The 125,817-nt window shown below is 48.3% G+C and overlaps 3 protein-coding genes across 10 annotated transcripts; 2 read left to right on the top strand and 1 right to left on the bottom strand.

Annotated features, from left to right (window-relative positions):
* Positions 1-27,985: 27,985 nt before the first annotated feature.
* Fam89a (family with sequence similarity 89 member A) lies at positions 27,986-41,579 on the top strand. Its single transcript, XM_085681898.2, has 2 exons — positions 27,986-28,306; positions 40,577-41,579. The coding sequence occupies exons 1-2, from the start codon at positions 28,037-28,039 to the stop codon at positions 40,835-40,837; spliced, it is 531 nt and encodes a 176-aa protein (XP_085538024.2). The 5' UTR covers positions 27,986-28,036; the 3' UTR covers positions 40,838-41,579.
* A 5,161-nt stretch (positions 41,580-46,740) lies between these two features.
* Arv1 (ARV1 fatty acid homeostasis modulator) lies at positions 46,741-58,036 on the bottom strand. 3 transcript variants are annotated; one of them, XM_048450212.3, is made up of 6 exons: positions 57,859-58,036; positions 55,171-55,290; positions 52,945-53,098; positions 49,806-50,030; positions 48,878-49,022; positions 46,741-47,086 (listed from the first exon to the last, which is right to left on the bottom strand). In XM_048450212.3, exons 1-5 carry the CDS (start codon positions 58,015-58,017, stop codon positions 48,880-48,882), a joined length of 801 nt encoding a protein of 266 aa, XP_048306169.1. In that variant the 5' UTR covers positions 58,018-58,036; the 3' UTR covers positions 46,741-47,086; positions 48,878-48,879. The 3 variants fall into 3 exon arrangements, with proteins under 3 accessions (XP_048306169.1, XP_048306171.1, XP_048306170.3); XM_048450214.3 differs by lacking the exon at positions 57,859-58,036 and adding an exon at positions 57,246-57,811; XM_048450213.3 differs by lacking the exon at positions 48,878-49,022.
* A 177-nt stretch (positions 58,037-58,213) lies between these two features.
* Positions 58,214-116,333, top strand: Ttc13 (tetratricopeptide repeat domain 13). Of its 6 annotated transcripts, none has more exons than XM_048450205.3 (23): positions 58,214-58,468; positions 71,973-72,067; positions 73,456-73,531; positions 75,096-75,166; positions 84,800-84,865; positions 86,254-86,346; positions 88,605-88,721; positions 89,436-89,546; positions 94,435-94,517; positions 95,214-95,355; positions 95,745-95,919; positions 98,883-99,039; positions 101,176-101,306; positions 101,784-101,916; positions 103,044-103,136; positions 105,366-105,449; positions 106,549-106,633; positions 109,313-109,419; positions 110,539-110,674; positions 111,995-112,074; positions 112,966-113,044; positions 113,727-113,806; positions 115,463-116,333. In XM_048450205.3, exons 1-23 carry the CDS (start codon positions 58,240-58,242, stop codon positions 115,575-115,577), a joined length of 2,538 nt encoding a protein of 845 aa, XP_048306162.2. In that variant the 5' UTR covers positions 58,214-58,239; the 3' UTR covers positions 115,578-116,333. The 6 variants fall into 6 exon arrangements, with proteins under 6 accessions (XP_048306162.2, XP_048306161.2, XP_048306165.2 ...); XM_048450204.3 differs by having other exon boundaries at positions 58,215-58,468; positions 109,310-109,419; XM_048450208.3 differs by lacking the exons at positions 84,800-84,865; positions 86,254-86,346 and having other exon boundaries at positions 58,215-58,468.
* The last annotated feature ends 9,484 nt before the right edge of the window (positions 116,334-125,817 follow it).

Here is a 125,817-nt window from a genome sequence, read left to right as displayed (position 1 = left end):
TCTCACACCCCAAGATATTCTGAGCACAAGGTCACTTAGCCCAGCCAGCCGCCTGGTACAGACTGGGCAAAAGTCCTTGTGCCCAAGTCAAAGCATTTTCAAAGATTCTTTTTGTAAACTGTTCTATGCTTTTTTTTTTTAATGATCTGATGATGTATGCCTTTGCCAAGTTCTTTGTTTGTCATAATATAAAAACCTCACACTGAATAAGTAAAACACAGCAGCATTTTCAAAAATACATTGAGAGTGGTCTGTCTGTCAATTCCTCCGCCGTATCCTGAAATCTTCCGTCCTTCGCCCTGATTCCCTCACGATCTGAGTGACTCCCCTGAGCCGGTCCGTAGCAGGTCTCCGCTGCCTGACCAGCGGCCTCCAGCTTCGGCTGCCACGCCTTCCGCACCATGAGGACCTCAGGCTGGCACCAGCCCCTTCCTCCAGTTGCTCTTATCGGGTATTTTGGCACGGTCACTAGGAAAGCAGCAAATGCACATATTTTTTCCTTGGGGTCTTTCCGCCGTCCCCTGGTCTGTCTTTCTCGTATTTACTTGTCTATGGTTGGTTTCCTGACAAGAAAGTGCCTTTTGGAGAGCAGAGACCGTGCGGCATGTTGGGTCATGGTTCAGGCAGTATGTGAACAGAAGCAGGTCCTTGGCACTGAGACTAAGTAAACACGGGGATTCCTGTGGGTAAGTCGGGAGGAAGGTGCGGTCCTGGGGCTTTGCTTGGGACTGGCACCCTGGCCCCTGCAGTTGTTCGACACAAGGGACAGGTGAGGGTGAGCTTGGGAAGACGCTGAGGCTCGCAATGCCCAAGCCTCTTAGGAATGCAGAGCTCCCAGGTCAGGAGTCAGGAAAAGGGAGATTCTTCAAGACAACGCCCAGGCAGAGATGAGAACTCACGTGTGGAGAGCACCACTCAGATTGCCCCTGAATCTGCCCGAATCTGAGTGCCGGAACATTCCACTCACCCTTTCCTCTGGTCTTCAGTAATGACCAAGCTCCAAGGGTCTGTTTCACCACAGGCCTGCATTGTGTGTCCCCGCCATGGCTGTTTAAGCCGAATCAGAACCAGCCGCGCTTCAGCACTGACGTGAAGCTACGTCTCCAGCCTGGGGGAGGGCTTCCAGCCTCAGCCTTGGGTGGAGGACGATGACCAGACCTTAGCTCCTGGAGTTCTGGGTGATGCTGCATAGGAAGTGTGGTTTGCAGGGCTGCTGACCGCAGCTCTCTGGATAGGCCTGCTCCTCCATCCGTGTCTTAGCAAAGGACCAAGTTAAGATGCTTTTTGCTCAAAAAAAAAAAAAATATCCATTTTTATCCAAAGAAACCCAAAAACTCCACTAAAATCTCGGTTAAAACCAATAAACAAATTAAGCAAAATGGCAAGCTTCCAAAACTAGCTCACCACAGCCTGTTAGATTTCTTTTTTAAAGCCTGCTTTTGCATTTATTTATTTATTTAGAGGGACAGAGAAAGAGAGAGAGAGAGAGAGAGAGAGAGAGAGAGAGAGAGAGAGCAGTGCCCTTGGAGCCCAGAAGAAGGCGCTGGATCTGGATCTCCTGGACCAGGAGTTACAGATGGTTCTAAGATGCCAGTATTGGTCCTGGGAACCGAGCTCCAGTAGTCTACAGGGCAGCAAGGTGTCTTTTTTTTTCTTTTTTCTTTTTTTTTTTTTTTGGTTTTGAGACAGGGTTTCTCTGTAACTTTGGAGTCTGTCCCAGGACTAGCTCCTGTAGACCAGGCTGACCTCGAACTCACAGAGATCCGCCCGCCTCTGCCTCCCGAGTGCTGGGATTAAAGGCAGCAGCGAGTACTCTCCATCACTGAGTCATCTCTCCAGGCTCCCTCTACCCAATAGTACTTTTTACATAAATAGAAATAATCTAAAATTCATAGGAAATCTCAAGAAATTCTGAACAGTCAAAACAACCCTGAAAAAGAGCAGCTTGATGTCTCGCATTTTCTCATTTCAAAAGTTACCCCATAGCTGCAGGAGTCAAAACAATGTAGTGCTGGCGAAAAGACAGACCAGAGACAGGCGTGAGGAACTGGACGGAGGAGCCTGCTCAGCACCACAAGGGTCACACAGACTGAGAGGCCGTCAGGATCTGGTCTGGTCCACGAGCCTTGGAACCCCAGTATAGGGCTGGAGCAGTGTGTGTGCGTGTGTGTGTGTGTGTGCGTATGCGTGTGTGTGTGTGTAAGGTGGGTGTGGGGGGACTGGAACCCCAGCACAGAACTGGAGCAATGTGTGTGTGTGTGTGTGTGTGTGTGTGTATAAGGTGGGTGGGTGGGGGACTGGAACCCAGCACAGAACTGGAGCAGTGTGTGTGTGTGTGTGTGTGTGTGTGTGTGTGTGTGTAAGGTGGGTGTGGGGAGGCTGGAGCCCCAGCACAGAGCTGGAGCAGTGTGTGTGTGTGTGTGTGTGTGTGTGTGTGTGTGTGTGTGTAAGTTGGGTGTGGGGAGGCTGGAGCCCCAGCACAGAGCTGGAGTAGTGTGTGTGTGTGTGTGTGTGTGTGTGTGTGTGTGTGTGGAAGGTGTGTGGGGCTCTCTGCTCAGCTGCTGCTCATATGCTGCACCCTGCTCTTGCCGCATCCTTCTTCCTGCCCCATGGCCGGGGGGTGGGAGGGGGATGTAAGAGCCAGCCAACTGTGAGCCCGGCTCCAGATGAGGAGTCCAGTGACCTGAGGCACGGCCCCCATCTGTGGTCTAACATGTGGTGCACGCTTTCAAGGCTGCATCGCCAGAAGTCGGAGAGCAAATGCACAAATGATGAGAGAGAAAGGAGGCAGACAGGGAGAGAAGTGGGGGAGACAGAGACAGAGACCATGAGACACAAACACAAAATGGGGGGAGAGTGAAACAAATAGAGACGAGGAGAAAGAAATAGAAACAATGAGAGAGAAAAATGCAAAGAGATAGAAATAGAGACGAAGATACACACAGAGAGAAATAAAAAGGGAAGGGACATAAGTCAGCATTACAATGTTTGTCTGGCTTGCACAAGGTCCTGGGCTCCATTCCCAATGCCATAAAAACAGAAAGAAATACACAGAGAAAGAGCCAAAGATAGAGGAGACAGAGACAAAGATAAAGACAGAGATAAAGAGACAAAGAGGTAAGTACACAGACAGGTGGAGATGGACAGAGACAACAGGTGGAGATGGACAGAGACAACAGCCCGAGCCAGGGAGGGTGAGGTGGGCACTTCCGAGAAGTCTGGTGTGACTCCCCTTCATTACAAAAGGACCGAGCCTGGATGAGAACAGCAGAGCCTCCAATAGCAGAAACGCTGCTGACTGGGGAATGACCTCATTAAGAAGCTGCTGTCTGAGCTGGGTTCTATTTATAGCTGAGCCTGAACCTTCCTGACAGGGAGACAGATTGCAGCCTCTGTGTCACCAGGGAGGCCAAGAGTGCTTCCCAAGTCAGGGGCTGGATGTGCAGCCAAGCTCTCTTTGATTGGCAGGCCACTCCCTTTGTCTGCCTGAGATGATACCCAGGGGATGCAGTCCTTACGCAGAGATGAGAAACTAAAGAACCCTCTGCACATCATCTTGGTTAAAAAGAACACACATGAGCACCAGGGTGCACTCCAGCCTTGATGTCCTGTGTCCTTTGGGGATCGCTTTCAGCGACCTCATACCTTCACTGAATCCATTCTAAACCATATCCACAGGAAAAGAGAAACTTGGAAGAGCCACTTGCAAAGGTCAAAAGAAGATTCGGCCGAGTGTGGTGGTGCACGCCTTTAATCCCAGCACTCAGGAGGCAGTGACAAGCGGATCTTTGTGAGCTCGAGGCTGGTCTGAGCTACAAATCAGATTCCAAGACAGCTATGGCTTTTACACACAGAAACTCTGTCTCGAAAAATCAAAAGAAAAGGAAGGAAGGAAGGAAGGAAGGAAGGAAGGAAGGAAGGAAGGAAGGAAGGAAGGAAGTCTGGGCCTCGGAGATGTTCCAGCCTGCAATCACGTGAAGCTTAATGACCAACAAGGCTGAAGGAGAGAAACAACTCCTCTAAGTCTTCCTCTCACCTCAGTACCAGCATGTGCAACATGGCACATACATGTTTACATAGCTGTGCACACATAAGAGCACATAGTCATACACATACATGAGCATAGGCATACATGTACACCAATGTACACACTCACACATCCACATAGCTCACAAACACACACATATATGCTCATACATGTACAAGCACAAGCTCTCTTGCAAGAATGTATGTGCACATAAAAATACACCTGTCCCTACAAATGGGCACTTGCACAAACACATGTGCATGCACATATACACATGCTCCTACATACATACTAGCACATACACTTCACATGTGTTTATATACACACACTCATCTTTATTCACGTACATTCACACAGGTGCACACACACAGTTCAACACACTGAGCAGCACACACATACCAGATTGTTTCTGCTTCCTTTTCAAAGAAATCTGGGTTTTTAAAGGTCCTTTCCCATCTGTGATGTGGGAGTCCCCTCTGTGTGCTGTGGTTACCATTAATGAATAAAGAAACTGCCTTTATAAGAATATAAGATAGGGCAGAACTTAGGTAGGCAGGGAGGACTGGACTGAATGCTGGAAGAAAAAGGGAAGAGTCAGGAGTCGCCATGGAGCCACTGCCACTAGAGATAGATGTGCTGAAATTTTGCTGGTAGGTCATGACCTCGTGGTGATATACAGATTAATAGAAATGGGTTAAATTAATATGTAAGAGTTAGTCAATAAAAAGATACAGCCAATTGGCCAAGCAGTGTTTTAATTAATACAGTTTCTGTGTGATTATTTTGGGGCTGAGCTGGTCAGGCAGCCGTGACAAACAAGCAGCCCCTTCCCCCAACTCATCTGGACATCCATCAACATGCTGTAGAAGGCTACCCAGCACAGCGGCCATCAGCCAGGTCCTGTCCTCCCTGTCCAGCATCTTGTGGGAATTTCTGTCACAACAGAACCTCAGGGATCAGACTGCAGAAGGGTCAGCGGTGACACCTAAGGAGCAGTCAGCAGGAATCGTCCTGGAAGAGCACCCATGGGCAGGCCGCAGGATCTGGTGAGTGGTGAGGAGATTTCCCCCTTCTTTTATGACTTGTGTCTTCCATGAAGGTGTCCCTGAAAGATGACTCTCCAGTATAAAATACCCACCAGTGTTACTGTCCTGACAAGGCATTTCCCCCCAGATCTGGGAGTCAGTGACCCACTTAGGAGGTGTCAAGGCGACAGAAATAAAGGAACTCATGTGATGCTTTTAGCAACTATTTATGCAAGAGTTCCTTCCCAGGATGAGGGGGAGGACCGATGTGGGACATGCCCCTTGTTTAGCTACAGTGAAGAAGTGTCCTCAGAAGTGCTGGGGCTTGGGGTGTGGCTCAGTGGACAAATGCTTCGCCATATATTTGGGACCTCGGTTTTGGTCTCCAGAACCACACAAAATAAACACATGGGGCTGGGAGATAGCTCAGCTGGTGAAGTGCTCTCTGTGAAGGCACAAGGACCTGAACTCAAGCTGATGTAAAAAGCTGGGCATGGTGGTACGCACTCATAACCCTAGCACTGGGGAGGCAGACAGGGGGATCCCTGGGACTCATTGGCCACCAGCCTAATGGAATTGGCAAGTCCCAGGTCCCAGCAAAAGACCCTGTAGATAGTTTATGAGAGGTGACATCTGAGTGTGATCTCTGGCTTCCACATGTGTGCACATGCACGCCCACACATTCACATGTACGCACACACAAAATAAATAATACATTAATGAGAGCACACTAAAAATGTACTGTCTTGGTTACTTTTCTATTGCTATGAAGAGACAGCCATGACCAAGGCAACTGAGAGAAGTGAGTGTTTAATGGGGCTTACTGTCTCAAAGTCTCTTAAAACGCCTTTAATCCCAGCACTTGGGAGGCAGAGGCTGTGTGTTCATGACCACCATGGTAGGAAACATGACAGCAGGCAGGCAAACATGGCACAGGAGCGGTCACTGGGAGTTCATACCTGATACACAAGCAAGAGGCGGAGGAAGAGCTAGTTAGGAATGGTGCAGACTTTTGAAACCTCAAAGTTCACCCCAATGACTGACACATGTCCTTAACTCACCCCAGTGACACCCATCCTTCAACTCACCCCAGTGACACATGTCCTTAACTCGCCCCAGTGACACACGTCCTTCACAAGGCTATACCTCTTACCCCTTCCTAAACAGTTTTCCTAACTAGGAACCAAGTATTTAAACACATGAACCTATGGGGTTATTCTTATCCAAGTATTTAAACATAGGAACTTACGAGGGCTATTCTCATCCAAACCATTGCAAGGACGCTGTCCAAAGTTGTTCTATAAGAGGACTCACTTAAGGACCTCTGTCTGGGAGGCCACCAGATATCTAGGCATTCTGTTTCAGCTTTTTGGAAACATCCACCTGTTGACCCGCACAATGTGACTTAAATTGCCCTCCCCCCACCAGGGAACCCAGGATTTTCTGCATACTAATCAAGTTCTCTACCACCAAATTCCTTAAGAAACACATGGACTGTGAGCTTGTGAGTTTGAGACCAGCCTGGTCTACAGAGTGAGTTCCAGGACAGTCAGAACTATTTCACAGAGAAACTGTCTTGAAAGAAAGAGAGAGAGAGAGAGAGAGAGAGAGAGAGAGAGAGAGAGAGAGGAAGGAAGGAAGGAAGGAAGGAAGGAAGGAAGGAAGGAAGGAAGGAAGAAAGAAAGAAAGAAAGAAAGAAAGAAAGAAAGAAAAAAGAAAGAAAGAAAGCAGGCATCATATTGAAAGAACCAAAGAATTCCCTTTTGGGTCTGGAGAGATGGCCCAGCGGTTAAGTGCTTGCTGCTCTTGTAGAGGACCTGAGTTTGGTCCCCAGCACCCATGTTAGGTGGCTCACAACAAGCTGTAACTTCAGTTCCAGGGGATCGGTGGGGACAGCTGTTACAGGTGACAAGGTCCAGAACTATAAATTAAGCATGCCTGGCACTGTTTCACATACATGGGAGAAACAGGGCAATAATGACGAAAGCCAAGCAGTAGTGAATTAACCCGTAGGTTCACAGAGCTACAGAGAAGTCAGGATTTATCTGGCAGTTCTGGCTTGCCCTCCACCCCCTGCCTGCCTGCTGCCCCTCCTACATCAGCCAGGTCTGATTCCAACCATTCCTGCACACACTTGAACTTACTTTTGCCATTCTAGTGTAAACAACCCCCTCCCCCCATTTTTATATCTAGACAGGGTTTCTCAGTGTAGCCCTGGTCATCCTGGAACTCTTCTGTAGACCAGGCTGGCCTTGAACTCTCAGAGGTTCGCCGGCCTCAGCCTCCCAACTGCTGGGATTAGAGGTAAGCACCACCACCACCTGGCTGCCTTTTGCCATGCTAAATAGCCTGGGGAGACACGGACATCTCAGTCCCTCTCACAATTCCAAGGGGAAAGGCCCTGATGGAGCAGCATCTCAGGCTGGGAATCTGTGCTGTGAGCATAGCATCCGTATGGGACCCCAGCAGGGGGCGCCCACGAGCACTTGCTCGAGCTCTCTAGGCTGCAAGTCAACCTCACTGACCCCACCCAGAAAGAAAGGTGCAGAAGGAAAAACAAGGACTTCCTTCTTCTGACTGCCAGCCAGCCAGGGTTCCATACTGGTCATCTGTGAAGGTGACTTGGAACTTGACAAGGACAGTTGCCCAGAATGTGCACTGACTGGCAGACCTTGCCTCCTCTGCTCCTGGATGTGTGGGAATTTGCAGTTGCCTCTCCTCTGCAGCACCAATCTCCCAGAACCACCTGGGACTAAGCATGTCCATCAGCGTGCCTGGACATCAATCACAGTCACAAGTGCGACTTTCAAAGCCTAGAGGGAAGAAGGAAAGGGTAGAAAGCGAGCCTCACCCTCCTGCATCCTGGGCCACATGCAGCTGCTTCAGGAAGATGTTTACACCCAAGTCTCTCCCCTACCGGTGTGGGCAGGTTTACACCGTCTGTGGTCTTTCCTTGACAGAGGCTCCTTTCCACTCAGGATGCTGAGGGTCCCTGGACTCCCCACAGGCCTATTCCAACTCTGTACGGCCACTCACTGCCAGGAGGCAGAGACAAAAGTTGGTATGTATGTATGTATGTATGTGGAATAGATCATGCCTGCCACTGCAAGCATATGACGGTCAGGAGGACTTTTCATTCTACCTTGCGGAGGGTGGAGATTGATTTAGTAGTCTCGCTGGGTGGCAGGTGCCTTTACCCACAGAGCAATCCTCGGAGAAAGGCAGGCTTCCTTATGCCCGCAGTAGAGGAAACTGAGCTGTTATGTGGGTCTAGCTGTGAAGGTGCTTCCAGGGAGCATTAATTGAAGTAGGAAGTTCCAAAGACCAGCTGTCTGGGCTTCTGCAGGAGAGCAGATAACAGGTCCAACTGTGGCCTTTGTTCTCAGCACAATAGTGGCCCAGTCCCTCCCCTCCTAGGTTCCTCCTGGAGGCCTGTGGGGCTTGCCCTTAGGGCAGGTTTCATCCTGCACAGCCATTCCTCGGAAGAGTTTGCAGAGAACCTGGGAGTTTTCGGTCCACAATTGACCCTTTGCCTGCTTCTGGGAGACATTGTCCAGGCCCCTGAGAGTGGTTCAGGAAATACTTGAAAGTGGACCTTTTTAGAAACAGAAATCCTGAATCAGAAGAGAAATGGGGATAGAGCTCGGTTGATAGTGTGGGAACTGCAGCTCCCAGGAGAAGGGAGGGAGGGAGACAGAGAGAGAGAGAGGGACAGGGAGACAGACAGACAGACAGACAGGAAGGGAGGGAAGGATGGAGGGAGGGAGGGAAAACTGCGCTCAAGTCAAAAACTCTATAAGGCTCAATGCCTGGATTTAGAGATTCCAGGGATTAAATGTTTCTAATTCGAGCCAAAGATTCGGGCTATTTTTAGTTTCTTTGGAAGCCATCAACTGCCCATCCCTACACCTGACCTAGTTGAATGAAAAAAAGAAATAAAAAGGAAAAGGAACATGACTGGTCCTGGGTTTTGGCACCAGATGAATGAAAAAGAGAAAAAAAAAAACAATAAAAAGGAAGGAAGGAGATGACTGCTCCTAGATGCGTGGAGGAGGGGCTCATTACAGACTTGTGGGAGAGCAGAGACAGGGACAGGGACATCTGGGAGAGTCCAGAGTGGACGTGACCAGACTGAGCTAGGTCATGTGGGGAGAGAGGGAGGGAGAGGGGAGAGAGCAGAACCACGGGCGGCAACCAGGAGGCCCAAAGGTACAAAGAGGGCAGGTAACCAAAATGGCTGGATTATACAGGGAAGAGCTCCCTGGGCTGGAGAGTTCAGGGTAGTGGGCAGGGCATGCCAGTCCGGAGGATCCTGTAGCAGGTTTGGACTGGGGGCTGCAGGGGGAACCTGGTGGCCAGTGTCCACTTTGATATGCTAACCAGGCAACGCAGCCATTTGTCCTAAGTTTGAGACCTAACACTGATATTGTTGCCACTGTTGTGTTCACAGCAGACCGCTAGCTCTCCAATCATCCAGACGCAAGAAGGTCACCATGTCGTACCCGAAACCCACGAGAGTGTCTTGGTTACCTTTCTATCGCTCTGATAAAACACCATGATCGAGGCAGCTTACAGAAGGAAGGGTTTATTTGGGTCTTACGGTTCCAGAAGGGCAGGGGTCCACCGCCATCACAGCAGGGAAGTGTGGGAGCAGGCCAGCAGGGCCACTGAGGCTGGACACTGAGAACTGAGGACTTACATCTTGACGGGCAAGAAGGAAGCCAAGAGTGGAAACTAGGTGGGAGGGTTTGGAGCCTCAAACCTGCTCTCAGTAGCTTACTTCCTGTGACAAGGTCACACTCCTCAAAGGGCATCACCACTGAGGACCAAGTTGTCAAATTCCTGAAATACAGGGGGGTGGGGGACATCTCTTCAAAAGCACCACACAGAGACTTCCCTGTACCCTACAAAGCTGTGCCCCATACCAACCAATGTATTTGGCAAACACTTTATTTATGACTTTCTATGTTTTAATAACTAATAAAATCTTATGTAATGCCTTTCACAGTGGAACATGAAATTCTGGGGAAACTTACATCTGTATTCCCGACCATGCTCACTTATGTTTGGCTCCAGAATAAACTCTCTGCTATCCACTTTGGAATGAGGACTGTGTTTTTGTATCAAGGGCCTGGCATTCAGTAAGCCCTGGGACCCATCCTTAGCAATGCACAAACCAGGCATGGTGGTGCATGCCTGCAATCCCGGCACTTGGGAGGTGGAGGCGGGAGAATCAGAAGCTCAAAGTCACTCTTGGCTACATAGTGAGTTTGAGGCCTGCCTGGGCTACATAAGACCCATATCAAAAAAAGAGAAGAAGAAAGACAGGAAAGTGTCCCAGTGTCCAGAACCACAGAAAGCGATACTTGACAAGTGACCCTTGGTGGCCATCCCTTTTAGGTCCCTTAGTATCTTAGGGTGCTGTATCAGTATTCTGGGACGTCAAGTCAGTCAAGAGGCAACTAGCCAGTGTCCTTCCTCACCTTGTCCAAGCTGTTGTAGGGGGCCCCTCCTCTAGGCAGATGTGATTTAAAAGGCAGTATAGTAGGAAGACAGTGGTGTCTTGGTTCTCTGGATGGAAATGTTAAAGTTTCCCAGATAGAAATGGAAGGGAGGGGAATGGAGGGAGGAAGGTGATAGGAAAAGAAAGAAAAAGGGAAAAAGAAATTAAATTCAAAACTATGAACTATACCCAAGAAAATATGTTACATCCCAGATGGCCACACCTGTGCAAATGTTTCAAAAATCAAAGCCCTGGGTTTTCCTGTAGCGAGCACACTCAGAGACGGCAACAATCAGTTAGAGCTCCTTCCGGCTTCTGAAAGAGCCTTAGCCGCACCAGCCAGAAGATGCACAGAGCCCTCTTTCAGCAAAGCTGACTGGAGAAGCTGGATGTTTTGCCCCAGGCTAGGCAGATGAGGAGAGTATCTTGGCACTTGCCCACCGGCCACTCCATCTCCTCCCCTGCCACCAGCCTCTGTTCGTTGGAGGCGCCAGGTCAGCAAGCTTCTGTGGAAGAAAATGCGAGAGCTGGAACAGTGCGCGAGGTGTACGGCAAACACAGCTGTCTCTACCCACGGCCTTCACACAGACGGCAGTGTCTCTGCCAGCTCACCCTTGAAGGCAGCTCCGTCTTTCTCCTGACCAAAGCAGCCACTTCCTGTATCGCATAAGGATGGAAGGCAGCCATCTCTAAGCTGGCTCCGCTTGAATAGATCACACTGTGAAAACATAGCCGGCCCTACCCCCCATTCCAGCCATTGGCTGGAGTAGAGTTCTTGTGGTAGTGATTTTTTTCCTATTACCGTGACCAAATACTTGCCAAGAAGCAACGTCAGGGGGAAAAAGGTTTGCTTTAGCTCACGGATTCTGGCTATGTAATCTATCATGGCGGCAGGGGCGTGAGGCATCTGGGCACCTCCAGTCTTTAGTTGGGACACAGAGCAGTGAGTCCTTTTAGTCCTGTGGGGACTCCAGGCCGTGCTGTTACCTATCTTCAGAGTGGGTCTTCCTCAGCGAGCTTTTCTGGGGACCAGGAGGTACGTTTCCACGGTGCTGCTTGCTGGTGGCATCCTCACGGTTCACACTGGGTCTTCTCTTTGCAATGTCCAAGTTCCCCATCAGAGGACACTGGTCTTTCTTCATCTCCATAACGACTCGAAAGATCCTGTCTGCAAACGCCGTTTTGTGCTGAAGAGACGGGTGACGGCTTCGTAGGAATTTGATGGCAGAGATGGAATTCCAGCCCTGACTTCAGGAAAGTTTGGGCTTTCCTTTGACTTTAGCCCTTTCCAACATGAAGAATGTCTTTGAGGGCAGAAAACAAAAGCCCGTTTGAGCAGCTGAGGACCAGCAGCTGGGGAGCCTTCCATCCGTTCTAAGGGATCACAAGCATCAGATGAGGTCTGAGGAGATGACTTAGTTGGTAAAGGGCTCGCTGTGCAAACATGAGAACCCGAGTTCAAATCCCAGGCCCCACATAACAAGCTGGGCGTGGTAGTGCATGTAGTAATCTTTTCATCCCAGGACTCGGGAGACAGAGGCAGGAGAAACCCCAGAGTGTGCTGTCTAGACAGCCTAGCTAAACTGGTAAGCTCCAGGTTCAGTGAGGGGACCCAGAAGGTGGACAGTGACCACAGATGACACCTGACTGTGATCTCTGGCCTCCACACTTGAACACACACACACACAGAAACACACACACACACACACACACACACACACATACACACACCCCATGTTGGGAAATGCCATGGTAAACCAGGAGATGCATTTTCTCATGTGATGCTCATATAACACCCAAGAATGAATGCATGGAAACAATGAATGAAGAGTAAATGAGTTCCCTAAGCACTCAAGTCCTCTGCAGACAGAAAGCCTGAAAAAGCCACCTGATGGGTTCTGGACTCAGAAGCTTGTGGGTCTGAATGGATGTCTGTTTGTGAGTGGCAGCGTCTCCCATTCATGCCTCTTCTTTTTTTGAGATAGGATTTCTCTGTGTAGCGCTATCTATTTTGAAACTCACTCTGTAGATAAGTCTGGCCTCAAACTCAGAGACCCTCCTGCCTCTACCTCCCGAGTTCTGGGACTAGAGGTGTGCACCACTGCCAGTCTTTAGTTTGGGGTTTGTGGAGACAGCATCTTGCCCATTTTGGTCTGAGGTAGAGGCACCTTGAGGAATGATCACCAAAGAGTCTGCTCTGCCCACTCCTGAAGGAGCCCTCAACAGAGCCACAGCCCCCCCTCAACTCCACCAATTGGAGGAAAAGGAACCCCTCTGAAACACAGGCTCCACCTGTTCCAATTGGAGGAAGAGCTGGGTAGACAACAGGGTAGGATACACTCAACAACCGAAAGAGCAGCACGGCACCACCAGAAACCTAGTGGTTCTGCAGCAGGAAGACACAGATGAGACAGAACAAAATTACCTTAAAATTAACTTCATGAAGATGATTGACGTCCTTTAAGAGGAAATGAAAAATTCCTCTTAAAGAAACGGAAGAAAAGACAACCAAAAAATTGGAAGAAATCAACAAATCCCTTAAAGAAAACCAAGAAAAAGCAATCAAACAGGTGAAAGAAGAGGTTCAAGACTTGAAGACTGAAATAGAGGCAATAAAAAAAAACCCACACATCAGGGAAATCTGGAAATGGAAAATCTGGGTAAAGGATCAGGAACGACAGATGCAAGCACAAAACGCAGAGGTCAGAGATGGAGGAGAGAAGACTCTCAGGGCTGAAGATACAATAGGGGAAATAGATTCACTGGCCAAAGAAAATGTTAAATCCAAAAACTTCTTAACACAAAATATCCAGGAAATCTGGGACACCGTGAAAAGACCCAACCTGAGAATAAGAGGGATTGAAGAAGAAGTCCAGTTCAAGGGCACAGAAAGTATTTCCCACAAAAATCATAGAAGAAAACTTTTCCAACCTAAAGAAGGACAAGCCTATGAAAACACAAGAAGCGTACAGAACATCAAATAGACTGGACTCTCCCCCCCAAAAAAGTACCCTCACCACAAAATAATCAAAACACCAAACACACAGAATAAAGGAAGACTATTAAGAGCTGCAAAGGAAAAAGGCTAAGTAACATACAAAGGCAGACCTATCAGGATTACACCCAACTTCTCAATGGAAGCAATGAAAGCCAGAGGTTCCTGGTCAGGCATTATGCAAACACTAAGAGACCATGGTTGCCTGCCCAGACTACTCCATCCAGCAAAAGTTTCAATTAACAAAGACAAGAAAACGATATTCCTCGACAAAACCAGATTTAATCAATACCTATCCACAAATCCAGCCCTGTAGAAAGTACTGATCAAAAACACTGATGACAGCTTATGCTGGAAAGGATGTGGAGTAAGGGGGACACTCCTCCATTGCTGGTGGGGCTGTATATTTGTATGGTCACTTTGGAAATCAGTTTGGTGATTTCTCAGAAAATTAGGAATCAATCTACTTCAAGATCCAGCAATATCTCTTTTGGACATATACCCAAAGGATGCTCAATCATACCAAAAGGACATTTGCTCAACTATATTCATAGCAGCATTATTCATAATAACCAGAACCCAGAAACAACCTAGATGCCCCTCAACTGAAGAATGGATAAGGAAAATGTGGTACCTTTATAAAATGGAGTACTACTCAGTGGTCAAAAAAGTATTGACATCATGAAGTTTGCAGGCAAATGTACAGAACTAGAAAATAAAAAACATCCTGAGTGAGGTAATCCAGACCCAGAAAGACAGATATAATATGTACTCACTCATAAGTGGCTTTGAGACATAAAGTGAAGAATAACCAGCCTACAGTTCACAATCCCAGAGAACCTAGACAACCAAGAAGACCCTAGGACAGACATACATGGATCCACCTAGCAAGGAGAAAAAGACAAGTTCTCCTGAGTAAATTGGGAGTGTGGGGATCATGGGAGAGGGTAGAAGGTGATGGAGGAGAAAGGAAGGGGAGTGGGAAAAATGTATAGCTCAATAAAAACAATAAATAAAAAAATTAAAAAGATGTGCACCATTGCCACGCAGCTCATTTTTTCCCTTCTTGATGACACTTCTCTATTCAGTCTCAGGATCGCAGGCTTTGTGTGAAGATTGCATAGCGTAGAGTTAAGAGAACTCATTATGGTATGAATTGTCCTCCCTTTCTCTCTCCCTTCTCCCTCCCTCTTCCTTCATTTTCCCTCTGTCTTAGTTACTGTTCTATTACTACAAAGAGACATCTCTAAGATGTCTCTTAGACCAAGATGATCACTTAGACCAAGGTGCTAAGTGGCTGGACTATCAGTTGGGCACAGTATCTTATGCCTATAACCCCAGCACTCAGCAGGCTGCTGAATAGGAAGACCTAAGTTAAATGCCAGCCTGGGCTGCGTGCTAAGACCCCATCTAAATTAAATACACAAATAAATAAATCCAAGCTAAGTGAAAAAAAAAGGCAACTTCCAAAGGCCATCTGTTGCAAGATTCTGCTTCTGTGAAATGTCTTGGTGAAGCCAGGGGGATGGGCAGTGATCGGATACAGAGATGCTCGCCAAACCAAACCATACTAAAAACCGTTCAGCTGTGCACTGGAATACTGTATAATTTATGCCTAATGTTGTCAATTATCAAAGACCAAGTGGCTTATGAGCAACAGAAATTTGTTTCTTGTGGCCCTGGAGAAAGAACCCTGAGCTTGGAGTGCAGCTCCATCCTAGGAACAAACTATTAACATCTTACTGTGTAGTCACAAGGCGGTGAGAGACTGAGCTGGCGCTCTGCCCTCTTCTCCTACAGACTTTAAACCAGTGGTTCTCAGCCCTCCTGATGCTGCAACACTTTAATACAGCTCCACATGCTGCAATTTTGTTACTGCTACAGATGATAATGTAAACATGTGTGTTTTCCTATGGTCTTAGGTGACCCCGACGAAAGGGTCGTTTGAACCCCCAAAGGGGTTGCAACCCACAGATTGAGAACTGTTGCTCTAATCCAACCCTCAGTGAATCCACCCTTATATCTAATTACAGCCCCCCCCCCATTATCCTATCTGTAAGAACATCACTTCAGGAATTTCAGCATCTGGAGCTGGAGAGGGAAGATGGCTTGCTGTTCTTCCAGAGGACCTGATGTGGTTGGTGAGTGAGAACAGCCCTCACAGGGTCATATATTTGAATACTTGGTCTCTAGTTGGTGGAACTAATCTAGAAAGGATTAGGTGTGGCCTGTTGGAGAAGGTGCGTCACTGGGGATGGGCTTTGGGGTTTCAAAAGCCCAAGCCAAGCTCGGTGTCTTTCCCCCTTCCTCCTGCTTCTGGATCAGACGTAAGCACTCAGCTAATTCTCCAGCACCATGCCTGTTGCCACACCCCATGCCATGATGGCCCTGACTCACCCTCTGAAACTGCAAACAAGGTCCCAATTAAATGCTGTCTTTTGTATCTTTCCTTGGTTGAGGTGTCCCTTCACAGCAACAGAATAGGAACTAAGACACTGGATGTTCAGTTTCCAGCATCCACATCAGACAGCGTCAGTAACTTCTGTAACTCAGGGGACCTGATGCCCTCTTCTGGTCTCTGTGGAAACCAGTAACATGTGGCATACACTCACATAGATAAACATGAGAATAAAAATTTAAATCAAGTCTTTAAGAAAGATATCGGTGTATGAACTGGGAATGGAGTAGAAACTTCCAATCTGTGATGCTTTGCAGAGCTGTTCTCTTAAAAATCTTCCTGAGGTTTCCCCAATGTTACTATGTTCATAGGGGTCACACCACTGAAGCTCCTATTTCCAGGAACTAGAGATATATTGAATTCATGGCTGGACTCCCCAAGGCAGAACTGAAAACTGTCCTCTGGGTTTGCAAGCTGAGAACGTCACTTTTACCTGTCTCAAAAAAGCAATAAGATGAAGGAGGAAGAGGAGAAGGAAGAGGAGGAGAAGAAGAAAAGATAAAAGTTAGCTTTATTTAAAAGTTGTCTTCCTTAAAGTCCCTGAGATTCCCTTTGCACATCTGAGCTTAGAATTTGGACATTCTCCACCTTTACCTCATTCCCTAAACCAAACCAGAATTGAAGTTATCAAAGAGATACAAAGAAAAGAAGTAATCCAGGTAGGAGTGGGGGTTGGGGCTGGAACAATTGAGGTTCAGACTGCAGCCTCCAACCCAGTGGTTCTCAACCTGTGGGTCACGCCCCTATGGGGGGTCACATATCAGATATCTACATTACGATTCCTAACGGTAGCAAAATGACCGTTATGAAGTAGCAATGAAGTCATTTTATGGTTGGGGGTCAGCACAACATGAGGAACGGTCTTAAAGGATTGCAGCACCAGGAAGGTGGAGAACCACTGGACGTCTAACCTCTCCGTTAAACCAGATGCTAAAGAAGAATAAAGCGGCAGCTGAAGACCAGACAAACAACAAAAGCCCTCATCCATGGCAGTACCAACCTGCCGCAAGAACGCCAGTGGGTCAGTCCAGGTGGCTCTCATCAGCCGTCCCAGGGCTCCTTGGGAGGCAGGAACAGGTGTATTACTTACTGAAAGTTCCAAACCAGCCTGCGCTGCAAGAGCGCTCGCAAGGCAGAGAAATAAGCCTACTTCCCGTCGACATGTATTGAGACCATAGTGTGTATCAGTCACCAGCTAGGAAACAGAAGCTCTCGTTTTGTTCTGCCAACCTGGTTTGAGAATCTGCCTTACATTTTGTTGGTCCCAAGTGCTGTGCAATTGTGTTACTGTTGGGAACGCGAGGCGAGTGTTGGCGGGCACTCTCGGCTCCTGGGAAAGCGGTTGCTTCCTGCTCATATCTGTGACTTTACTTCTTGTTGTTGTTTCTTCGAGACAGCGTTTCTCTGTGGAGCCCCGGCTGTCCTGAAACTGGCTCAGTAGACCAGGCCAACTTCACACTCACAGAGATCCACCTGCCTCTGCCTCTTGAGTGCTGGGATTAAAGGCGTGGGCCACCACCGCCTGGCCTACCCTGTGATCTTGTAAGCCCTGCCTGGTGCTCGAAGAAGGAGGAACTCAAACTGGCTAGCCCGAACTACAAAGTGTCTATGCAATAAGTAGATATTTCTGGATGGTACACTTCCTCCTGCAGATGGCGGGCCACATCTGAAGACCAGAACAGGAAGTTACCCAGTCAGAGACTTATTTTCTCTTTAGCATCTGAGTCCAGGCACAGCATAGTCTGCCCAGAGGGTGAAAGTGGCTATGATTGGCAGGCAGGTCTTGTCTTCAGCTCAGAATGAGGCTTAACACAGTGGGAAGGGTGGAGGACATGTTGGTTAGTGTGTGGTTATGGAAGGCTTTGGGAATAAGGATAGCTCTTGACCTCCCAGAAGCCCCAGTTAGCATGTGGGAGAAGGAGTCTGGGTGACCTCCAATCCCGGCAAAGGGCATGTGTTGACTGTCCACTCCAGGCATCTCTTTACGCTTGAATGTTGGCCTTATGTAAAACTCCTGACCGTGAGATTGTTTATTGTGTTTTGCTTATATAGCACCCATCCAATGCCCTCTGCTGGCCTCTATGGGCACCTGAAAAAGAGTCATACATATACATACAATAATAAAAATAAATATATTTGCTAGGCAGTGGTGGCACACACCTTTAATCCCAGCACTTGGCAGGTAGAGGCAGGTGGATCTCTGAGTTCAGGGCCAGCCTGGTCTACAGAGCGAGTTCCAGGACAGCCAGGGTTATACATAGAAACCTTGTCTCAGAAGAACCAGTTTTTTTTTTTTTAAAACCACAGCCAGGGAAGGAACTGAGGTGTCCAGAATCCCCCACGTTGTACTTAAAGGTCATGGAGATCAAAGCCCTACTTAACACTACCAAAAGAGTGACTTTAAGAGCTTTAAAAGCAGATTTGGAAACAGGACTGAGACTGTCTGGGAAACTAAGGGACTAACAGGGATAGGGAGGAAGAAGGGGGGAGGTGATGGAATGTGGGGGAATATGCCCAAATTACACTATGGATGTACACAAGAATCATTCAAAAGAATATTAAAAGTTTTTTTCCCCAGCAAATTTGGGAGATTCTCCAGTTCTCTTAGATTTCCAAGATGACCATTTAAATAGCAAGAGCCTTCTATTATTGTTTAATTTGTTGCCCCACCCAAATGCTCTCTGTGTGATTCTAGGCATGCTGGGGATCCAGCTCAGGGTCTCCTAAGGGCCTGGCGAGCCCCCTTCCATGCTGGGGATCCTCCTCAGAGCCTCCCAAGGGCCTGGTGGACACCCTTCCATGCTGGGGATCCTCCTCAGAGCCTCCCAAGGGCCTGGTGAGCCCCCTTCCATGCTGGGGATCCTCCTCAGAGCCTCCCAAGGGCCTGGTGAGCCCCCTTCCATGCTGGGGATCCAGCTCAGGGTCTCCCGAGGGCCTGGGGAGCCCCCTTCCATGCTGGGGATCCAGCTCAGAGCCTCCTAAGGCCTGGCAATCCCCCCTCCAGTGAGCTCCCCCAAGTCATCCTAGTGTAATTTTTAGGATGTGAGAGCCTTGCTCTCAGCCGGTTGGAAACCCCCTTTGCTGTGAGTGGGCTTTGAGCTTTGTTTTCCTCCACCCCTTTCAGACGTCTCCTACATGGAACAGAGTGAAACTCAGACTCGACTTGACCTGGAGAGAGATGACCGGGACAGGGACTTTTGCCTCACTGTGACCACAAGGCCCGACCGAAATAACTTCATGGCAGAAAGATTGGTTTGGGCTCCCAATTTCAAGAGGGCTTCAGTTGGCTGTGGAGGGGAGGGCCAGGGCCCATCAGTTCAGTTCACAGTGTGGAACGGGGTAGTATTGGATAGGCACACATGGAGGGACAAGGCAGGGAGTGAGCAGGGAGAAAACTCCCCCTAGAGCCCTCCCCAGTCACCTACTTCTATCAGTAAAGCCCCCACCTTGCAAAGTTTCTAGAACCTTCCCAAAAAGCAAACACCGCCAGCTGGAGGCCAGGAATCTGCACAAGGGCCCGTGGGGGACATTTCAGAGTCAAACCACAGCACTGGCTCAGGGACTCTGTTTTCCTCTCCTCTCCTCTCCTCTGAATCTTCTCGGAACCCTTCAAGACTTCCATTGCATTTACAATGGAAGGGTTTCTAGGCTACTTTGCACCCCGTGAGCAAGGCTAAGCAAAGGCAGTCCAGGCGAATTCCCCTGGGGACTGTGCCTGCCAGAGTCTAGATGTTTCTGTAGTCAGGGTGTCTGGCTCCAGATCTGGTTTCCCCGGCCATTAAATCTTGTGTCCTCAGACAGCCACCGCTTCACTTATGGGATGTGGATAATAGCATGCACTCTGCCTCCTGAGCCATTGCTGTGATGGCCAAACGAGATGGAAAGCATCCCTTCAAACGGGCGTCGAGAAAGAGTGCTAATCTGCATGTGGACAGCCCATCTCTGCTGCCTTCTTCATGCTGTCTGTGACCGGCACTTTAAAAAAATCAATGTAATTTTTGAAATTAAAAAGGCACATATTTTAAAAGGAATGCATGCAATAACACGCACATAGATACCATCTGCAAAGCTTCTTTTAGCAGGACCTGACAGCTCACACTTGCAGTCCTGAGAGATGAAGACAGGAGATCACTACCACAAGACTGAGGTCAACGTGGTCAACACAGCAAGTTCTAGATCCACTAGGGAACCAGAGACAGCCTGCCTGTGAATAATTAATAAATACATGTATAAATAGAAAATTTTTTATTTTGGTGTTAAGCCCAATGTTCTTAGTTTTGTATGAATAAAATAGAAAAACATCTTAACTTTATTTGTCCGCCGGATGGCGTCAGAATGTCTAGCACACATTCTGGAGCACATGGGAAATAGTCAAGCTAGAGGCTGGGGATGAAGCTCAGTTGGTAAAGAACTTGCCTAGCATGCAGGGAGCCTGGGTTTGATGCCGAGCTCGATGGTGCACAGCTGTAACTCCAACGCTGGGGAGGTAGCGGCTGGAAGATCAAAAGCTCAGAGTCATCTTGGGCTGTGTAGTGACTATGATACTAGCTTGGGATACATGAGACCTTGCAGAGAGGGGCGGAGGAATAAGAAAGGAAGAGAACAGTCAAGTTGTGAATTCAGAAACAGAAAAAGTAGAAACGAGACTTCTTGTGGACCTAAACGCCAAGCTACTTCCTGGAGACTTGATTCCCTTTTTGCAGCATGCATCTTTGCACAAGACCCCCTGGGTCCTGTTAAGAAGTGAGCCTAGCTTCTCCCCAGGTTCACAGAGCCCCAGGCTTCTCATCTTCTGGGTGAGATGGGAATTCTCCTTGCAGCAGCCCTGAGAGCTTTCGGCAGCCCCGGCAGCCCCGTGATAATCCCTTGCCTGGCACCCGAGGTAGGAGTGGGGGTGGGGGGTGGGGGGGAGCCTGGACTTCCCGAGCTCTTCCAGGCCCTGGCTGCCAGCCCTGTAGATGACTCTCCCAGCAGGTGCAGCAAAGATTCCTCCAAGCTCTGCCTGGACTCTCCCCAAGGAGAGTCTCCAGGCGAAAAGTCTAACCAGTGGCTCTCAGTTCACAGTCTTAACATCTGTCAGGTTGAAACCCATGCCCTCAGCCCCACTTAGCAGCAAGATCACAACAGAGATTCCTGTCTGCCCAACACCCTGAGGTATCTCCTAGATCTAAGAGCACCCCCACATCACACATCTGCGGCTGGTGGTCACCGAATGCAGGCATGCTCAGGTAGGTTCTCACGCGGCTAACTAGGTCAGGCCTTATCGCCACTCAGGGACTGAACGGTAGTTCAGCTGGATTTGATGTCACCAGCCTTACCCTCCAGGGCTGGCAGCCCTTTGTGATGACACCCAGAACTCATTCATTATCTACAACAGTCACGAGGTAGGTTATAAAGACAGGAGAGATCATGGGAACACGGGAAGAGAGAGAAGCCCCTGCCATTGGAGAGCAACTGCAGCCTCTCATCAGCAAGAGAAGCAAGAATGCCGACACAATTAGCATTTTCTGTGAAGGCTGCTGGTTTAGCTACTCTTCTGTTGCTGCGAAGAGACACACAACCAAGGCAACTCTCATGTTTTTTTTTGTGTGGATTGGTGTTTTACCTGCATGTATGTCTGTGTGAGGGTGCCACATCCCTTGGAACTGGAGTTATAGACAGTCACAAGTCACCCTGTGGGTGCTTGGAATTAAAGCTGGGTCCTTTGGAAGAGCAGCCAGTGCTCTTAACTGTTGAGCTGCCTCTCCAGTACCCAAGGCAACTCTTATAAAGAGAAGACAAAGATCGCAGAGACGACAAAGGGAGACAGACTCTTTGAGAAGTTGGCACCGGTTTCAGGGTGGGTCTCACTTTCTTCTGGAGTACTTTCCTTTCTTTTAACCCCTGTACTGAAAATCTAATCTACATCATAATCTCTTTCTAACAAATTCTAACCTCAAGGATGGTCTCCCCCTTTTCCCATTCCCTTTCCCCCAATTAAAAAAAAAAAAAAAAACCTCCATGTGAGTCCCGTTGCATGCTCTCTCTCTCTCTCTCTCTCTCTCTCTCTCTCTCTCTTGCGCGCGTGTGCTCTGTGTTAAATTATAAGTGGGCCAGCAAGACGGCTCAGTGGGTAAAGGCACTTGCTACCACGCCTGATCTGATTCTGATCTCTGGGACACACATAGTAAAAGGAGAGAACCATAAATTGTTGTCTGACTTACACACACACACACACAAACACTCTCTCACACACACATCATGGCACACACACACTCAATAAATGAAAATGTAATAAATTTCAGAAGATTAATTATTCATGGTCTTGGGATCTCTAGGACAGAGACAGGTAAGCCATTACTTCAAAGATCATTTTGCTTTGTTGTTTTTTATTTTGTTTAGTTTTTGAGATAGGGTCTCACTCTGTAGCCCAGGCTGGCCTCAAATTTGTGATCCTTCTCTCTCAGCGTCCTGTGTGTTGGGATTACAAGTGCGCACCGTCACACTTGACCTTAGGTTGTTACTTTAAAATTCTCTGTTAGTTTATGGTAAGCTTTCCCAGAGTGGGTTCACGCATCGCGAAGTTGTCTTAGGTCTCCTGCTAATGTGATGACACACCATTGACAAAGCAAGTCAGAGAGGAAAGGGTTCATTCCCTCACAGTGCCTTAAACAGTGAGTGCCTTATAAGCAGGGAGGACAGGAGCTCAAGCAGAGCAGGAACCTGGAGGCCGGAGCCGATAGAGGCCATGGAGGGGCGCTGCTTACTGACTTGCTTCCTATGGCTTACTCAGCCTGTTTCCTCACAGAACCCAGGCCCACCACCCCAGGGTTGGCACCACCCACCGTGGGCTAGGCCCTCACACATCAACCACTAGTTAAGAAAATTCACTACAGGCTTGCCCACAGCTGAATCTTATGGAGGCGTTTTCCCAACTGAGGCTCCCTCCTTTCTAAAGACTCTAGCTTGTGTCAAGTTGACAGAACACTGCAGTTAACCAAAGTTTGAAGGAGAAGAATGGAAACGGTGGGGACCGATTTGCCGAGTCACACAGGTCTTTGTTGTCACCGGGGATTGGCAGCAGAACCCAGTCTGACTAATCCACGGAACTGCAGAGGGCACAGTTTCCTCTGCTTTGCCGTGTGGGGGTTCTGATGCCTGTCTGAATAAATTCTGTCTAGTCTTGCAGTTCTATTCACAGCCCAGTTCCCTCAGTGTGCGGATTCCCAGCGGTTGGATGCTGGAAGCGCCCGTGCGCCTCCACTGTGAATGGGTGCTGGGAGCTTCTCCCCCCACCCTCTTGCTTTCTGTTTAGGGAGGTTTGTCCCCACAACCTGGCAGGTGTTCATTGAAACTGTGAGTGAGGCTTGGAGGGGAACACCAAGCTTTCAGTTTCTGTAGAGTTGTGGTCTGAACAAGATTTACCAAGTATCTAAAGCATTTTTTGGACACAGTGAGTGAGTGGGTGAGGGGCCTTTTCAAAGGCTGGCCTTGTGTCAGTCAGGGCTCTCAACTCTCATTTAATCAGGACGTTAAAAGGTAAATATAAATAGGCAGAGTCTAGGGATGATCCTTACATCTCTGAGTGAAACCTGTCCTAGGTATACTAAGCTCTATAAAGCTTGACTCCCCCCCCCTTCACAGCTTTGGCTCTTACATGGACCCAACTTGAGCTTACTAGCCCTCCTTACCAGAGACTGAACCCATTTTTTTTTAAAAAGCAGATGACAACTGAGCGGTGGTGATGCAGGCCTTTAATCCCAGTACTCTGGAGGCAGAGGCAGGCGGATCTCTGTGAGTTCGAGGCCAGCCTGGTCGATAAGAGCTAGTTCCAGGACAGGCTCCAAAACTGCAGAGAAACCCTGTCTCAAAAAAAAAAAAAAAAAAAAAAAGAAGAAGCAGATGAGATGAAAATATATTTTGAGACAATCTTTCGAATGTCACCAATATACAAAGGTGTTAGGGAGATATCTGTACTCTTTATTTGGTGCCCATTCTGTATCTTGTACGGCACATCCAGTTAGGACCAGCCCCATCTCAAGACCCAGCTGGGTTGTCTGGTTAGTCACTCTGGATGGTTCAGTTTGGGGCATCATTCTTTAGCCTTTGTCCACCATCGAATGACAGCTGATATACTCAAAAAAAAAAGAAAAGAAAAGAAAAGAAAAAGAAAAAGAAAAGAGAAGAGAAGAGAAAAGAAAAGAAAAAGAAAAAAGAGTCAACAGATTGCTGTCACAGTGGAGCACAGGATCCGGCACGTGGTTCTGTCCTCGACCCAGTTCTATCTGTCATTTCCATTGACGACTTTAGGTACCATGGCCGGGAATACCCGCTCTCTTGGCTCTGTTTCAAGTACAAATGGGAATCGCTGGACACACCTCAAGGAGGGAAGAGGAAATGTGACACAAAAAATGCCTCTGCAGAACGAGTGCCACAGGGCACCGCAAGCCTCAGAGCGGCCAGCGATGCCACTGTCCCTGCCACCGAAAACGATGACAGAATTCAGGGTGTGATAATACCATGGCAGCAGTATTCAGGGGCCGAGGCCAGAGGATTTGTATGCGTTCAGGGCTATCCCGCACCATGTAGTGAGTTCTAGGTGGACTTAATTACAGGGTAGGATCCTGTCTCAGAAAACAAGACAATAAGGGTTCAGATAGCTTTGCCCAATTAAGGCTCAATAAGGCAAATGAAAAATGGTGGAAATCAGTATGGAGAAAGCTAACCATACACATATTCGGCCTTTGTAGGTTTTAATACTTTGGGTGCAGACTCTTCTTCCATTGTAAAACTTCCCCGGAAAGAGATTAAATTATAACTGGATTAAAGCTCACTGTTGTTCAGAATGTGAAGCATCTAACCAAATTTAACGTGGGCTTAAGCTTTGACAGGAGCCAATTCACAGTGAGGTACGGGAGGAAGCCTGGAGCTACCCGGTGCTTGTCAAGTGCAGCTGGGGCCTTCTTACACCTGCCTCCCCGAGCAAGTGAGCATGAGCTGTCGGTGTCTAGAGGAGAGCGAGGAGGCAGAGGGATGGCAGACAGTGCCTTGTCGGACAACTGTAGGGCTTTGGGTTATGTGACCTGGCATAAGGACACTGGGAGGTGCGTGCTCTGGCTGCACCGTGGCAGGAGAATGGCTGATGGCTCTGGTACTGGGCAGAATAGACAGACTGGTGAGAGCCGCTAAGTTGTGGGGGCGGAACCTCATGAATGGAATTAGTGTCCTCCTGAAAGAGGCTCCAGGGAGCACCCCTCCACCCTGTGAGGACACACAGAAGACCGTCTGTGTGACACTGTGTGATGCATAGGCTCTCTGTGTGCCTTGATCTTGGAACCCCCAGCCTCAGAACCAGGAGCGGTACACTTGGCTGTTAATAAATAACTAAGTCTGAAGTATTTGGTTAGTGTAGCTCCAGCAGACTGAGACGGCATATCAGATGAAAGCAAAGGCCGCATATTCCAGAGTTCTCCCAAGTAGCCTTAATGCCCCTTGCCTTTGATAAACATGAACGTTAAAACGGAGAAGGCTGGGCTTCTGGTTCATTCAGGAAAAGTCTTGTCGCCTAAGCATGAGGACCTGACTTTGGATTCCCCAGCACCCACGTAAAGACCTGTGTTGGAAGGCATCCATAAACCCAGGACTGGGAAGACAGAGGCAGCAGGACCCCTGGAGCTCGCTGGGCCGTCAGTCTAGTTGACAGGCAGGCTCCAGGTTCACGAGACGACTTGTCTCTGAAAAGGTGGAGGTAAAAGTGTTTGATGGCAAGCCCGGCGACCTTAGTTTGACCCCTGGAATCCACACAGTGGCTTTCCTGAAAGATGTCCTCTGACCCCAAAGTGTGCACATGCACAAAAATAAAATAAAATTCAGTGAAAGACACCTGACATTAATTCCCTGGCTTCTGCTATGCACATGCACACACACACACATGCGCGCGAACACACACATGCGCGCGGACACACACACACACACATACACACACGCACACACGGGGCCTGATGGCATAGTTCAGCAGTGCACCTTTCCAGCAGGTACAAGCAGTCTTTAATCCCTGGCATGGTTAAATAAATAAATAAATGAAGCAAGCAAGCACTGGCACTTCCCACGGGTGTCAAAATATTTGGTTGACTGTTGCATAATTGTGTCTGGTTTATTCATGTAGTCCTTATCAGTGCTGAATTAATTCTGTAGCGATGTCTATTCATCTTGGGGCGTTATTTGCTGACGGGACTTGATTATGCTCACTACCTTGAGTACACACCAGAAGGTGGGGTCTACCTTAAATCCTGTGGCTCGCATTGACCAGGTTGTCCAGCCACAAAGGGTTCTAGGCTGTTCCCTAACTCACTAAGGGATCCTTGGTCCCTCAGCATCCTCCTTCCTTGGGAAGATGTACTTTAAGACAGCTTTGGTGCCTCAGTTGCTTTGAAATGTTTCCTGTTGCTCTCTCAACTCCCCTGGCCTTTCTGCTAGGTCTTCTACAGAGGCAGTAAGGCGGTGGGTGAAAAAGAATTCAGGTCAGGTTGTGAAAGGCAGGTCTAATGTTTTCCACCCCTCCCCTCCCTATTCCTCCCTCCCAGGCCATTTCAGACTCTCCATTGCTTAACAGGCAGATGATGAAAAACTGCCTAGGGTTTGGGCATGTGGCTGAGACACGGAATGCCTGGGGAATTGTGGGCAGGTGGGTAGGTTGTCTCCAGGGTGCCCTCAGATCTCACCACCTAACCTTCTCACTGGCTGACTGGGTCTAACACCAGTTTCCCAGATTGATTTTGGGGTGGGCTCCATGAAGAGAGACAGAAAGCCCCCAAAGATAGAGGGTGCCTTTATAATAGGCATCTGTAGCCCCTGAAACATTATGGTCCTACTGGATTAATTCAGAATCATTCAGTCCCTTTATAATTAAACTCAGTAGCCATGGGCACTAAAGTTACCCCTACTGGCTTTCTGCTGTTGAGCAGAATTAGGATTTCCTCATCTTGAATCTGAGCTGATCTTTTGCTAAGGGTTGAGTCTTCCTGGAAGGGCAGAGCCTGTCTTTGACTCGTCTCTTTAAGGCGTAGTTTCACTTATTCTTGCTAAAGTTGGTAAAGAGTTCCCGAGATTCAACATCTCTCTCTAACTCCTTGACACGTCGCTTTTCATTTTTTCACGTAATTATTTTAGCGTATGTTTGTGTACGTATGTCACGATGGTGTGTTCAAGTCAGATCACTTGTAGGAGTCGGTTCTCTCCTTCCACCAGGTGGAGCGGGGTCGTTTATTCCTTGACATTTCTATTTAGGGTTAGTCTAGTGTTCTTGGCTGGAGTGAAAGACAAGTTGGTTCATTTCTTTAAGAGTGAACAAAGCGAGATGGGTGTTCTTGACTGCTGAAGTTCGGGAAACCTTGACATCCAGGAGAAGGCGAACAAGACCCTGTGAATAAACACTGTGTGCGGTTCTCGGTGCTGGAACTGGGCCCGTCGGTTCATAGACGCAGTTTCAGAGTTAAGCCAGTAAGGTCAGAATTGGCCATCCAGGAGCATGGACAGGGAGGAGAGCAGGAGCCTGAGAAAAAACCCGCTAGGGATTGGGGTGCAGAATGAGTAGTTGGGGCAGAGTTGGTCGGGTGGGCCTGGCGCTGAAAGTGGGGTTCAGAGGGGAGGGGAGGTGACCAGCTGGAGGTGGGGTGCAGAGCTGGAGTAGGACTGGAAGGTAGACTATAGGGAGGTGAAGACTCCTGGAGATTGTGGTGAATGAAGAAAGGGGGAACTGAGTGCATGAGGGGGTTGGTTCACAGAGCTGAGACTTAAATTAAGGTGACCCGGGGGAGCGGGGGTTGGTCTGGGACGTAGATGGGTGGGAATGGAGCTGGAGGCCAGCGAGCCTTCAGGGCGCCACCTCACAGCAGCAGGGAGACGAGGAGGGGGGCGGGCCCCGAGGAGAGGCGGAGACCAGGGGGCCGGACAGCGGGCGGTACTCGGGCGGGCGGGAAGTGGGTGGGGACCCGCTGGGCTCCCGGGACCTCGGCTGAGCTGCGCGCGCCTGTGTCCGCGCGGCAGCAAGATGAGTGGGGCAGGGTCTGCGGGCACGGCTGGGGGGCTGCGGGTAGACGGGCTGCCACCGCTACCGAAAAGCCTGAGCGGGCTGCTGCATTCGGCGGCGGGCGGCGCGGCGGGCGGCTGGCGACACCTGGAGCGGCTGTACGCGCAGAAGTCGCGCATCCAGGACGAGCTAAGCCGAGGGGGCGCGGGCGGCGGCGGGGCGCGGGCTGCGGGGACCCGGACCAAGCCCCCCAACCTGGACGCCGCGCTGGCGCTGTTGCGCAAGGAGATGGTAAGGATCTAGCGCCGTGGGTCCCGTCGGGGGACAGTCCCCTCTGGTCCGTGGAAGCTCGTGCTTCCCTCTCGGACTTCCCGCTGCTGGTTATCCACGCGCAGGGCAGCCTTAGATGCTGAGGTTCTCCTGGGCCAGGCCAGGGCGCGGCGTGGTCTGCCTGCCTGGTCCCAGGAGGAACAGGCTTCCTGCGAGCCTGCGGGTCGGTGTGGACAACAGATGGATGGCCGGGCCCCTCCCCGGCTGCCCGCCAGGAATCCGATTACCGGCACGGAAGCCGTGCTCCGGCCGGGTGAAGTCCTTACGTCTGGTCTCAAACAATGGGGTTTAGTTTTTCTCCGTCCTGAGAAGTGCAGTAGGTGTTCCTGGACCAGGACGCGCGATTCAGGGTGACGCTAGGACAGGGATTTGGGCCACAGGGAGCCCTGTCCCAGCTTGCTTCCTGTGGCCGGCCAGGTAGGGTGGGACAGAGGCATCCACTCAAGACTCTGCCCTGTTTCCTTTCTGCTAGTCCAAGATTCACTGGGCCAGGTAAACACTAAAGAAATCTAAGAAAACTTTTTATTCTAAGAGTAAGTTTGCCAAAGAAAGCTAAGAGGAGATCCTTCAATCGTCTAGTGCATTTGACATATGGTTTAGGAAAATTCCTCTTCTGCCTTCTTCTTAAAGGAGCATGATCTGCCCTGCAAACTAAGACTTAATTGAATCCACTATACATTCTTTTGGGTTTTTGAGACAAGGTTTCTCCGTATAGTTTTGGCTGTCCTGGAACTCACTATGTAGACCAGGCTGGCCTTGGACTCACAAGGTTCAGCCTGCCTCTGCCTCCTAAATGCTAGGATTAAAGGCGTGCACCATTACTCCCCAGCCACTATATAATCTTAACACTTTTTCATCACGGAAATGATGTCTAATTCTCCCTGAAAAGATTTTCCTAATTTTTACAGAGCCTTCAGAGTTCCAAACTTCCCACTTTTCTTTATTAATAATCATTATCCTGAGTCTAGCACATCCTTCAAATTGCAATCGATTAAACACACCCCTTCCTAGTGTGTTTATGACCTGAACTTGGACATAACATGAACCTCTGGGTGAAATAAGAAGACTGGCCCCCAGGTGTTTGGGTTTTTTGTTTATTTTTTTCTTGCATAAGATGCAGGGCGCAGGGTGTCTCCTGGCTGTGAAGCTGTGCTCTAGAAACACGCTAGGGAGACTTGGGAGCCTGGCTGCATTCCCGAAGGGATTTCCCAGGTCCCTCCTGGTGTGACTAAGGTACAGAACCTTATAATTATGCCCTGGGCGGGAGCTCCGAAGCTCAACTGTAGGAAATGAGCGGCTGTCAGTCTGCCTGACAACAGTGTTAAAGGTAGGGTTTGGCTGCAGGCCCTGACAGGCCCTCTCAGGAACTCATCACAGGATTTTCAGTCTGTTCGGAGGTCAAGAGACTTACTGACCTGAGGGAACACTGAGGGTTCTGCGACCACTCATGTCTTGCTTGACAAGAATGGGTTTTCATTCCAGAGCCTTCTGCGGAATGTCTGTGTTGATCTATTTAATTTGAAGGCCTGAGGTCAAATCTGCGGTGAGGATATAATTCCATGTCAGGACCGACTGACTAATCCTGAGGGAAAAAGCCCCGTATGAGCATAGAAAGAGGGAGTGTTCCCCCGGATTGAGCATACAAAGAGGGAGGTCCTCCGGACTGAGGAGGACCCCCTTCTTTTGGGGATGCAGAGTCAGAGGTGGGAAGGCCTCAAGTGAGCAGAAAGGACAGCAGTGAGCCTCCAGCTTGACTGACAGGAGTTTGAACAGGAGACAATTAGGAGGGTGGCCCTGTGGCTACCGGAAGCCTGGGTCACAGACAGGTCATCAGCAGGACTGGGGACTTTGAGATGAGCAACAGGTACAGGAGGCTCATGGAAAATGCCCTAGGTGCACCCGGGAGGGATGGGTAGAGTGGAAGCCAGATTATTGGCAACAAACCCCCTCAAATCATAAGAATGGCTAATGGGTCCTTAGAGCTGATAAGGAAAAAGTGAATCAGAGATGACCCAGGGTTTTGTTTGTTTACTAGTGGAGTATTTTGAAAGACAGCAATTAAAAACCACAGCCCTAAAGCTGGGCCTCATTGCTCTGACAAAAGCAAGGTAAGGGGGCACTTATCGTGGCTCCCTTTTCCAGGGTACAGTTCATGGCGGTGAGGAAAGCATGCTGGCAGGGACTTGGGGCAGCTGGTGGCATTAGTCTGTACTCAGGATGCAAAGAGCTGAATGCTGGTCCTCAGCTTGGTTTCCTCCTTTCCAGCCGGGGATCCAAGGCCATGGCGAAATACTACTATGCACGGGTAGGATGGGTCTTCCCAGTTAATTAATTAACCCCAATTAACCCAGTCTAGATACTCCCTCAGAAGTTCCTAGACATTTATCTCCTAGGTAGTTCAAGACCCTGTTGACAGTCGGTTTTAATTCCAAGATCCTGTGTTCAGGTTCAACATCGAGCAAATCTCCCCGTATCACAGTCTAGCACAGAGAGAGATCCTGCTAATAGTTTGATATGTGCAAATATTCTGAGTGCATGCAAGTATTCTTGTTGCATGTATACCCTGATGTGGTAGGGTGCACCTGCGCTCTCTCTCACTAGGAGGGAAGCTGAGGAAGAAGGATTATAAACTTGAGGGCAACCTTGGCTACACAAGACCCTATCGTAAACAAACAAAAACCAAGTGCTTTCTGTACGTTGTCGAAATCCTTGTGTTCTAGTGTCACCTCTGTGGCTGGGATAAAAACCCTCGAAAAGCAATTTAGGGAAGAATGTATTCATCTTGCAGTTCCAAGTCACAGTCTGTCGCTTTGGGATGTCAAAGCCATAAGCACCTAAAGCAGTTAGTTAGGTCCATAGTTCCAAGCAGGGAGAATGAGGGAATGGGTGTTTGTTAGTGTTCAGCCCCACTCCTCTGCACTTAACTCAGTTCAGGATCCCCTGCCTAGGGAATGGTGTCTGCCTGCAGTGGGCTGGGGCCTATGTGCTAATTCCCACAGCAATTAGCATTCAAGGCGATTCTCCACAGACCAACCTAATCTAGACAGCAGCGTTTGAGACTTTCTTCTCTAGGGTTCTAGGTAGTGTCGTGTTGATAACTTGAACTAACCCTCACACCTTGTAAATTCTTCATGGAAGAGGCACTCTACATATATTTTATATTATTTTTCCTCCTCTTCCTCCTTCTCAATCTTTTTTGTATTGTTTTGTATTTCAAGACAGGGTTTCCCTGTATAACAGTGCTGGCTGTCTTGGAATTAGCACTGTAGACCAGGCTGGCCTCGAATTCACAGAGATCCACCTGCCTCTACCTCCCGAGTGCTGGAATTAAAGGCGTGTGCCACCACTGCCTGACTTCAGTTTTCTTTATTGAGACAGGGTCTCACTATATAGCCCTTGGCTGACCTGGAACTGAGAGAAATCTACCTGCCTCTGCCTTCTGAGTGCTGGTCTTAGAGACATTCACCACTACTCCCAGTTTATTTTCTTTGTTGTTTTTTTTAAAGTCTCTTTTAGACTTATTTTTACTATTTTTAATTAAATGTATGAGTGTATGTATGCTTGAGACATGAGTGCAAGTCCCTGGGAGGCCAGAAGGAGCCGGATTTCCAGGTGGACTGAGCTATCTGACCCGGTGCTGGAGCCAGAACAGTCTGAGTTGCTGATCTCCGCGCCATCTCTCCAGGTTCTAATTATATTTTCAAAAACCAGCTGCTGAGAGTTGAACTCCCATGAGTTAAACCTTTGCTGTGTCTCTTGGGCTCCGCAGCTCTGTCTGATCATTGCCCCGTATGATCTGTACACGCGTGCACACGAAACACACACACCTGCTTCACCGTGTACTCTGCAGTTTTGGAGGGTGCGTGCTGAAAGCATGTTGCGATGACTGTATTGTTGGGTCTTCAGGGAATGCGTGTGGCAGTGCTGTGTCATTTTGAACCATGTGAAGGGGTGAAAAGGAAGTTTTTTACAGCATTGTGGGTGTTAGGGGAGTGGCTTTTGAGGGTTCATGCCATTCTTTCAGTAGAGGAGGGTGCCAAACAGTTCAGATGCAGAGTCGGAGGCTGGAAGAGACCTGGTTGGAGCGGAGGGCGCAAGTGTCACTTCAAAGGAGGGACACTAATAAGAGTCAGGGGCATTGTTACACAGATTGGAGAGGGCAGGAGCCCTGTGTGGGCAGAGGCTCAGTCCCTAGCTGGTTAACACTGTGCTCAGTCCCTAGCTGGTTAACACTGTGCTCAGTCCCTAGCTGGTTAACACTGTGCTCAGTCCCTAGCTGGTTATCACTGTACTTAGTCCCTAGCTGGTTAACACTGTGCTCAGCCCCTAGCTGGTTAACACTGTGCTCAGCCCCTAGCTGGTTAACACTGTACTCAGTCAGTCCCTAGCTGGTTAACACTGTGCTCAGTCAGTCCCTAGCTGGTTAACACTGTGCTCAGCCCCTAGCTGGTTAACACTGTGCTCTCCTCAGAGTTGTGGCTTCAAGGCATGTTACTTCCTGTTCTAGTAACCCCACGTCTATGAGGTTTTGTCACTCTGAGTCCCTGTAGCCTCCAGGAGAGAGTCCACTTTGAAAGGTCCAAAGGTCACACCAGTGCTTATTGACTGTAAAAGCAATCATTAAAAACAAATCAAAACAAAAACCCTTTTATGTATTGAGCTTTTTTGAGACTGTCTTATCATATAGCCCTGCCTGGCCTAGAACTCTCTTTTAACAGTATTTATTTATATTATTATTTTTGAGATGGGATCTCAGATAGCCCAGGTTCACTTTGAACTATGTAGCTAAGGCTGACCTTGACTCTTGGTCCTCTTGTGGTCCTGGTATAGGCATAAACCATCTTAGATTGTTTGCTTTTTTTTTTTTTTTTTTTTTTTTTTGAGACCAAGTCTTACTATGTAGGCCAGCCTGACTGAGACCTTGCGTCTCTGCCTCCCAGATGCTAGGATTACAGGCGTGCACCACGGTGATGCCCAGCCTGAAAAGGTCTTTTTAAAGCATTCGTTACAGGGCTGGGAAGATGCTCACTGGGTACAAAGCGCCTGCTGTGTGAGCGTGAGGACTTGAGTTTGGATCCCCAGAAGGCACAGAAGAGCCAGACATGGCAGCGGGAACCTGTAATGCCAGCTCCAGGGCTGGAGACAAAGGAACCTCAGAGGCTCACTGGCCGGCCTGTCCAAAGCAGGCGGCTCCAGGTTCAATGGGAGACTGTCTCAGAGAACAAGCTAGCGACGACACTGAGGAGACTTTGATGTCGACCTCTGACCTCTGGCAAGCCCACAGGCACACACACGCACACACGCGAGTTTGTTATGTTCTCAACAGAATGGTGGGGTCACACACTGTATGTTGCCCGAGTGAGCATTGTAGAATGCTGCACAGGGCTGAGGGCAAACAGGAGAGCAGGAGATGCCAGGGGATATTGGGTGTCCCAGACTGCTGGACTTCGACCCATTTACCTTTCTGTGGAGCACCTCAGGTTCATGCTCACTGACTGAACGCTCCAGTGCTTCGTCGGTTGCTCCTGCCTCTTCCCCGTTGAGTTAAGGCTCCCATCTGTTGCATGCTAATGTCAGTGCCCAGCTTTCGCTTTCGGCACACTGGGTGGGTGTCTCTTCATCTGCGGAGGACTCCCAGGAGCAGCAGCCTAGGCAGTCACTGCTGCATCTCAAGGATGCTGGTGCCTCCCACACCTACCCCTTTGTCCTGGGGCTTGGTCCCTGCTTTATCCTGGCTCTTTACCGCTGGGTGGGAGGTGTCTGAGAGACAGCCATGCCACGGCTAGCCGCAGCTGGGAGCTTTGACGTTTCGCTCCCTGTGGATTCCAGACCTTCCATGGTCCTGTGACAGAAACCACATAGGCAGGCTGAGCAGGAAGTCAGCCAGTCAGATACGTGCCCGATGCCAGTGCTAGCTGAGTCCTCAGACACTGTTGCCTCCCTCCCGCTGGTTTCCATAAAGGTCACTCACTGCTTCATTGCTTCCTGTGCTGGTCCCTGTGCTGCAGACGTGTGACACTGGGACGGTTGTTCTCAGTACTCAGGAGACAAACATCCAGGCCTGCCTCCCAGGGCAACAGACACTCACTAAGCCTTGTTCATTTTATTACTATTTGTTCATATTTAAGTCTGTGCATGTGTGTACATATGTGTCACGTGTAAACATGTCTTGTGCCTGTGGAGGTCAAAGGACACTTCGCAAGGGTCAGTTCCCTCCTTCTACCCTGTGGGTCCTAGGGATCGAACTCAGGTCACCAGGCTCGGCAAGAAACCTCCTTGCTGCCGAGCCATCTGGTCAGCCCAACCCTGTTCATTTCTATTTGCTGTGTTATTTCACTTCTCTGGCTCTGAGAGCCATGGCTGCCTGGTCTTGTAGGCCTAAATATTCTGAGTCTTTATACGGGATGAGAAGTGGTGTCTTTGGTCAGAGGAGCAGACCTGTTCCCTGTGACCAGAGCTCCATAGTACGGGGTAATCTATGGGAAGCCAGGTCTGTTCCAGCCAGGAGCAAGTAGACAGATGACTAAGGGACCATACTGAAGAGGAAAATGTGGCGAGAGGCTGTGTAAGCCAGGCCTAGTGGCTCATAGCTGTAACCTCATCACCCTGGAAGCTGAGGCAGGAGTGTCACTGTGAGTTTGAGGCTAGTGACAGAAACCAGGAAACACCATCCAGGACACACTGCAGTGCTCAGCATCCTTTGTAACCGCGCATTTAAAAACGATTGTGCTGAACCTAAACTGCCTGGCAGAGGCTGGTGCACTTCATTTTGGAGGCCAGTTTCACAATACCCATGGAATTGAGTCTGGACCTGCCCTCTGGCCCTGTAACTTCATTTCCTTAAAAAACCCTAAAACAGCGTTTTTGCAAAACACCAGGGAAAATTGTGGTGCTCTTTTGTTCGTGAGAGTGGGGGACCCTGCACGTGGGTCCATGTGGAGGTTGGGGGTTGTTCCTCAAGTGGCATCCACTGTTTTTGCTCCTGACACGGGGTCTCTCACTGAAGAGGCTAGGCTGGCTGGCCGACCCAGGGGTCCTCCTTTCTCTGTCTCTCCAGGACTGTGTAGCCGACTCCTGTACCACACCCGCTTTGGGCACACAGGTTCTTTGCAGGTCTTTCTGCTTGCAGAGAGATGACTCTTAGGAGTTATCCTCTCAGCCGTGCGCACTGGTTTTGAAGGCACGAGAGGGACCTAGGACCTTGGCAGTGTGATGGCCGGATGGCCATGTCCTGACCTGCCTTAATAGTTCTGCAGGCCTGGGATTCGGGACACTGACTGAGCTCTCTTGGCCTGACCAGAGGATCTCCTGCAGGCCCGTCTCACGGCCGTTTTAACCTGGCTTCAGATGTGTGCTCTGAGGTTGGGTGTGATGGAACTGACTTGTATGTCTGCCGCCTCACCCCAGTCCACCCTTGCCGCCACCTGGGCCTTCTCCCTAACTTGTCTTTTCCAGAAATGTGTCTTACAGATAGAGCCACACACGGGAATTAGCAATTCTCCTATCTGGCTGGATGACAGTTTTGTTTGTTTTCCAGCTGAATATTTTGTTTAGTTTTTCAAAACAGGGTTTTTCTGTGTAACAGCCTTAGTTGTCCTGGAATTTGCTTTGTAAGCCAGTCTGGCCTTGAGCTTAAAGATGTGCCTGCTCCTCCGCACCCCACCCCGACCCCCTTGTTGGGATTAAAGGTGTGCCCACCACTCCCGGCCTTCGGCCTTCAGTTGAATTGTACCTAGCCTGGCCTGTGAGTCCTGATCCTCTTCCCTCAGCCTCCTGAGTAGTTAGAATTATAGGAACACACCACTGCACCCAGCGGCAGGGGTTTTTTGGTTTGTTTACTTCGTTTTGTTTTGTTTTAAACAAATATTTATTTTGGGCTGGGTGTGGTGGTACCTGTCTTTAATCCCAGCACTTGGGGGCAGAGGCAGGTGGATCACAGAGTTTGAGGCCAGCCCCACCTACATAGCAAGTTTCAGGGCGTAGAGAAACCTTGTTTCAAAAAATAAAACAAACAAACAAATAAACAAATGTTTACTTATTTATTTATATAAGTTTCTCACTGAACCTGGAGCTTGCTGATTTTGGCAAGACAAGCTGCCTCAGGCACCCTCCTGCGAGCTGGGATTTCAGGCTTGACTCTGCCTCCTGAGTGCTGGGACTAAAGGTGAGCACCACCACCACCCAGCACACAATAATTTTTTAAACCTGACAAGGGACAGTGGGCATCATCTCCTAGAGGTTTGTGTGATACATACAGGCTAGGACTCCTCCAGCACGCCCCCCCCCCCCCCATTGCCTGCTTTTCTCCTCCTCCTCCTGGCCAGCAATAAGAACATTTCCCTGGGTGTTTGTTTTGCTTTGACTCTTCACTGCGTTTGGGAAGAAGTTGCTTTCCTGTTTAGTTTTGTAAATAAAGTAGTGTATTATTCTTGATTTTTTTTTTTTGTCTGATTTTGAACCTTGAATGAGAAATACTTTATACTGTGGAGCTCAGGAAGACTGTTCTTGGCACACCATTGTGGAGGTTGGGGTCCCACTGGCATAACGAGGTAACAAGCTTATTAAGATAAGGGACTTATTCCAAAAAGGTGCAATTTTATTTATTTATTTATTTATTTGGAGACAAGGTCTCATGTATCTCCAGTTGGGACTCACTCTGTAGACCAGGCTAGCCTTGGACTCACAGAGATCCTCCTGACTCTGCCTCCCCAGTGCTAGGATCAAAGGTGTGTGCTGTTTTTAATTAAGTTCGATTTTACCAATATAGTGCATAGTGTCTGGAGCCAGCTGCTAGGGGGAATACCTGCTAGCTCAGAAAGAAGCCAGCTAGCTGACCATCATGCCTGTCTGTGTGTGGCTTTTCTAAGTGTGGTTGGGGATCCAGACTGAGGTCATGTTTGCTTAGCAAGCACTTTACAGACTGAGCCATCTCCCGGGCCCCAAGATTCCTTTGTAGGGCTCCTCTGAGCAGAGGGTGGTGGTGAGTACCTGCCCTTTAAGCACTTGGGAGGCAGAAACAGGAGGACTAGGAATCCAAGGTCATCTCCTGCTGTAAGTGAGTTAAGGTCAGTCAGGGCGCAGGGGAACCAGTCTAAAGAAAGAAAAGCTTCCAGGCCTCTAAGCCCAGCCCCCTAGTGATAAACCCCTCCCCTACCACAGCCTCACTGAGTTTCTGGGACTTTAGAGACCTTCAACCCAGCAGGGAGCCACCACCCTGTCTGAGACTGTTTCTGCAACCGAGCCTATTGTTAAGTTCCCCTAGGGCAGTGGTGAGAACCACTTCCTAATCCTGTGACCCTTTAATACAGTTCCTCTTGTCGTGGTGACCCCCAACCATAAAATTTTCTTTTTTTGCCGCTTCATAACTGTCACTGTCTGATATGCAACGCCCAAAGGGGTCAAGACCCACAGGCTGAGAGCTGCTGCCCAGTGAAAGGAAGCAGATTCTGGTGGGAAGAATGTGCTGGGCCCATCTGGCAGCCGGAGGGTGAGGAGAGAGCCTGGCAGAGAGGAAACCGGCAGCCTGAGAAGAGGAGAAAAAGGATAAGCTGCTTGCAGTGAGCCGGCCCTTATCCTATCTTACAAGTCACAATAAGGGATGGGAAATCACAGGGGCTGAGGTGACTATGGTTTGTTTAAATGAGCCTAAAGTTTTCAAGATGTCTCCAGAAGGAAGCTGTCATTTCTAAGTCCTGCAGTGCTGTCCTGCAGGGACATGCAAGAGATGGCAGGTGACAGGTGTTAGGGGCTGGCTTATGGGTAAGGACGGGGACAATTCCTTAACACTTTGGTTCCAGAAGGGCAAGCTACTCTTGCACATGGGGGACTTCATTATGTCCCACAGTTCAGTCCCGGGGCATGCTCGCCTCCTTGTCCCTCAACAGACCCCTAAGCGAAGAGCTTCTGGAGGAGCCCAGGCTGGCCCACTGTGCTCTGTGCTCCTCTCTAGCTTCTGGAGGAGCCCAGGCTGGCCCACTGTGCTCCTCTCTAGCTGATGACGTGGCAGGAGCCATGCAGGTGTGCTATGAGCACACAGCATTGCCTGTCCAGCCATGGCCTCTAGACCACCTGAGGGTTGTAGGGACAGTTCCCACTCTAACGTGACCCTACACCAGGACAGGTCTTTTGTGTTCATTCAGCTAGAACGCCTATGCTGAAGAGCACCAACCGAGGCTAGAATGTCAGTGTCTCTCACCTCTTCAGGGAAATACTGCCTAGCGGGAGGAAGTGGGCCTTGTGCCTGGAGCAGCTGCCATGAGGAGCTGAGCAGGTGTGCTCATCTACCTCTGTGTTGAGGTATGATCTGCCTATGCACTGGGCACATGTTGGGCTGTGTAACGGGCGTGTCAGGACCATGCTGGGTCTCTAGGTGGGTCAGTTGTTTCTAGGCCACCGTCACACCCAATGACAGGGCAGCTCTGTGAATCATTCCTGTGTGCCAGTGTAGGCAGCTCCGTTCAGAGTCTCCACTCACCGCCTGGTGCGGGGCATGTCCGTGGGAATCCAGGAAGATTTTGCTTCGTGAGTCTTGGGTGTCGCGGGATCAGGACCTTGTCACCCAACAGAGCTTGAGAGCCCGTGGTGCTGAGGCTTCTGTCTCACCAAGGGCTGACCCCATGGGACCCCAGAAGGTGAACATCACCCTTTGCTCAGAGCTCGTTTGGTCTTTTTGTGGTCTGTTCTCGACATGAGAAGCAGATTCTAGTGTCTTTCACGTGATGTGGAGAGTGGCTGGGTAGGAGACATGTCAGATGAGCCTCTCAGATAACAAAGCAAACACAGGTGTGAGTTTAGCAGGTGTGGCTTTATCAGAGTTAAATCTGGGAGCAGACAGACATATTTAAGTACTTAGTCAGAGCTCAAGCCGTGGAGGCTGTATTAATATCTGCGATAGAGTTCTGGAACTTAGGAGCCATGCAGAGGAAGGATTTGGCTAGACCATCCCAATACAAACAGCCAACAGGCTAGGCTGCTTTGTTTTCTGATGCTATCACTAGGTAGCTCAGGCTGGCCTCAAACTCACGATCCTCCTGCCTCAGCTTCCCAAGTCTGGGATGTCAGCCATGCTCTATCACACCTAAACTGACTGCTCTTTGGGGGCCACATGGTGTGGCCTGCCTTCAGATACCTAAAGCGGGGTTGAGAGTGACATCGGGTCTGTTTGCATGAGGGGTGGTCACACCTAGTGTGGAGGGCTCTGCAGGATGGACACCTGAGAGGTCGTGACTTTGTGTCACAAGGTAACGTCTGTTTGAAATCCCAGAGAGCATTGGCGAGCTGCCCTCCTTGAGCCTGAGGTTAGCATCCCAAGACTGGTCCTACAGGACTCTTTCGCTGGGCCATTGTGATGGTAGCTTTCATCTTGTCTGACACAGGTGGCTGGCCCCCAGCACCATTCTTGGCCTGTTAAAGGCTCAGGTGTGCAGGTCCCCTGCAGCTCTAACCATCATCCTCTTCCTGGGTTTAGGATCGATGGAACCCATGCCTTTCCAGACCTAGCTGCTTTTTGTCACAGGGCAGGCAGTAGGGAGAGAGGAAGGCGAAGCTGGACAACAGATGCATGACGTTCCCACACATTCCTTGGCCCCTGCCACTTATTTCTGTGAAGTTTCCAGAAGGCTTGATATAAGGCTGCATTTTCAGGTTTTTCATAGTTCATCGTCTTGGGGGAGGGATCACACTAGCCCTGTCTAGAAGAGAGAGCATCTGAACTCCCAGGCCTGGAAAACCCTGAGGCAGAGGAGGTTGCTACAGGGGCAGCATGTCACACTGACTGGTGAGATCCTGTCCCTGGCCAGGGGGAATCCACTGTCTGAGAACAGCAAAGTGGAGTCTGGCCAGGGTTGCAAAGAAGTCATGTGTGGGTCTTCTGAGTGTGGCTGTGGGGAGCAGTAATGTCTCTGGGACTTGGTGTCCATAATGAACCAGCGGCGGCGCCCAGAACATGCACTGCTGTTGCTTCGTTGGGTGTGTCTGTAGCCCCGGGGCAAATTCAGGCTGGGCTCACTGCCGCCAAGTATGGACTCCCTCACTCAGGTCCGAGGTATGGCGCAGCCCAGTGAAGGATGTGTCTGCCTGGATTGGAGCTCTGCGGCATCCCACTGATGCTGCCTTTAGCCTTTCTGAGGGAAGGAACGTGCTGGCTAGCCTAGAAAGAGTTCTAGTTGGCTGTTCAACTGCAATTAAATCTCAGCACTGACTTGGCTTTCGCCTCCCCTCCTTTCCTTCAAGGTTGGCCTGCGACAGCTGGACATGTCCTTGCTCTGCCAACTGTACAGCCTCTATGAGTCCATTCAGGAGTACAAGGGAGCGTGCCAGGCGGCCTCCAGCCTGGACTGCGCCTATGCTCTGGAGAACGGCTTCTTCGATGACGATGAGGACTTCCGGGAGCAGGGCTCGCTCCGAGAAGGCCAGGGCCGAGGCCCTCCCCGGGACTCTTCACTGCCTGGGAGCCACCTCTCTGGCAGCGACTGGATTCTGGAGTCTATCTAGCACCTCTGGAGTCCATCAACACACACAGACCGGCAGCATCTGTTTCTCTTCTTGCAAGAAAGCATGTCAGCCTCTCCACGGTGGACGGTTCATGGGCATGTGGGGACTGGTGCCACCAGTCTGATAAGTGGGGCAGCCTGCTCAGCGGGCTGCAGGGTCTTCCCAATGACCTAGAGGCCTGGCATATCCCTGGTACCTTGAGTGGCACCTGCTGGAGGCCGTGACAGAAGGGTTCCATGTGGAAAGCCTTCATGGGCCGTCTGGGTGAGCCTGCTCTCAGCCAGCTTCTTTGTAGGTGGCAGGCGTGTTATGCCCCTTTGTTTAAGGATGCCGTGCTGGCGTGTGAGATATGAAAACCATTTCCCTGCCCAGGGCCCCCAAGGCGGTCTTCATCTTTTCTTGCTGTTATGAGCTGTTCGCTTCTTTGCTCAGATTTCTTTGAAAGTTGTGTCACTGACTCGTGAGAGCTTCCCAGGAGGAGAAAATGTCCTTCCACTCTGGCCAGCCACTTTTCTGCAACTACCAAAACTGACATCCGGCAAAGGTAGAGGGGAAAACATGAATGAATACACACTGAATGGAGAGAGAGAGAAAATCTGGGACACCATGAGAGACTGTTGATGGCTCCAGACTGTGAACTGCCGTGTTGGAAAGCAGTCCTTCCAAGCCTTAATCTATTTATTTAAACCCTTTCACGAGACGTCACACTGTCAGTTAAACATGGATAAAATGTTCAAGTGTCTCTTGCCGTGTATCATTTTGCTTAAGCGTCTGGGGATGTGGCTCAGTGGGTACGGTGAGCCCCTAGCGTGTACGAGGCCTGGGATTTGACCTCAGTATCATGTCAGCTGGACATGGTGGTCTGTGCTTGGAACGCCAGGACTGAGGTGGAGGCAGGAGGATCAGAAGTTCAAGGTCATCCTTGGCAACACAGAGAGTTCGGGGCCACTTTGGGCTACCCCTTCTCAAACAAAACAAAAATCATATTCTGAGTTCAGACTTATTCACGACTTGCATGTAAGTCCACTACATCACATATTCAAAGAAACTTAAGACTTTCCTGGCCATTAAGCGAATTTTAGGAGGTAGATTCATTTCTCTGTTAAGCTTGGACAGTTGTCTCATTGGTACCGGACCACATTTCCACCAAGATTTCACCTGGTTTCTCGGAGCACGCCAGAGTTCCTTCTTCCTCTTTCAGTGAGAAGTCTGCTCTCCAGTGCCCTCTGGAGTCCAGCAAGGGGAAGTGCAATTTAACAAGTGTGTGACCAGCTCCTGGGGAGTTAACAAGGAAAGCAAAGGATCACAAAAATCCACCTTGGCAAACCGATAAGCTTGTTGATGTTACTTACTGGCCTGCGTGATCCTCAAACATCTACGTCATCAAAAAGTCCCTCTCCAGGGTGGTCGATGAGCTGCCCGTAGCTGTGTAGAGGACGGTCCTCTTTCCCCACACCATACTCTATACCCTCTCTCCCCTCCATGACCAGACCAGGAGATCAAATGCAGCTAGGACAGAGGGCTTTCTAGGAAGGAATCTGGGGTGGGGGAGTGTCATTAGACCCTTCCTGTGAAGGCAACAGGCCTGATGTCCTTAGTGTGACAGCTGGTCTCATCAAGATGTCAATGGCTGTTGTGCTTGGAGGACCCTGTGCTGGTTAGTTTGTCAACACAAGCTTGAGTCATCTGGGAAGAGGGAATGTCAATCGAGGAATTTTCTCCATCAGACTGGCCCGTAGGCATTATTATCTGGGATGTTTCCTGATTGATGATTGGCGTGGGAGGGCCCAGCCTACTGTGAGCGGTGCTACCCTGGGCAGATGATCCTGAATAGGAAGGTAGGATTAAGTCAGAGGGGTCAAGCCAGTAAGCGGCCTTCTTCCAGTCTGTGCTTGCCCTGATGATGAACTATTAAGTGTAAGAAGAAATAAACCCTTTCCTCTCCCAAGTTGTTTTTGGTCAGGGTTTTACAATAGCAACAGAAAGCCAACTAAGACAGGCTGCATTTAGTTACACAACAACCCAAGCATTAGCCTGTCTGTGCTGAGGGACTAGGTAGACAGAGGAAGACAAGTGTCTGCTGGCAGTAGTCAAAGGGAAGGGGTCTGTGAGTGCCCCCAGCCTGTGACGGAGTGGTTCAGACAGGACAAGAAGTTGAAAACTGAAAATCTAGTCACCTGCAGGGCCTGGCTTTGAGGCCAAGTCCTGCTTAGCTGTGAGATAGAGCCTAGGCCGGCCACTCTCGGTCCTGACTGCATTAAGGTCACGTGGAGAGCATTGGGAAGACTTTCAAAAGCAGTGCCCCACCCCAAATCTGGATCTTAGATGCTGGGGGGTCCGAGCCCACTAGCAGATGGGAGGCATAGATCAGGAAAGGCGCGTTCCACCACGCACCTCTACTGTATGCCATCAGGTAACCATCTTCATTCCTCAAAAATCACCTACAGCTGCCTTATAAAAACTCACCAATAAAACTGCTTTTTACTGCTTTTTTTTTTTTTCCCTTAAATGGGTTGACAAGTCAGGACAAACAGGACAAAGTCAGGGCAGATGAAATGAAGCCAGGCTTTGGAAAATGGCCACACTGGGGAAGACAGGGCATCCTGTTTGTTTTGGGATGCATAAAGCAGTTCTGACCTTGATTCCAATCAAAGGAGAGAGAGAGAGAGAGAGAGAGAGAGAGAGAGAGAGAGAGAGAGAGAGAGAGAGAGAGAGAGAGAGAGAAAGAGAGAGAGAAAGAGAGAGAGAAAGAGAGAGGAGAGAGAGAATTACAGAGCAGATGCTCTGCCTGGTTCCTACCACCTGTATCCTCACAGAGGGACTTCTGGGAAGTGCAGGGAGCCTCTGCAGTGGAATCCTCTTCCATCTGTTTTCTTGTTTGGGATTTTGAGCAAGGTCTCACTGTCACCCAAGGTGGCCTGAGACTCCAGGCACTCCTCCTGCCTCACCCGTCTAAATGTGGAGACTTAGTATCCACCTGCCCCTTGGTCAGAATGGAATACACTCCACACGCTGGCCTCAAGGCTCAATGGCTGAGGTAGCAGAGCTTCGTGCATGCCCTCACACGCCCAGGGGAGAGCCCTGCTCACTTTGGCGGTGAGCAGCGATGCCCTGGTGGATGGACACAGCAGTCACCTGGGGTTTTGCAGCAGGTGGAAAACTCTTCCCAAAGTCGTCTGAAGGTAGAACCTCAGGAGTTTGGCTCTGAATCACGTTTGGAGAGGGCCTTTAGAGAGCTGACTTCTAACCTTGAAATGGAATCACCTTGTATTACCTAGGTGGGTCATGAGGGACATATGATTGGATGGAGACTAGAGTGAGGCTGGTCAGTTATAAGCCAGGGAGGATGCACACAGTCTCTACAGCAGTGTGTTCCCCTTAGCACCTCCAGGGGGCGCACAGCTTGGGGAGGGAGACACACACACACAAGAACCTCCTGGGAGTGCACAGCTCAGGCAGGAACACACACACACACACAAAACGGCCTGCCTGCATTCCTTATGCAAAAATGAGCATGTCTTATGTCTCCTAGCGGCAGGCACCTGGTAGATTCCTGGGCACCTCCATGTTCTCTGATAGCTCATCACCAGAGAGCCAACATTACTCAACCCAACATTGGACTTAGCCCTGTGCTCACCTTCCACACTGAAAACACTTCCTCATCTACTCCTGAGAGCTAATGAAATCAACGGGTTTCTTCTGGTCATTATGAGAAATTAGTTCTAAGATGTAACTGTTAAGCCCTTAAAACTGCCTGCCACAACCCAGTAGGACATGCAGGCATTTATTAAATAGGAGTAGGCAGGTCAGGTCCATTTCATGTCCCAGGTTCTGACTTCCATGTTCTTTGTTGATGCTTCAGAAACCAGTATTTAGCTTGAAGCTAGAAATACTTTCCTTCAAAGGATTTTCTCACTGTAATGAAGGCTGTGGGTAGGCACGGGCCGGACTGGTGCAGCTGTCAAGGGTCCCAGCAACATGTTCACTTCCTTTCACCACCGATTCCCTTGGAGACACTCACGCTTCAACCTGGTCTAGTCCTCTACTGATCAAACTCCTTTTCGCCTCCCTTCTCTGCACTGTATTTGAAGAACAGTATTGTTCTCTTTCGTAATGAAGAAATACAGACCCCCGAGACCCGCCACTAGGCGACAGATAGGTCCATTAGACCAAGAACAATGGCGCTTGGTCTTGTCATTGCTCTGGTGTGACCCTATGCACGCCCATTAGCCATTTTGTGGGCTCCCGTGTACGATGCTGTCTCCAGACACGGGTAACGAAGAGCACCTGTCCCGTGGCTGCACCGTCTGCAGCACTCTTATGAGCAGCGTGGTCTCAAACAAGAGCTAGCTGGAGGCTCTCCACAGCTTATGCCTTCTCCCTCTGAGACAGGGTCATTCTATATGGCCCAGGCTTACTTCAAACTTTCCGTCCTCCTGCTTCAGCCTCCAGAGCGCTGGGACTGAGGGAGGGCAACACCTGGCTTCAGCCTGTTTGTCACTGTGGTCATGGGGCAGAACTTCCTGGAGGGCACAGGTCCCCTCCGCACCCCCTGTTCTAATCCATATTTAGTGTTTACAACTTGCAGAAGAAGCTGGTTTTCTCCTTTCAGCAGGTGGGTCTTGAGAATCTAACTCAGATGGCCAGGCTCTGCGGCAGGTCCTTTATCCTGAGCCAGCTCACTAAATGCTTGAATAAACCATGTGCAAGCCCCTGTGCACAACCCAGGTCTGTGAACACAAAAACCAAAACCAACCACACAAAGAGAAGTTCGGAGCAAAATGAAGCTAACGACTGTAGTCTAGAGGCAGGCATGCATTCTTACTAAGACCCTGCAACATAATTGTCTTTCAAGGTTTTCACTAAAAATGCTGAAAAACGCTGGGGATGTTAGCTGACCGCGTAGACATGGTTTGAGTGTAGGGAAAGCCCTCTCACACGCCACTCCACTGGTAGCTGACTGGTTCAGCATTTTTTGTTAAGTAATAGGACGATACTGAGCAGACTGCTCTAACCTCTTTGGTTGGCCACAGGATCTCACACATGCTAAGCCAAGGGTCTAGCACTAAGCTATATCCCAGTCCTTTCTATTCTGCGCCAGGGTCTGGCTAAGCTGCTCAAACTGACCTTGACCTCACTGGCCGTCCAAACTGGCCAGGAACTTCCTCTCTTGCCTCAGTCTGGAGTAGAGGGGATTACACTGTGTACCATCACCTGGCTCTAATTCCTTGTTTAAAGCTGAGCACCACCCTTAGTGCTCAGAAGACAGAGGCAGGGGAAGATGCTGAGCCCGGGCATTTGAAGATGGGTATGGAGACAGGGTGGAGAGATTCCGAGCAGCAGCTTCCGGGATAGAACCTCTCTAGATTGTACCATTCAGGGCTTTTCTGATTTTGATGGTTGGAATGAGAATGGTCCCCACAATCCCATACATCTATTTTGGTTTTCTGAGATGTTTCTTCGTGTAACAGTCCTGTCCTGAAACTCATTTTGTAGACCAAGCTGGCCTTGAACTCAGACATCCACTTGCCTCTGCCTCCTGAGTTTTGGGATTAAAGGTGTATGCCACCATGCAGTAGGCCCATATATTTTGTGAAGAATTCAAAGGTGTGGCCTTGTTGGAGAGGGGTGTATCACTGGGGTGGACTTTGAGGTTTCCAAGACTCCTGTGATTCCCAGTGTTCAGTGTGCCTCTTGCTTGTGGATCAAGATGTAAGCTCTTAGCTGTTCCTTCTCTCCGCCATCATGGCCTCTAAGCCTCTGAAACCATAAACTGGATTAAACACTTCCTTTTATAACGTACCCAAGTCATGGTGTTCTATCATTGCATTAGAGAAATAACTAAGATACTCGGTTATTTCTGGTTCAGGCAATTCAAAAGACTGTAGTTACTGAATCAGAAATGTATAAAAAAGTCATTTATTCTGAAAGACTATGTAAGAGAAAAGTGCTTCCATGAGAAAAACACAAAATATGATTTTTAAGACATCAATGTAATACTTAGATTTAAAGGAAACAGGTCAAAGGAATGAAGCTGCGACCGTTCCTTACTGGGAACCACGGGGCCTGCCCGTGTGTCACTGCAGGGCTCTCAGCCTGGAGTCTAGGTGGCTCAGATCTTCCTGGGGTGTCTGGATTTGTTCAGGAATTCCCAGTCTTGACTTCACTCCACTCACAGAAAGCAGCGACCTTGGTTTCTCTTGTGCCTTCTCCTTTGAGGTAGCTGTCCCGTCAGAGTGAAGAGCAAAGCTGTGGGCGGCAGAGAACGACTTTGAGGGCCTGTTCTGGTCAGCATACAAGACCGGCTTCCAGGGCTGCTGGGAGCCACGGAAGACACGGGGCAGCCCAGAGCAGGGTCTCTCCCAGTGTAATTTCAAGGAGACGCAGACCGAACAAAGTACACAGTAATACAGCAGGCCACTGGCTCTGCAGTGGGTTCTACAGGGTCATGAGCTGACTTTCCTGCCTGTAAACCACAGCAGACAACCAGATGTACAAAAGCACTGAGGAAACTCAGCCCTGGTGGTCTAGGGTAAACATGGAGGCAGCTGCTGTGAGAGCTGGTAGAGGCCCAGGATGGAGTGTGGAGAGGTGTCCCTCCTCAGGGGTGAACGGGGCATTCTGCAGAAGGGTAAACCAGTAGCAGCTGGAGTGCGAACACATGGGATGGACGCACCAAGTGTCAGGCAGCAGACAGGGCCCAGCACTGGGCAGAGCAGAGGGATCTGGGGCTAGAATTCCAGTACCAGCAGGGAAGCAGGTCTGAGAAGCAGACCACGAGGGACACAGATACAGTGGCTCCTGAGAAGTCTAGGCCTGTGGACCCAGGGCGTGTAAAGGGGAGGCAGGGAAAGCTGCAGCTCAGGCGGAATGTCCAGAATAGAACTGTATACACACGTACACAGAGGAGGACAGGTCCAGCAGCAAACCTCCAAGACCCAGAAGGAGGGAAGATGGACTGACTCAAAGCACAGCAGGAGGCAGGCTGTGAGGGGCTGAGAGCTCCACATGCAAGGTGACATGGCCCGAAGCAGGAATGAGCAGGAGTGTGGCCTCCCTTCCCTGCCATGGGTCCTGCATTTCTCAAATCGAGGATCCTGCTTCCTCAAGTGGAGGAATGGGGCCCACAGGTCAGAAGCAGTCCCAAAGGGAGCTGCACACAGCAGAAAACAGGACAAGAGAAGGAAGGAAGGATGACAGAAGAGGGCTCTCCAATGAAAAGCTGAAGGAACCTATAGCTACTGCACTCTCAACACAGGGAGCAGTGTGGCTGAGAAGTGGGGAGGGTTTGGGTCCTTAGACTGGATAGTTCTCAGAGGCCACTGAGTCCTGCTGAGATCACATGACCAGCGGAGCCCACCCTTTCAAGAATCTTGAACCTTGTGTAGACACAGGGCCAGCAAGCAGAGTGGAAGGCAGGAAACATAAGTATTTCGAGGGCTTGGCAGAGAACCACTCAGCGGCTTCCTTCAGGGTTCGCGTGTGGCTGAGAGCTGCAGGACAGTCAGAAGTAGAGGGGATCTGGAGGGGAAGAGATGGGAGATGGAAGGAGAGGAGCAGCTAGACAAGGCAGCAGCCAGCGATCACTGGATGGACGGAGTCAAGAGAACATGGGCCCAGCCACCCAGTGCTGGAGAAAGAGCCTGGAGCACAGGCCATAGGCAGCACCAGCTCAGCCACACTACTCTACTATCTAGTGGAAAAGGACCATGTCTGACAGGATTTCTGTGGGATGCTGACCTCCAGGCACGACACTGCCGTGTCCTCAACTCTCAGCAGCTATGCATGTGAGACAGGCCTGTACTCAGTTATGGGGAGAGGTTCACAGGCCCCATCCCTCGCCAGGATACATCAGCAGTTAACAAACACCAAGGAAGACTTTCCGTGGTGGTATAGATGCCTAGGAAACTGACATGTTCCTATCAGTGATCCCGATTCCCACAATTAGACTTGGGTGGAACCATTTCTCTGGTTTGTTGACAGTGCCTCCTGTGGAATGAGTAGCCATGCTAACTAAGAGAGACCAGCTGTTTCCAGTACCTTCACAAGTCCTGAGACTTGTAGACTGCACAGTCGCTGCCCACATCCCACTCCATCCTCTGGAAGAAGCAGACCATGGCGCTCTCCAGCAACAAGCCACTCAGCACGGCCAGCAGGGACAGCCTGCGGTTGGTGTTCAGAGTCACTAGGAAACAAAGGCAGCAAGGTGTCCAGGGAACTCCCGAGACACGACAGCAGGGCCTGTGTGCTGCGTGGTGCTGAGCTGAGGAAACCCGCCCTGCCCTACAGGTCCTGAAACGAAGTCTCTGCTTCTAATACCACTGTCAAGCACTTCTCAAGCAGAGGCAGAAGCCATGAAATAAGAGAATAAATCTAGGTGTGGCAGTGCCTGGCTGTAATCCCAGCACTTAGAAGGTTCATATAGGTGGACTGCACTGAGTTTAAGGGCAGCTGGGTCTACACAAGGAGACTGTCTCAAAACAACCATCACCATTCAACTTGAAGGTCTGAAGAAGCTGACACTTTCTTCAGAAAGGAAGCTCCACTTGCAGTGCCACAGAGCAGGAAGAACAGCAGTTCACAGCAGTGCTCTTCACAGTGCCTCAAAGACTCTCTGGCAGGCACCCGACATTTTCTCTTGGCCAGACATCTGCTCAGTCTTGCAACTGTGCAAGCCATGTACTCCTCACAGCCCCTTAAAGCCACTCCTGAAGTGGAGGTAACCAAAGGCTGAGGCCTGGCCCACGGGAGGACGGTGTGCGTGAATCTGCTCTGAAGACGCGCAGCACCATATAGCTGAACTGGATAACCCAAGCGACTGCTGTGTGTCACGCTCAACTGACACACTCAGGACCAACATGGGTCTGTGGAGAGCTCATGTTCTGCAACTCTGACGCCCTGGGGCCAGGACCTCGGCCTTCCATAACAGCTAGAAGCTGACATGTCTAATGAAAGGGCACACACTCACCTCTGATGGCCTGGAAATTCGATGTCAGGACAAACACTTTGATGAGCTTGAGGCACAAGGGTGTGTAGTCATGTTCCCAGATGACGGCCGGGATGAGCAGGAGCTTCCCATAGCTGGACAACAGCAGTGCTTTCAGTAGTAGAATGAAGTTGGGCTTTTTTTTTGCTGTCATGGGTTGCTCGACCCACAGGAAAGCAAAAATGCCAGCAAAAAAGGCAGCCTGTTCTATGGAGCAAATGAGAGAAATATAGCTGTCTCACCCATATCTAACCCCTGAAAAACAAAGAAATCCTATTTCCAACTCAGCAGATGTCCTAAGAAACATCTTAATAATATCATTTTCTTACACGTGCACACATGCACACACAGGCTTTGTGTTACATCCTGCTGGCATGATTTAAGGAATACATTTCAATAGGTTTTAGTTTCCTTTTTTCTTTTTGGGCTGGGGGTGGGCACTGGTGCCTTGCTACAGTGCCCGAATTGGTCTTAAAACTTCTGACCTTACTGCACCTCCAAGTTCTGGGTCTCAGCACCCAGGAGGCAGAGGCAGACGGATCTCTGTGATGTTAGAGGCCAGCCTGGTCTACAGAGTGAGTTCCAGGACATCCAGGATTATACAGAGAAATCCTCTGAAAAAAACAAAATCAAAACAAACAAACAAAATCCAAAACAATTCTGAGATCCTGTCTGGGATCCAGATGTGAGCCAGCAGTCTGAGAAGGCTTCCCTTTAAAGCCTGGAATCTCGTTGTGTTTTACCCTTGGATTGGGTGAAATGCTTGAGCTTTCTTTTCTAAGTTTATTTTACTTTAATTACCTGTGCCTGTCTATGTGAGGGTATATACACATGAGTGCCAGTGTCTGTGGAGGCCACAAGAGGGCATTTGATCCCCTGAAGCTGGAGTTACAGGTAGCTGTGAGACACCCTGTATGGGTGCTGGGAACCAAAGTCCAGTCCTCTGCCAGACCAGTGCACAATCTTAGCCAACGAGCTCTGTCCAGTCCCCTCGAGTATTTTCTCAATATTACTGTCTGTAAGACATACATGAGAATAAATCCTGTATATTTTAAGTTTTAGTTCAACAGACAATAAATATTTACATTAAGTTTTTGATTTTTTTGAAGACAGGGTTTCTCTGTGAAATAGTCCTGGCTCTCCTGACTCGCTCTGTAGACCAGGTCGGTCCCAAACTCAGAGATCCATCCACCTACCTCTGTCTCATGGCATGCTCCATCACCGCCCAGCTTTCACATTAATTTTTAAAGTTGCAATAGAATTCAAATTATATCTTAATTACAGACTAAATATGTATTATGATTATTAAAACAGTCATAAATCCAAGTAAACAAAGCACAACCCACCCTGGATTCTAACCCGCAAAAGGAGAGAACATTAGTATTTTGTATTTTCCCACTGGTGCTTCCAGATCACTACATGCACACAGAATAGTTCTTACATAAGGGCAGCGATGCTGGACAGCGAGTGAGTAACCCTGGTCTAACCGAGGCAAGTGCTTAGGCTGAACTGTACGCCCATCTGTATGCAATCCTTTATTTAGTTACTCAGATAAATGTCTACCGAGCAGTCACGGCAGGTCAAACACTCACTGGGTTTAATGTAAGTAGACGAAGGCAAATCAGTAAGAAGTTAATAATAAGCACAGCAGTTGTGTTAGGTGAGATAGTGTGCATCTTGAGAGAGGCACAGTGCAGCACAGCAGTAAATAGGGCTATCAGGGGGAAGTGTTATCAGGATAAGTATCACCAAGATAAGATTGAAGCCAAGACCCCAGAGATATGAGGAAGTCAGACATGGGGACATCATGGACAAGCGCTGGAGGCTCACTGAATGTGCCGAAAGCAGCTGGGTTAGAGCGGGCTGGAGTGGTGGCAGAAGGTGCAGTGAGATCCATGGGAGGAAGGGGCTGGTCTGACTGTGAAGACTGCCAGAATACAGAAAGTAGGAAAGAGCCACATATGTGGGCCCTGGGCTTATCAGAAAGGGAACATTTTGTATGAAGAGACCTTGTGGTACAGCATCAGGTCTGAGCCATGTTATTCTAGCTTGTAGAAAGTCCCAGCCGGATCTGGAGGCACTGGGAAGCAGGTGTAGAACTACTCTGAAGGATGAATAAATGAGGCTTTCAACAACTAAACAGAGAGCTTCAAAGAAAGAGGTTTCAGGCTGGACCCCAAGACCTTTGATCTTGACAATCTGTAGTGGGAGGCAGAGTAAGACCAGGCTTAGAGATGGCAACTTACTAGCTGTCTAGCGGGGCTGGTAAGAAGCAGGTAGACACAGGGTCCAGAGGTCAGGAGAAAGGTCTAGGTCAGATGTGGATACCTAGGAGTTCTGAGCAGATCTGTGAGATGCAAGGGAGGGCAGGGATGATGGCAGACAGAGAGGACAAAAGAGGGCAGATGGTCTAGAATAAGATGTGGAAGGTACCACACTCAGAGACTTCCTGAAACAGTGCCTTGTGATCAGCTGAAGGGCTATTTTGAATTTATTTTTGAGATGGAGTCTTACTGTGTTGCCCAGACTGGCCTCAAAGCTTCTGGGTTCCAGCAACTCTTCTGCCTCAGCCTCCAGAGAAGCTGGAGCACAGGTGCCTGCCTCAGCCTGGCTTAATCCAGAGGCCTCTGAGGCAGAAAAGGATGAAAACTAAAAATGTCGTCACAGAAATGAACTCAATGCAATGTAGACCCTGGCAAGAAAACCATGGATTTCAATTTCAATGAGAGACGCTTCCCACACACAGGTAAGTTTGGGAGTTGTTCGATTCCTTGGATGTAGTCCCACAAGCAGCAAACTTATAGCCAGACATCTGCATGAAGCAGTGAGCCTAATGCACTGGGAAACAGCAGGCAGTTATTAATGTGTCCTCAGTGAGAGAACCTGACGCAATCTTCAAGAACTTAAAAATGGCTTAAAGTATTTTATAAAATGTCCTAGTCTGATTAGCACACTGTTATTATCTCTCTACCAAATTTTTAAGACAAAGAAAGCAGGTGATCCAGACATATTCCCCGACGTTAGTCAGAGCTGAAGATGTGGTCTCCAGTCCTGCACCAGCTGTCTTACCGTGTGTCTTAGCTTCACTCAGAGAGTGAGGTGCTGGTTAGCACTTGCTTACCGAAAGAAGCAATCACAAACATCCTGTAGAAATCCCACTCCTTGGCATAGCGAATCAGGTCATCAGGGGCTGTGCTCTGGCTTGAGTCTTGCAGCTGCCACCACCTCAGGTATGCTTCACAAAGCAAACAAAACATGCAGAGTTTCCCATGGATCTGACAGTCAAAGACAGTGTCCTCGGGTCAGGTAAAGCATTCAGCTGACTGCATGCCGACAGGCACACTGCAGGTAAGCAGCTGTAGGGCTTATTCTGCTTTCTGAGATTAGTCTTGCTGTGTAGCCAAGGCTGGTCTGACACTTCAGATAGCCCTCCTGCCTCAGCCTTCCGAGTACTAAGACTACACATGTGTGCCACATTCGACTCAGTAGTTGTACCAAGAATACCCCATGTGGATTTTCCAGTGTTATTAACTGGTTAATTGCATTAGTCATGTAAGTCAGAAGTTCTTAACTAGCAGTGTCTACTGGAACCTCACAAGGAATTCCAAACTTGGCCATCAGAGGACCCAGTCTGGGGTCAGCTTTTTAGGAGTAAGACGGGGATAGGTGTATTTTGCAGAATTCCTGGGGAGACCCTATGTTCATTCCTATAGATTACTGCTTTTTTATAGGGATTACTGATGACAGCCAGCTCTCATCCGCACATAGCCAAATACAACATATATGTGGCTGACACCGGTGGAAAAGTCACTAGAGGATCAATTTAATTGAAAGCTTTTTCTGTTTATTTGTTTGTTTTTCCAAGACAGATTTCTCTGTGTAGTCCTGGCTGTCTTGAAACTCACTGTGTAGACCAGGATGGCCTCGAATCACCTGCCTCTATCTTGAGTATTGGAATTAAAGGTGTGCATCACCATGTCCAGCTAATCTAAAGATTTGAGAACACCACATAAACCATTAGTCTGAACAGGAATTTAAAAAAAAAAACAAAGCCTTTGGGCTGAATGAGTATTAAGTCAATGAAAAAGAAAAATATATATGGTAGAAATGGGCTGGAACCTCTTAAGATACTAAAATTTTTACTGAACTAGAAAACATCTCGTGGTAAGAATGGGCTTTTCCCAATCTGACGATCTTTCCTGCAAACTGAGCTTTCTCCAGTAAGCTACCATGGGTACGAGAAAGCACGTGTGAACCTGAGCTAACAAGTCCCAGGCCTGAGGCTCTTCAGTTGGCACACAGTCCTCTGGTTGCACTCTGGAAGCATCTAGGAAGGGGTGGAGGCCATCCACAAAGATGTCGGGGAGTGCTATTTCAAGGTGTGTTACTTTTGTTTCTGTTGCATTTGTTTAACTCTGTGAAGCTGTGTTGCTGTGCCTGTCTACAACACCTGATGGCTAATAAAGAGCTGATTGGCCAATAGCGAGGTAGGAGAAAGGAATAGGAGGGGATGGCAAGCAAAGAGGATAAATATGAGAAATTTGGGAGAAAGGGATTTGGCAACTAGAGAGGAAGGAGGAGGAATTCAGAGGCCAGCCACCCAGCTACAGTCAGACATGAAGTAAGGAAAGAAAATGTATACAGGAATAGAGAAAGGTAAAAGACCCAAGGCCAAAGAAAGATGGAATAATTTGTTAAGAAAAGCTGGCAAGAAACAAGCCAAGCTAAGGCCAGGCATTCATAACTAAGAATAAGACTCCATGTGTGATATATCTGGGAGCTGGGTGGAGCCCCCCAAAAGTCCAAAGACTAAAGAGCCCAAAGAGAAAAACACCACACAACACAAAGACATTGAGCTGGCTGTGGAGGTCTCCTGCTCCCCACCCAGGGATTGTCAGTGTGGAAGCAAGCTTGAAAATCAACACTCTGGGCACTTTAAAGGCCTTGATTGAGCTGGAGAGATGACTCAGTGGTTAAAAGCACTGACTGCTCTTCCAGAGGTCCTGAGTTCAGTTCCCAGCACCCACAAGGTGGCTCCCAGCCATCAGTAGTAGGATCTGATGCCCTTTTCTGGCCTGCAGGTGTACATGCAGCGAGAGTGTTCATCTCATATAAATAAATATCTTTTTTTTAAAAAAAAATAAAAAAGGACCCTGATTATTTGAGGGGCAGACTACTGTGCTGTCTACTTATGCCCAAACCCAGTGGTATCCCATTAAGCAAATAAGAACATATGCCCAGTTAAATTTGAATTTTAGGCTCACAACAAATAATCTGTCTTAAGTATATTCCATGCAATAATTGGGATAGACTGAATGCTAATAAAAATTTAAACTACCAAACTTACGTTTATTTTAGTGTTGAAAAGAATATGTCTATAGGCCTGAGCTTTGCACAAAATGGCATTAATCAAGATAATAACAGGATCATACTCAATGTATTTATCTACTGGCTTCTGGCAAGATTTCTGGAAAAAAAACAAAGTAATATTAGAGCAAATAAATTAATACATTCTGAAATTTTAAAGGACTTAAATATTGACTTTCCCAGTGACAAGACGTATAAGTATCTATTTAAAATCCTCAGTTTAAAAATGCTCACCCATGTAAGAAGTGGCTTCACGATGACAAAATATTAGCTTTCAGCTAAAATAGTAATATTTTAAATTTATATTCAAGAATCCAAAAAGAAAGCCAGGTGTGGTAACACAGAGCTGTAACCCCAGCATTAAGGACACAGAGGTGGGAGGAGACTGCGTCTGAGGTCAGCATGCACTGACTAGGGAGATCCTGCCTCAAGACCAAAACAAAACAGAAAAAAAAAAATTAGAAAAGAATTTGATTTAAAGACCCATGGCAGGCACAAAGTATTTTAGAAGATTCTTTCAATTCCACTTTTGGTTTGTATGACTTTGTAAAAAGCAAATTACTAACACACTGGCTGACAGGCTGTGGTATAGACCGCGGCTTAGGATTTGGAGGAAGGTTTTCAACAAAGTTCTTGTCTCTAGCTTCTGAGCCACAGCTGGATCAAGATCAGGGTACAGTGTCCACGACCCAAAGCCTGGAATTTTCTCCAATGAGATCAAGAACCTAGAAAACACACACACACACACACACACACACACACACACACACACACACACACTCCTCTCTCTCCTACCACAGAGATAGCGGAGAGTGCTGTGCTGTGCATGAACTCAGGTTGTACAGCCTGGGTCTATGCCACACAAATCAAGACTCACTTAGCTTCCAAAGAGGACATTCTGAAAGGCTGACAGATAAGAGAGAAACTGAAATAGTAATAACAGGCACACAAATATACCAGCATCATTTTAGTTACATCAAAACCTAGAGGGAAAGCCAAGTGCATTGGAGAACTGTCACCCTGTACTTCAACACAATAAAACAGATTCTCCACTTCACTCACGCCACTGTAAAAATAACATGTTTTCCCAGCTACCGGGGCAAACAGTAATTGTGCTACTTCCTTAAATGTCAATCTACCTGTCAAAATGGAGGCACAGAGGTTCATATTTTTTTCAGATTACCTGAGCAACGACTGAGTTAAAGATTAATCACAAATTCAGGACAAAAGCTCTTTCCCAGATCCCCATTCCTTTGCCTGTCTCCTCCTCTCACATGAGGCCCAAGCCCAGAGATGCAACATTATTGTTTAAAAAAACTGTTAAGGTGGTAAGTCCCTTTCCCTGTCTTTCAAAAGCTATCTAAATCCCACTTTCAGAAAGCACCCCAAACTTAGATTAGGAGGGAGATAATTTTTGGAAGCAGGAGGGGAAAGCCGGCATCAGGACACACAGCTCCTATTCCTTCAGTATTCTTACTTGGCTCATACCCATGCAGTGATGTTAGGCGATCACAAGAGCACTCTCTCCTTCTCAGAGCTTCATGGGCACCAAGAAGTTAACTACCTGGCCTCACTATTCTCTCCCCTCAGGGTTAGAAGGGGAAGAAAGCAAGCTACCATGCCATCTGAAGGATGCTGATGACCTGAAACCAAAGAGGTTACTTCTAGTACCAGGTGCCTTCATCCACAGCACCCCACAGATAGGGACCTCACTCCAGTCAGCTGATCTCGATCAGTGGGACTGCTTGCTATCCCCTCAGTGCCCCCTCTACTCTTTCCTCTTGCCTTCACTTTGAACAGAAGGAGGAAACACCACACACCCACACCCACACCCACACCCACACCCACACACACACACACACACACATAGCAGAACAACCATCTGGAAGTTTACTACTTTTAGTAAAAAACAGAAAAACTTGAGGTAGGGTCTCTAAGCCAGACTGTCCTCAAAATCATTGTGTAGGGGACAGGAGAAATGGTCCAGTGGTTAGGAACACTTGTTGTGCTGTTCTGGCAGGGACCTTGGGTTCCGCTCCCCACACAAACACACACCTGTAAACAGCTTTGAACTTCTGGTCCTTCTGCCTCCACCTCCCAAATGCAGGGATTACAGGTGTGCACCCCCATGTCTCATGGGTTTATGTAGTGGAGCTGCAATCTAAGATTTCACACACTTGGGCCAAGCAAGCACCCTACCACTGAGCAACATCCCTGGCTGAAGGGAATGCTTTCTATTTTGGTTAAATTGTTCCATTCGGTACATTTACTATTTCACTGACAAGTACCCTGAGAAGACACAGAAGAAGTCTCAAAGCACCAGCCCTGAAACACTGGTTCCACCTCCTCAGGCTCAACATGAGAATGCCACGCTTCCCGCTACAGGGCCTACTTCCCTAGGGAATCACATCTCTCCATCACTCATTCATTCGTTTGAGACAGGGTCTCCCTAGGTAATCCAGGCTGGCGTCGAGTTCGCTATCCTGCCAGGCATGAGAGCGGAATGCTGGAGTCACAGAAAGGCGTCAGCACTCCCGAGGGTCATAAGTCTAGCTAATGTCCTCGTGAACCCCTGCTTTCTCTTTCCCACCATCATACGCGCCTCGCCCCCAACCACCGGGCGTTAGGGTTCGCCTCCCTGGCCGCGCCCCGCCCCCGGAGCGCTCACGCAGATGGTTATCTTGAGTACGCCGTGGCTGTAGTCCCGGTACAGCTCCTGGGCCTCCCGGTTGCACTCGATACAACGGTACAAGCAAGGGGAGGCAGCCGTTGCCGCGCCCTCGGTGCCCTTCCCGGACCGCGTCCCCCTGCGCCCGCCCGTCCCCATGCTTCCAATACAGTCTCTACTTCCGGGCTCTGGCGGAAGTCACCTTCACTAGACCTGGAAAGGCGCGCGCAGGGGCTTCCTGGGACTTGTAGTCCGGATGGTGGCTGCGTGCTTGAGGCTGAGAGGACGCGGACTACGACTCCCGGGGGGTACTGCGGTCGCGCGCCTCGCCCACCTGCCCGCGGCTGGCAGAGCACGGCCGCGCCTGCGCCGTGCAGGAAGATGGCACCTGCCGGCCGTGGCTGCGGCTGCTGGGGTGGCTCGGGCTCCGGGGTGGTGCTGTGGCTTCTGCTGTTGCTGCTGGGGGCGCTGGCCTGCGCGCGGGCCACTGAGCACTACTCTCCGCTGTCCTTGCTGAAGCAGGAGCTTCAGCACCGGCAGCAGCAAGAGGCCCCGGCGGGCGGCGGCTGCCCACAGTCGGGGGACTGGGCGGACCAGTACCCTGAGTGCGGTGAGTGGGCCGGGCTGCCCTCTCCCTGCGGCCGCCCATACCCAGTGTGGAAGCACCTGGGAGGTGGAGAGAGCGGGGATGGGCTCAGGCGGGCGATGGGGACGCGGAGCCGTGCTGGCATGGGCCAGGAAGTCCGACTTCCTTTCTGCCTGCCTGGGTGGGTGTCTTGGGCTCAGTCCTCACCCCAGGAATCCAACCCTGAGAGGTACAAGCCAGTTGGATCTGCAGGGTGACATCAGCACTGACCTGTGCCCCTCAGATGTACCTCCGAGGGTGGCGCCTCAGATCTGGATCCTGCGTGCTTTGCAGCCTCTCAGGCTCATTCATTGAAGTAAAGCGCTATAGACCTGTAGAATAAGTCATGGAAGGCAACGCTGGGCAAAATACACATACTCGTTTTCCATCTTGAGTTGCACAGTGGGCATTTTTTTTTTTTTAATCCGTCAGTACCCTCTTCACCATTCCTTCACCTCTGTGGATTACCCTACTAGCATCTGGCTTTTAAGACTCCCCTCTCTCCGGTCAGCACTTTATGCCTGCCCAATCACTACCCAATGTCTTAGCTGAGATGAAATCTCAAGATGTTGAACCCAATCTGATTTTCTTTAACCACCATCTGGCTTGGATAAAGTCTCAGTTACCGACAGTGACTTATTGTGACCTTTTTGTGGTCTGCCTTGTCTGCCAACAGCATGGTTGGTGTGAACTTAGTGAAATGAATGGCCATTGTAAATGTCACCTCTGAGTCTGAGCAAAGGAGTTACCGCTCTGCGAATTGGTCTGTAAATCGGAGATCCTGTTTACTTGAATGTGAGGTTTTAGCTTCCTCCTTTAGCGTTGTTAGTTTTGTGGATTAATTTACCATAAAAGCAGTAGTCGCTCTGTTGGATGGCAGCTCCTTATCTCAGAAGGGAAAACTGAGGCACGATAGAAACTAGTTCCAAAGCCTCGGCTGTAGAAGGAAGAATAAAGAATACTGCTGTAGACGGTTGTTGCTTTGCATTTTCTATTTTTGAGAAAGGGTCTCTCTGTAGCCCAGGCTGGCTTTGAACTTACATTTACCAGGATCCTTCTGCTTTATCCCCACAAATGCTGGGATTGCAAGTGTGAGCTACAGGTTCTTGTCTTAACTGCCAAGTGGTTGTAGGAAATGTCTCTTAATCTGTTTCTCTTGATCCTGTACAATTATATGGAAATTGAACCCTGTGAAGTCTCCTTAGGTACCTGTCGTAGACTGGGAACAAATTCAGAACGAGCAACTAGGGCTGGAGAGATGGCTCAGAGGTTAACAGCTCTGACTGCTCTTTCAGAGGTTCTGAGTTCAATTCCCAGCAACCACATGGTAGCTCACAACCATCTGTAATGAGATCTGGTGCCCTCTTCTGACATGCAGGCAGAACACTGTATACATAATAAATCTTAAAAAAAAAAAGAAAGAAAAGAAAGAAAGAAAGAACAAGCAACTCAGCCAGTGATAGCCTACTCCAGTACCACCAATGCAATGACCTACTCCTGATGATGTCCCAAACTGATGAGGTCTCTGACATCCTTCAGGTCTGACCTCACCATGAGGTCACCTTTGCTTTACGCACTCACTTGTCTGCCACATCAAGCCAGACTCTAGACTCTCAAGTGCAGGTTGCTGAGGTGCTGCCTGCTCGGTTTGTGTCTGCAGCTGGTGAGCTGTTCTTGTACTTGTCTCCTTATGGCCGAGCCTCCAGCGGTGGAAGGTGCAGATGGCTCCAGGCGAGCCTGGTAGCCTGGAGGTGTCTGTCAGCGATTGGCTGGCCTACCTGGTCCCAGGGAGCCCCTGCACCCTCAGACCTACAAGCACGCTGTGTCCTTGCCCTGGGTTTACGTGTTTCCCAGCTTATAGTGATATTTGGGCTTGCAGTACATTTTTATGTTTCTTACTGAAAATAACTTATAATATTTATGATCCTATTACTATTAAAAATGTATGTCTTTATGTCTTTTTTTGGGGGGAGTGGTAGCTGTGGATGGATTCACTGAGGTCAGAAGGGGGCACCAGATCACCTGAAGCTGTAGTTACAGGTAGTTGTGAGTGCTGGGAACCAAATGTGGGTCTTAACCACTGGGCCATCTTCAGCCCTGAGAAAACAATCTTACTCTTTCAAAAGAGAAGAAACCATCTGGTATATTATTTGCTTCTGCTTTTTGTTTCTTTTTCTGCTTTGTTCTGCTTGTGACTTGCGTACACTAATTTAAGCTAGCCTGGCGTGGAATTCAGTGTGTAGCTCAGACTGTCCTTGAGTTTGTGACTGCTCTCCTGTCTGAGCCTCCCAAGTGCTGAGAATAAAAGCATGAGCCATCAAACCTAAACATTTTATTTTTAAAATTAAAGTTAAGCCGGAAGTTGGTGGCTCATGCCCTTAATCCCAGCACTCGGGAGGCAGAGGCAGGTGGATTTCTGTGAGTCTGAGGCCAGCCTGGGCTGCAGAGTGAGTTCCAGGACAACACCACTGTTCCACAGAGATGCCCTGTCTCAGAAAATAAATAAAAAGTTAAAATTTTTTCTTATTCCTATGTCCCTATTTTTAATTTATAATTGTGGGAGGTAATACTGAACGAAATCTTTCCCCAATTCTCTTCCCTGCTCATGTTACATAATATAGAGCATTCTGTGCCTTTGGTTGACACTGAACTAAGTAGTGTTTATTGCCATTTTACCCAAGAGGAAACTGAGGCCAAAAAAGCTAAGCAAGGTTACCCTGCAAGGAGTAGAGCCCAGATTTGGTGTTAATTTGATTTTGGACTTTAGACTCGGTAGTTTCTTACATATTAGTATAATTTCTATAAGCGTTAATAATAAGTCCTATACCTTCAGCTTGTTGAAAGTTGTGTTTTTTGATTGTTTTTGTTTTTTGAAACAGGGTTTCTCTGTGTGGCCCTGGCTGTTCAGGAACTCGCTCTGTAGACCAGGCTGGCCTCGAACTCAGAGATCTGCCTGCCCCTGCCTCCCAAATGCGGGGATTAAAGGCTTATGCCACCATCGCCCAGCTTGAAACGTGTATTTTAAAATAACACCTAGGATTTCAGATTTTGCCTGTGTGTTGGAATGCTTCACTGATCCACCGGAAGACTGTGTGTGTGTACCAGGCATTGTTGAACGTGCTGGGCCTTAACGACCTGACCGAGTCCCTTGTGGGGAGTTGATACGGTACACCGAGTGTAGACCCAGAGACACCCGCCTGGTGGAACGAAACTGAGCGAAGCTGAGTGGTGGGAGGGAGTGGGGTCCCACGTGGGTGCTGTTGTGCAGGCAGCCAGGCAGGATCTGGTGCTGACAGCGAACTCTGGAGGGGGTAACCTTGAGCAGAACCTAGACAGGCTCCACCTGACTCCTATGTTTGATGGGTCCAGTAAATTAGGTTCTCTTAGTTAACACTTGCCCACTGACTGAAGAATTCAGGTTTCCTACTTTTCCCACAAGCCTCTGTTGTGTGTCACTCAAATGAAGCATTGGTTAGTGCTAATGACCTCTGAGTTCTTTATAGACACCTGAAGCTACATTTTAGTAATCCACATGCATTTCTAGTAATTTCCAGAATGCTCTTGGTTTCCTCTCTTTGCAATAAGTGGACTGATGAGCTAAGGTGAGGCTCCCCCCCCTCCACGCCCCTTTTCTTTTGAGACAGCATATCACATCCCAAGCGGGTCTTCAGCTCTCTGGATGGCAGAGCATGACTTTGAACTCCTGATCCTTCTACCTCTGCTTCCCAAAATGCTAGGATTACAGCTATGTGCCACCACACCAGGTGGGGTGTTTTGTGTGTTTGTCTTGTTTTGTTTTGCAGTGGTGGACTTTGTGCTGGCAAGCACTTGACCTGCTGAGCCACCTCCCAGCCCTTATGTGACGTTTTTAAGTGTCCGACAGGGTGACAGTCCTGTACTTGATGTCTGATTTCAAAGAGGTACCTCCATCTGATGGATTGGTGACTTTAGCATAATCCCCGTTGAATACTGTACTCTGAATGATAGTTTATATCCTTAAGTATGGTAAGTTTGTTAGGATAAGTAATCCCAGAATTGAGCCAGTGAGATAGCCCACTGGGTAAAAGTGCTTGCTGTCAAGCTGGGCTTGAGTTCAGTCTCAGGAACCATATGATGGAAGAAGAGAACTGGCATCTTTATTTGACCTCTGACTTCCATATGAACACATAGTGCACACTTACCCACATATACTCACCAATGATTGTTTTAAAAAAATTTCAGCCTTAGAATTGAGGTATTTTTCCGTAGTTTTTTTGTGTCCATCTATCTAACTTGGGAGCTGCTTGCCCGGAGAGTAAGAAGTAGCCACGAGCCCAGCCCTGTAGTTCTGGCAGAGTCAGCAAGGCCTAGCGTGCCGATATCGTGTGTCTTTCTTGGGTGGAAATCCTTACAGGAACTTGATCTTGCTCACTATGCTGAGGTGTGGGGAGAATCAATGAAAGGAAGCGTGGGAAAAGACAGCTTCCTCTTTTTGTTCTTAGAGGAAGTTGAGAACCAAGTTTTGTGCTCTGTGAGCAGCTGTGCAAGCCCTTGCTGCCGGTGTGCTGGGTGTGAGGGAGCACGAGGGGGGTGTGCTTCCTCAGAACCGAGTGTCAGTGTATGTGTGTGGGGAGGCACGAGGGGGCATGCTTCCTCAGAACCGAGTGTCAGTGTATGTGTGTGGGGAGGCACAAGGGGGGCGTGCTTCCTCAGAACCGAGTGTCAGTGTATGGTTGCACCTGTTTTCGGAGCATGTCATCATAATAGGCCTGTATCTGTTAGCCAGAAAAGGTGTTGCTTACTGCGTGTCTAGGGACAGGCCATTGTGGTATTGCCCTGGCAACAGCATCCTTCAGGTAGTCCTTTGATTTAACTAGAAATGGCCTTGATTACTTTGAGATGGTCTTGGCAGACACAGTTGCTTTTCAGGTGTGTCATAAATTGTTACTTTTTTTTTTCTTTTTTGAGAAAGGGTCTCACTATGTAACCCAGGCTGACCTAGAACACAGAGATCCACCTGCCTCTTACTCCCAAGTGCTGGGATTAAAGGCGTGTACCCATGCCCTGCTATAAATTGTATTTCTTTTTAGGTGGTCCAGGAACCACCAGACTCATGAATGAACACCAATTTTGCATCTGTGTGGGCAAAGGACCCAGCCCCTTTAACTTGGAGGAAATAAGACAAATCCAGGCACTTTTGTGCTTTCAAGAAGCCTTCTGTCAGGTGTTTGGGCCATCCCTGGGTGAATCTCCCTTGTAGTACGCTGCCATCCCAGGCTTTTCTTATCTTGAGAGACAGTCAATTTTTACTAAAACTTGACATATACAGAAAATGCACCTGACACTGTTAAGCTCATGGTTTTTACCAGTGGATTTCTCTGTGTGATCAGAAAGGATCCAGGCGGTTTGCTGTGATAGTTGGTGGAGCTTTGATATGTAATGACATCACGTTTGAATGACATCTTATGTGGCATCATCTGAGTTGGGACCAGCGTGGAGGAGTGGACTTAGGTTGACTGACACTTGCTCAGTTTCTTTCCCAGACACCCTGTAGGCCTTTCTCTCTGGGCCTGTCTGCTCAGGACTTCCTGCACACAGAAAGGCTGCTTGATCCTTTGCCGCTGTTTTTGTAGACTGTCCAAGGTGCTCTACTCCCTGGACAAATCCATCTGTCACTACCTGGAGCTGGGTCACAATTTTAGTCTAATTGACGTCTGACAGTGACTGAAATTACGGGAAAGTTGTTGACTTTTTAAAATGCATGTGGTTGGGCTAGAGAGATGGCCGGTTCAGGAGTAAAGAGAGCTTGCTGTTCTTGAAGAAGACCCAACTTCAGTTCCCAGCACCATGTTTGGTGGCTCATGATCGCCTGAAACTCCGACTCTAAGTAATTTGACACCCTTTTCTGCCCTTCCTAGGCACCTGTACACACGTGCATACTCACATGCTCTTTATTTACTTGAAACACATTGTCTCACTGTGTAGCCTTGATTGGCCTGAAACTTACTATGTAGGCCAGGCTGGCCTGGAACAGAGATCGTCCTGCCTCTGCTTCTGCCTCCTGAGTACTGTGATTAAAGAAGTGCGCACACACCTGACAAAATTAAATCTTTTTTTAAAAAAAAAGTTCATGTGGACCAGGTGGTGGTGCACACCTTTAATCTCAGCACTCAGAAGGCAGAGGCAGGCGGATCTCTGAGTTCCAGGCCACCCAGGGCTACACAGACACTGTCTCAAAAATAAATCAAACAAAAATGCACCTGATGAATCCTTGGTCTGCTTTACAACCAGGCCTGTGTGTCTGTCTGTCCTCTGCCACCTGTCCTGCTCTTACATTGTACCCTCCTCATTTGCTGCTTTGTTCTGAGCAGCTGACCTTCCCCTTCAGGCTTCTGCTCCCTTCACATGTGATGCCCTTTCTATGTCATGCAGTTGGTATTGACTTGGTCAGGTCACATCAGGTAGGCGAAGTGGGTCCTCATTCTAATCTACCCTTACCTAGTCATGTGACTACTTTGTCACTGTCAGTGCGGAGCCTCTACGATACTTTGAGGTGGCTTTGTTTTGTGATTTTTTTTTTAATTTTTGTTTTGGTTTTTCGAGACAGGGTTTCTCTGTAACTTTGGAGCCTGTCCTGGAACCTGCTCTGTAGAACAGGCTGACCTCGAACTCACAGAGATCTGTCAGCCTCTGCCTCCCAAGTGCTGAGATTAAAGGCACATGCCACCACCACCCAGATGTTTTGTGATCTTAAATACACTCATCTGGGAATAGAGGCTTTCAGGTTTATATCCCACTTAGGAGGCTGAGGTAGGAAGATCTGCAATTCAAAAACACTTTTTGCTGTATAATAAATTGCAGGCCAGCCTGGGCTATATAAGACTGTATAATGATGGCGCACACCTTTAATCCTAGCACTTGAGAGGCAGAGGCAGGAGGATCGCTTGAGTTTAAGGCCAGCTGGGTCTACAGAGTGAGTTCCAGGACAGCCAGAACCGCACAGTGAAACTCTGTCTCGAAAATCAAAACAAAATCCCCAGTCTGCGGCTGGAATGATGACTCAGCAGTTAAGAGAACTGTTGCTCTTGCAGAGAGAGGATTCAGGTTCGATTCTCAGCATCTATATCATGGCTCACAACCACAACTTCAGTTTCAAGGGAGTCCATCAATGCCCTGATCTGGTTTCTGAGGATATTAGGCACACATGTGGTGCACATACATGAATTCAAGCAAAACACTCTGTTTAAATAAAATATTTTTAAATAAAAAAAATCCTCAGTCCAGAACACTTCCAGTCCAAGCATTTTGGCTAAGGGATGTATAGCTCAGTGGTAAAAGGCAGGCTCCACTAAGCCTGATGACCTGAGTTAGAATCCTGGGACCCACGTGTTGGAGAGAATGGATTTTATGATGTCCACATGCACGCTGTAGCATGTACACACACACACACACCAGTAAATGTAATAATTTTAAAATTACACTCAACTTGTGCTAAGCAACAACTATTTTCTGTAAACTGAGCAGTGTCCTTAGCAGCTACTGGTTGTGGCCCTTCCCATCCTGAAGAGTGGGGCACAGAGTGAGGTCACCAAGGGTTGCGCCCAGTGTCAGCCAGCCATCGAGGTGTCTGAGCTCTGAGCCAGCGTGACATTGCTTCCAAAGCAGTCAGATTAAAGTCGAGAAGAAAGCACAATGAAATGTAAGGCCTAGTTCTCCAAAAGCACTGTCCAGTAAGTTACCCAGCAGCCTCCCTCAGGGAAGGGTGGCGAAACCCTAGTTGGCTTTAGAGACGGTGATGAAACCTGCAAATCACTAGAGTAGCTTTGTAAGTGGCCTTAAGAGTGAAATTTAGACTCTCACCGAGTGGGTAGCTGTTTAAGAAGGTAAATTCAGTATTTCTGTCTTGGAATCTCGCTCTCTGCCTGTGTTGACTCTTTCTCTTCCTAATGGTCCATCAGATATCACATCCAGACAGCATTCCCTGAACATGTACCACACTGCTACTGTTTCTGCTTGGCCCTTGCTCCTGCATCTGACATGGACTTTGTTTCCCTGGTGCCATTAGTGACTTCTTCCCTGTGTCACAACCAGATGCTTCTCCGTTCCTTCATGTCTGTAACAGAAAGTCTGCCCGTTTCCCTCTCTAGATTGGGCTCTTCATATCTGGCCACCGCCTGGGCTACAAAGGTTCATCAAACAAATAAAACCCTAACTCAGAACCAAACCTTCTTCCTTCTGGGAGCCACGTGATAACAGCAGCGTTTGCCAGAAACCCCTCCTGCCATACACAGTTGCTACTTAATTCTCTCAGCCACTCCTGAAAGTCTACTGAGCAGTGGCAGCAAACAAAATTCACAGTAGTTCTTGGGCTGTTCCAAAGGCCTTAATGTTTTATGCTTGCTTTATATTCCTCCAATTAGCAGGAATTAGGATCATATTTTTAAAAATGTATCCCTACAGAGCTTAGACTTCCATCTGTCTGCTATCACAGAAGTTGACAAGGTTTGGTTTTTGCTTTGTTTGTTGAGTTATAGTCTTGCTATGTAGTCCAGACTGACTTTGAACTTGTGGCAGTCCTCCTGCCTCAGCTTTCTGAGTGCTGGGATATCAAGGACTCACCACCTCACCTGGTTTTCATTGAATTGAAGTAATCTTTAAGATTTCACTGGGGCCAGGAGGCGGTGCTTAGAAACAGACTGCAATGGCTAAAGTGCACTATGGAGTTTTGCGGGAAAATTGATAATTCAGTCATCAGTGCTTGGGCAGCAGGCTAGCAGTTAGGAAAATAGGGACTGGGAATTTTTCTGTGTGCTGTGTTGGAGTAGATTCAAGTGGCCAGAAAGTGAGCATGGAGCTGGGTGTGGTGATGAACACCTGTAACTGGAGCACTCTGGGTAAAGCAGGAGAATTGGAAGCTCCAGGTCAGCTGGAGCTATCTAAGAAAGGCTAAAGGCAATGCTAGAACTCTCTTGACTTCTCTTTCGACTGTCAGGGAGGGGGCAGTGAATGGCCAGCGACTCAAGGTTCGCACCCTGTGGCTCAGCTCGTGCATTCGCAGAACTCTACCCTACTTGGGTAAGTTTTTAAAGGTGGGATCATGCAGCTTATTAAAGCAGTATCTGTATTCAATGAAGAAGCAGGGATGTGTGAAGTGCTCATGGTGGGAGACTGCCGAAAGCTGGAAGAATGCATTACTGCAGCTGGAGTCTGCAAGGCCAAGGCATTGGGACAGAGTGGGTGGGAGCAGGGTGCTTTCCTTAGGTCACTGCTTACTTCCAAGCCTCCCTTTCATTTTATCTATCCATCCATCCATCTATCTATGACTTTTAAAGACAGAATCTCACTATGTAGCTCTGGCTGGCCTGGAACTCAGAGTCCCTGCCTCTGTCTCCAATATCCTGGGATGTACTTCATAGATGTACTTCACACCTGACCTTTTAAGCACTTACATTTTTCTTACGTTTGTTTGTTTGCTTAGTTAGTATGTATGTGTGGGGGAGTGCCTAGGCTACAACACATTTAAGTCAAAGAAAAACTTGTGGGAATTGCTTTTCCTTCTACCATATGGCTTTCAGAGATTAAACTCAGATCACCAGACCTGGTGGCAAGTGCCCTTGCTCCTAGAGCCCCTGATGTCATGCCTCCTTTTGTTTAGATCCAACACAGACTGAAATATATCATTTTCTGTAGAATGAATAATAAAACCCCAGAGGTTCAAGCTGAAAAATCAGAGAAGCAAAGCAGCCAACCACTAGAGAGACCTTTTTACCTCTACCAAACCTTCAGACCAAAAGGGCAACATCCTGTCTTCACAAATCCTCAGACTCCACAATCCACTGAGTTCCTGTCTCTTCTCCTTTATATTCCACTCTCTATCCAGTCATAGCTCCTGTCTCCACCCCCCTAGCACTGGGATTAAAAGTGTATGACTCCCAAACACTGGGATTAAAGGTGTGAGCCACCACCACCTGGCCCCTAGTGGCTTAGCTTTGCATTCTGATCTCTAGGCAAGCTTTATTTATTAAAATATAAATAACATTTCACTACATTTTCTCCCCCCTTTTTTGGTCTAAATGAAAAAGAAGGCTATAACTCATAAAAGAAAAATATGCAATAAGTACAGTAACTACATACATTATATACAGACCATAAGTTCATCAATAATGTCTAATCATTTGCACTCGACAAATTCAGAGGAAATACCCCATATCTATCCTATCATGGTGAGTCCAAAGTCTTGTACGTAATTTACTTTCTATCATAACTTGCTTTCTGTGACTGATAAACTAGGAAAAATATAACTATCTAGCCTTCAACTACCTCAGAGACCCAAGTAGGAAATAATATTAACTGAGTAAGCAGGAAATGTGAGCAAGTGACTTCTGAAAATTGTGAGAAATGACAGAAACAACTGACTACTTGGATAGTCACCCAAAGTTCCTCTGCAATGTTGGGGCATCCATCTTCAGCCTAAAGGCATAGAATATCTGACAAACTTTTCTATGAAACAGAATTTTTGAAGGACTGTCCAACCTTGTCTTGAAAAGGGTTGGCAGTCACTCTCTTTTGTGTCCTGTTTGTCTGATTAAGACAGCATACAGTCAGCAGTTGAGGCAGGGGTCTTGCCCAGTGGCTTACTTTTGCCATGAAGAAAATAAACTCCATGTGGAATTTCTTTGATGCCCATCATCTTTTCTGACGTAGATTAGTGCTGAAAGGAGCAGATGTGTCTCATTGTCATAAAAAAGTCTATGTAATTAAAACATCTTAAATGCCATATTCTGTAGATCTCTGAAGGATTTGAAGATGACCTGTCTATCTAAAATGTGTCTTTGCTTGATCTTGAAAATATACCTAATGTGACTACAAGTTGGATTATAATAAGTGATTTACTACTAACCTGCATTTCCTTATTATCCTGAACAGTTGATAAAAATAAATTTCAAGGACTAGAAATTTGCATTACGTTGTTAAATGAGTTGCATAGATACAGTACCTTGAACAGGAGTAGAAATGTATGTATAGTATGTTCTAATAAAATTAATCTCAAATTTACATCAATATACAAAATTTTTATACAATATACCAAAGTCCAATCCAATGTAAAACATTTAAAACTAATGATTGTCTTTTATTTTTTTATTTTTTTTAAAGATTTATATATTTATTATGTATCCAGCATTCTGTCTCTATGCATGCCCGCATACCAGAGGAGGGCACCAGATCTCATTACAGATGGTTGTGAGCCACCATGTGGTTGCTGGGAATTGAACTCAGGACCTCTGAAAGAGCAGCCAGTGCTCTTAACCTCTGAGCCATCTCTCCAGCCCAGTAGTTGTCTTTTAAAGGTAGATTCAACAATCTATTTTTTTTTATCTTATCATGTCTATATTCTCCTTTTTCTTTTCAGAGTAGATTCAATAATCTACCTTTTTATCCCCTTTTCAAAGCAAGAACCTTAATTCTAATTTTCTTTGTTTAGCTTTTTTCTTGATCATTACTAATAACAACTTGTAACAAATCCCCCTAAACAATGACAAATATTCTTAGCCCAGTGAAAGACCAAAAACCACCCACCCCACCTCTTGAGGATGTGGGCATCATATTCTTAAATTTACTTCCTGCTGTCTGGGGGCAATAGCATCTTTAGGGGAACCTAAAAAGAAAAAAAATGGGTTAATCATAAAGTCTGGGGAGAGGTAGTTGTATCATTTGTTGTCCAGTCTCAGTATGATGGGAAAGTGCATAATTTGTCAATTTCATCTTTATTGAAAGATATTAAAATTTCTGCTGGGTCTATTCCTGCTAATTGACAAAGTCTCTTGATTTTCCTTTTATAATTCAGAGACCTTTTCCACATAAATTTTTAATTTTTTACTCAGTTTATGTGGTAAAAACGACCCATTCTAAGATAATATCTTCCCTCTGCGTTAAAATTCCCGTGTTTGGAGGGTAATATGGCCAGAATGCAGTTAAGATTTGAATCCACACACTCCATATGTGTTTTCTGTAATTTTTCTTCTGTCAAAGCCAATTCACTCTCAGCTTCAGCTGATAATTTCCTAGGACTAGTTAAGTCTTTGTCACAATCTAAGGTTTTGTTTAAATTAATCAGATCCTCAGGACCTATCCCATTAGTAGATGGGAAATGTCTCCTAGCAATCTTTGGAAATCATTAAGAATGATTTCTACATCTGTTTCTCCAAATTTGCACCTTTTGGGGGTCTAATTTTTTGTAAACCTATTTTATAGTCTAAATAATGGTGTAGGAGGCCCTTCTGTCCATGTGTTGCTTTTATTGGCTAATGAATAAAGAAACTGCTTTGAGCCTATGGCAGGGAGGAACAGAACTAGGCAGGGAAAGCTAGGCTGTATGCTAGGAGAAAGAAGGGTGGAGTCAGAGAGAAGCTATGGAACCACCAGAGACAGACGTTGGGAACTTTATAGAATATCCTCTTTTATATTTCTTCAGGAGCAATTTGTAATCCCCAACAAGGCAAAACTTTCTTTACTTCTTCAAACATTCTTTCTAAAGTATCTACATTTGAATCAAATAGTAAAATGTCATCCATGTAATGGTAAACTATAGATTCAGGAAATTGCTTACATTTCATCTCCAATGACTGACTTCTAAAATATTGGCACAGGATGGGCTATTTAACATTCTCTGTGGAAGAATCTTCCATTGATATCTCTTAGCAGGCTGAGAATTATTACAGATATGTACTGTGAATGCAAATTTTTCTGTCTTTTTCTTGTAAAGCTATAGTGAAGAAACAATCTTTTAAATCAATAACTGTAAGAGGCCATCCTTTAGGTAATAGAGAAGGCAAAGGAACCCCAGGTTGCAGAGGGCCCACTGGCTGAATCACCTTATTGACAGCTCTTTGATCTGTCACCATTCTCCATTTTCCAGATTGCTTTTTAACAACAAACACAGGAGAATTCCAAGGGCTGGTTGATGCTTCAATATGCTGAGCATCTAGTTGCTCCTGTACCAGCTGTTCTAAAGCCTGCATCTCTCTGTTGTTAAAGGCCATTGCTTAATCCAAACTGGTTTGTCTGTCAACCATTTTAAAGGTAGGGTTGTTGGTGCCTTTGAAATACCAGCAGCTTTTGTGCCTTGTTCTTGTACAACCTGAATGGTCAGTGACTGTTATTTATAAAATCTTGTAATATTTTTCCCAGAAACATATATTAATTCTTGGTTTCTTTCTAAGATTAGGAGAATGTTAATCTGAGTATTCCATTGCTGTAACAAATCACATCCCCACAAATTCATTGCTATGTTAGCTTCATAATATTCCTCTCCGTCCTCTATCCCTATGCAGTTTGTGGTGGTGACAGGGCACTTAGGACCCACAGAATGCCATGCAACTGGAGTGCAAGGAGCCTCTGAGCTTTCCTCGCTGACCTCTAGCTTGGTCTGGGCATCTTAAGATTTCAGTGTGTACCAAAGCATCAAAGGAGGCCTTGGCAATGAGTGAGTGACAGCCTGTTTGCTTTACAGAGTCGCCATTTTTGAACTTCCACGAGTCTGACTGCGAACTGAGAGGCTCGGCACCCTGTGACTCCCTGCTTTCTCTCAACACTGAAAAGATTCTGGTATGTGTCCCACTACTCCGCGTTTGCTGAACACTGGCCAGGTTCCCACCTTTGGACGCCTCTGTAACCGAGGCTTGACCAGGAGCCAGAATGTGTCACATTCCTGCAATTCTGGCGTTGTTTCCTAAGGCAGTACCCTCTGTCCTATGTGTGTTGGGATCTGAGCTAGTGTGTTCTTGACTCTGTAGGTAAACAGAGCACTGCGGTTTGCGACAAGAAGGTCTTGTAGTCGTATTGAACACTGGTCAGTTCATTGTAGTATAGCTCATTGGTCACACTGCATTTCATCAGCTGTGTGCCGGTGGGCTCTACACTGTGCATCCAGAAAAGATGAGTTTAGATTTGGAGCGATCACCAGATTCCCATTCTCTAGATTTGCCCAGGTATCAGATCTTTAGTCCTTTCTGATTTAGATTTTCCTGCATATATGACTAGGAGTTCACATTGTATCTGTGGCGACTCAGATAAGTCCTGACTTTCCTCCTGACCCTCATCTCCCATCAGGAAGCCCTGCTGCAGTTTGTGATGGTGGGATTGATTGTTTTAATAATTTTTTAATATTTATTTACTTAGTTTGTATGTGTGTATGCATACATATGCACATGTGCTAAGGTGCATGTATAGGTCCGAGGACAGCTTGAGAAATCGCTTCTCTCCTCGTGTGCAGTGTGGTCGTTTGCCTTGGCACTTTTACCCTCCAAGCCCCATTGCAGCTGTTTGGATACCAAGTGTGGTTTGTCTCCAGAACCCATGAGAACCATCAGTTTGTATGGTGACTGAATATGGCATGGGAGAGCATTCAGCCAAGTGTGGTAGCATATGGCTGTAATCCCAGCACTTGGATGGCTAAGGTGGAGGATTGCCTTGAGTTCAAGGGCAGCCTTGGCTACATAGATTTCTGGCCGTCAGAGTCAACATAGCAAGATACTACCTTTAAAAGGGTCCATGCTTCTAAGACAGCTACTCCTTTTGTTTGTGTCTTGTCCTGACTTTCTGGTCACACATGATTTCTGTGTCTGCCTAGGGCCAGCCTGATGCCTTACACCAGATAGCTGTGTGCATTACTGGGTGGAGAAGTATTTAGTCATATGTCTTGTTTACCAGTTAGATTCATGGAAACTTGAGGGGACCTCAGAGTAGCCAACAGGGCTAGTCCAATGAGACAGAGAAGATGCTTCCTCTTGGAAACTAAAGTGACTGATGATCAGGGAACCAGACTGTTCACCTCCAAACCATGTTCTTGGAGCTCAGTCAGCAGACAGTGGCACATATGTGCCTGCTCCTGTAGAGGTCACACAGCTCCAGCGTCTTACAGTGCAGGCTCTCATACGGGCATCCATCGTTAGTCAGAAGCTGAAAGACTTGTTTGTTTATTTGTTTGTTTTCAGAGCCAGGCCAAGTCTATTGCAGAGCAGAAGAGATTCCCATTTGCTACCGACAACGACAGCACCAATGAAGAGTTAGGTGAGAATCCAGGCTGGGAGCACCCTGCAACATCCGCCAGAGCTGTGATTGGATGCAGAACAGAAAGCCAGGTGGGAGGGAGAGCTAGAAGATTAGCACTGCCGCGGAGCAGATAGGGTCACCCTGACCCTCCTGAGAGTCTTTGTGTGCTGACAGGTGTGGATGGGGCCTGAGGAGTGCTGGCCTAGTCTTCAGGAGCCCCGGGTTCAGTCCCAGCACAGTATAAACTAGGGGTGGTGTAATCGCAGCACTTGGCAGGTGGAAGGAGGAGAATCAGAAGTTCACGGTCACCCTTGGCTAATTAGTGAGTTTGAAGCCAACCTAGGATACAGGAGACCGTGACTCAGACAAAGGAAAGGAAGGAAGGCAGCAGGCCAGCAGGAAGGAAGGTTGATAAGGACTATTCTAGTCCTGGGTGTCTGTGGAAATTAGTAGTGAAGTTCGTAAGGTCAGAGCTGAGCTAGGCTCTCTGTGTGACGGAGACTTCTTAGAAAGAAGCTTGTCAACAAAGACGTGTCCAGAGACAAGTACGGAGCTACGGAGCTCTCTGATAGAATTGTCGCCGTCCCAGCTTTTCTTTTACATCACTGGGTCTTCACAGTAAACCTTAGACCCCTTAGCTGTTTACATCTGAGAGAGAAGTGAATCCGTGTCTTTTGAAGTTGTGGGTAGAGAAGGCAAGATTGGAGCTCCGTTTGTTTTCTTTTGAGGGAAATTTGATAGCCTGGGCCTAGACATATCTGTGTCCCTAAGCCAAGGCTTTCCCTGAAGTTGTTTCCTTTTATTTTTTAAAGAATTAAAAACATATATTTCTTTAATGTTAGAGTGTGTGTTCTGCCCACATGTATATCTGTACACTGTGTCCATGCCCTTGGGGACCAGAGGAGGGTATTGAATCTTCTGAAACTACAGTTACAGACAGCTGCAAGCGACCGTGTGGGTGCTGGGAACTGAACCCGGGTCCTCTGCAGGAGCAGCCGGTGCCCTTACCTGCTGAACACTTTCCTGCTCTCGGTTCCATCTCATAGTTCATTTGTCCGTTCAGTGATAGTACCAGTTATGGGAAAACAGGGAATTCTAAAAACGTGGCTGAGAAAAATCTTTAAGAAACTTCACCACTGCCTTATTAGGCAAGAACCAGGAAGTTTGGATAGGTTTCTGGGGGGGGGGGTCCCCATCCACATAAGGCTGGGCAGAACTGAGCCTCTTCAGCAGTCTTCATCATCTTAATTCAGAAATCTGGTCTCGTGTCTTGGTGCAAGAGGCTGGGAAGGGCGGCTCTGGCGCCTGGCGCCTGCCCTCCTGGCCTCACTCAGCGCTACTGTTCTCAGGCAGCCGTTAGCCCTCCCTGCTACCAGTCAGAGAGTAAAAGCCTTCCACTCCTACAGGCCTGGGACTGCCGGTGCCCGAGAAGAGCTAGGAGACGAGCCCTTGTGCTGGCCTCCAGTCTCCCTGCTTTAACTGCACCTCCTCCATAGCTGCATTCTGAAACGAGGCAGAGTGGCCTCACTGACTACAGCCTGCCTGCCTTTCTTCTCTGATGCTTTCCTGTTTTGTCTCACAGCTATTGCCTACGTGTTGGTCGGCAGTGGGCTCTATGATGAAGCAATAAGGCACTTCTCTACGATGCTCCAGGTAATGCTCTCCTCAGGTGTGTGATTGTGAGTGTTTAATATGGTGCCAGGTGAAGTCACACACCTGCAGGTCGCAGTGAAACACGATGCCTGGTGGCAGAAAGTAGAAGGCAGCGCCTTGAAGGGTCACTTTGCTCTCCATGAGATAAAGGAAGTCAGCGTTGGCCGATAACCCACACTGTCTGCACTGTCACGGAGTAGAGGTGCCTTTTGCTGCCAGGTTGAGCAGAAGTAGCTCCAGGTCACCCACGTAGATCTTCTCTGAGACATGGACTCATTGTGAGAGGTGGACATTAAAGTTGTGACTTTCTCGGACAGAACTTGAGGTTAACATGTTCCTGCTTATGGATCTGCCTCTCACTTTAGCCAGAAATTGTGAGACTGCTTGATGGCAGACGTGGCCATTGCTTCTTAGCAAATAGTTCAAGTCCAGTTAAGGGAAAAGAGCCTGGTGTGGCGTTGTATCCCCGGAATCCCAGCACTTGGGAGGCTGAGAGAGGAGGCTTGTGAGTTCCAGGGCAGCCCTGGTTACAGAGCTGAAACCCTGTATACACATGCAGAGGGAGGAAGAGGAGGGGAGAGATTCTGTGTAAGTGTGCCTGCGCATGCTGTGGAGGAGTCCTGCTGCAGAAGTGCTAGCCTTCTCCACAGCGTTGCTCACTTGGCTGTTTGTAGGAGTTTGCCTGTTGCTGATGTCTGGCCAGTGCTCTACAGGAGAAGGGCCGGGACTCCACAGTGAGAGACTCCCACATCGATACCTTCTGCTCTGTGCTTGTATATGTGAATCCTAGAAATGTTCTGTTTGGTTTAGATCGAATGTCCTATGAAGAACCCAGTACCAAGTGCCTTGTACATGGGGCGCTCAGTAGGCACCCCGAGTTTTCACTACACAAATCTCGTTGTTCAGAGGGGCCAACAGATGGCTCACAGGCCAGCAGATAGACTTAATTTTAAAATACTAATTTTGAAACTTTAGCTCTATCTGTGTTCCTAAAAAAGCAAACAAGTTAAAAAGCAAAAACAAACAAAATTCACCACAACAACTGGATTATGTTGATAATTCTGTAGTCTCAGAAAACTGATGAGATAGTTTTGGTTACTACTTTGAGGTCTTTATGACAACAGCTCTGTGTGCAGGTGATCATACATGCTTTTGGTTTTCAGTGGAATTTAAAATGCAATGATAGATTGTTTAACTAGGTTTTCAAATTGTGGTTCTATTTAATGTTGCATTATTACAAAGAGTCAGTAAAGCCGGGTGGTGGTGGCACACACCTTTAATCCCAGCACTCAGGAGGCAGAGGCAGTTGGATCTCTGTGAGTTCGAGACCAGTCTGGTCTACAAGAGCTAGTTCTAGGACAGGCACCAAAGCTACAGAGAAACCCTGTCTCAAAATAAAACAAAACAAAACAAAGAGTAAGTAAAACGTTTACAGTAAACACAGGACCCTGTTTAGAAGGGAGATCTGAGTTACTATCCAGGCCCAGTTCTGCTCAGCTTCTGAGATCAGGTGAGATTGAACTCCTTCAGGGTGGTCTGGTCTTAGACTTAGCCCCAGCATGCCCCGCCCCCAGGATTTCTCTGTGTATCCCTGTCCATCCTGGAATGGACTCTGCAGACCAGCCTAGTCTAGAATTCAGAGATCTGACCACCTCTGGCTCCTGCGTGCTGAAATTAAAGACGTGCGCTGCCACACCCAGTGACCTACGGCATTTTTATGAACAGAAATCAGCTCTTTTATGGTACCAACAGCCTGCAGATGTATAATCATTTAGTTCAGCTTTTAAGAAATATTGTTATTGTGGTTGATGATAGTACTAAAACATTAAAATTAAAAATGTCCTCTTTCTACCACTCTAAGGTCGTTTAAATTCTAAACCTATTACTACTTGTGTTTTATGATCTGAATATACGTGCTGCAGATTTTGTATTAGTGTTTAAGTTAGTGCTGGGACCAGTCTGTGGGTGCCACCTGGAGAACAGACTGTAGAGCATACTGGTGTTCCATTGGTCACAATTTCTCTCTGTGCAAAGACTCTCTAGTAGTGATACAGTGTTTCTATTAGGCTGACATAGCTAGTGTGTACTGTGGGTCAGGTCAAGTTTGGAAGGGAGGACCAGGGCATCCTTTGTAGTGCATTTGTCTCAGGACGGGAGAGCCCAACTGCCCCTTGCTCCTGCTGGCTTCCCTGGTGCCACACAGTGAGAAGTGTGGAATCTGTGTGTGCACGTATGGGTGGGGACAGAGTGGAATGTCTCGGTTGGGCTTGTAACTTTTTGTCACATTTCTTCGTGACATATGATTATGCTAAGTAGAAAACTCAAAGAGTCTCTAACAAATGCTGCCATTTCCCCAGAAGTTTGACCGCAAACCCTCAGTGCTCTTCTCTGCCAGAGCTTCCTACATTTGTTGTTGTTTAAGAGCTCCTGCTGATTCCTTCGGAAGCCCTGTCAGTAGTGCGTTGAGGATCCTGACACGAAGGCAGCAGCGGTGAGGAGTAGCTGCTGCCAACTCTGTTTAGCCAGAACTTTCTTACATGGGTGGATTTTTGCATAAACCAGTCTCTTTAGGTTGAATGTTGTCAGCATGTTTGCCCTTTAAATCAAACTGCTCTTGCTTTTTTCTTTCTTTCCTTTTTTAAATTATTTATTTATTTATTTATTTATTTTTGGTTTTTTTCGAGACAGGGTTTCTCTGTAGCTTTGGTACCTGTCCTGGAACTAGCTCTTGTAGACCAGGCTGGCCTCAAATTCACAAAGATCCTCCTGCCTCTGCCTCCCGAGTGCTGGGATTAAAGGCATGCACCACCACTGCCCAGCTTCTTGCTTTCTTTATATTGGCAAATGTAGTGGTCAGATTTCATGGTGTAGGAGGACTGATTTCTATCTCATGGTCCCTTTTCCTCCAGAATTTCAGAGCCTCGAACTCCTTTAGCACACCTGCTGGCGCCAGGTTCTCTGCTCTCTCGATTATAACTCAACTTCTCTAGAGACTGCTTATGCTATGACGGTGCTCACGCGTTCTGCCCGTTACTCAGAGGACCCTACAGATGTGCAGCGCTTGTTTAAAGCCAGTGACCATCCTAAATAACTCACACTGTGATAGCTGTCCTCACATGGATTTGGGATTTCCTTGAGTTCATTAACACTCAACAGACTTAGATAACTGTGGACTACAACAGAAAGCAGCCACTTCTGGTTCCCCTTACAGGAAGTGACAAGGGTGACCTCAGGGGCTTGGATGTTGTAGGTTCTATATGGATGGTATCACTGTGTGTGAAGGTTGAATTTCAGAAAGCTTGGATCTAAAGTTTCGTGTCTTTTCATTATCTTCTCTGTGCCATCAGGGTAGGAGTCTGAGGTATTCCCATGATCCTCCTCTGTGCGTTCATCCCAGTTCTTGTCAAGGGGCAGCGTCCTGATTGTGTCCTGTGGCTCTGCTTGAGCAGATGCCTGGTTTTTCCCCTTCCTTCTTCCCTCCCTCCCTCCCTCCCTCCCTCCCTCCCTTCTTTTTCCTTCCTTCCTTCCTTCCTTTCTTTCTCTTCCTCCTCTTCCTCTTAAAAGTCTTAGGATGTGGCCCAGAGGAACCTCAGACTCTCAATCCTGTCACAATTTCCTGAGTATTGGGATTACAGGTGCAAGCAACCAAATCCAGCCAACCTCAGTAAACAGCCTTTGTAAATATCAGTCTGCACTGTAAATTGCTGTTTTATCTATCCATTCATTCGTCATGAGGCAACAACCTCTTTGTAACCAGCACTGGCCTTGAACTTATCCTGCCTCTGCCTCCATAGTACTGGCATTCTTGTGTGGACCACTGCCAAGGACAGATGCACTGATTTTAGGTTAAGCTGGGTTGACTTCACTTCAGAGGACTGGCATCACTTCCATGTGCATCCGTGCACCACAGTGGTGATCCTGAATGCCGAGCCTTTGCCCAGTTGACCCTCATAGGGCAAGTATCTGGACACTTTAATGCAGCAGTTGCACCTCTGTATGCATCTGATCTGATCGTGGTGGACCTGAATTCCTAATGCAGGCATTCTGCTTCTCGCCTCCCATCCCCAGAGGAGCTGCAGACACCACCGCTGAGGCAGAGTGCAGCCCGCACTGCACCCCTGATGTACTGGTTTTTCTGACTTGACTTTGAACATAATGACTTTCTAGTTTGGGTTCAGAAGCCAGCCTTCTGGTAGAAGAATCACCTCTTAAGATTATTTTGTTTTATTGTGTGTGTATATGTGAGTACTTGCTTGAATGTACCCGCACCAGCGTGTGCCTGGAGAGGGTGTTAGACAGCTGTAAGTCACCTCATGGAGGTATCAGTAACCAAAGCTAGGTCCTCTTGAGGAACCAGCAGAGCCAGTGGCTCCAGCCTGTCAAACGTAAAGTCACTATGTCTGTTAGCTGTAGCATGAGGGTAACATGTAGATTGCCTTGTCCTCGCTACTGCTCCCTGTTGCCATGACAGCACCCAAGCTGCTGTTGCTGCTTAACCTTAGGAAGGCTGGGAGACTGTAGTTTTCACTGAGTTCACTTAAAATGTCGAAGAGCTTCCTAAAAAAACAGGACTAATCTGGTCATATTTACTTGGTAGTCTCAAACTTTGATGCTCTAATCCCAACTTATTTTTAGAGATAATGTGTTTTGTTTTGTTTTGGTTTTTTGAGACAAGGTTTTTCTGTGTAACAGCCCTGGCTGTCCTGAATACTTTGTAGAGCAGGCTGGCCTCGAACTCGCAAAGGTCTGCTTCCCAGTGCTAGGATTAAAGGCTGTACCACCACGCTGGGCTGTTTTTCTTTCTGTTGTTTCTTTAAAGAAAAGTTACTATTACATTACATAAATAAAAGTTTTGTCTTGTTAACATTGAAAGGTAAAGATGGATAATGTGAGTATATAAGGTTGTACCTATTTTTAAAGCTAATAATATCTGTACTTACATTTAGGAGCAGTAACACTAGACTCTAAACGCAATGATATACTTGTCATATGTCCTGTGTTGTTACAAAGTGTTTCCTAAAAGGCAGGCTCAATGGACCAGAGGAAACCCAAGAGCTGCTCACAGGGATGGCCGCAGTGCCAAGGATAATCAGGCCTCAGGAGGGTTAAGAAGAGGTCTGAGTGGGGGCTGCATGTGGGCACACTGTACATCCCGCAGCTCAGCTGAAGGTGGCTGAAGACGGAGTTGTCAGCGTGCCTGTGTTCAGTTAGTACTTAAAGGCCACAACTTTTATCAGCAGGTTTTTTTTTTAAGGCTTAAATATTCTGTTGCTATAAAAATGTTCCTGCTGTGGTAGCCGGAGGCTCCCAGGGGCCTTTCACGAGAGGCACCCATGACAAAGCTCCGTCTGCTTCAGTTCACCCCGCAGCTGGCCCCGTGCCCATCAGCCACACTCCGCCATTTCTAGCTAGAGCAGGCCTAGCAGAGCACACTTCAGCCTGATGTCCTTCACCCCCGCCGAGACTTCTCTAGCTGCCCATTGCGTGCCTTGTGTTTGTTGCTAGATGAGTCTGACCTGCCGTTAGACTCTCTCTGGGCTAGGTTCTGTGCAGTGACAGGTATGCAGATAAAAACGATGGTGTCACACCAGAGCCATATCCTCTCGGAGGCCCTCAGTTTGTGTGCTTGCTTGGTTTTTTTTGAGGCAGATTTTAACTGTGTAGCCCAGGAGGCCTCTTGCCTCAGCCTCTGTAGTGCCAGAGTACCATGTCCAGCTAAAATACGCTAGACTTATAATTTAATATTTGTTGGCCATGTGATACGATCACTTGACTTAAAAATGTAATCTTCAGGGCTGGAGAGATGGCTCAGTGGTTAAGAGCATTGCCTGCTCTTCCAAAGGTCCTGAGTTCAATTCCCAGCAACCACATGGTGGCTCACAACCATCTGTAATGAGGTCTGGTGCCCTCTTCTGGCCTTCAGGCATACACACAGAAAGAATATTGTATACATAATAAAATAAATATTTAAAAAAAAATGTAATCTTCAATGTGACTTCAGGCTGCTGTAGTTTTTGGAGAGGTGGGGAGAGTGCCAAGGATGACTATGGTCCTTGCTAGGCAAGCATCAACATTGAGCTACCACCATAGACCCGCCTTCCCTTCTTTCTGTTTTCTTCCCCTTTCCCTTTGAGTCTTTATCTTTGCTTAGTTTGTTTTTCCCCTTCCCCCTATGAAGAAGTCTCCAGCTTGCAAAAATCCTCCTGCCTCAGGCTCCCAGGTGCTGGAGACATACAGAAACCACCATCCTGGGTTCTGGCTCTCCTTGGATTTACTTATTTATTTACTTATCTATGTGGTTAGTTAGTTTGGTGTTTTATAACGGTTCTCAAGTATTCCAGGCTGTCCTTTGATTTGTTACATAGTGGAGATTGGCTTTGACCTCCTGATCCTTCCCCGTCACCTCCCAAGTACTCCACTGTGCTTGACTTACATTTGGACTTCCAAAAGGGTATCTTATTCAGAATTCCACATCTTTCTTCTGCCCCCTCACCTGAGCCCCATCCAGTCACCCAGCTCTGCGTGCCGTCCAGTTTAATTCATGAGTTCACACCTGCTCTGTACTCAAATTGTCACCTAGACATGACCTTACCAGTATTGCAGTTACACCCCGGAAGAATATGATCCTTTTTCTGTTCCTCCCACCTCTACAGCCAAGCCTTGAACTGAAGCTATGGTCTGGCCTCCCAGGCTGCCCTCTGTCTGGGTGGTGATCTGGGCTCTTCCCCAAACCCTACCCCCTCCACTGTCCTCAGTAGAACAGGCAGCTCTCTCCTTCTTAGGGAGTCCTTATGTTCTTCCTGAAGGCACTCTCACTCCTCAGTGGTGTGTAACCTTGCTCTACTGTGATTCTTTGGCTGTGTTCTAAGAAGACAAGAGTCCTCCCCTTCTGTGTTGGCTTTGCTTGCTCTTCTAGCACACAGCAGGAGTGGTGCGGCCGTGCATTGTCTCCTGGCTGGATCCTGGTTCAGCAGCAGCGAGCTCAATGACTGAATGACTAATGCCCACCCAGCATATGGTGCAGTGGAGAAGAAAGCATGTTTCATCTCCAAGGGTTCTGGAAGAGTCAGAACAGATCTTCTTGGGATGGAAGAGGCTTCTTGGGAACAGGGCTGAGGTGTGTCTCAGGTGAACTGGGATAGATGCTTACATGCTCAGCTAGGCTAGTTGCTGAGAAATGACTGGGAAATAGTTCTAGTTTTCTGAGCCTGAAATAGGCATGTAGACGGGAGAAGGAACAGGATGACCAGTGAGGTCAGAGACAAGCACCACTTTCTGCAGGCTCTGCAGTGTGGTCTCACTGCTGCTGTTCTCAGTGTTCATGTGTAGTCAACAAGGGTGAGTCCGAGCCCCACATGCAATGTGCACATGTAAGTCTGTATGTGTATATGTGTGTTCCATACTGTGGTGGGTCCATGTGCACCTTGGGTGGCAGTGTGAAATGCAGTGTTGTTGGGGTTGGGTGATGGCACAGCGGAGTGGCACACCCCAGACATCTGGGCACAGAGAATAATCCAGAAGATGGTGTGTGTGCGTGTGTGTGTGGTTTTAGGAGGATGAGGCGGCACTCTTGACAGCCATTCTCGGCTCCAGGAGAGGCCAGTCACATCCGTAGGCTAACTGCCTATTTATATCTGTTTCTGATTCACTTGTGGTTTCCTGGAGTAAACTATTCTTTGCAGAACTGTTTGGCACATTTGAGTCACCCCAAATCTGAGCCTTGGCCTGTTGTCCACTGAGATGTTGTCTTAGGTTTGAGTCCAGGATGCAAGGGGTCCAGGGCTCCTGAGAGAGCCCTGTGAGCTGTGTCCCAGGCCCACGTCTGTTTTGCCTTCTCAGTTCTGTTTCTGGGTGGAAATCTCTGCCAAAGCAGGCAGGCAGTTTTCCTTCTAGTCCTCTGGTAGCTTTCTCCTATTTTACGCTTTTCCTTTCTCATGTGTCTGTTCCCACTCAGTAGTCACTTGCTCTGCCTTTCTGTTTTAGTGACGGTTAGAGTCCTTGGTGTCTTTTACAGTTTCTCCTGAGACCAGGAAAGGCTTGGTTCTCCTTGGTTTTCTATAGTTTGTCTTGCCTAAAATGTGTATTCTGACTATGGATGAATAGACACAGGTTTGTCTAAAATAATTGACAGGAACACATGCTCTCAGGAACATGGGGTCTGTGTAGCTGTCACCTAAGCAGGAAGACTGGTTGCTGTCCTGCAGCTTCTCCTGTGCACACAGTGTCTGCTAGGACTGGTGATTGCTCTCAGATGTCATTACAGCCTGCACTCCTGTGTCCCTGTGACCTGGCCCTCCTCTTACTCAGCGGATACACACACAGCAGGTGCATAAGGGATCACAGATGACAGGCTCAGAATAGCACGGGAACCACGAGGGCGCCCAAGAGAGTTGCTGCCGTGGGAGATGGCCGAAGTGTGCTTGTTCTTGTTGGCTCTCGAAGTTTTCGTTTGTTGTCTTTTTGTTGTTTTGAGATAGGATCTTACTATAAAGCCCAGGGTTGCCTCGAACTCTGGTTCTCCTGCCTTATCCTCCCTAGTGCTGGTGTTACAGATCTGACTCTTTTGTTTTCTCCCCAAAGGGTCCAGGAGAAACTAGCAGGACAGTTGTTGGGCTGAATTTCTGTGACTTTTTGCATGCAGTGTACAGATTGCTGTGTGGGTCCTTACTGTGTCAGCAGCCTAAGCATTGAGTGCAGGGTGTCGTCCCGTCCCTTGTCTGCACTCACCAGTGTGGATGCTGAGGTGCAGGGTGTCTTCCCGTCGTTTGTCTGCACTCACAGTGTGGATGCTGAGGTGCTCTCTATCAGTAGTGTGGGCAGACATCGGTCTTAGCTCGGAAGCTGAGCACATATTCCCCTCTGAGGGACTCAGCCCCGGGCGAGTCTGTGCAACTCTTCAAGTTGCACCAGGACCATGTAGCAAAGAATCAAAGAATGGGGTGAATGAGGCCAAGGCCCAGCATAGACAGGTATTTCTACCACCCAGCCAGAAGAGAGGCCACGCCTCCAGCCATAGGGGCAGGGTCTTGGAGGAACTGCAGAAGTGATGTCCATACCTCTGGAGGTGGTAAAGAATCCATTTGGTTTTTTAGCTCTAGAAGAATGGGAGACCAGGCTATAGGTAGTTCCTCTCCATGGCTCCTCGGCACAATCAGGAACACATTGCTACTCTTCCTTTGTTTTCGGGACTCCTCCTCCTGCAGGTTAAGTCATGGGTATATGTAAGACAACATGGACGGGTATTATAAACCACCTGCTCACATCCCCCCTTTCTGAGCTCCCAGGCTCTCTGTGAGATGCAGTTGCTGGTGTGCCAGTTGTTGAGTGGCTGAGGAGGTGGCGTTTGCACTAAGGTGGCTCCGTGAAGGAAGCTGCAGTGCTTGGCAGTGCCGGGCGCCTTCCATCCAGGGCAGTTTAGTCGTGTTTCAATGCCCAGCAGCCCTTAGCATGTCTCTTTTAGCTAGCTGTCTGGTTGCAGGTTTCAGATCTGGACTGCAGAGTTGCCCAGGGGTTGCGCTAGCGTAACACTATAGAGCTGTCTCTTGAGGTTTTACTTAGCTTTAAGCAGCAACTGACTCTTGTTTTGTTTTGTTTGTTTCAGTTTTTGACGTGTTTCTGTTTTGGTCTGACTAGGAGGAGCCTGATCTGGTTAGTGCAATGTATGGCCGAGGGATAGCCTATGGAAAGAAGGGCCTACATGTGAGTATGTACTAGCCACGCCTGCCGCCGTGCCCACGGGGCTTGACGCACACGAGCCTTTGTCCAAACTGCTTCTCGTTCACTCAGCTCTGCCAGGACATAGACAAGAAAGGGGTGAATGATCACCCCAGGTGCCATGACTAGAAGGTGGGCAACCAGGCTCCCCGGGTCCTCCAAGTCAGTGATGAACTGGCCACAGGAAAAGCCAGAGATCTAACTGCGTTCCCAGACCATTCTCCGAGAATGCAGAGCCTAGGCAGGGGACCCTCAGCCTGAGATCCATGCACAGCTGTGACAAGTTGGATGGAAGAACACGGGTCTTTTCGTTTGGTTTTAGCATGTGGCATTTATTTTTATCTGCTGCATTTTATACTTTGTGCAGATAGGGAAAGGTCTTTGCCGCAGCAATCCAGTCCTTCCCTTTATTTCCCCGAGAAAGGTGGTGGAGGTGACAGTGAGCCCTGGTCATTTAAAAAGCCCCTGTGCTATGAAAGTGCTTTCCCAAGACTACGCAGTGAATGACAGGCGTCCTTAAGATGAGCGGGTTTAGAGTGTTGTCCGCAGACCCTTCATCACACTCCCAACTAAAGACCGTCGTGTGAAATAGCGCCTGGAGGAGAACCATCATTTCTGTAACTTTAACATTAAAAAACAGTCTTTAATATTTTATTAAAATTTTAATTAAAATTTTTAAGGTTTAAAATATTCTACTATGCTGACACTGGCTTGGAGAAAATTGATAAGACAGTTATAGCTGCACCCTTCTGAGACATGGGGGACTGGGCACACAGCCCTGGTGACCACGGTGTTGAGGATCCAAAACCATTTCAGTCATAGGTCAGCAGGGGCCAGGGTCAAATTGTCACATAGCCTTCAGATGTGTGCTGCTTCCTGTCCCCATATGTCTAAATTTTGCAGCTCAACATGTAACTTGTTTTTGTCTTTAGCAGAAACTTAAATATGTGTTTTTAAGCCTAAAGTCAACCTATACATGCTCAAGAGAATTTAGCTAGGCTGGTCACGGTTTTGATCGACACTTGGCATTTTCCTGTTCCTCACTCCCTGGCGGGTGTCATTCCCAGGCTGACATCCATGTGTTCACCCTGGGGATTGGAAAGGTTACGTTTAGATAATATCTGCCATCTGTGAACTTGACGTAAGAATCCAGAATCAGTGTGCCCCTTCCTCGAGGGTGGGGGACTTGGGTGAGTTGAGCAGCTGGCCTGACAGCACCCCTTGAACAGACCTGGCAGAGCATTGTGCGGAACTGAAGTTTGTGTTCGTCTCTGAGCAGCGACTTCACTGGTGACTGCATCGTTAGTGTCTCAGAAGATCTTGTCGCTGTTCAAGCAGCAGTGTGTCTCATACTAAGCTAATACCTTTTCAAGGACATTAAGAATGCTGAGCTTGCTCTGTTTGAACTGAGCCGAGTAATTGCCTTGGAACCTGACCGTCCAGAGGTATTTGAGCAGCGAGCTGAAGTGAGTGTGGTTTTCTTTTTACCTCTGTTATTGAACTAGCTGAAATTCAGAGCCGTTTCTTATGATTTTATTATAACGTTTAATGCTCCTTTCTGCTGAATTGTGTTCCTACCAAGTTCCCAAGGCCTGAAGTTGGTGGCCATTACTAGACAACCATGGGATGAGTGATGCCCTTGAAGCAATGTGAGAGTGATATTTAGTGTGAAACATGTGGTTATGTTGTCTGCTTCTTCAGCGGATGCTCATTAAAGAGATGTTCTTCACCGTATTGCAGATGTAAATGGCTTAACAAAACTGACTATAGCAGTTTGAACAACCTGAAGTGTGTAGCCCTTGGAAGCAGTTGTTGCAGTAGTGTGGAAGGGAGGGGAAGGATGAGTGAGTGAATATGTGAATGAGTGAATTACCTGTACAGTTCTGTGGGATGGACTGCCTGCACAGACGCTGAGCAGGTAGGTTTGCTGGAGAGACAGCGGCATGGGAGGGGTGCCTGCAGCATCTGCTCAGTGGAGTCAGTAAGTGACCGGCACAGAAGGTGATGGGGTGTGCTAGGCTGCTTGGGAGGTAAGAACAGCAGGAGGAGGGTGTACTGCAGAGAGAGGAGGGTGCCAAGACTCCCTTCGTGGCTTTAAATCTGTGTGTTCTTGCGGTAGTGATGGGCTGTTGGGGTCATGTGTGCTAACCTGTGTCTGGAATCAGTTGCTTGATATGGGGTGACTTTTTTCTCTCTTGAGAGGGAAAAGAAGTAAGTATTGAAGCCCTGGGTGCTCATTCACTCCAAGACTGCGCCTGGAGGTCTCACCTCAAGTTGTAGTGTCTTAGTTCAGTCTCTTAGTATTTTTACATTGTGTTGGGGACTTGGTTTTCACCTAATTTTTCTCAGTGATGTAGTTCCTCAGCTGTTCATTTTGGTTCTCACTATTGGGCTAGGTGACTGGAGTCCTGCCCCCACAGCAGGAGGCCCTTGTATAATAGTGGTTAGGCTGACCATTCTATGCCCCCACCAAATCCTGGTGGGCTTGCTGGTATTTCCCTCAGGACTCTGGGGCTGCGTGAAATGATTTTGATAAACCAGGATTTCAGTTAAGACTTGCAGATTTTTTAATTTTGCACATCAAAGAAAAAACAGATTGCTTATCTAAAATGGTGTTGGTGATTAGAACAATAATTTTCCATTATCTAAATACACAGCGCTATTTATGACATTGTCAGCAGTCACTACATCATGATTTTGCTGCTAAATTGCAGCCTGTCCTGGCTGACTCAGAACTAATTTGTGAGACATGTTGCTTTTGTATTTCCTGAAATAATCTGCATTTGATGAAAATATCTTAACCATTTAATTTATCCATTCCAATGGACATTAGCAGTTGTGCCGAGCTGTGATCATTTTTATCTAGGGGTTAATAAAGTAGAGAAGGGCATCTTTCCTTCCAGTGGTAGCTCCACCCCACCCTGTGATGAGTTCCAGGCCATATGTCCATTTCTTTCCTCTTTGGAAGCCACTGCTAGTGTTTGGAATGGGCCCACCCAAGTGCTCTCCCTGGCTGTGCTGAGCTCCTGCAGAGCAAGTGACCAGTTGTAACACAGGGTGAACATGACCTTTCTTAGAGCACCCTGATTAGAAATTGCTGGAATGATGATTGCTTGGGGTCAAGTGCATGGGTTTGATTGCATGAACACGGGGACCCACTGGGGTTTTCTTATATCTTGTTGACTTCCTTTTGGGCATTGGGCTGTCATCTGTGTTGTCATACTGCCTGGACCACAGGGACTGCTGGCTCTAAGGGGCTTTTCAGATGGGCAGACAGTTTCCCCTGTGATGCTGAGTGTGGTTGATGAGTTGGGCTGACAGGGCACCTGGGATACTAGAAAGCATCCTTCATCTTTCACTCCCATAGGGAGCAGAACTAGAGACCATGAAGGACCAACTGCCAGGACATGTCTATCTGTCCTGGTGGTTGAATGTGCATGTGCCAAGTTTTTACTTAAAAAGTGAACATAGCATCAGAAAAAGGGGTCTTATTTCAGGGAGAGCCACATCTGGTATGCATAGAGTAGACTCAGTAGCCAGGCAACCGCACTGAGCCTAGTGCCCTTCTGTGCATCCACCTGTGCGTGCATGAGGCCGTAGGCCGCAACCTGCTACAGGGAGCTTTGTGAGTGGTGTATAGTTCAGCGGAATTGAGAAATTAAAACTCTGACAGTATAGGGCTGGTTGTAGGAACTTTTCCTGATTGCATGTTTTGGATTTCTAGATTCTGTCCCCTTTGGGACGAATTAATGAAGCCGTAAATGATCTCACTAAAGCTATTCAGCTTCAGCCCTCGGCACGGCTGTACCGACACCGGGGGACCTTGTACTTCATATCTGAGGTGACTGCCCCATAGCGATTGGTCCACACCTCACCTCTCCCACCATTCCAGGAGCCTCTCTGCTAGACTGGGTCCAGTTTAGTGTTGGTTCCAAGGCACCCGTGAGAGCACTGTCTTTGACAGGAATTAAATGCAGTAGAGAATAATAAGGCCAGTCGTGTTTCCACATTTGGGCCTTCAGCAGTATCAAATTCTAGGCTGGCAGGAGAAGGTTGCCGTTTGGTTCATAGCTCCTACCTAGAGGTACAACTTGAGGTTGACTGCTTCCCAGTCTGAGAGCTGTAATCCGAACCTGTGAGGCTTCCAGACCGTCCTGCTTAGGTGGACGGGGTCTAGCCGGAGTCTCTTCCTGCCACTGTGGCTCCAGGGCACGGGTGTCGTGAGCTGGCAGTACTAACCGTGCACGTATAGACCCGAGCTTCAGCTCACCACAGTGAAGATGCAGCACAGCCTGGTCATTTCCCAAGGGTCCAGTGTGAGAAAAGGTGGCCTTGTTGCTGTTTGGAATGATACCTTTCCCATGGTCAAGACAAAAGACCTGAAATTCAGGCTCGTGAACCAGTTAGCAGGCCGAGGACTACTACTTTGGCGGGACTGCTTCGCCGTGGCATTACTCTCAAGGCCAACAAGGGCACAGAACCCGATTAGGGGTTTTCCCTCTGCCCGTTCCACGTCTAATAAACACAATCTTATCTTTCCTCCTCCCTTCCATAGGACTACGCGACAGCCCATGAGGACTTTCAGCAGTCCTTGGAGCTGAACAGAAACCAGCCCACAGCCATGCTGTACAAAGGCCTAACTTTCTTTCACAGAGGACTTCTGAAGGTGAAGCTGCGCTGCCTGCGCCTGCGCTGCTGTGCCCGCTTCGCTTGTGGGGACTGGGAGGACTCAGTGGGATTATCTGATGCATCTGATGCATCTCGGAATGTCACAGGTCTCTTTGTGTATGTGTGTGTTTGCTGGCTAGTAGATATCGGTCTTCCTCTGGGGCAGTGCTGAGCACTCTGGCTCCAGCTCACGGGCCTAGAGGGGCTGTGTGTTGTGGCTTTGGGTGAAAATCATAGTGGGTACCAAGTCTGATTTAGAAGTTGGTTTGATAGTGTGGCCCAGGTGAGAAGGACAGGAGACTGATAGGAGACCTTTACAGGTCCTGTTGGGACTGAGGAGACTTGACCCAGATGTTTCTGAGGCTGGTGATATGACCAGTATGACTAGTATGACCCTGGACAAGGATCCCAGGGCAGTAGGCAGAGTAAGCCACTGTAAACAAATCAAGTCACCTGACTGATGAAAAGTGTTGTGGGTTGCTTCCTGCTGGGCAATCCTTTCCATGTCCTTGTGTCTCTGTGGGGGTCCTCCTCTCCTACCTGGACCATAGAGCCACACAAGGCCTCAAGTGTGGGTAGTACACTAATCTAATCTAATCTAAGCATTAGGTGAAACACGGGCTGGCTGAGAGCTATACACAGCCAGCTACCTTGTTAGAGAATGCTCTGTGGGATGAAGCAGTTGTGTGTGGAAGTGCTCTTGAGTCCAGTGTTGAAGAGAGTGCTCTGGGGATGAAGCAGTTGTGTGTGGAGGTGCTCTTGAGTCCAGTGTTGAAGTCTAGGACAAGCTTTGTCAGCACAGGGTGGGGAGTCTTCAGCAAGATGAACATGCATCTCGGCTCACCAGACAGTCCTGCCGTGGAGCAGGCAGTATTGTTTGGTCCTTAGCTGCTTGTCTTTAGACCTGCCCCTCCCCCATGGCCCTGAAGTACTCAGGGGGAAAGCCTAAACAGTGACAGTGTCTGCAGCAGCCACGTGTCACAGATGGCTGTCACAGGCCATCCAGAGAACCCTGAGAGAGCTAAGAGGATGGATGTAGAACCCAGGCAAACCCTGCACTGTCTTGTCAGAGGACCAGAGGCCCTGTGCATTGTAGTTATCTGCAGGGATCCCAGAGCCATCCCTGTCGTTCCCAGGGGACTGCAGGTGTGTTTGAGGATGGCAGGTTTGTCTGGGCAGAGGCCACAGCCAGTTCTCAGTGTTGAGGATGGTACTTGTTGCGTGGCCTGTGCTCAGAAATAACAGGGCAGCTGATGTCACGGGCAGAGCACATGGCCTTGGGGTCAGGCTGTGCTCTTGCTTTAACCCTGCTAACCCTGCGGAACATGCACCTGAGCTCTTTCAGCTTCCTGCAGATCCATAAAGTAGGCACGACCTCTGTCTCCTCTCGAAGCCCCCACCAGATCCAGTGACATCCCATATGAGAAAAGTGTAACTATCGTTTAATCTGTGTTTTATAGATGCTTTTTAAAAGCTCCCATCCCACTGAAAACCAAAAGACAAAAATTGTGCCAGTTCTTTGTGTGTTCCTCACATCCCACGTGCAAGTGTCCAGAGTGTCTGTCTAAAAGAAAGACTCCCCTAGGTGTGGAGCTACCGCAGGGATGTAGGCCCTAGTGGGCTTTGAGTCCCCTTTGTTCTTCATCTTCTCTCGCAGCCTCTGTGCGTGAAAAGGCTCAGGCCACCGTGTTGCTCTCAGAGGCAGCCTTGGAGGAGAAAAGAGACATGAAAAGACCATCCAGTACATGCTACGAATATTTTTTAAAGGAAGGCATATCCCAGCCAGTGTACTCTATTTGTTAGATAAAGCTGGGCACAGGCACAGGGCAGTCTCCTGAAACAGACTTGGAGAGTGAGGCTTGGCTTGGTTCATCCAGATCTCCAAGAACCTGGCCAGAACATTCAGAGTCCCCCAGGGAATGGGTCCTCCTCCTCCTCCTGTGCTCTGAGTCACATGCGTGGGACAGTGGGAGGAGAAGTGGGGGCTCTTTGTGTTGGTTTATCCATGCTGTCCAAGCAGGTCCAAGGGGTTGCATCTAGTCCCTCCAGCACCCTTGTGAGGCGTAGACAGTGAATTACAGAGCTAAGAATGACCCCGGCTGTCCACAGGCACAAAGCATCAGACTCAGCCGTGGCCTTGAGCTGACAGTCTTAAAGTGGGCCTGGTCAGGCCAATGGCAGTTTAGAAAGTAATTAAGTAGGTGACTTTATTTTGTAAGTACCTTTTATGGAAGGACATTAAACATTTTTAAATGTCTTATTTATGTACTTTGTTACAGAAAGGGCCTGACTATGTAGCCCAAGCCAGTCTTCAACTTGTAGCCCTCGTGATTCAGCTTCCTAGTAGATGATTTCATGCGGACCCCACCGTACCTGGGCGGGCACATACACAGCTGTCATTGTGGTGGATGGGGCCCTAGAGATATGGCAGCAAGAACTCGCCATCCGTGTAGTCCATGTCATAAGGACATTTTAAGCTCTTCAGCTTGAGCTGTGTGTGGGGTAACCAGTGAGGATGGTGAGGATGGAGTGGAGAGGGTGGCGTCTGCCAAGCCGACGCTCTGAAGCATCCGTACTTAGAGGTTGCCTCGTCTGAGCTAGTTTCTTGTTCCCAATGGCGTAAAATCTTGATTCTGCTGTGTCCCTCTTTGGCAGCTGAGGTAGAGAGCTGAGCAGTGCTTAGACAGGAACCCTGAAACCAAAGGCTCTTAAAAGCTGAAGAGACTCAGACTTTGAAGAACTGTGGCGTCCACGCATGCTGTAAGTGGAGCGGGCAGCAGATGCCCGCTGGGCATCTCCCCTGGATGTCCACAGACACTGCAGGCTTAACACGCCCCAGCCCCCTCTCCCTACTGTCCTCCCGCTCTCCTGTGGTGGCCACTGCCCTTGCCTTCTCCCATACTCTCCAGCCTAGAAACTCCCTGCCCCATCTTCCTCACCTCACTGCCACCGGATTCTGTCTTTGCCTTCAGAAATGTCCTCAGGGACCCTCACCTAGAACTTCCATTGTCTCCTGCCCAGATGCCCACTGACCCATCCTGGGGCCTGTTCCCTGCCCTACCCCAACCTGCTGTTCTACCCTGTCACCGTCCCTTCCCTGAGGCCAGCGCGGGTACCAGCCAGGTGCTCCACTCAGACCTGTGTGCACTGTTCGGATTTCCTACCGTTCCTGGCTCTGAGCTGCGCACAGCATAGCCCTGTGCTCTCTCCTCCCTTTACTGTCCAATCCCTATGGAGCACTTGGCTGTCACTTCCTTCTCTTTACTCCCTGTTTTAGCTCTAACGTTTATGCTAATAACTCCATTACGTAATTGGCTTCCTATTCTAACTGAACCGAATGTTCTAGAGGACAGAGGTAATACTCGCTCATCTTGTATCCACCCCTCAATTCCTCATACCGACTCGGGTACATTGTAGGCGCTCAATATGTATTTGTTGAGTAGAAGTACCATCATAGTCCTAAAGGCATAGGACTAGGCCACTTGAGTAGCCCCACTCAGAGCTGAAGCTCCCCGGCAGTTCATCCTCCCTGCCCTTGCCTCGGGAGTCTGAAACCAACCCCTCTGACCATACAGCCACACCCCTACATAGACTCTGGGTGCAGAGACAGGTGGCTTTTTCAAGTCCTGCAGTTGTGCTGTTCGCAGGACCGTCTTATGCCTGCCAGTCATCAGATATGTATTGAGTGCCTGCCGTGTACAAGGCGTGTGACACCAGTCGCTCTCTCCTAACAGCATCTGATGAGACAGATGTGCTGTTGTCTGAAGTCAAGTCTTTCTCCTGAAGTTGCAGAGTTACTTTAGCGTTATTTAGTCGTGTTGGAAAAGTGTGAAGCAACTGTATGTTTTTCTAGTATGGTAACAGTAACCTCATATCAGAGCACAGGTTCAGTGGGCACACATTTCCTTTTAGCAGTTTTCACATTAGGATATGGGTATGAGCAAGAGTGCTCTGGATTTCTCTTGGTGGCTTCAGCATTCTAGCCTCATCCGCATCCCAGCTGTGCTGCCCCAGCTGTGCTGCCCCAGCTGTGCTGCCCCAGCTGTGCCCAGTGCCCCAGTCCTCATCCACATCCCAGCTGCTGTGCTGCCCCAGCTGTGCCCAGTGCCCCAGTCCTCATCCGCATCCCAGCTGCTGTGCCGCCCCAGCTGTGCCCAGCGCCCCAGTCCTCATCCCCATCCCAGCTGCTGTGCCGCCCCAGCTGTGCTGCCCCAGCTGTGCCCAGCGCCCTAGTCCTCATCCGCATCCCAGCTGCTGTGCCGCCCCAGCTGTGCCCAGCGCCCCAGTCCTCATCCGCATCCCAGCTGCTGTGCCGCCCCAGCTGTGCTGCCCCAGCTGTGCCCAGCGCCCTAGTCCTCATCCGCATCCCAGCTGCTGTGCTGCCCCAGCTGTACTGCCCCAGCTGTGCCCAGCGCCCTATCCTTGTTCTGTTTTCTTTCACTGTTTCCCTGTAGAACGAAAGACTCCCGACTGCCAACCCAGGAGCCTTTTTTGCTTTTCTTTTGTGCAGTTTGTATCTATCTGTCTTGTTGATTGAGTTTAAGTGCAGCAAGCTGTCATTTTGAATAATCTCACAGAGCTGTTGAGTTTCCTTGGCTCGTTGGGCTGTCACAGATTGAAGAAATGATGTTCTTATGAAGGTGAAGTCATTACCACTCCAGCACTACTGAGTCAGACAAGCAGCAGCTCTGTCACAGAGGGAGCCTGAAGCTGTTCTTATGAAACTGTTAGAATCACAGCCTTCCAACAGTTCATTGCATTGCTGACATCATTTTTGGTCCTCTGTAAGATAACTAACTGCCAGAGACAGGTGTGGCCTGTGTGTAAGCTTGCAGTGGTGCAAGTGGAGTTAACGCGAAGGGCTCATTCTCTGCGTATCTCCACAGGAAGCCATCGAGGCCTTTAAGGAAGCTCTGAAACAGAAAGTTGACTTTATCGACGCATATAAAAGCCTAGGACAGGCCTACAGGTGAGTGACAGCGAGCTGAAAGGAGACAAAGGCATTGCCACCCCTGCTGGCACAGCTCTCTGGGGGCCAGACCCTCAGGGTCACAATGTGTCATAGTGGTGTACGGCTATAAATTCCTGGATTAGTGTCGTGCCTGGCACTGGACAGCGCTCGGTGATAGACACCATCGCCACTTTCCAGGCTGTGTGGTGGTAAATTCCTGACTGTGGGGAAGCTGTGGCTAGGCCCTTACCTCTTGATTCCAAACATTGCTTCACTATTAGAATATTCAACTTTAAAAGGCAATCTCACTCTGATCAGAAAGGCAGGTGACATGGTTGATGTGGGGACACATGAGCTAGGAGCCTCTGAGACTGGAACTCTAAGGTGTGCCCTTGTTGGCTGTCTGGTCTTCCTTTGTCTTGCCTATAAAGGAGCCAGTGTGGCTACAGGGGAAAGGCTCTTAGAGAAATTCCACCCTCATATAGAGGGTGATTTGGTTTTAGAGATCAGTAAGTTAATTTTCCTAGAAAAAACCAAAAATGTGAGCATCTGGAATGCTGTGTGTTAGATTCCTAAGTGGTGTGGAGACTGCAGCTGTGTGTGAAGTGTTCAGGTAGCAGGAGACACACTTCCCTCGAGACTGCCCAGAGCGGAATTCCCACGCCGGCATCACTGACCTGCGCCCAGTGCTCACTACAGTTGTTCAATCCTTAGAGAGCTGGGCAATTTTGAAGCAGCCACCGAGAGCTTCCAGAAGGCCCTTCTGCTCAACCAAAACCATGTGCAGACCCTGCAGCTCCGAGGGATGATGCTCTACCACCATGGCAGCCTGCAGGAGGCCCTGAAGAACTTTAAGGTGAGCCTCACCAGCAGACAGAGCTGTGGCTGGGGTTCTTGCTGGAGGAACCATAAATACCTGCACATGCCACACAACAAAAGAGGAATCTGGACATGGTGTACTCCTTTAATCCCAGCTCTTGGGAGGCAGAGGCAGGCAGCTCTTGGTGAGTTCAAGGCCAGCCTGATCTACATAGCAAGTTCTAGGCCAGCTTAGTTGTCTGGATAGTGAGACCCTGTCAAGAGGGGGGTGGGGGAGGGAAGGAGGGAGGGAGCTTTGCTCTGGTCTCTAGACTGATTTAGAACTTACATGTAGTTTGGCTCAACCCGGAAGGAAAGCTTCTGGACTGAAGGAAAAGCTGCCCTGGCCCACGTGGCACTAATGCAGCCTTTTGTCTTCAACTGTAGCGTTGCCTCCAGCTGGAACCGTACAACGAAGTGTGCCAGTACATGAAGGGGCTCAGCCACGTGGCAATGGGACAGTTTTATGAAGGAATTAAAGCACAAACAAAAGTTATGCTGAACGACCCTCTCCCCGGCCAGAAGGCTAGCCCAGAGTACTTGAGGGTGAAGTATCTCCGAGGTAAGCAGAAAGTGGTGGGCATTTTCCGTGCCATGCCCAGCTGTGGGCGTCCTGCTGCTCTGTGAGATGGTGGAGCTGAAGGCTGGCCTCCTGTCTCTCGCGGCTCTTCCTCCTGGAGGTTTCGGGACTAGGGCCTCAGTATCTTCTGAGACGGCCCTTATGTTCTGTCTTCTAAACCCACAGAAGCTTGGCCTGAGTGAAAACACATTTGTAGTTGGACCTGGGGTTCTTTGTAGATAGTATGTCTTGTGCCCCCTCACCTCACTGAAGCAGGAAAGTCCCCTGCGTGGGGTTTTCATTGTTGAGAGTTACCTGGCATCTCTGATCTTCATTCCATTCTGTCACAACCCCCTGTATCAGAGAGACCTGGTGTGGTGAGAAAAGGAGCAATTCTTGAATTAGTCACAGCCTTGCTTTTTCTCCATATCTGTCTTCCAGTGTGCTATTCCTTCCGCAGCAACCCCCCACATCGTCCTTTGTTACACACACTTCTTCATATGTGCATACACATATAGACATGACTTTTTTTTTAGACACAGCTTTTATCTATACACACATCTTTCTGTATATGCATACATATTTCTGTGTATACACACAGACATATTCTTAGGCACATACACTAACACACCTTGTGTAGACACACACATCGTCCTATGTACACACACCTTTTATGTATATACACAAGCATATCTTCCTATGTATACACACACACACTTTCCTGTGTACACACACATCTTCCTATACACTTACACACACATATTCCTACACACACAAATAACACATACATCTTCCTATACACTCACATAAACATCTTTTATATACATACATATCTTTTTATTCATATATACACATTTTCCAGTGTACACAGACACACCTTCTAATGAACACAGACATACACATTTTCCTACGTGCACACATGAATCTTCCTGTATTTGCACACACACACACACACACATAGACACACACACACCTTCTGGTGTATACATATGTCTTCCAGCACACATGCACATTGTCTTAGGGTTTCTATTGCTGTGTGTATAGCACCATGACCAAAAGCAACTTATGAGGGAAAGGTTTATTTGATCACACTTAGATGTTAGAGTCCATCACTGAAAGAAGTCAGGGCAGGAACCTGGAGGCAAGAATTAAAGCAGAGGCCATGGAGGGACACTGCTTACTGACTTGCTTCTCGAGCTTGCTCAGCCTGCTTTCTGATACACTCAGGACCACCTGCCCAGGGACGGTACCACTCATAGTGGGCAGGGCTCTTCCACATCAATCACCAGTCATGAAAATGCCATGCAGACTTGCTGCTATTATGGAGACATTTTCTCAGTTAAGATTCCCTCTTTCCAGATATATCTAGGTTTGTGTCAAGTTGATAGAAAACAGCCAGCACATACATACATCTTCCAGCATGCACACACGTGTATCTTCCAGCATGCACATACATTATTTTCCCATTTATTTGGGAAGGTTTTTTGGTGTCTCATAACCACATATTTTGCCTTTGTTTTCATTAGCCCTTAAAAACATTATTGTAAAATTAGAAAAAAGATACAATCCATATATATAATTTTAAGTTAGTAATAGCCATATTAAAACATAAAAGCATAAGACCTGCAAGGTGGCTCAGTGGGTAAAGACAGTTGCCACCAAGTCTCTTGACCTGAGTTCAATCCCCAGGACCCACCTGTTGGAAAGAAAAAAATTGAATCCCACAGATTGTCCTCAGACCTGCAGACACATACTATAGCACATACATGCCAACCCTCGAATAGGTAAAAATGAAAAAATATTTAAAAGAATTGAAAGAACAAGTGGATGGAGTTAATTTTAATGATTTATTTTATTCAGTGTATCTAAAATTTTAATTCAGGATAAAATTAATAGAAAACTATTCATTAGACTTTTTAAATTAATATTTTGGTCTTTCTGAGGTAGCATTCTCATCTTGTAGCCCAAGCTGGCTTAGAACTCATAGTGATCCCCCTGTCTCAGCCTTTACATGCATAAGCCACCTTAGGAACCTTCTTAGGGATGCTATGGTTTGGGGATGGGGAGATGGCTCACTGGTTAAGAGGACCCAAGTGTGGATCCCAGCAACCACACGTGGCTTCTCAGGGCCACTTAGACTGAGCTTCAGGAGGATCCAGCATCTCTGTTCACCAAGGGCTCCTGCACTCATGTGAATATGTCCACGTTCAGATACACATGCATGCACACACATGCACATATGCACGCACACGCGTGTGCACAATTCTTAAAATAATCAAAATATTTTTTTAAAAAAATTTATATTCCATGATTTTTGCTCTAGGTCTTTAATGTCTGAGATGTATTTTGCAGTCATAGGACATTTCAGTTTGAATGCTAATCTTTTATTAGCCATACTTGATCAGAATTTGAACTTCATAGACATTATAGTTGAAGAAAAATAGATTGATACATGCATGTTGTCCCAAGCATTCTGAAGTTCCTAGAAACTGAATCAAGTATCAGCAGCTCAGGGTCCATCTCTTGGACGGCTTGCCCTTCGCCCTCCTCCTGACTCAGCAGAGCTGGTACAGAGAGTGGCACCTGATGGGGCTAAGCACACCTGTCATGTTCCTTCCTGCATCTCTGTAGAGATTGCAGCTGTCAGGTTGTGGTCCGTCAGAGCTGGCAGAGCCCCAGGCTCAGGCTGGTACTTCCCTTGGAGTTCAGGCTCTGAGACAAAACAGTGAGCTCTTTGGCTCTCCTCGTGGAAAGGTGTTTAAGATGTGGTCAAAGAAGACCCCAGCATACTGACATAGACTTGATCTTTGTGCTTCAAATCAGTAGCAGGCTTCTATAGTCCTGTAGCCGCCTTTCAGAATTCCTACATTAATGGCAGCGTGGTTCAAAGCATCTGTGTGGTGGCTTGCTCTCACAAGGGCTTCCTCGGCAGTTTCTGGGTTTGGCAGCTCCTTTCCTATCTACAGAGTATTCTCGATATCTGCACGCACACCTTGATACCCCCCTGACGGAGTATAACATTGACACGGATCTACCGGGCAGCTTCAAGGACCACTGGGCCAAGAACCTGCCTTTTCTCATAGATGGCTATGAAGAGCAGCCAGGCCTGCAGCCTCATATCAAGTAAGTGCTGTGTGGTGTGGCTTTCTGAAACCCAACAGGGAGCTCACCTTTGTTTGCAGGGATTGGCTCTCAGTGTGCATTCATTCCACGCTGACTTCAGACTCAGGATCACACTGCTTTAGCCTCCTGAGTGCTGATCTTTCCTGATTAATAGATGACTCTTGCTCATGTTCCTATTAATTTCTTTTTGCAGTTTGTATGCCACCAACTGTTTCTCTTAGTTGACAAGGTACCTCGAAACTTTCTTACAGAGGTTGCCTTCTGCGAGCCTGACCTTCTGCACTCATTTTGTGCAGCCTTTCCTCTTCAGATCCATGGAGGCTTACGGCAATCTTTAATAAGCATTACTTTTCGCTGGTTGCTGACAAAACAAATTGTTGCAATTTGAAAGCTTAGCTAGGTGTGGTAGTGCAGTTATAATCCCAGCACTAGTGAGGTGGGGCCAGGAACCTCGGGTTCAGGGCCAACCAAGGAACATAGGTTAAAGTTACACTGCTGGGCAGCTGCAGCTGCAGTGGGCAAATGTGGATATGCCTAAGGGCGGTCAGGCCGCAAAACGGCAGAGTAGAGAATAGTCACGACAGTTTAACATTTCTGTTCTCTTTACAAGAAGGAGCTTTCATGGGAGAGAAGCATCTGGATAGTGTGCCCACCCGCCCTGCAGTGGAGTTAGGGAAACCCTTTAGAAGTTAATGTGACCCCGTGTTGGAGACATTCTAGGAACTCCGCAGACATAACTGCAAGCTCCTCCTAGTAAGAAAGCTATACCCATTTGGGCCCCCCTAGTCTCTCAAACTAAGACCATGGGAATGAAATCCAAACCTCACGACTCCCCACACCGCATGTTTGAGTCAGTGAAGGAGCAGCTGGAAAGCTTGGACCTTAAGGACTTGACACACCAAAGTTGTGAATACAGACAGAAAATAGCTAAATAAAATGAACTGTCAGCATGAAGAAGAAACAAGAGACTCTGATGAGTCAGATGGGTTTTTAAAATGAAAGGCAAGTTTTAGGGTTAGAAGATACTGTCACTGAAGTAAAGACTTCTGTAATGGGCTTAGCTGGAAGACAGAGGTGACTGCGAGGAAAAAGCTCAGCTGGAAGGAAGTGACGAGCAGAGCAGGATTCAGAGGACACGAGAGGGAGGGGACACGGAGGGCCTGGAGGAGCAGGCGTGCCTGGAGTCTAAGGAAAATGGGGAAGCAGCAGTGTTTGAAAGAACTGTTGCCAGGAATTTTCCAGAGTTAATGAATCACAGAAGTCTACAGTTGGTTTTTTGTTATTGTTGTTTCTTTGTTTTCTTCAGACCAGGTTTCTATGTGTAGCTCTGGCTGTCTTGGAACTAGCTCTGTAGACCAGGCTGGCCTCTAACTCACAGAGTTCCACCTGCTTCTGTCTACTGAGTGCAGGGATTAAAGGCATGCGCCACCACTGCCCAGTGCATTTTTTAAATCATCCAAAGAAATCTGGGCAGGAACTCAAGCAGGGCAGGAGCCTGGAGGCAGAAACTGATGCAGAGGCCATGAAGGGTGCTGCTTACTGACTTGCTCCCTTGGCTTGCTCAGCCTGCTTTCTTACAGAACCCAAGACCACCAGCCCAGGGGTGGCCTCACCCAACAGTGTCTGGGCCCTCCCCCATAACTCACCAAATAAGAAAATACTCTACAGGTTTGCCTGCAGTCCAGTCTTATGGAGGCATTTTCTTAACTGAGGCTTCCTCCTCTCTGATGACTTTAGCTTGTGTCGCATTGACATAAAACTACCCAGCACAGGGGGAAGAAAAGGAAAATGGGGTGAAGTCAGTTCACATCTTTGATAACTGCAATAAATGTCAATGAAACAAGTATCAGTTCAAAGTCGTTGTTGGGCCAGTTTTGCCCACTTGTTGGAAAAGGCACCGCACACTATATATCTGGAAAAGTTCATGGAACAGATGCTGAGAAGAGGGCCTTGGACCCCACCTACGCCACTTACTGGCGTACTGCCCTACATATGGTAGTAGCATGGAAAGACTGTGTGTGATGGGCTGTGGAGCTGGGAGAGCTGCCTGGTGCTGTGTGTGTCTTGGCTGAGCTCCAGTGGGGGACTGGTGCAGGCATCTGCTGCATCCTTATTGCACTCCTGTGCTTCTTGCAGGGACGTGCTGCATCAGAACTTCGAGGGCTACAAGCCTGAAGTCCAGGAGCTGATCTGTGTAGCTGACCGCCTGGGCTCACTGATGCAGTATGAAACACCCGGCTTCCTGCCCAACAAGCGGATACACAGAGGTATTCTCTAGAAATGGACTCATTCTGGCCCAGGAACAGGGTCGTCGGGCCACGCTGTCTTTCATTAGAAGTTGTTAGTTATTGTGCTTACGCAGCTTCCACGAGGCCAGAGCAGAAATGTGCAGTAGTTCACAGGAGCTGGAGGACGCTGCTGCTTCCAGCTGGACTCTCAGCTCTTGCTGCCGTGTAGATTCGGAGCCTAGCTCTCCAGCCATTACTGAAAGTTGGGTTCCTGATCCAGGGCAGTTGTCTCTTTCCTACAGAAGGGAGGAGGAACTTCAGGCTCTCCTTGTTTCTGTAGGAAGCAGTGTTGGGCCAACAGCCCACCTTCATTTGAGTAGGAGACACCAGAAGCTCAGTCTCACTGCTTCACCAGACTTCTGGTTCTCTGTGTGATCACCAAGGCTTGAGAGAAAGATGAGAACTGGCCCCTTGGAAAGGGTTCAGGTGAACTGTCTTAATATTTACTTCCTTTAGCCATGGGCTTGGCAGCACTGGAAGTCATGCAGGCTGTACATCGTACCTGGACCAACTCGAAGGTTCGCATGAATGGAAAGACAAGATTGATGCAGTGGAGGGACATGTTCGACATTGCCGTGAAGTGGAGAAGGTAACTAGTGGGCGAGTGAGAAGCAGCGAAGAGTACTCCCATCAGACCATAGAGTGCTCCCATCAGACCACAGAGTGCTCCCACCAGACCAGAGTGCTCCCACCAGACCACAGTGCTCCCACCAGACCACAGAGTGCTCCTGTCTGACTAAAGAGTGCTCCCATCAGACCATAAAGTGTGCCCATTTGATCCATAAAGTGCTCCCATCAGACCATAGAATGCTCCCGTCAGACCACAGTGCTCCCATCAGACCATAGACTGCTCTCATCTGACCATAGAGTGCTCCTGTCAGACCATGTGTCTTTTCTCACCTAGAGGTTTGAATCCACGTTTTGCTTACAAAATTGGGCCCAATAAGTTAAGATAATGAGTTCTTTTCTCCTAAAGTTTGCCAGAAAAATCACTTTACCTTCATTCTCCAGAACACACTCAGCTCGTGTTCATGAAACAGGAGTGAGGATTATGTGAGCACAGCGTTTCAGATGGGGTCTTCTGAGTCTCCTTCTTCACCTGTGCCTGTCCCCTAAGCTCCAGGCCGCCTCTGGATTTCTAGCACTCCCGTACCTGCCCAGTATATTAGCTCCTTTTCTCATTGTGAGAAGACCCCTGACAGAAAGCAATTTAAGAGAGAAAGGGACTGGACAGTAGTGGTCCATGCCTTTAGTCCCAGCACTCGGGAGGCAGAAGCAGGTGGATCTCTGTGAGTCTGAGGCCAGCCCAGTTCTTGAGGGAGGGTTTGTCTAGGCTCAGGGCTTCCATCGTGGTGGGAAGGCGTGGCAGCAGGAGGCTCATTTTCTCTGCTGAGTATGGGTCCCTGCCCATGGAATGGCACCAGTTGGATGTAGGGCGGGTCTTCCCCCATCAGTTAACCCTCTCTGGATCTGGTATGGTTCCTGGGATGATATAATGCCCATCAAGTTGACAGTTTAGACCAGCCATTACAGCTCATCAGCCTTTGCTGGCTTCTCACTGGTGTGGTCAGACTGCATCAGAATGTGCTGGTCTGTGTACTCTTTTCAGAAGTTGGAGCCAGTAAGGGCTCCTTCCTCACTTTTGCAGAGAGCCATCCTTGGTTTATCCTGGAAGCGGTAGGTAAGGTCTCAGCCCTCATGAGCTCTGTTTCACAGGATCGCTGATCCAGACCAGCCTGTACTGTGGCTGGATCAGATGCCAGCACGAAGTCTCAGCAGAGGTTTCAACAACCATATCAACTTAATCAGGTGGGAACCTTTCGCGCCTTGTTCCTGTTGGTGTAGGAGTGCAGCAAGATGAGATTTCCTTGATGGCCTTGATAGGGAACACACCCGTGGTAGCTCTGCACCCGCGAGTTTTATAAATCCCTTTCTGCTGTTCCAGCTGCAGACAAGCAATGCATGCCACGCACCTCCACACATAGAATATTGCTGAAGGGTGGATTCACGAATTATGGACTGGGGTGTCAATTTTCAGAAAGTCATAAAACAGCTTAGGAAGTGATTAGATGGAGAATTCAGTATTTGCCATAGTGTCCTCATGGGTCTGCTGTGTCCGGGGACCCCCAGCTCCACCCTGAACACTAAGGGTCATCATAGTGTCCTAATGGGTCTGCTGTGTCCAGGGACCCCCAGCTCCACCCTGAACACTAAGGGTCACCATAGTGTCCTCATGGGTCTGCTGTGTCCGGGGACCCCCAGCTCCACCCTGAACGCTAAGGGTCACCATCGTGTCCTCATGGGTCTGCTGTGTCCGGGGACCCCCAGCTCCACCCTGAACACTAAGGGTCACCATCGTGTCCTCATGGGTCTACTGTGTCCAGGGACCCCCAGCTCCACCCTGAACACTAAGGGTCACCATAGTATCCTCATGGGTCTACTGTGTCCAGGGACCCCCAGCTCCACCCTGAACACTAAGGGTCACCATAGTGTCCTCATGGGTCTGCTGTGTCCGGGGACCCCCAGCTCCACCCTGAACACTAAGGGCCAGTCACTGTGGTTGCTCCCTTGTGACAGTCTCTGTATTGTCCTGAACCCTGCTGTTAGGGACCTGGGTGAATACTTGCCGTTCCTTCCTTTATGGACTTAGCTACCCTGACAACAGGCATGAACACATACTGAACAGACCCACTTCAGGGATGCTCTTGGTTTGCCTGCCATTTAGTAAGCATGATTTTAGATAAAATACTTCTAACTCCAGAAACCTGGATCAAGAAAATGTTACTCTGCCTAACATTTGACATTTAAATTTAGGTTTTAGTGTAAATGTCTTTTTTATATTTACCTTTTTAATTTCTAGAAGTCATCTTTCCCCCTTGTAGTTGCCTCCTCTCTATTTCTCAATTTTTGTGAATGATTTGTGATTCTCTTAGCTAGATTTAGGTGAATTGTAACTGAGGCCACTGTGTCTCCTTGTGTTCTTGCTGAGTGGTGCCCAAGTCACAGGCCCCGTGTCAGGATTTGATGGAGGCAGAAAAGGACTCCTGGTGTAGCCAGTAGCCATGCCTGAACTGTCCCAAGATAGAGAATGGGGTCATACGCCAACCCGCTGATGAACTAGGAAGCTGTGACCCATCTAATATAGCTGCCTACAATAGCCATCTATTGTAGCTGTGCATTCCAGGGAGTCTCAGGCATGGAGGCTGGAACGTGGTGAGCCATTTGTGGATGGTGAGCAGAGAAGCAACAAGGACAGATGTGTACATGTGGAGGGTCATGGTGGCAACAGTTGACAGATAAGATTTGTGAGGGAGCAGCAGACTGGGAACAAAGGAAAGGGTTTGAGGTCTGAGAACACGTGTAAAAGGTGCAGACCCATGCGACCCCTGCAGGGCTGGAGGGGAACTGCAGGTGCTTTGTGGCGCTGCAGGGAACTCTGCAGTGGCTCAGAGATGGGTGCCTGGTAAAGTAGCTTCAGAGGGATTCCTTCAGCCTCTAGCTTAGGCCATGGCTGTCCCCTGTCAGCCTGGGAGTGGCAAGTCAGGGGTTGGAGACTGAAGCACTCTACTGGGGAGAGAAGTCCTACTCGAGTGGGAACGTTGGCACGCGGGTGCTCTGAGCATCGGGATGGTATTCCTGGAGCAGCGGGACTCGGACTCTGCTGTTGCTAGACACGAACATCTTCCAGAGCATGTAAAGGAAGGAAAAAATGGGCGGGAATGCCAGGACTGTGGTGTTTACAGTGAGGGAAGGAAGACTGCTGAAGAGGAGAGGCATCAGCAGACATGCAGACTGCCGTACAGGGAGCCAGAGATGGCGTGTCCACCTAACGTAGTTGCCGTCGGCTGTGAACTCCATTTAAGCTGAGGGTTTTCCTTCCCCGTGAAGGAACTAAGAGCCCAGGCTTCCTGCTGAGATGGGGCTAGCTTTCTTATACTCTGCCACACTGGTCTCAGCTCCTTGTTTTCAGAATTAACTGATATTTACATTCCATGGTAAAATGATGTTTAATTTTATCATTTTTTTTTTACCTTACAGGGGTCAGGTGATTAATATGAGATACCTGGAATATTTTGAGAAAATACTTCATTTTATTAAAGATAGAATTCTTGTTTACCACGGGTAAGATTTTGATCCCCCCTTTGATGTAAAAGACTGGTTCCATACATCTTATGTATGTATATTTGTGAAATTTGAAAGCTGAGCCACTGGCAGATAAACAGTCTAGCTCAGAAGTTTAAAGTTTCCGTCACCTGCCTGAGTCTGTGTGATGGCCTCGGAGTGCTTTGAGCCTGACACTCAGCACTGTGATAGCCCCAGTTGCCTGCCAAGCCTCTGTCTGTTGGAGACTTCAGTTCTGAGTTTTGAAATCACCAGCCTGGGCTGAGGACAACGTGGAGTCCAGCAGGGTACTTTAATCTGAGCCACACATACTTCCCACTGCACACTTGGAACAGGACAGTCAAGGTTTTGCTAAGAATCCTGTGCCTGTTCATGCGGTGAATGTGAAGGCTGCCGGCCATGCTGACCGTGCTGTTTTCTCTGATCTCCTCCATTCCCATCTGCAGCCCCACACCTCCACATGTATGTGAGGTGTATGTGAAGGCTGCCAGCCATGCCGACCATGCTGCTTTTCTCTGATCTTCTCCATGTGCAGCTCCACACCTGCACACGTATGTGGGGTGTATGTGAAGGCTGCCGGCCATGCCGACCGTGCTGCTTTCTCTGATCTCCATTCTCATCTCCATCTCTGCACTTGTTAGCTAGGATTGCCTTATCTTGCTGTTGCCCAGTTTGGCTACTGTTTATCTTCAGTGCCTGGCAGTGGGTTTCAAGATCTCTGGGTACTCAGGACCCTTCCATTAAATGGTATTTACACAATGACATTCACACAAAGCTCACACACATGCTCCCACATGCTTCAGATCATCTGAACGTCCTATGACACCAACACTCAGCCAGTGCTGTGTGGCTTAGGGGGATGCCAAGCAGGAGGAAGGTCTGAACACTTCAGACAGTTTTCTCAGATGTATCATTGATCTGGGTGGACGGTACAGTCAGTGAGGAGCCCTAGGCCATTCAGGCCTGCAGCACCGAGCTGTTGCAGCACCGAGCTGCTGGTCCTCAGGAACAGATGTTTAAAGTTTAAATGAGATCCACTTGTTGTACTTTTACACTAATCTCCATTGCCTCCTCCCTCTGCTTCCCCCCTCTCTTCAAGAGCAAATAATCCAAAGGGCTTGCTGGAAGTCAGAGAAGCTCTGGAAAAGGTACATAAAGTGGAAGACCTTCTTCCAATTATGAAGGTAAGTTTATCATCAGAGTCGCAGGTGGGACTGGAACAAGGACCTGGCATTTAAGAGCACTGGCTTCTTTTGTCCAGGACCTGGGTTCAATTCCCAACACTCATAAGTGACTCAGAACTGTCTATTAGTTCAGTTCCAGGGGCACCAGGCATTCAAGATGCACAGACATACATGCAGAAGAAACATACTTACACATAAGTAAACTAAAGGAAAATTTTTCAGGAGGAATTGGATGAGAGAAGACAAGCAACGTAGAGAGAAAACAAAGCACATATTTTAATGTTGTGCTGTTTTGAAATTTATGAAGGATGCCATCCGAAATCCCAACATAAACACATTGTACACAGTAACCAAAATCAAATGCAGTGCTGAACCAGACTCAGCCAGAACAGATTTTGGAGGAAGCAGTTGGCTCAGGAAACAAAGGGGGCTTGAGAATAAATGCACTGAAACTGGACTTGTGGCCATGATCCAGGGCTTCCACATGTGGGGGCCCAGGACTGCTATAGTTAGACTAATTCCTGAAAGAAGAGAACCGTCAAGGAATCCCATTTCCCCAGCTTCCTTGGAGAATGTTCATGGTACCATAGGACAGGTGGCCAGCCGCTGTAGAAGAGGAGGAGGTGCCCAAGGCGGGGGCGGAGGGGTCCGTGTTGCACTGCCAAGTGTCTGCAGGGAGAGCCTGTGGCACAGCAGGGGCTGCTCAGAGAGCCCTAAGCAGAGTTGTGTGGATTTGCAGAGCCAAGACTGAGCTGTGGCCTTGAAGGTGGCCATTCCTATGTGCGCCTCCAGCTTCCTCCAGCTTCCTCTGGTCCCAGCGGTGACCCCCTGTGAATTATGGCAGAGCACACTAGACCTGTCCTTGATCCCTAATGCTGGGTCAGCAGCAACAGCATGACTTGCAACGTGCAACAGCATGTCTGCCTTAATTTGAAATACACTCTGAAAGAGTGAAAATGAGATGCACTCCTCTCATAGAAAGTCAGAACCTGGGAAAGATGTCAGTCCCACTGGAAGCTCACAAAAGAGAGAGAAAGGGAGAGGGGGGAGAGAGAGGGAGAGAGAGAAATGAGGAGAGAGAGAGAGCAAACTAAAGAGGAAATCCTTAACTGTGACAAGTCTCAGTGTTGACAGTTGAAAGAAGGATCTCAGCCGACTTTTGAAGTCCACCTGCCTGTACTAACCTTCAGTATCCTGGCAATCACTCCCGTGACTGAGGGTGGCAGGACACGCCATAGAGAAGGACCAGGAACTGCAGCAGGTCAGCTTCCCAGCTGCTTTCCTGTGGAGATGTCAGGGGGAAGACAAAATCTGCTAGTACAGGTAGTGGAAAAGAAAGCAAAGTGTACTGAGGGAGCCCCGTAACGCCTCGCCAGACGGTGGCAGCATTGCCCATGTTGTGTTGTCTGTAGGAGCCTATCCTTTGGGTAGGAGCATTTTCAGTCAGATTGTGGATGTGTTGGTTGGTCTGTGTGTGTTTAAAGTGTCTAGGAAATATGTAGCGTGCTGCTTCCTCTGAAAAAATATGGAGTACCGATGGGAGACTTAGAGAAAAGGACTCGTGCCCCAGCACATGGCTCATTAGCTAGGGCTGGCTTCACCCTCCACTCTGCCACTTCCTGGCCCAGTGGTTTGGCCAAGCTTGTTTCTTTTTGTGAGTATGCATTCTCCCTGGTCTTGTTTGTGGCGTACAGTAAGTACTGTGCTTGTCTTCTGAGAGCCATTCCCTGAAAGAAAGGTGCCTTCTGCCTCAGTTCAACTGGCATCCCTTGTAGCCTGCTCTGTCCAGCTGCACCCTGCCCTGAGCCTCCAGCCAGCATCCCGTAGCCTGGTGTTGGAGAAGCCCTCCCGCCAGAGCCCAGAAAAGACCATTGTCATTGGCTGTCTTACTCCAGGTCCATTCATCCTAGGAAAACGTGTACAGCACCAGGTACCCAAAGTAGGAAGTCGTGTGTCTAAAGTAAAGGCAGAGCCTGTTTACTGCCATTTTGGAATGTCACAAGTTTTAACCCAAAGCTGGCATCTGAAGCTGGCATCCAGGGTGTTCCTAGGAGACACCAGCTCCTGGGCCAGCTCTGAGGAACTCCTAATAACCCATGGTCTGCAGAGCTAGAGTATGCAGATAACACTCCCCAGCCAGAGAAGGAATGCTGCGCTCCTCTAAGGACTGCATTTCTGGGGTTGCGCTTGCAGGAACACAAAGTGCTTTTTCAGGTAGGGATGCTGGCATTGCTGCTCTGCTGGCATTGCTGCTCTGCTGGCAGGCAGGATTGCTGCCTGCTGAGCTGGGAGGAGAAACAACCCCAGAGCAGCTGCCGCAATGAGCCAGATACTGGCTGGTAGGTTTACCCTACACCTTGCTGCTGGAGTCTCTGCTACTCCGTAGGCTTGTGGGAATTGAGACTGGGGCTCCTGGGGTTTGTGCTCTACCTAAAGAGAGGTGTCATTAGTCACTACCTGCGAAGAGAGAGCACATGGTCTCTCAATTTGAGTGCCTTAGACAAACCTAGGGCTGAGTCGGTACAGGATGGATCAGAACTAGATCTGTCTGTCTGCAGCCTGTAGAGCATATGCAGCCCAGGGTAGCTGTAAATGGCCCAACATGTTTGTAGGTGACAGCATCATGTTGTAGTGTCTGAGTTGCAACTAATATAGATTTTTATTTCCCCTCGAAAGCAGTTTAACACCAAAACGAAGGACGGGTTCACTGTGAACACCAAAGTTCCCAGCCTCAAAGATCAAGGGAAAGAATATGACGGCTTCACCATCACTATCACAGGAGACAAGTATGTGTGCTCAAGTGTGATGTGGGCTGGTGGGGCCCTGTGTGTTCTCACAATGTATGTCTGGGACTGAATCTTTCCTAGCCAAGTGCACAGCCCATTGTGTTCCTGCAACAGCTCTCCCTGGCTGCTCAGAGGCTATGGAGAGCTTGTCTGGCAGCAGGAAGATAACAGTCTGTGCAGGCTCAGGCTGCCGTGCAGGGATTGCTGGTGTGTATTGCAAGGGCGGTGCTGTCTTAGTGGAAAGCTTGGAGGAACAGATAGCCAAAATTAAGAAAGTAGAAGTAAGCCGGATGGTGGGAGCGCACACCATTAATCCCAGCACTCGGGAGGCAGGTTGCAATTGTCACTTGTGACCTCCTCTTCTGACCTTTTCCTCACAGCCTCATGGTTTGTTTTTTTTTTTTTCTCAGCCGCTGATTTAGAAGCATTTTAAAAAGTATTTTTTCTTTGACAGATTCCTATGTGTTAGTCTTTCTCAATCCTTATTACCTGTTTATCATTGTAATTACCTTATTACCCTATTATCATCCCCAACTATTCCCACTAAACCTTTTTCCCAGCAAGACCCCTCCCTACTTCATGTTGTGCGTGCATGTGTGTGCATGTGTGTGCATGTGCATAACTGAATTTGGTTAGGACAGACAGACATTCAGGCCACTACTCCCATGACACTTTCAGCTTTTCCCCAAGTCTTCCAGATTATCAATCCTCTTCCCTTTTGAACTGTTGCCCAGCTGTGATTGTCCCCAGGCCACGTCACACGACCCCTTCTTCCTGCTAGAGGAATGAAGAACTAGAAGGTTCTCTTGATGACACCATGATAACCCGTGCTGCGTGAGTTTACCCTCACAGAGCCGCAGTTTGCTGCACGGCAATAGCTGTGTGTGAGCCTCCCACACCTCCTGCTCCTGGTTATGGTAGGGTGGCTGGGACGTGATGCCAGCCTGGAGCACACCTGTTTCAGTAACCCAGCACTCTAGGCAGACACCACGAGCACACACGTCACACACACACACACACACACACACACACACACACACACACACATCACACCACTTCCGTGGTTTCCTGTTCGGACTGTTTGATCCATGCCTTTGACAGTGCTGTTGATGTTTACAGGGTTGGCAATATCCTGTTTTCTGTGGAAACTCAAACCACAGAAGAGAGGACACAGCTGTACCACGCAGAAATCGATGCCCTTTATAAAGACCTGACAGCAAAAGGAAAAGTGCTGATTCTCTCCTCAGAATTTGGGGTAGGTTTTGCTTTGTCTCATTTTCTATTCCTCTATTTCTGGAAAGAAAGAGAGAGAGAGAGAGAGAGAGAGAGAGAGAGAGAGAGAGAGAGAGAGAGAGAAAGTTTTGCTGAGGCTGGAGCCCAGAACTCCACACACACTAGGCAGGTGCCCTGCTGCTGAGCCACACCCCAGACCTGCAATTTCTTTGGTAAATGTTCCACATAAACCCCTCCCCTGTTTTCCTATCTTATGTCTGAAATCAAACGTAATTTTCTCAACTTCTTTTTTATAGTCCTATGGTCCTATGGGGCAAAAAAAAAAAAAAAAAAAAAAAAATCTGGGGTTTAAGAAGCCCAGTAATGGGGAATGGCACACTTAGCCGTTTGTATCATTGGCTGTGTTAGCGCAAGTTTAGGGACAGGAGAGATTTACCAAGATTGGCCATGGTGAAAGCCGTCTGTCTCTCACCCTCCTCCCGTATTCTTCTCTACATTATGGTCGCTGCTTAGTGTGAGACTGTTGTCTTGATTGCCACATTGGCAGGATTTAGGATTACCTAGGAGGCACCTCTGGCTGTATCTGTGGAGTGTTCCCAGAGAGGCTAACTAGGAAGGAAGGCCCACCCTGATGTAGACTAGGATCCCGGGCTGAATCACGGGGAGGGAGTGACCTTAGCACCGGCGTGTGCTCTGTTTTCTGGCTGCAGCTGTGGTGTGACCAGTCACACAATGCACATTCCCAGCAAGTTCTCATTTCAACTGGTGCGTGCTGGCTGGCTCCTGGCAGTGAAAGAGCATAGAAACTGGCCGGCTGTTCTTTAGTCTGTGACTTCTCTCCCTGTGCTACTGAGACAAGTAGTGGCTCCTCGCAGGAGGAAGACATTCCTCTCACACCGTGGAGGCTATTGGCTCCCAGAAGCCTCTCTACTTCCTTGACATCAGTCAGTTGTTCCATGTGTTCAGGGACCTTGGCCCATATAGGACTAAGCACATTGGCCTCTAAGTCTCAGTCCCAACGGAGGGAAGCAGCTTGTGAGAGTCTCCTGGGGAAGGGATGCTCGTTCTAGAAAGGCTGTTAGGTATCGCCTTTCCTTTGTGAAATGTTGGCTTCAGGGTGCGTTCTGAAATGGCAAGTCATGGTAAAGGAGACTGTTCTTGTGTGTTGAAGCTGGGGACAATTGCTGTAGTGACTGTGTAGACACTGGAACACAGCACACAAGCAAGCGGGCCTTGGGGAGAGGAGGGGAGCCATCCTGTCCCACATAGTAACGAATTCCCTCACCCAGTACAGCACTAGTTTGTGGGGTTTAAGTTCATGAACCTCTGTCCTTTCTCCTAGGAAGCTGACGCTGTCTGCAACTTAATCTTATCCTTAGTTTATTACTTTTATAATTTAATGCCGTTGTCTCGAGGATCTAGGTAAGTGATATCCTATACTATGGTAGTTTCAAGTTCAAAACTACTGCTATGGCTTACACTTCCTGATACAGGACAGGCTCTACAGCACATCATGATCATAGGAAGCTCCTATTGATTCCTCTAAAACCCACCCCCACCCCCCGCCCCCACATCACATCCTTGTTGGGTATAGTGGTATGCGCCTCTAATGCTGGCCCCAGAGACAGAGGCAGGTGGATCTCTGTGAGTATGAGGCCAGCATGGTCTATGTAACAAGGCCCTGTCTCAAGAAGGAAGGAAGGAGGGAGGGTGGGAGGGAGGGAGGGAAGAAGGAAGGAAGGAAGGAAGGAAGGAAGGAAGGAAGGAAGGAAGGAAGGAAGGAAGGAAGGCAGAAAGGCAGGCAGGCAGGCAGGCAGACAGACAGACAGGCAGAAAAATAACGTTCTTGACCAACCCTCAAGAGAATTTAATGTAAGTCCAAGAGAAGAGACTTTTGCAAGCTTATCTCAAAAAAATGAGAAGAAGCCGGAAGTAAACTGATGGAAATAGGTTTTCCCTTAGAAAACAGTGTTCCTGTTGACAACGACCCTTAAGGCCCATATTCTTTTTAAGTAGAAAATAAACACAGCAAAATTCTCTGTTAATTAAACATTTAAGGTAGGTTTTAGTCCAAAGAATTCTTGTGTAAGATTTTATTTCATGGTGGAAGCCCATGGGGAGGTTAGTGCGGTAGCCATAGACCAGGGCTGACTAAATGTGTAAGGTTTTATTTCATGGTGGAAGCCCATGGGGAGGTTAGTGCGGTAGCCATCGACCAGGGCTGACTAAATGTGTAAGGTTTTATTTCATGGTGGAAGCCCATGGGGAGGTTAGTGCGGTAGCCATCGACCAGAATTTGTTCTCTCTGAACAGTGTCATTGCCTACTCAGTCATTGTGGGAGCGCTGATGGCCAGCGGTAAAGAAGTGGCTGGGAAGATCCCCAAAGGAAAGGTATGCTGGGCTGGCAGTGGGTGCTGCATGCCTGCACCGTGTCCTGGGGGTGCTGCGTGGCTGCTCCATGTCCTGGGCTTCTGGTTATGTCAGGCTGTTGGGGTGCTGCAAGCCTGCACTGTGTCCTGGGGATGCTGCATGACTGTTCCATGTCCCGGGGGTGCTGCATGGCCGCACTATGTCCTCAACTTCTGGTTATGTCGGGCTGGCAGGGGGTGCTGCGTGGCTGCACCGTGTCCTGGGGGTGCTGCGTGGCTGCACCATGTCCTGCAGGTGCTGCATGACGGCTCCATGTCCTGGGCTTCTGAAGCTGCAGGGCGATTGGTAAAGAAAAGTCCCCAGACTATCTTGATACAAAATATACAGCTTTAATAAACAGAAGTAAGACTTACAACAGCTTACACCAGAATCCAACCGATCTGTCTGGATGCAGGAGCCAGGCGAAAAGAGAGCTAGCGGAGCGCGCTTACTAGGTTTATGGGCAGGCTTTTGCCTGAGGGCGGCACGCCCCGGAAACAGAATATGATTGGCTGAACTCCCCTATCAGGCTTCTGGTTATGCTGGGCTGGCAGGGGGTGCTGCATGGCCACACCATGTTCTGGGCTTCTCGTCATGAAACACGTGAGTTAGACCTCACATGGTCCCTTCCTTCATATCATCCCATCCTGATTCTCTTTTCCAGTTAGTTGACTTTGAAGCCATGACAGCCCCTGGCTCAGAAGCCTTCAGCAAAATAGCAAAAAGCTGGATGAACTTGAAAAGGTAACTGTGGCTGATGCAGGCCTTGCTGGGAAAGGGAGGGGCTCCGTACTCCACCCTGGGCAGAGGCCCCCCAGTGTGCTCACTTCGTAGGTTAGTCTTGTCCTTCAGTACACCGTTTGAAGGTGGAGAAACTTCGCTACAGGAGAACAAGTGATGGCGGGGCTGAGCGATAGCTCAGGGGATACAGGGGATAACACACACTTTGAGGATCCAAGTTCAGATCCCAGGGCCCAGATAAAATGCTGGGTACTTGTGGTGGCTCAGAATGCAGAGATGGGATCCCAAGAGTACGGTAGCTAGCTAGGCTAACCTGTATCTGTGAGCTCTGGGTTCAGCAAGAAACCCTGGCTCAATAAATACAGTGGAGAGTAATTAAGGAAATGGCTTGATATCAACCTGGAGCCACCACATACATACATACATACATACACGCATGCACCTGCCACCTGCACACATATGTAAATACACATGTAATAATCTAAAATGAGTGATGATTTAAAAAAAAATAAGGAAAGTAGTATGTGAAGCAAAGTTTACTGGATCTCTCTTCTGTAGTCAGATTCTCTTTTCTCCCTATCCGTTATCCCAGTCTCAGGCCTAGGGTTCTGGAGTGCATGGAAACCATTCATTTTCCATGAGCCTCATGTAGCACAGGCCCGGTGACTGTTCTTCTGTGGCATTCCAGTTCTGAGATGGTGGCACGGTGTTGCCGCCTAGGCGGGGACGAGTGACCTGGTGTGTGACCGGCAGGGCCCCCCCCCCACTGTAACCATGTGCCAGAGGCCAGCAAGTTGCCTACAGCTCCGATCTCCAGAACCACTGGGGAATGTGTCCAAGCTGCGCTCACGGTGCTTTAGGAACAAGGAAGACACTGACTTATTTCATGTCTCTTCACGCCTACACGACAACACCCATTCTGTCACCTACTGGGCCATTTGAACTGTTTAAAACTGAGAAATAGGGCCAGGTGGTGGTGGTGCACGCCTTTAATCCCAGCACTCAGGAGGCAGAGGCAGGAGGATCTCTGTGAGTTTGAGGCCAGCCTGGTATACAGAGCAAGTTTCAGGGCAGCTAGGGCTGTTACACAGAGAAACCCTGTCTCAAAAACAAAAAAAGAAACAAACAAACAAACCAAAAAACCAACTGAGAAGTAGGTGTCTGTCATCCACAGTGCTTAGCTTGTCTTTGTCGTCTTGTTTTGAGTTTCCTTGTTTGCATGTGGTCTGATGCTATGATCACAGGGTGGAAAGTCCTGCTTCCTTTTCTTAGGAAGCTTTAGCAACTCTTTCCACAAGCCACACAGCCTCATATTGTACAGTCATGGTTCATGGCGAACCTGGCATGTAATGTTCCTCGGGGCTCATGTAGTTCTGAGCTAAGGATTTCATCTGCCACTGTAGATGAAGGAGACGGAGCTTAGAGAAGGGCAAGACCAGGCTTGAGGCAGCATCCTCAGAGTCCAGCCCCAGCAGCATGTGTGACGTGAGAGCTGGCTCGGGATGTGAGGTCACTACTGTGAAAGTGGCTGCTGTACCTTTCTGGCATTGTCCCTCATGAGAGACTCTAGAAAGTTCCTCATAGGAGTGCGTATCCCCAGGCTCTAGCCCTTCCTGTTAAGCAGTGGTAATAGTCACTTTCCCTGTGTTTCTCTTCCAGTATCTCCCCTTCCTACAAGACCCTGCCGTCAGTGTCAGAGACATTCCCGACTCTGAGGTCCATGATCGAGGTGCTCAACACGGACTCCACCCCACGGTGTCTAAAGAAACTCTAGCTACACCAGAGGATTTGTACACGTGAAGGGCCAGGCCTCTTGCTTCTTAAGTTATTTTTTAAAACATGGAATTATTATGGAATTAGGTCCTTTATTACTTTTGATACCAATTTTTGATAGGAATTGAATACTTGAAATCATTTTCTTTACTTTTTCTGAACCATAACACAAATCATGAAAACGGGTTTTGGGGAAAGCTACTTGACCAGGAAGGGAAGTGTGTGTATTAATGGCGCCTGTTGGTTCCCATGTGTTAAGGCATACTGCTCTTTCCTTACAGCAAAAAAAAATGTTTACTTCAAAAACCAAAAATTAATAATTATTAAGATGAACAAAGCCAGCAACAAGCAGGCCTTGTCTTTGCTCGTCAGAGGTGTAGATGTTCCTCCCTCCCTTCCTGTGCGCCTTTGTGAGGTGCCTCGCTACTGCCATGCCCCCACATGTGGGCCCCGTCCTCTCAGAACCACGGATGATTCCATGGCTTGTGCAGACGACACAGACAGTATTTACCAATGTCCCGACACTGAATCACTGAACCATGTTCCTCTTTCTTTTGTTGGAAAAATAAGCCAAGGTGATTTCTGCAAGTCGCCGAGGTGATTTCTGTACGTCGCTGAGTTCGGGCACTGGATTATGTTTTTATGTGTGAGCTAGTTTTGCTTGTAGCCGTAAGAACATTTAGAAAGGTTCTTGTTCGCTCAGAAAGGCGGATGATGGAGTAAAAAGTCCATTAAACTGTTGCGGTTTTAAACCATGGTCAGTGTTTGCTGTTTTGCTGTTGCCTTGTGGCTTTTTTGCCTTTTATTTTATTTTATTTATGTATCTGTTTAGGTGCTAGAGATAGAACCCAGGGCTTTGCACATCTTAGGAGAACACTCAGCCACTCAGCTGCAACCCTAGTTTCTGCCTTGAACTTCTGGCAAGAGCAGGGCAATATTAAAGTTTGTGCCTATACTGTGGTGACCCGGTGGTCCCCAAGTGAGTGATCACTATGGGCTCTGGAGAAGGCAGCATGTTGATTCGCCCCCACCATCCATAGTGCAGTCAGGAACTGAGTGATGCTTCAGAGCAGCCCCAGAGATGCGGCTTTCCAGGGTGATCCAGAGTTCCAGTCACCAGAACCCATTCTGCGCTGAGACAGGACAAAGGGCCCACGCTCTCCGAGGTGTCTGCCTCCCCACAGCTGCAGGCTGTAGGGTGGTGCTGGAAATTCCTTCCAGGGACCTGTTGGAACCCCGGGGTTCAAATTTCCTACTGCCTCAACTCTCAGTGCTTAGCACAGTCTTAAGCAATAACTCTGTGTGCTACTTTGGTTACTTTATTCTCCTGGCTTCATCCCCCTCTAACAAATGGTCCAAAATCGGAAGTGGGGCCTAGAGAAACCCCTGAACCCAGTGGGAAGAAGCTGGGCCTGTAGTCGGCTTGTGTGATGATACTGGGATAGGATCCTGGACAGAGTGTGACAGAGCCACACCCGGGGTCCACACCTGTGTCCTCTGGGACAGACCGACTGTACCATGAGGAATGGGTGGTCCCAGAGGCCTGGTGAGCTTCAAGCAGGTACAGGCTGCCTGCAGATGGATGCTGACAGTGGTGGGAAGGGTGGGCTGGGAACCACAGATGGAAACACAAAACCCTGGGGCTTTTCAGCTTCCCCTTTGCTTAAAGTTAAAATCTTTCGGTTTCCTTAGAGCCTTTCCTACCACTCACCAAACCGTCATGGCTGGAAACTGAGATGTGTGAGCTGCTTCTCGGCCTTCCCTGGCTGCTCCTCGGCCTTCCCTGGCTGCTCCTCAGCCTTCATGGCAGGAAGGGCTCTCGTGCCCCTTGCCGTGGAACTCCAGTCCCCGTCCCTGAGGTCGACTCGTGTTATTTCACTCTTCGTGCCCCTACCAACCCCACTGGCTGAATTAGAATCACCATGGAAACATGCCTCTGGGGATGTCTGTGAGGATGTTGCTGGAAAGGTTTATCCAGTGTAGGAATATACAGCCTAAGCTTGGGCAGCATCCCTTGGGCTGGGGTTCTGGATCACGCTCTGTACTTCCTGACTGTGTGCAGTGTGATCAGCCACTCCACCCCTCCCCCCATGATGACTGTACCCTCCAACTGTGAGCCAGAACAAAGCCTTAAGTTCCTTTTGTTAGATACTTTGTCCCCCAATATGCCCATCTTGGGAAAACACACACACACACACACACACACACACACATACACACACACACTTGGATTCTAGAAGCCTCGTTTAGGATATGGTTCTACTGACTCCCAATTACTACGTTTCAATTTCTGTGTTACTAGCCCAGTTTCTGCCCATGCAGAGTTGATGTTACAGGTCTGGAGAAGCAGTGGGTCTGTGTCTACAGTGGCCAGAAGCTCCCTGATAGATGGACCAAATTCCCCAGAGTCCAACAAAACATCACAGGCATCATCCTAGGGGACCCTGAGGGCTTTTGTTCCAGGAAGACCATTGGGAATACATTTTTGTGAGGTTATCTCATCAGCTTGAGAAGTTCCTTTAGAAATCAGCCACACTTCTGACAAAGTAGTGACCCTGTTCGGAACTTTTATTCCTCCAACTTGAATCTGTTTCTTAGAACTTGATATCGAGGCACTGGAGAGTTGGCTTAGTGGGTAAAGCGCTTGCTACACAACCATGAGGATCTGAGTTCGAGTTCTCATAACACACATAAGAAACAACACGGCTGTAATTACCTCTAAACCCAGTCTTTGGGGTACAGAGGCAAGAATCACTGGTGCTTGCTGGCTGCCAGTCTAGCAGGAAGCTGGCTGCTCCAGGTTTGGTGTGCAGTGCTGTCTCAACAATATAAGGCGTGAGCTGCTAGAGCAGGAGACTTGACATCCTCTGGCTTCTGCATGCACTGACAGTGCACATAGACTACACACACGCTTAAAAAATAGGAAGGAGATGGAAGAATAGTGGGTACCAGTAATCCCAGTGGACAGAAGGGGCCAAGCTTTGTAATGCGTTTAAGGCCACTCTGGAATACTCGAGACCCTGCCAGAAAGGAAGAAAAGAATTCCAAGCCAGTTGTGGGAGCTTTTCTCAGAATGGTGACCAAACATACGACAAACCTTAAGGCCCATGTTGTGAGGTCTAGCCCATCACGGCTGGGGGAGCATAGCAGCTGGAGAGTGTGGCTGCCCGTTCACATCTGGATGGAACAGGAGTCAGAAGTTGAAGTGGGTCAGTCTGTGAAACATGAAAGCTGACCCCCCATAACCCATCTGCTGTGACCCACCTCTCAAAGGTTCATGGCCTCCCAAACAGTACTACCAGACGTAGGAGCCTGTACACATACAGACCACACATGTTCTCACATGTTTTCTTCTCTCCACCTGGAAGAGTAAAGAAGACACTGTTGGGCTCAGACAGTGGCACAGCCAAGCATGCACCTTGAAGTGCCTAGTACTCGGTGGGAAAAGCAGCCTCCGATCCAAGGTCTTCCTTTGTCTCCCTTTCAGCCATCACCATGTAGCTAAGCAATCCTGAACTTTCGATCCTCCTGCCTCAGCCTCCCGAGTAGTTGGAATTAAAGACTTAACCATTACATCTGGCTTCAGATTTATAACACAGCAGAAACTTGTCTGACAATAAGTTATATTTGCTCCAAAATATAACTTAACAGTAACAAAACTTGATTTGTTTGTTTGTTTGTTTTGGAAACAGGACTTATTTTGTAACTGCTTTCTACAAAAAGGAATTTGTTAATTGCTATTTTATGTGTATGAGTGTTTGCCTATGTGTGTATGTAAGCACACCACATATATGCAGTGCCCGCAGAGGTCACAAGAGGTGTCAGATCCCTTAGAACTAGAGTTACAGACAGTTGTGAGCTGCCATGTAGGTCCTGGGAACCAAACTCCGATCCTCTGCAAGAGCAGCCTGTGCTCTTAACCCGGGGGCTGTCTCTCCAGCCCCACAACTGCCTTGAAAACAGCATGAGGCCAACTTCCTGAAACCAGATACCCTTCCTGTGTAGTTTCAAGGTGAGCACATGATATTGAGAAGACCCCCGCCCGTCTGCCCTCGCAGCTACCCCACCTGCTTCGAGGAATTTCCTTGCAACCAGGTCAAGCTGTTCCCAGGCCAGCATAATCGCCCTGAGGTTAGATGGGTCCCTACTGAGAAAAACAGGACAAAAAAAAGAAGCAGGAAGCCCAGAATGGGCTGCCTTAACTTATTCCCACGTATTCAAAATGTATAGACAACCCGTTCCTGACCGGACCCCATCATTTTATCTGAAATAACCATTGTGAATGCTTCCCTCCTGTAAGCCTGCTTCCCACCATTTTATCTGAAATAACCATTGTGAATGCTTCCACTTTTGTAAGCTCGCTTCTTGCTATATAACCAGTCCCGAATCAAGTCCGTCACGCTCAACTACCCAAAAGCTGCAGTGTCCTCGGGCGCCCGTGTGAACAAATAAAAATACCTCTTGTTTTTGCATCCAGTGCGGACTGGACTGATCTTGGTTCTTGGGCGTCGGGGTCCCCAAGGGGAGAACACCCGAATTGGGTATCTTTCATTTGGGGGCTCGTCCGGGATTTGGGGACCCCCCTGCCCAGACCAACCGGGAGCCCACTGGAAGGTAAGCTGGCCGGCATCTGTTTGTCCTTGTCTGTCTGATTATTTGTTGCGCAGCATCTGTAAATCGGCTCGGATCCATTGTCATTCTGTATTTGAAGTGGCTTGAGAAGGGGCTGATGGGCCTGGATTTCTCTCCTGCCACCCTGGGAGGTGTCTCAGGGATTTGTGGAGCCCGATTCGTTGGAGCTCAGCGCGAATCTGCAGGATTCGTGCATTTGCAGGGTGGAGTTGTCACTTCCCTGTCTGAATTTGTACTTTCGGTTTGTCACCGAAGTCACACAGCGCGTTTAATTACCGGTTGTCTGATTGTCCTGTCTATATTGTTTGTCTGTTTAATTCTATATTTTGAAACGATGGGTCAGACCTTAACTACACCCTTAAGTTTGACTCTAGATCATTGGAATGAAGTCTGTGACCGAGCATCGGGCCAGTAGGTCAAAGTGAAGAAGAAATGGCAGATTCTCTGCTCCTCGGAATGGCCCACATTTAACGTGGGCTAGCCAAGGTACGGAACTTTTAACATCACTACTATTTTGCAGGTTAAAGAAAAGGTCTTTGATAAAGGACCCCAAAGACATCCTGACCAGGTTGCCTACATCATAACCTGGGAGAACTTAGCTTGGGACCTCCCTTTATGGGTTGCCCCTTTCCTTCCCCCTAAATCCTTACCTCTCCCTCCTCCAATCCCTGCAGCTGCTTTCGCCACTGCTCCTGCCTCTCCCGCCGCCTCCCAGCCCCAACTCTCGGCCTCCACACCGCTTCAGTATCCACCCCTCCCTTCTCCACTCCCCACTGCTCCCCTGCCTCCCCCCATTTCCCCCCGTTTCCTCCCTTTATCCCACCGTGAATAGGGAGGACCGGAAACCTATCTTACCCCTGGACAACGAATCCCCATTGATGGATTTACTGATAGAAGAACCCCCTCCATACCACCCACCTCCACCTGTTCCAGCACCGATACTCGCAGCCCTGACTACACCCCCACAGGCAGAACCTGAGAGGCTTGATGCCGCCACTGACCCCCCCTCACCACCCAATTCCCCTGTTGCAGGATGATTTAGGGGCTGCAGGGAGCTATACCCTTTGGGAGGCACTTCCCAAGCCTTTCCCTTACGCCAAGGGGCTGGAGGGCAACTGCAATATTGGCCCTTTTCTGCCTCAGACCTTTACAATTGGAAACAGCATAACCCTCCATTTTCCAAAGACCCTGTAGTTCTAACTAATCTAATTGAGTCCATACTTTTAACCCATCAGCCCACCTGGGATGATTGCCAGCAGTTATTACAGGCTCTCCTCACCTCTGAGGAGAAACAGAGGGTCTTCTTGGAGGCCCCGAAAAATGTTCCAGGAGATGATGGAAGGCCGACCCAGTTGCCCAATGAGATTGATGACACCTTCCCCCTTACCCGCCCCAACTGGGACTTTACCACGGATGCAGGTAGGGGGCACCTACGCCTTTATCGTCAGTTGCTCATAGCGGGCCTCCGGAGCGCTGGACGCTGCCCCACTAATTTGGCCCAGGTAAAGCAGGTGATGCAGGGATCAGAAGAGTCTCTCGCAGCTTTCCTTGAGAGATTAAAGGAAGCCTATTGCGTGTATACCCCATATGATCCTGACAGTCCAGATCAAGGGGTAAGCGTTTCTATGTCTTTCATTTGACAATCTGCGCCAGACATCAGGAATAAGTTGCAAAGACTAGAAAATCTTCAAGGTTATAATCGGCAGGAATTGTTGAGGGAGGCTGAGTGCATTTCAACTGGCAACTATTACTTGGTACCCCCAGGTGGAACCTATTGGGCATGTAGTACTGGGTTAACCCCCTTGAGTGTCAGCCGCTGTTTTAAATTCGACCCAAGATTATTGCGTGTTAGTCCAGCTATGGCCACACATACATTATCATTCCAATGAGACTGTGCTACAGTATTATTATTTTTTTTTAGTAAATTTTATTAAATTATAAAAGTTTCCATTTCCGCCCCCTCTCCCAACACCCTCCCACTCCCCCCCACTCCCCCCCTCCTTCCCCTCCGTCCCCCAGGGCAGTCAGGGTTTCCTGCCCTGTGGGAAGCTCCAGCTCCCTCCCCCTCCCTCCAGGTCCAGGAAGGCGAGCGTCCAAACAGACTGGATCCCCAAAATCCAGCATATGCAGAGGAAACAGGTCCCAGTGTCATAGTCAATGGCTTTTCAGAAAGACCCCGGGCCATCCACAGTCAGAGAATCCGGCCAAATTCCGAGAATCTGGCTAGATCACGTCCTCGTTCAGTCCCAGTCCGGCTGGCCCTGGTAAACTCTCATCAGATCCGTTCCCTTGTATCAGTGGGTGATAGCATCCCTCGCAGTACTGATTTCGTTTTTCATGTTCCTCCTCCTTCCGCTCCCCCTCCGGACCTCGGGGGGGGCTCAATCCGGTGCTCCAATGTGGGCCTCCGACTGCATAGCCGTCCTTAGCCAGAGGAAGGATCTCACTCAGTAAAGCGTTTTCTATTTCCATCCATTTGCATGCAAAATTCAAGATGTCATTGTTTTTTACCGCCGAGTAAAACTCTAATGTATATATGTTCCACACCTTTTTTAACCATTCTTCTATTGAGGGGCACCTAGGTTGTTTCCATGATCTGGCTATTACAAATAGTGCAGCTATGAACATAGTTGAACAAATGCTTTTGTAGTATGTTAGGGAATCTTTAGGGTATATTCCCAAGAGTGGTATTGCTGGGTCCTGAGGGAGGTTGACTCCCAGTTTCCTGAAGCCACTGTGGAAATCAGTGTGGCGGTTTCTCAGGAAACTGGGAGTCAACCTCCCTCAGGACCCAGCAATGCTACAGTATTATGAAGGTTCCCTTACTCTGGCCATGTTACTAGGGATAGGAGGGGTAACAGCAGGCATAGCTACCGGCACCACAGCGCTAGTACGCACAGACAAATATCTGTTTTTACACCAGGCTATGAATGAGGATTTAAAGGCCTTCCAAAAGTCAGTGAGAGCCTTAAAGGAATCCTTGACCTCCTTATCTGAGGTTGTGATACAGAACAGACGAGGATCAGACCTACTGTTCCTCAAGGAGGGAGGCCTTTGTGCAGCCTTAAAGGAAGAATGTTGCTTCTCTGTGGATCAAACCGGGGTGGTAACTGAAACCTTAGATAAACTCAGAGAGAGGCTAGACAAGAGACAGCGAGAATTTGAATCACAGCAGGGTTGATTTGAGGGAATTTACAACAGATCCCCTTGGTTCACCACCTTGATATCCTCCCTGATGGGACCATTAGTTCTCTTAATGTTAATCCTCACTTTCGGTCCCTGTATTCTTAATCGCCTGACCCGGTTTGTTAAAGACCGTTTGTCGGTCACACAAGCGCTGGTGTTGACCAACCAATACCGGGTCTTAAAGCAAATGGAGACAGACGTTCCCTAATAAGTAAATGGTTTTACTTATTTTAAAGAAAAATGGGGGAATGAGAAGACCCCCGCCCGTCTGCCCTCGCAGCTACCCCCACCTGCTTCGAGGAATTTCCTTGCAACCAGGTCAAGCTGTTCCCAGGTCAGCATAATCGCCCTGAGGTTAGATGGGCCCCTAATATGAGAAAACAGGATATCTGTCACCCTAAGACCAGATGGGTCCCTGATATGAGAAAACGGGATATCTGTCACCCTAAGACCAGATGGGTCCCTGATGATGAGAAAAACAGGATATCTATAGTCAGACACCTGAAGGTCAGCCTTCGGCTGATAGGAAGACAAGAAAAAGAAGCAGGAAGCCCAGAATGGGCTGCCTTAACTTATTCCCACGTATTCAAAATGTATAGACAACCCGTTCCTGACCTGACCCCATCATTTTATCTGAAATAACCATTGTGAATGCTTCCCTCCTGTAAGCCTGCTTCCCACCATTTTATCTGAAATAACCATTGTGAATGCTTCCGCTTCTGTAAGCTCGCTTCTTGCTATATAACCAGTCCCGAATCAAGTCCATCACGCTCAGCTACCCAAAAGCTGCAGTGTCCTCGGGCACCCGTGTGAACAAATAAAAATACCTCTTGTTTTTGCATCCAGTGCGGACTGATCTTGGTTCTTGGGCGTCAGGGTCCCCGAGGGAAGAACACCCGAATTGGGTATCTTTCAATATTAATTAAAATACTGGGAGCAAGGCCAGCCTGGTCTACAAAGCGAGTTCTAGGGCAGCTGGAACTACACAGAGAAACCCTGGGTTGTACGAGTTCTAATTGGTCTTAATAATAAAAACCCAGAGCCGGATATTGAGGCAAATGCTGAAAGATCAGAGGGACAAAGGAGCAAATCACAGCCAGCTCTTACCCTGCTAGCTCCTCAGTCAAAAACTGGGCTGAGCTGTCTCCTCCCGCCTTATACTCCTCTCTCCACCCAGCCACATCAGTTCCTGTCTGTACAGACTTCCAGACCGCTATGGTTAACTAGTGGTTAGCTCTGTCCTTTGATCTTCAGGCAAGCTTTATTTGTTAGAATACAAACAAGATATCATCACAACCCTGTCTCAAAAACCAAAACAAACCCCGAAACAACAAAAAACAAAAACAAGCAGAATTCTTAATTCTTTAAAGTTTTTGTACATTTATACCATGTATTTTAATAATACCTATCCACCATTGTCTTTCTCCAGTTCTCCCCTGTGCCCCCAGTCTGTGTCTCTCTCAACTTTATGTCTTCCTAACCCTGAGTCTAGTTAGTGCTGTCCAGATATGCATGGGCGTGGGACTACCCACTAGGGCGTGGGCAACCTATTAGCAACCTCTACCAAAAGGAGAGTGACTATACCTCCCTCAGCACCCACTGACTGTTAATGGTTTCCCCACCAAGCATGGGCCCTTGAGGGCCCATCCCTAGTTCACACTGCTATTTTGACCGGCTTGATCTCGTATAGGTCTTGTGCAGGTGATCACAGCTGCTGAGTTGATTTGTGCAACAGCTATGCCATGTCAAGAACTGAACATTTGGCAGCTCCCCTCATCGTTCCCTTAACCTTCCTGTGCCTGCTTTTCTGCAGTGCTCCCTGAATCTTGTATGGGGGAGGTTACTAGAGATGACTCATCCGCAGCTGAGCACTCACAGTTCAAGAACACACATCTTCAAGTACCATTTGTGTTCTTAAAAGGGGGTAGGTGGACATAAATCAGGGGGTTGGAGCCAGTGTACTGAACCTGTAAATGAGACTTGTTATAGTCCCATTTAAATAGGTAATAATAATAATAAAAACCCAGTATCCCAAGTCTGGCTTCTTAAAGAATCCTTCATATACAGAAAGACTCAGCTGACATCTGATAGCTTTGCTTTCTTTTCTCATTTCTTCATTGTGTTATTCTGATGAGAATTTTAGTTTTGTTTGTTTGTTTTTATTTTATGTATATGAGTGTTTTTCCTGCACGCAAGTTCACCACATGCATGCATTGTCTACAGAGGCCAGAAGAGGGTATCTGATTTCCCAGAACTGGAGTTCCAGGCAGTTGTGAGCGGCCGTGTGAGTGCTGGGAAGTGAACTCCTGCCCTCTGCAAGAGCAGCAGGTGCTCTTAATCACGGGAACATCTCACCAACAAGATTTCTATTTATTCATTTATTTATTTTGAGACATAATCTTATACCGTAGCTCAGGCTGGCC

Source organism: Myodes glareolus, chromosome 22 (genome assembly GCF_982192425.1).
Source record: "Myodes glareolus chromosome 22, mMyoGla1.1, whole genome shotgun sequence".
Classification (NCBI taxonomy): Eukaryota; Metazoa; Chordata; class Mammalia; order Rodentia; family Cricetidae; genus Myodes; species Myodes glareolus.
Note: the sequence above shows the minus strand (reverse complement) of the source record. Positions and strands in the feature narration are given on the sequence as shown.

Excerpts from the sequence above, each read along its gene's own strand:
- Arv1 (XM_048450212.3), bottom strand. The coding sequence starts at position 58,017 with ATGGGGACGGGCGGGCGCAGGGGGACGCGGTCCGGGAAGGGCACCGAG. Across the intron at positions 53,099-55,170 it reads TTTTCAACACTAAAATAAAC|ATCCATGGGAAACTCTGCAT; the intron begins GTAAGTTTGGTA and ends TTTGACTGTCAG. Across the intron at positions 49,023-49,805 it reads GAATTTCCAGGCCATCAGAG|TGACTCTGAACACCAACCGC; the intron begins GTGAGTGTGTGC and ends TTTGTTTCCTAG.
- Fam89a (XM_085681898.2), top strand. The coding sequence starts at position 28,037 with ATGAGTGGGGCAGGGTCTGCGGGCACGGCTGGGGGGCTGCGGGTAGAC. Across the intron at positions 28,307-40,576 it reads CGCTGTTGCGCAAGGAGATG|GTTGGCCTGCGACAGCTGGA; the intron begins GTAAGGATCTAG and ends CTTTCCTTCAAG.
- Ttc13 (XM_048450204.3), top strand. The coding sequence starts at position 58,240 with ATGGCACCTGCCGGCCGTGGCTGCGGCTGCTGGGGTGGCTCGGGCTCC. Across the intron at positions 58,469-71,972 it reads GGACCAGTACCCTGAGTGCG|AGTCGCCATTTTTGAACTTC; the intron begins GTGAGTGGGCCG and ends TTTGCTTTACAG. Across the intron at positions 99,040-101,175 it reads GGCCTGCAGCCTCATATCAA|GGACGTGCTGCATCAGAACT; the intron begins GTAAGTGCTGTG and ends TGCTTCTTGCAG.